Below are 143,512 nucleotides of genomic sequence, written 5' to 3'. Positions count from 1 at the left end.
GCCCCCTGCCTGGGGGATTCAGGAGGCTCCGTTAGGGAGGTCTCTGGGAGTCTAGACCAGATCTACAAAGCTGTGGACCCAGGCCTGGCCCAGAGGGAAGCCCCCTGCCTGGGGGAGACAGGAGGCTCCGTTAGGGAGGTCTCTGGGAGTCTAGACCAGGTTTGGCTGAATGGGGGCGAGGGTGACGAGGGCGCCCCTCTGTCACAGACCAGGGCGTCTGCGTATGACTCAATCCCTCCTGTTCAGATGAATTACGAGATCACAGAAACGCTGGTGTTCACGTCCCCTTCCCCAACACAGTCCTCCGACACAAACTTTGAAGCGACAGCCGTTTGCGGTCAGACCGTCACAGCGTTGGCCTCGATGGGATCCAAAGCCAGCGAGAGGGCCGCGTCCCGCACCTGGTCTTCGGTTCAAACCCCAAGTCATACCCCGACTCCCACTCCTACCGCTCCACCACCGGCCCAGGCTGTGGACTGTCTACCAACATTCACCAGCCAGAGGCCGGATAACTTGCCCACCACCACCACCACAAGCACATGGGCTCTGACTGCCTGGGACTCAACCCACATGATATCAACAGAACAAAGGTTTGTCTTAAAGGAGCACTTGACCCATTTTCAAACTAATCTTCATATTATTGGTCCTCATTAACTCATCAATTCACTGTCAGATTTATTTCGCTTCCTGTTCTCCCCTTGCCAGGCTTTACCTTTAGTAAGGGCATTTTATCAGGTATTTGACCAATCTGGGAACTAAATCGTTACCAAGAAATGTCTTCACCAATGTGTTTCTAAAGGTGTCTAAAAGTTTGAAATTCAACTCCCGTGGGAAATTTGAGTTATTAGCATAATATGTGACCATACCATTAACATCCTTTCATCATTCTTTAAGTAGCATGTGACATATGAAACTAGGGGGTTTTCATGATTCTGAATCCATTCCAAGCATTAGTTTTGCACAAAAAACACTCAACACTCCATCAGGCGCCCCGGCTGACCAGGGGGAGGCAGTTTTAGAGACTAAGATTACTGCATGTTTTTTGTGAGGGTACCTACCCTAGGGCAGGAGTGGACAACTTTGATGATGGAGAGGGCCACTATATATTTCCACACTCACTCAAGAGGGCCACATTATATATACCGTACAGTCAGGCAGAATGATCTTATCTCAGAATTTTAACTTTTTTCGTAATTAATGCCTGACTTTGTCATGCTTTGTCACACAAAACTAGCGAAAATAGCTGATCTACAAGCTCAAAACACATCACAGTGCAACGCGTTTTGCTATTATTTAAAAAAGTATATTTTTTATTTAATTTAAAATTCATTTAGTTTAGCCTACTTATGTTAACTTTATAAACTTAAATACAAATACATTGGACATAAAAAAGACAATATTTTAATACTATAGTATAGACTTTTTAATTATTCAATTAAATCGGGTCATGTTTGCACATTTGGAAATGTCACAGCTGAAATCAATAATCTATCAGTATTCCGATATTATACCCTGCCGGCCGCAATAAGTGAAGGTGTGGCCTCCGGGCCGCCAGTTGCCCATGTTGTATGCCCTAGGGCAGGGGTTCTCAACGTTTTTGGCCGGGGACCCCCGGAAATGCTTTGGCAATGTCTCGGGACCCCCGCCCCGCCCCCTCCCGACCCCCAATTGACTGCTACAATAACCTTAAACCATTTTGGGCGGGAACCCCTTTTGGTGTTTTAAGCATTGTTATAATTTAGCTATTGAAAAATAGCAGATCTACAAGCTCATAGCGCGCCACTGAGTGGCGCGCTACGAGCTTGTAGGTCTGCTATTTTTGAAAAATCGTGAAAATAAAATTTAATTTTTTAATTTTTAATTTTTTTTTATTTTTTGAAAATAATTTGGGGACCCCCTAAAATATTTTGGCGACATTTGGACACGGGAGAACAAACTTTTTATCGCGGTCGATCGTCAACATAAAAGAAAAAATCCATTTGGAGCAAGCATTCTCTGAAAGTATGTGTATCCAAGAATGATCCGTTACCAAACTCAGTTTATGCACCTAGCTCTTATCTTTTGCCATCCATAATTACAGTGAAGAATCACACAGCAGCTGCCAACACTAAATCACTGATTGTGACATTATCTTGCCTCCGGACTGATTCCCTTTAATATGTGTATGTTCCAAAATGTTCCTCCTTCCTTTACTTTTACTTGTATTATTATTATTGTCTCCACCAGGCCGAAAGCATGGTGAGAGAGTACGTTTTGCACTCCGTCCGTGTGTGTGTCCGTGTGTGTGTCCGTCCGTCCATCTATCCGTCTGTGTACAGCTAATCTCCGGCACTGATAACCTGGTCGATGCCAACCACTCCCTGGTTGCCAATGATGAACCTCTGCCCCAAAATTTCCAGAACGGCCTGTTATAGCGCCACCAGGAAAAACACATTTATTGATATTACTCCTTTCTGTCCAAAGATCCCGCAAATCGTTACACACTATCTCTATAGTCATGTGTTCAAGCCAGATCTGTCCAATATTTCATATTCCATCCTAATTGACTAACATTGGCTTTCAAAGTTTGCAGGATTGGCCTCAAATCATGAACGCAGCGTGCAATTTACGTGAAATATTTCACAGACTTTCCTACTAGGCTGAGGAATATATCCCACCCTTTTCACATTGGCCTGTTATAGTGCCACCAACAGGTGGATTTTTACAAAACACATTTTTGGAACAAAATGCCTCAAATCATCGAATTGCCATCCAAGGCGTAAGAAGAAATGGCACCCTTTTCAGTTCACAGTGGCCTATTATAGCACCACCAGGAGGCCACAACCTGACCTGCCCTGGTAGAGAGTAGAGACACTTTATCTAGTTATTATTATTATTCCTTACAGACGTTGTTGAGACCACAGTCTCTTTTTCAGTGGAGCCCGTACCAAGATTGAAGCAATCAAAAACATTCACATGCAGTAAATAGGCCTACAGCAACATAAACACAAAAGCAACAAATGGTATACCAAGTAAAAATAAAACAACATTAAATAAAGCTCTTATAAATGCAAACAATACATTCGTTATACAGTAGAAGCGGTTGCAAATTGCAATTATCAATCCTCCTTATATTAAAACCAATTACTGAATGGTTTACCTATGGTATACCATTCCGTGGAAACCATTAACTTGAATTTTTGCATTTACTGGTTAGCAGTGTGTTGTGACGCGTTGTGATCTTGCAGATCTGCTTTTTTCGTCGTCTGTTTGCCTATTCTGCCCAGCATAAGGACACTAACAGGTGTGATTAATTCCTCCCTCTCTCCTTCAGCTCCACAGAACCAGACCACAGAGTAGCAGAATTCTACCACCAAGGTTCCCGTTCCTCCTCCTCAGTGGGTCGGTTCTCCTCCAGACCGTCTCCAGAGAGCCCCAGCCTTGTGGAGAGACCTTCCCCGGCCGCTGTCCCCCCAGGCCCGCCAGCAGACGTCCTTCAGCCCCCCTCCGCTTTCCGCCCAAGCCTCAGGCGTCGCTCCCCTTCTCCCGTTCGAGCCTTCCCCATTGCCTCCATGCCGGCTCCTACCTGCTCCTCCCCGCCTCCTCCCACCTCCGCTCCGTCCTCCTGCTCCTTCTCATCCCCTCGAGCATTCACCTCCTCCCCTACAGCCATGTCCAGAGGGCCTCCTTGTTTCTCCCCTCCTCCCGCCGCCTCCTGCAGAAGGAGCTCGTCCATGAGGAGCCTCCCTCCGTCCTCTCCCACCCCCTCCTCCTCCTCGGCTTTCGCTCGCTCCTCCTTCCAAACCTCCAGGTCCTCCTCGGTGAGGTCAGCCCCTCCTTCGCCACCACCCACCCTTCCTTTCTCCTCTACTCATCCTCGCGGCCTCCCCGCCTCCTCTCCCTCTCCTTCTCCCACCTCCTCCTCTGCGTTCACCAGGTCTCTAGCCGCCTCCTGTATCAGCCAGTCCATCAGTCAGAGCATGGCTAAAAAGAGCACCACTGCCCAGCAACAAGGCACATCCCAGACGACAGGCGACCAATCGTCCTCCTCCAATTCACCCTCCCACGTACGTCTGCGCTCTCCTTCACCTAAAGTGGCGACCAGCCAGCGTACGTCCGGCGTAGCCGCTCAGAGCACAGGCCATGCCGAGCCGGGAGGCAACGGTGGTGACGGACACCGGCAGCCCAGGTGTCCCCCAACCTCCTCTCCTCTCCGCTCCTCTTGTCCGTCTCCGTTCCCGGTGGAGTCGCCGACTCCCTATCGCTCCCAGCGCTCCCCATCCCCCTCGGTGCCCCTCCCCCAGTACCAGCCTCCCCGCCCTGGGTCCTCCTACTACCCCGGGCCCTCTCCCTCCTTCCTTCACTCTGCCGCCCCTGACTCGTCAAGTTTCGCCAGCATCAACAACAACAACAACAACAGTGCTAACCTTGCTGCTTACGCTGCGGCTGGCAATGCAAACAATGGCATAAATAGCGTTAACGGTAACCTAGGTAACAGCGGTTGGTCAGTCGGCCCGAGGAAGCCGCCGCTAGCTAACGGCAGCGCTGGCGCTAACAGTACGTTCACAACCTCGACGCAGCACTCTCACGACCCATGGTCCGGATGCCACAACCGGGTGGCGCGGCCGTTCTCGGCGTCGGAGCCGAGCTCACGGGTTCAGTCCCCGTCGCCGTCCCCCTGCCCGTCCCCCTCCCCATTTGCCGGCCTCCTGTGCTCCCCGCCGCCTCTCTCTCCGGCACTGCAGCGGAATTACTCCGCCCCCACGGCTGGCAAACCTCCTCACCCCCGGAATGCGCGGGGGCCAGTGGGTGCCGGTACCCATAATCCGTTGGGGCTGACCTTGGAGATGCCCCGGGTCTCCTCGGGTTGTCTTAGCCCCCCCCTCCTTTCCCCGCCCCTCATCGGCACATCGGTTAACGCCTGGACCAATAGCGTGGCGGCGCCTCAGCCTCGCAACCCTCACCTCAACTCCTCTCCCTTCCCTCCCGCCTCCTTTGCCTCGCCCCCTGAGAACCACTCCTCTTTCCACACATCCTCTTCCTCTTCTAATTCCTATGCCCCTGTGTCTCTGCGAGGTTCCAGAGCCTCCTCCCCATCTCCTCCCCCTCCTCCAGGCTCCAGGTCCCCCCTGCGCTCCTCTCGTTCCTCCGAGATCACCTCCCAGGGTTCATGGGGAAGGAGTCTGACCTTCTCCCCCAGCCTGGCTGAGAGGCCCCCGAGCCCGGCCCGGAGCAACCCCAGCGCAGTGCGGCGCTCCTGGTCGGAGGGTGGACAGAGGTCCCTCAGTATCAGGGGAGGAGCATTGGAGGAGTCCGGTCTGCCAGGTCCCAGGTAGGAGGAATCGCCTGATCGCAATTATTTAAGATAAATCACAATGATTCTAGATACATCGCAATTATTCTAGATATATCACATTTCTTTTTTGCATAATCGTCAGAAATAGCAAAAACAGATGATGCGAGCTTGTAGATCAGCTATTTTGTAAGTTATTTGACATATCTCTGCTGTGCAATTTTTGCTTAAAAGGGCCTAAAAGGCCAACACAAATGTACTGTAATTTTCATTATGTTTAATGAAATGTTTTAAATCATTAAATCATTAATCTTCATTATTTGTACGACAATGAATTGTCAACTCAAATGTTATGATTGCGACATCCCTTGCTCCAGAAGCAGCACCTCAGCCTGCCTCCAGGGCCGGCCTCCGAGCCCCAGGTCTGGCCTCCAGTCCCCGCTCTCGCCTAGCAGGCTCAGCCCAGGGAAGGTTGCCCACGGCGAGCAGCATTTCACCAGCGGACCCTGGCCAGATGTCCGAGAGCCCCCGGTCAAATATGAAGGAGCCAACAGCCCTGTTAGAAGCATCACCTCCCCCAATCCCCTCCAAGGTTATTATACCAATTTTAATTTGTTTTTTATTTTATTTTGTATTGTATTGACTTTTTGTTTACAATTTTAGTTGATTTGCTTTTTAATTGGGTTTGTTAGTTTAGCATAGATTTAGTTGTTGAAAAGTTTAGTTTTAGTGTAAGTTTGCCCATTTACAAGCTCACAACGTGGCAACATTATCATTATTATTATTATTTTATTTGTTTTTATTTATTCAAGTATAATAACCCTGCTTCTCTCTCCTGGCCAACAGATTGGGCAGACCCAGAGGTAGAGGAGGGCCTCTGTCGGACCCAGCTCATCTGTGCCTACGTTGCTCGACCTGCACAGAGCCCCGCCCCTCCCCCGGCCTCCCCGCACACACTCCTTGTTTCTCTTCCGCCGCAGCACCGTCAGCTCGAACCGCACATTCATCTCCATTCTCCATTCTCCCCTCCTCAGCACCACCAGCCCGGTCCACAAACCCAGCACCACTCTCAGCACCGTCAGTATGAACCGCACATCCAGCTGCATCCCCCCCTGCCTCAGCAGCCCGAGCCCCAAGCCCAGCTGCGGAGTGCGGCCCCGTCTCCGGCGCCCTCCTCCTCCTCCGAATCGAGAGCGGCGGGGTCCGCCCAGCGGTCGAGCTACGCCACCACGGTCAACCTGCAGATTGCGGGGAGCGGCCGCATCACCTCGTTCAGCACGGCCCAGGTCAGCCTGACTCAGACGCTGCAGGGCGGAGCGGGGGGAGGCGGCGGGGCGGAGGGCCAGGGTCACAGAGGGAGGAGGGTCAGCGTCAATGGACTGCTGCACCTCCCCGCAACTCCCTCTCCTCCCCCTACTCCTCCTCCTCATCCCACCCTCTTTCAGCAGAACTGCAGGAGACTGTGAGAGGGAGCGAGCAGGATGAATAGGAAAGTAGTGATCAATGCAGACAATCAAGTGTATTGGTACAGACGATCAGCTTGTGTACTGATATAGACGATCAGCTTGTGTATAGAAGATCAGTTTGTGTAGTGATACAGATGAGCTGTGGGAGTGAAGACACTCAATCACGTGGGTCCAAAGGAGAGGTGGAGACCATTGATGGACACAAAAGAAAGGTGCTGCATACAGCAACCCAGCGATTTGCAGGGGAATTTTAAGAAAATAATATCCATATTAAACAATTTAAGGCTTTTTAAATCAAGACCCGTTTTGTTCAGCAAGATAACATCCACACATCAACACTTTTTTATTTACTATTTTTGAACCGCACACCTTCAAAATATATGGATATTAACGGGTGTAAATTGCGTATGTCCTAGAACAAAGTGTGAAACGCTCTTGTGAAGCTTATGTTAATCACAGACCTTATTTTCTGCATCAATGGAGAAAAGCATTGGGAGATCTGATAAGGGAACCCATCGTTAACACAGTTCTGGGTTTAGGTTTTACTTCAAATTGTCAAACTCAAGAAACAAGAGTGGGATGAAATGTAGCCTGAAGGAGAGAGAGAAGAGTGCAATATTGGTCAAAGGGAGATACATTGGATTAATTTGTAAAAGATGGCAGAAGTTTGAGACAAAGCTCTACCTGGGACCTGAAAGGAACAATACATCATAACCATTATGTGGATGGAAACAGTCTCTGGACAGTAACTGACCGTACTGTGACCAATGACCATATACGCACTGTCGGTTCCACACCTGACCAATGACCATACACACTGTCGGTTCCACACCTGACCAATGACCATACACACTGTCGGTTCCACACCTGACCAATGACCATACACACTGTCGGTTCCACACCTGACCAATGACCATACACACTGTCGGTTCCACACCTGACCAATGACCATACACACTGTCGGTTCCACACCTGACCAATGACCATACACACTGTCGGTTCCACACCTGACCAATGACCATACACACTGTCGGTTCCACACCGCCACTTGATGACACCACCTGATCAATGCATATCAAACTGGGGGGTCCTTGAAATTCAAAAAGGTTGAGAGCCACTGGTTTACTGTGAGGAAGTCCTCCTGTGCCGTCTCAACCAAACTACACAACTGTATGACTCTCCTCTTGGTCGGGTGGGATGTGTGTGGGCTGGACAACCACACAATGTCATCCCTTAAAGAGGCCTGAACACCTGGCTGGTGCTTCATTCCATATTGTGAATGCAAACAATTACCTTTAGCAGTGACTTTGTCTTTATACCACTTAAACCCTATTGTATATAGCCTACTTCAGCCACCCCTCAAGGGTCTATACTACATAATACCATAATACTAGGTTACTTGTTCGTCTCCTTGAGTGCCCCCCCCCCCCCCCAACCAAAACTCACCAAATCCCTTCACCACTTGCTTGCAGATCAGCTATTTTTGTTGAATGTTTGTCTGTTTTTGCTGAATGATTACCTATTGCATATATCCTTACCTATTGAATGATCACCTATTGCATATCCTTACCTATTTTAACAGGCCCAGAACGGGGGCACTGTAGGGTTCATGTGGTTAAAGATAAAACTCTTTTACAGACATATTTTACAGGCCTAGTTAATATGAAGTCATTGACCCATCGATCATATTTTGGAGAATAATGACATACAGTACTGTTAATGACATATTGTTACGTACTATGTAACAATAAAGTCAAAAATACACATGTACAAACCCTCTCTCTAGCCAAATCAGTGGACACACACACACACACACACACACACACACACACACACACACACACACACACACACACACACACACACACACCACACACACAATCCCTTGTCTGAACTTTTGCTGTGGAATGTACAGTATAATTCTGCAGAATCTCCATGGATTATGGAATATATATCTATTCAAAGAATGATTTGTATCATCATATCTTTATGCCAGTATCTTGGGTTGGGATTATGAACATCCCTCAGCCTGTGTGTCAATGTTGACTGTCATTAAAACAACCAACAGTAACTTCCAAACTGTCTAACCAGTGCTGTATGTAATCAAAGTTGCTTCATGTATAATAATAATAATAATAATAATTATTATTATTATTATTATTATTATTACCCGTATTATTATTATTATTATTATTATTACCCTTATTATTATTATTATTATTATTATAGTTTTAGTAGTTAATAGTAATAGCCTGGGTTGATGATTAGCATGGTGATAACGTTAATTAATTAATAATTAATAATATTTGTATCTTTTCTCAGCTTCTTTGAAACTTATTCTGTTTTATTTGTATTTTATTGTTTTTTATTTATGAAAGTATTCTTATTCTCTTTGGCACTAACCTAATATCCTTTATTATTAATGTCTGTATTTTGCACAGTGTCCTCAGCCTTCGTGTGTGTGTGTGTGTGTGTGTGTGTGTGTGTGTGTGTGTGTGTGTGTGTGTGTGTGTGCGTGCGTGCGTGCGTGCGTGCGTGCGTGCGTGCGTGCGTGCGTGTGCGTGTGCGTGTGCGTGTGTGTGTGTGTGTGTGTTCTACAGGACTTGTCTGTTAAGTTCTCCTCGACTTCGGACCAATCATTCGTATCTGTCTTCTGTATTGGGTTGGTTTCCATAGCAACTAGTTGTTCCCCATCTTCTATATGGTTTTTGTTCCCTATTAAAAATATATCGTCAATTCTGTAATTTCATTGGTCAGTGGTTTCCCACCCTGGGTGTGATGTAAGAGCAAAATGGCGGCGAGAACATTGGTCAGTAAGCTAAATGAAATGATCCAAGCGGTATAATTTTGATCTCTCATGTCACGTGGGAAACCAGGGTTTGGAAGATTTGGGATTACACCTTTAACCACTTGAACCCTAGCCTCTCTGTTCTAGGTTCACCAAAAAATGTGCTGATCCACAAGCTCACAATGCATCGCAATGCAACACATGTGAGCTTGTAGATCTGCAATTTTCGGTGAAGATTTTTTGTGTAGCCCACGCGACAATATTGTAAACTTCATCATATAGAGGGTATATATGCGTATGACATCATCATCATACCCGGAAGTTATGCGGGAACGCCTACCGAGTGGCAAAAAACTACTTTCTGATTGCATTGAACGACATCAAAATCACTTGATTTGCCACTCGATTTGCATTTTATGCATGTGCACACCCTCTATACAATTCAGTGGTGGAAAGTAAGTACATTTACTTACTGTATTGAACTTCTACTTATTATGTTAATGTAATGTATTTCTACATTATTGAAACTTTTAATAAAAAATGTGAGTACTTTTTCCACCACTAATGAGTTCATAAGTACAGGGCCACATTCTAAGACACACAATAACAGTTTGTTTGTTTTTGTCACTAAAACTCAAGGTGACTTAACCGCTTAAGCCCCAATTTTGCCCTCAGCTCACTTGCATATCTCCTATTTCTTTCTTCTTTTTTATCAGTTTTGAAAATGTTCAGATGGTGGCGTTTATTTCTTTATTCATTTATATTTTGCTTCTCAGTCTGGCTATCATCCTGTTTGAGCTGGATTTCCAAACACCAATTATGTCAGGAAGTGACTCGAATAAAAGAACTAATCTGCACAACAGAACGAATCAGTCAGGCTAGAAAAATGTTGAAAAAGTGTGGGGGAAAAGATCTCTCTCTCTCTCTCTATATATATATATATATATATAGAGAGAGAGAGAGAGAGAGAGAAATTCATAATTTCTGCAAGATATATAGGCCTATATATATATATATATATATATATATATATATATAGGCCTATATATATATATATATATATATATATATAGGCCTATATATCTTGCAGAAATTATGCATTTTGGGGTAAAATGTGGAAAAACACATACAATAAAAACATTGCGGATTTCTTTTATTGGGGGGGGGGGGGTATAATCACATGACCAAAATAGGGACACTAGGTTTAAAGTGGTTAAAATCTTATGGGCATAATGTGTGTGTTTGTGTGTATTTTTATAATATTGTTTTTTATTGATCATAGAGTGTGTGTCATAATATTTGGTGCGTGCGTGCGTGCGTGCGTGCGTGCGTGCGTGCGTGCGTGTGGGGAGGGGGAGGGTGAGCTGTCAGTAAGGGAAACTTAATGCCAAACCTGTTTGAACAAACAATGAAATGTAAAGACAATTAAAATGTGTGTGTTTCACAGCTTTAAACACAATGCTTCAGACTCTAATTAGTAATTACTGACCTGTGTGTGGCCTTAACACATGTCAGGCAGAAACCATATCCTTCTATTGTCTCCACCAGGCCAAAGGCATGGAGAGAGAGAGTATGTTTTGCACTGTGTGTGTGTGTGTGTGTGTGTGTGTGTGTGTGCGTGCGTGCGTGCGTGCGTGCGTGCGTGCGTGCGTGCGTGGGCTTGATGGCAGACACTATGAAGGAGGCCTCCTTCATAATAAATGTGTTCTCTTGTACCGTCGTACCGAGCAGATCTACAGTGTACAGGCATATTTTTCTATTTTATTATGAATGAATCACCTTAAAAGCCCTTCAGTGCTCTGCTAAGATGTATGACATCAGACATAGAGACCCAGTTACACACACACACAGTCACACAGTCACACACACACACACACACACACAGTCACACGCACAGTCACACACAGTCACACACACACACACAGTCACACAGTCACACAGTCACACACACACACACACACACACACACACACACACACACACACACACACACACACACACACACACACACACACACACACACACACACACACACACACAGGGAGAGAGAGCGAGGACTCATCCGTTAATCAGAAATAACTGACTCACTCGTAGATGCCATGTCTAAATAAGGATATGGTCCCTGAGACTTGGTTGTGTGTGTGTGTGTGTGTGTGTGTGTGTGTGTGTGTGTGTGTGAAACGGGATTTTCTGCATAGTTACTTTTGCTGTAAGTAGTAGCCTACTGTTGCACTTTTCTCAAGTAAACCCACCCACAACTACATTGTGGGGTTGCGAAAGTACTGTTGCTTATGTAACAAATGCAAAAAAGAGACATACCTGTCTTTTTTCCTCCACTCCATCATCCTCCCACACTCCCACACATCAGCCGAAGACTCCCTAACACAAGATATACTTTGTTCCAGTTTTGGCATTGGAGGAACACTTCCCCACATTTTGAGGTGTGGCGTCCTAGCCTGCAGGCACAGATAAGGTACTGGAGTGAAGAACAGAGACCGCAAGCACAAGGTATTTATATTTTACAATCAGCAGTATTGTCACACCACTGGTTTACAGGCAGTGATGTGTCGTTTTAAGGAAAGTGGAAGTATAGGCTATAGAGATAGAAAGATAGACAGTTCAGATAGTGAAAGGTTCATAGTAGAGTGAATCCAAAAATGTAATTTCAGATTTTTGCATTGCCATTTAAAAAATAACAGATATAGCCCTATAGGGTACAGACATGGTGTGCTATTCATGAGAATATAATGCAAATCACAAACCAGGATATTCCTGATCCATCGGCATTAAAGCACCTCTAGCTGACTGGACATACAGCATTAATGGTGGGCAGGAAAGTAATTGTTAAGGAATGGAAGTCTGAGGATTCTGGAATGGAAGTCTGAGGATTGAGTAGTAGAATAGGCTTGGATATCTACAGATAATGTTCAGTGTTATACAATTTCTAAATTATGATTTAGTCTTAGTCTAGTTTTAGTTGACTAAATATATAAAAAAAACGTAGTCTTAGTCTAAATGTTTGCTTTGATTGTGCAATACAGACAGACACAGATTTATAGTTGTAATATTAGACATGTCTTAATTTTAGTATCAAATGACAATAAATAAGTACATGACCTTGATCCAGTTTTAATTTTGACAGCAAATTCTGATTTAGTCTTATGTATCTATCTGGTTGTAGTTGTGGCTTTACAGGTAGGCTGACAGACAGACAGACAGACAGACAGACGGAGTGTGACAACACCTAACGATAACCTCTAGGCCTACTCATCACCGTGAAGACCGTTACGTTCCACTGACGCCAATGCCAACGTAGTAAGCAGACCGTGGATAATAACACAAATATTATAACAACAATAAACACATTGGAATTTGGAACCCACTGCCAGGACGGATACAAATGCACAGACAGAACAAGATGTGAGACGGCGGTGACATGCCGACCGGACGACAGCACAGCGGAGCCATCTTACTGTGTCTGTCCGTCTGCCTGTGTGTCCTGGACAGGCCCAGAGAGACGCATGGACAGCAGTCAGTGGGGCACTGTCTGGGCACGGAGGAGACGTCCGAACTGGCACGACAATTCAGGGAGCAAATCAAAGTCAAGGTACAGTAGGGCTGCTTTTTAGTGTCATTCTGGATTATTATTATTTATTTTTTAAACAAATAGGCCTACTGTATTGAGCAATATACAGGGTTCCATTTGTTAAAATAATAAATAAGAGAGGGGGACAATGTCTTACTTAAGCCTTGTGTTGCCATAAACAAAACACGTTTTGGTGGATAAACCTTTTTATACACCTCAAGTCAAAACTATAACTAATGAGGCGTTGTTCCATATGACACACAAGGACCAAATCAAATGATCAGTTTATCAAGTGTGTAAATGTATACACAGAGTGGGAACACAGAAGGCAGACAATTAGTGGAGATGGAGTGATACCAATACCATAGTGATACATGGATATTGAATATTACCTCGTTTAAAACATTTGACTCCAATGTAAACAAAATGAAATAAGAAGGTTGACAAAGGCTTTTTTACGATTTTGATTCTGGAAAGTTATGCAAATGTGGGCATATTTTCCTATATAATGCCTAATTTGCATATTTAAATGTACAATTTCAGAGAACTTGTAATACAATAAATCATTGTCTTCATGTAAGTGATCAACTAGGGAAGTTTCATGCTGATATCTATTTCTTAAAATATTTCATCCTATTCATCTATAGCCAGGTGATATGAAAAGGCTACACCTACGGAAGGGTTATCATACATACATTTACTTATATTGACGCTATAAACAATTTAATATAGGTATATGGCTTTGCCCATGGACTAATTTTAATTTTGGGGCTCTGGCTCCAATAAGTCAAAGGATCCTTCGTGTGCGCTGCCCCTGCAGCTTGCAGACACATCTGTGGTTTATGAGCTTGTGGACCGGCTATTTTCCGTATTTTAACACTGTGAACATTGTGAAAACATTAAATAGGTGTGCTGTCCTCCTAACAGTGTCTCCATTAATTGACAGCCAGCCAAACTCCCTTAAACACCACACGGAGTCAGGTTGTAGCGTTCTACTGTAGCTCCAGTTTTAATTTTCTTGATGTGTGTAAAGTATATAGTAAACTGCAATTTAAACAAAACAGAAACACAAATATTCCATCAGCAAACAATAAATAACACAAAAAGTAACATTATGAATTATGTAAATGCAAACTATAAATATATCCACTTACAGACAATGCTTACGAAGGAGAACACATAACTCTGCAACATGTGCTGTAACAAACTCAAAATCTCTGCCTGCTGTCTAGCAGTGTTGCTTCCTATTTGTCTCCCTCCCTCCTTTAGAACCACACATGAACAGACCCAGATTATTGTGTTTTGCCAATTTGCCATACTGTGCTGTTTAATTGTGCTGTGCTACATTTAACAATGTAGGGGGGGGGGATCTGCAGGCTATAATAAGTGTAATTTTGGGGGTCCTTGACATGAAAAAGTTTGGGAACCACACGCCCCAGGGGACTATTCTTGTCCACCTAATTTTCTCCCTCTACATCAAATCTCTTTGCTGATAGCAGATCTAGTGAGCCGAACTGTTGCCTCCCCCAAATTGCAAATGCTTCCGTCATACAGTCTGGAGCAGGAGAGGGCCACTATTTCCACACTCACTCCAGAGGGCAACATTGCATAGTGTCAGGCAGAAACCTCTTATCTCTGTATTTAACTTTATTACGTTGTCATTCTATGTCACACAAAAGTAACACAAATAGCCGATCTACAAGCTCAAAACACGTCGCACTGAGACACATTTTGAGCTTGCTCTTTTTGCTACTTCTGAATTAGATTCCTGAATTCTTGTTCTTTTTTTTTTTAATTGGAATCCTGAAAAGTTGAAATTCAAATGTAATTCAAATGCATCTTCTGTACTATACTTCTAGTAATACTTAGTTAACTTTATGAACTTAAATACAAATACATTGGACAAAAAAAAGACAAGATAGTAATACTAGTCATTATGCTACTAATATAGGCCTAGGCTAAAGTGGGTGTGCAATTGTAACAGTTGAAGCTTATCTAAAATTGTTTATTATATATTATGTAAATATATTTTAACTTAGGGTAAGTGATTTCCTTTGGTTAAAATAAGTGTTTAAAAGCTCTTGACTATTGTGATAGTACTCGTTGCTATGGAGTGTCTGTTCAGTAACAGGAGTCTCCATGTCTCTCCAGCTTTTTATTAAACAGAAAATACATTTTCAGGTCGGGATACCAATTTTATCCAAACAGGATAGAGAACGCAGTCAGGATTCAGATTAAACAAGTGGAATTGTAAGTGATCAGACACCTGTGAGCAGTGAGCTGCAGACACCTACCTGAAAATGTATTTTCTGTTTATTAAAGAGCTGGAGAAACACTCTATATATATATAGCAATGATTACTATCAGAATATAGTGAATTAACCTTTTTAACAAAAAAACTTTTGTTTTAACCAAAATATAGTAGGCTACTTACCCTACCTTAAGATATATTTTTGTGCACGGAAGTGATGAACAGACGATAGCTTCCAGCCTTGGGTTTCGGGAGGTGTAGTTGCCGGGAAGAAACTCCATTTTTCAGGAAATTAAAAATATAATTTTTTCAGGAAATTAAAGGACCACTTCACCACTTTTCAACCTCTCTTCATAATTATAATTGGTCCTCACTAATGATCATGATAAAATAGCACCCTTTTTTCCTACTCAGTCTGTGTCGCATAGGAGGGCTGTGGGCAGTTCAGAAAACCGTCCACCAGTGACATCATCGATGTGGAATCCAAGCTAATAGAAACTGCAGGCTTTCTTTTCCCGAAAAGTTGCAATGCGAAAATTGAAGCCATCGTTCTCACAGTCTTATATATATTTTAATCTGCCCAACGATGATGTTACTGGTGGACGGGTTTCTGAACTGCCCACAGCCATCCTATGAGACACAGACTGAGTAGAAAAACTCCCTCAAAAATAGAGTTAGGACGTTTCCTCAAATTCCTCCCGACAGCAACGATTTGAGATTGTGGAATAGTTGTCTGACTACGAAAGGCTATACACGCTGCGACACGATGAGAACTCGTAGGCCGGCTATCTTCGGCATGTTATAGGCAATGCCAGAGCAAATTAAATTCATACGGGAAGATTGGTCATGTTCCCAGCCTAGTGTATCAATTGCTATATCAATGACTCACTCACCCCTTGAAGCTTTGGGGGATTTTTGTCTCCTAACAGCAGCGTCAGCAAATATTTAATTATTGGCAAAGACACACATTGTCACTCTTACCACCTTTTATTTACTTCTGCCAGATAAAATGTTGAAATGCTTAAGCCCTATTTAATGTTTTCACAATGTTCACAGTGTTAAAATACGGAAAATAGCCGGTCCACAAGCTCATAAACCACAGATGTGTCTGCAAGCTGCAGGGGCAGCGCACATGAAGGCACCTTTGACTTATTAGAGCCAGAGCCCCAAAATCGGGCTATGATTACAAAATGAGTCCATGGTGTTCTGCCTCCCACTGGGAGGCAGAACACCATGGACTCATTTTGGTGCTAAACACAAAATTAACTGCCTGGGAGGCTCCCAAGCAGTTAATTTTGTGTTTAGCACCACCTGTGCTTCTAGTGTGGTATTGCAACAGAAGTAGGACTGGGGGATGGGTCATTTGAGTGTTCAACTCTTGTGAGTTGTTGATTGCAAGAGTAGCACCTGTTTTGTATTGGAGGTAATCAGGGCAAAAGCCAGAGCTCAGGCACTAGTGGAAAGATACTGATAGAGAGCAGAGCTCAGTCACTCTAGAGATCACAATATATAGTACTGCAACTATGCATTGCTTACAATACAGCAAACTACACTACAATATGCACCATGTACACAGCAGTTATTCACAAATAATCACTTAAGTATATCAGCTTCATGAAAGGACATTATCACCATCATCAAATACAACATAAGGGAACTATATCGTCACCCATATTCTGTATATTAACATTATGGTTGCCACATTGACAAGGAGAAATCAAACCAATCATATACTAATCATCAGTCTTGCCATTTACATGAATCAGAACAAAATAACAATAATGTTGGTAACTTACTTTGGGCGCACACAACTTAAACATTTGACAGGTAGTCGACTGGTAAGACAGTAATAAAATAGAAATGTTCAGCTCTGCTGCTGCCATGTTCTCCTGTCCTGTCCTTGTTCTGAACTGAATTAAATCAAGAGCACGGTGCACCTGTGCTAATAATCACACCTGCACTGGATGTACAAGAGAATATTTTTACAGCTATAGAAGTGATTTTCATTTCAAGGACCCCCACTTTGACATTTTGCCATTTAATGGCATTTATATCTGTGAGACCCCAATTTATACTGTACAATCTATGTTAATTTAACTCTGAGAGTGTACAAATGGAACCAAACCAGGGTACAGTCAAACAGAAATCAGTACAGGGTACAGTCAATTTTCAAACACACGTCCAATGGGATCACCGAAAAAAGTCTGTGCGGTCTTGTTTCCGTTCAGGTCATGGGTATTCAATTCATAATCATGACATGCAAAATAATAACAAAAATCAAATCATCATAAAAGGTAAAAATACCAAAAAATATGTACAGGTGGGGGAACAAAGAAGGGGTTGAAAACATTTGGGAAGCCCTGGAAGATGACTATATCTAGGTGGTATATAGGTGGTTCTGGTCACGTAATGACAGCGCACAAAAACTGTCTTGGTCCTGGACTTGATTGATTTTGTTCTAGGACACTGAACACAAATATTTGACTTGGCCCACATTATTCAGAACCTCCCTGTATTCCATTTACAGTACACCATGCAAAACATTTTCAAAAAAATAATATGAGGTATTTGAATGGATTACCAGCACGAAGTATCCTTTCATTCACAATTGCTTTACTCATGACATGGATTACACTAACAATAATTAAAGTCAATAATCAAAGTAGCTATTCTTCTATAAAATAATTTGTAAAGTGATATACTGTAATGTGAAGTAATTACCTGTGTAAGTGAACACATGCATGCGCATCCACGAAACTGGTTGCGACCCTCATCAAGTCACCTTTCGATCGGTGCTGGCTTAAAAGGATCCCTGGCTAATAAGCCTTATATGCCTTAATTAATACATTATAATTGCCCTATAACTAAAATTAGAAATTAAAATATGTTATTAAAATACTCACTCTATAGAGCTCCGAAGTCTGACGTCACTTTCAGTAGAGGTCGTCAATCTCCAGGTTCATGTATTTGTTTATTTGCATTGAGATCCCCAAACGGCGATTTTGGGTCGCTTCATATAAGAACTGTGTTTGAAAAATAAACCGACCACCTCGGCGTTTCTGTCAGGCGAGTGGCTGTGCATCGTTAATGATGTCCATTCATATTTGATACAGCCAGTTTCTAGAGAAAATGGAATTAATGTGACCGCAAAAGCCTTGAAACTACATATGAATGCAATGTCGCTGAGCATATACGTCACACCCAGCTGTCAACATATTGCGTTCCTGAGATTCCTCGTTGACGTAAGCTCAGCTGGTGGTGACTCGACTCGTACTAACCATGATACATTATATATCAATAAAATAAATAAAAAAATAAACGTAATTAACGTTCAGTTTCTGTTGTGCGACGGGCTGCGGGCAGAAGCAGCCTACCCGGAAATGTAGTCTCTGGGTTGTTTGGCTCGTTTCTAACGCTTATTTTGTTACTCTTTGGGTATATTTGTACATTTCCACCTTCAGTCGATGCTTCATATCCATATGAGTGAAAAGGCCCGGGTGATCGGTTTATTTTTCAAACACAGTTCTTATATGATGCGATCTAAAATCCCCCTATGGAGAGTACAATGCTTATAAAAACATACATGAACCATGGCGCTCACTGCCCTCTACTGGTAGTAGAGGGCAGTGACGTCAGGACTTCGGTGCTCTATCGCAAGTTTAATGTAAAATAATAGGCTGAGTAATGCAAAGTCCCAGTTCACAGTTCTTCAGAAATATAAATGTTATTATTTTTCTCACCTCAAAAACATCCGTAAAGGAGTTTTATAGTACCTGGAACTTGGCTCTATTTTTGCCCTCATTTTCAATTCCGGGATCTATTAATTATGCTCAGCTGTTCAGACTTAAAACCAGTGGAGGAAACTATTGTATCTGGTGGGTCCATCATAGACCCACCTGACACAATAGTGGTGGGGGTTCATGCACCATTCCATGGGTTAAGAATTTAAGATTAGGGTTTTTTGTCAGGTGAAGACGGGCCTATTTTCGCTCAGGTTGGCTTTGAGGACCTAGTCATGATAGGCTGCCCCGAGTCTGAACCCATACTCTGAAACGCCGCCTAAGCCAATGGGAGTGCCTCCTAAGCCCTGAACGGCTGAATGTGGAAGTGTTAACCTAGACTCTGCAACGCCGCAGTATAACTCTGTGTGGCTAATGTTATGAGCTAACTGCAGCTACAGAACAAAACACAGTGATTGAACCAACAAAAGCATGTCGGAAACGAACGCAAACAATGGTCACGACGTTGTCACAGAAACATAGGCTACACGTTAAAAAAATAATGACAGATGCACAACGGAGAGCGCTTGTTTCACCTGGCAGTTAATGGTACGCGTGTCATTCTTGTTTCTTCCTTGTTACTCACTCACACTATCACAGGCTACATTCATGAGATCGACAAAGTTGTATACAGCCACATTTGAATGCATCAACTATTTAAAGGTATATTCAGTGATTTTACTTAATTCAAATATCACTTATTTTTCCTTTTTTTCTGGATAATCCTACCTACTATAGAGTGTGCTGACCAAATAAGGAGTTCCTCCCTGTCCCCAGTGAGCCCCTGGGGTCAAAAAACCCTAGTTTCAGTTTTGGTGGTGGGTGGCAAAGCCTTCATCCAATCAGGATGAGAGGGGCCTTCCTCCAATCATGATCGACTGGGAGCGGGCCTTAGTGCACATGCTGTTGGCCTGTTGCACTTCCCCCCACTGTAGAGCGTGCATGTGCACATTTTGTTACCGGGGCGGACTGGGTGGTTTTCCAAATCACCCAAATCACTGAATGCTCCTTTAAGGATTTGTCCCTGGACCAAACAGGACACCCCAAGTCCTCTCTCAAAATATTATTGTGACCGTATGTTGCGTTTACTATGAAAACCTGCATTTCCTGTCAGTCAGTCAGTGCGTTGTGTCACACCGTCACATGGTTACGCATCGTGACATCACGCCTCGTGACACGTCATACCACCATATATGGCCGTCTCCATATATGAAGATCAGGACACTGACCTCATCAAACCCTGGATAGCCATACATGGAGAAGACTGGATCATCACCTAGATTCATGGAGCCGGCCAGTAACTCTACATCTGACCTCAAACCCTTATATCTCCATATATGGAGCTGACCTGTTCAGACATTCCATATGTTGTTCCTTCCCCCACCTGTCCTTCCTCTTTGATGTCTCCCTTTTGACTGATACCTGTCCATTCAAACTCTAGATGGGCCCGCCCCAAAGTTATTAGTAGAGTTCTCAACAGGCCCGAAAGTTAAGGCCAGGCCCTACCTGGCCCTCATCAAACCATGTACCCTCAAGACACTGCCTCCGCTGCCACCCTTAGATCGCCATATATGGAGCTGACCTGTTCTGACATTCCATATGTTGATCTGACCTCCTCAAACCATGTACACTCAAGACACGCTCCATATATTGCCAGACCTCATCAAACATTTAGAGATGTATACAAATATACACTTCTATATAGCCAAAAACAGGAAATCATCATAAAAGGGGCAAAAAAACATATACAGTAAGGGGAAAAAGGGGGTTCAGATTTTACGGGGGCCAGTTTCAAATTGCAACCATCCGTAGGTGCCCTTTGAGAGCGGTTTTGAAGGAGTCAAGGGATGTGCATGTCGTAATGACTGTTGGTAGGGTGTTCCACATTTTGGTGGCATAGGAGCGAAATTAATTTAGAATTTAGTTTGTTTTGACACTGTTTGTTTTACATCATCATTACATCACCTAATCATAGCAACATTTATAGCTGCTCCAAGCTACACCGAATTCCCTCCTCGATGTTGTAAGATGATAAGAGCGCCCCTCCCTTTGTATTATTATTATTACTCTTAAAAAACTAAACTGTGTGTGTGTGTGTGTGCGTGCGTGCGTGCGTGCGTGCGTGCGTGTGTGTGTGTGTGTCTTTCTCATCAGAGTCAGACGTACGAGTTTGACTCCACACTTTACACCCCTACGCTGCTCAACTATCACGTATGTGTTTACAACATATTGTCATTTGTCACTTTATGTTTTCTACACGAGTGGTTTTCAGCCATTTTCATCAAGGATAAGGTCCATTATTTATTCTGCATTTGAGCCACTGACCACCATTTGATGAGATTTAGGTGACATTCACACCAGAAAGCTTTACTGCGATTAAAACGAATCCTGCTGCGAAACTGCGCTTCATTTGGCAGGTGTGAAGCCTCATTCGAATCCTAATGCGCATTAAAGAACCGCATTCTACTTCGACCAAAAACGGGGGTTTCGCTTCGCTTCCAATCGCACTTGATTTCGATTCGGTGCAGGTGGGAATGCAATCCGCAGCAAATAAAGGAAAATGAAGCAAACAATGTGGCGGTGAGGAGCTGAACACAGTTGGAGACGGAGAAGGCATATTCTTTTTATTTTTGTACAGTCCCAGACGGCACGACACATGCACGTTATGAGTATAATTTTATCACCATAGATTTCACTGTGTAGGCTAGTTTATGAATGGAACACATTGACAAAGGTCCCCCCTGCTGCGTTTCCAATTGCTGCGGATGACAGTGTGAAGGCAAACCGCAGCAAATTAAATATGCAAGAATCCCAACTTCTCCGCCCATTCGCATCGAGTCTACCGAAGTATTAGGTGGGAATGTGACCTTAGCCTCTCTGAGCCAAAACTTAGAATGTGTTTTGGTACCAACTTCATTAGGAAAGAACATGCAGGCAGCAGAAGGTTTTTCAATAACACACAACAAACAAAAGTAACTTACCCAATAAAAACAGATGACTGCCACCAGGTTATTATAGCTTACAGACTAGTGTGTGTGTGTGTGTGTGTGTGTGTGTGTGTGTGTGTGTGTGTGTGTGCGTGCGTGCGTGCGTGTGCGCTCGTGTGCGTGTGTGTGTGTGTGTATGTGCGCGTGTGCATGCGTGCGTGCGTGCATGCATTTTAGTTTTTACAATGTAATTTAAATAGAATCCATTTTACTTGCTACATCACACTGGTGTAAAGCAGTGGGTGATTTCTTTCACGGTCGCTCCATCGTTTTATAGTATTCCATGAGAAGAGAGAAGACAGAGGTAGAGTGAGATAGAGCAGGGAAAGGGAAATTGTAACATGATCCATTAACTTAGGCAGGGAAGGTGATGTGTCTTTATCCAATAATACAATATTTTTTAAATCTATAGTTTAAAATGACCACACCTGCTATGTAAAGTGTCTTGAGGCAACTTCTTGTGATTTGGCACTAAAATAACATTTAATTGAATTGCAATAAAATAAATTAAAGGTTGAAATACGGAAAGTTTCTGCCTGACAGCAATCATATTAATGCTATGACTATTATGTTTTCTCCAGCAGAAATGTCCCAGCTCCACAATCAGCTGCTTTGCTGCAGAAGCTAAAGTACTCAGATGGGAATGGACCAGCTACACATCACCACCCGTACCCAGAGCTCCCCACCGAACCACTCACTATCGCTTGGCCAGGAACCTAGCCATTCTAGAGAAGATGGTCAATGAGGTGAGGGAGGGATGATTGGATGCACGCACGTGCACACGCACGCACGCACGCACGCACGCACACGCACGCACGCACGCACGCACGCACGCACGCACGCACGCACTCGCTCTCTCACACACACACACACACACACACACACACACACACACACACACACACACACACACACACACACACACACACACACACACACACACACACACACAGTTGTGGTGGAAAGTAACCAAGTGCTTTAGTTAGTTTCAAGTTTACACAAATTTCTTTTGTTTTTTACTTTATTACTTGAGTATGTGATGTCCAATTTTCAGTATACCTGCAGAACTTATATTGTACATTTTGTCACTAGTTACTTAGATTATTAATACGAAACATACATGAACCAAAAACCATACGTATAATTAACTTTTACTATTACAACTTATAACTTATACTAACTTACTCGAATTGAAAATAGCTGATCTACAAGCTGATAGTAAGATTTGGACTCAAAAACATCTCCAGGACTATAGATATGTCCCTAACCGCCCCCCCAGGTCCTCCACTGCTGGCCTACTCGAACTCCCTAAAAAGGTGGCTACTAAAAAATATGGTGAGGGAGCTTTCTGCTTATGGGCCAACAGCCTGGCATAAACTCCCACTACAGCTCAGACAGGCTATAGACTTCTTTAAAGATGGAGTGCCACAATTTTTGTATTTTTCCAGTTTTTCATGTGTCTATGAGGTGACAGTACTTCATTAGCAATGGTGTAATAACTTTGTGTTTCTTCCTGGAGGCTGAAACCTTGACAGTCAAACGGGCCAATGAAATAAACAGTAATATAGTGACATCACATTATCAGCCCCTCCCCTAACCCCTCCCCTTTATCATACAACTACAGCTGTGGGTGCGGCTTCAGTTCAGGTGGATCACCACCCAACACCACCCACCAGGCAAACCAGGCATACTTAATAACTGGTGGAGGTGTCCACATAAAAGCATGATTTTAACAAATACTGTACACTTTTGGAAAAAGTTCTTCCTCCTTATATTATAATAATACCTGATGATCATGTTTTAGGGTGGAAAATAATCGTGGCACTCCATCTTTAAGGGTGCGTTCGGAAATGCGCACCGGGAATGTGGTCAGTTTGTTGAGTGTGGTGGGCAGTGACGTCACAGTGTGCCTTATTTACGAACGACCACAGCTGTGACGCATTCACACCGCCGACACCGGACAACCCCAGCTTCAGGGTAGGGTCGCTCAGTGCGGGCACTCGGCACTGAGACGGTGTGCCGGTGCTGAGTTGCCGGAGCTGAGTGAGCAGAGGCAGTTGAGGCAGGCAAGCGTCCAGTTCCAGAGTGGTTCAAGGTCATAGGTCCAACAGAGACGGATGATCTGGCAGGGCGTGAAGGGTTGAACCTGACTTTATAGTTGTGCTGATTGGTTGCCTCCGCCTCCTCTCCTGCACCTCTGTCTCACTCCTATAATTAGAGGATAGGTTAGAAAGAAGGGGAGGAAGACCGGGTAGGTGTGGCAGACGTGACAGATTGATTTGTGAAGGGGGTGTTGATCAGTTCAATGTGATCTGGGTGTCTTGATCTGGGTGATGATTAACTGGATGTGGTTTTTTTTAATGGATTCATGTACGTTGTATTTATTTGTGATTTGAAGATTATTGTTTCTTTTCTTTTTTTTAATAGTTTTTATCCCACGATTTTGTAACGCATTTTTCACCCCTGTGTCAATTATCTAATGTGATCCTACACACACTCCGCCAACCTAGTCCCCATATATGGGGGACATGGGGAGAGCAATGGATTTGAACTCATACTGTCCAAGTTGCTCCTTTACACCTGACAGGGGGGAGTTTCCCTGGTTGGACATAGCGCGTGGAAGGAACACGTTATTCCAACCAGTTCCTTTCCCCTCCATCAGGCGCCCCTGGCCAGGGGGAGGCAGTTTAGAGACCAGGATTACTGCATGTTTTTTGTGAGGGTACCTCCCCTAGGGGACACGGGGAGATCATGCAAACTCCACACAGAAAGGCCCTTTTGCCAACCCCGCCTTGGGTATGGGCACTGATGACGCGGAGGAGGAAACACACCGCCAGCACCCACAGCGTCCCGAGCTGGAATCGAACCCAGGACCTTCTAGCTGTGAGGCGACAGCACTACCAACTGTGCCACCGTGCCCCCAGATGATTGTTTCTATTCTGTAAATGGCTTTTTGAGAGATTGACAAGAGGTAGTGTAGTGACTCTCTCTCTCTCTCTCTCTCTCTCTCTCTGTCTCTCAGTCTCTCTCTCAGACTGTAGAAGCAGGGTGTCCACAGTGTGAGTTCTACGTGAAGAGATCAGCAGAGATGTTCCTCGATGCCCTGCTGGACGTTTTGTACAGCATCAACTCCCAGAAATGCCGTCGCTGAACTTAACCGGGCCCCTAAGGGGGACATGGACACACAGATGACTTGGTCCCTCCGTGTGGCCCCTGAACACTCGGGTGGCCCCTGGATCTTTGTCTACCAAGATATTTCATAATGTAAAGATATTTTGTAAAGTGACATTTCATAATGATTTATTTAATAATGCATAGATGTTAGTATGTATGTAGTAACAATGTTCCAAAATATAATATTCCATAATGTAAAGATATTTCATGATACATTGCATGATGTAAATATGTGTCATAATATTGTATTTCATATAAATGTTGATATTGTATAACATAAACACCATAAAGATATGTTTTGACAAAAAATAAGCAGATGGAAAAATAGTATCAGACATTTAAACAAAATATGAAATATCTACACACAGCGTCAGCATACATAAGCAGGTACATCTCAGAGGTACATTTGTATCAAGAAGTGGCAAAGACTTGGACTTGTCCATGGCAAATTTTTGATTTTTGATCATTATAAATTCAGTATAGGCTACCTATACTGAATTTCAATTAAGTCTCCAGCTTTTCTTCAGAATATATGTATGACACATTAGGAGTCCAACTAGTACTAGTGGACTCAAATGGACCCATTGGTCCTCTCAGAGTTACAGACCTGTTATAGTCAATCAGGGCTAGCTATTTATGTATTTCTGGTAATATTATTGTCCGCTTATTTGTCCATGGCAAAAATGGAATTTTGACACAAATGTCCACCACAAGCCAGCAGGGCGATGACCCCTGAAATACTTAAACAATATAAACGCATCTTGAAATTGTACTTAAGTACACTACTTGAGTAAATGTACTTAGTTACTTTTCCCATGCACTGAATACTAGTTAAAGCTGCACTATGTAACTTTCCTCTTCTACCCCGGATTTGAACCCGGTTTCCTGTGCAAGTGCTGACATTTTTACCATTGAACTGATAGGGTAGCAGGTTAACCCTAGCCTGCTGCTTGCTCAGGGGATAAATTTGGTCTTGGTCGAAATTGGTGTCAGATCCTTGACCATGACCTTTGACACGAATGTCTCAATAGAAGAGCACGGAGACGAAATTGTATAAGTTACCGGTATATTGTATTAACATACTTGGACAAAATCACATTTCATGAATTAAAAAGTGACAGTGCCGCTTTAAATTAAATTGTTCCTATTTTTGAGGGGCGCTGTGTGTACAGCTGATTGGCTGAGAGCACAGAATGTGATGTATGATAAGCGCTCCTCACTTCACATGAGTGTGATTTCTTTTTTTTCTGGAGACCCCCTGGAACCCCCTCAAGGATGCCAGGGGGTCCTCAGACCAACCCCCCTTCGAGAAGCAGTAGAATTAACAGCTGTGTTCATGTACAAATCACATGAATGTGATTTGTGCAACAATAATACAAAAATCACACCCGTGTGAACTGAGTGGTGTAAGGTATTATATAGCCTGATCAGCTGTGGTCTGACGTAATGTCTGACGTAATGAAATCACACCCGGGTGAACTGGGTGACCGTAGCAACCATGCTCATTTTTTGGTACGAACAGACAGACAGACAGACACGTAAACTAACAAAGCCAGTCGTAGGAGTGGTTTACACCACTCAAAAATGTGTCAGTGTGTTTACAAACAGACTGGTATCAGTGTCACGAACAGTGTGAATTCTGCTTCTACTTTTGATGGAAAGAGTAGACTTATAACTTAAGGACAACACAAGCAGAACAAACAATAATTTATGTTTTGTTGGGTGTTCTCTATGGACCATTATCAGGCATTTATCCTGTGTAATGATGCCCTCTAGTGGACTGTATTCATCACTGCAATGTATGATGGATGGCTCATGTTTGTTTTTCATTAGTTGAAGCAAGGTTGTAGTCCTTGACAACATGTGTCAGACACGTGTGCATGTGGGTTTGATGTGGATCCATCGTGGAGAAAGTCTTTATGAAATTATTTTGAATAATGAGTTATTTTGTAAATCATTTTTAATTGTGATATATATTTTACATTTTTGAAAATATTTTGAAATACTATATAGAATTCAGGAAACATGGCCTTGTGACCAACCGATGGGTCCCGAGACTCCCAACCCACTGAGAAACACTGTATTAGCATAGAGGGTCTGTCTGTGTTCAGAGCTACAATAGAGAAAGCAGCACCAAAAACCAAATGTCCGGTGTACACTGCCAACAGGCCACATAAGTATCATTTATTAACATTTTATATTTAAAAATCACAATTGTGTGAAGTTACTGGACAATTTGCTTGACACAAACATTGAAGACGAATGTGATTACGCAAATTCTGATTGGCCGGAATGAGATGATGATGTGCGATGATAAGAGCGCCCCTCACTTCACACAGGTGTAATTCTTTCATAAGGTAAATAATTCATAATAAATATGGAGACATACATCATAGATGACTGATATCACAAAGTGATATCACGAGTGTGAGCTCCACAATGGAGCCACATCGTTTCCCCGTGAATCCCATGTTTCACTGCTCCATCCATATAGTCATGTTGGGCAGAAACCTTGTATCACCATATCCCATCTTTTGTCTCCTACATCTCATAAATGAGTGTCCTGTTTTATAATTCGGGGATTATAGTGAATTACAGCATTGAATGATGAAGATATTCTATGAGGTTAGTCACCACAATATGGTCACGATCAAAAGCAGTGGTGGAAAGTAACTAATTATTACACTTACTCCAGTTAAGTGCTGTGATGTTTTGTTTAAACTCTATAGTCCAGTTGTGATCTGCAATGTGTAACAAATGGTTACACACTGCAGATTGTAATGAGTACAGTTTCATTACAATCCTAATATTTCCGGAGCTTTTATTGTCGTTACCAAAAATGCTCTACAATGTGGTGTTACTTTCACTTAATTACTATAAATTCCACCACAGATGGATTTCCCACTCAACTAAAAATAAAGAATCAACTGAAAAAAACATCAAAGAAGCAATCAGAACAGTTTATGTAGTCACATAATCTTGCCTTTATAACCAGCGATCCATGGAGTAGATCACACCGTCACATTGCAAAAGTCTAGATTAAATAAATCCAAGTTTCACTGTAAACAAAATGTGTGCAGCTCTGCTCACAGCTTTGCTACAGTTGCAAGCATCACCTCCAGCTGAATTCTTCCAGGACAACAAGGGGCACAAATCCCCTTCCTAACAAAGGCAACCTCTAGGTGGGCATAGTATAGCTGCATTTTCAGTGCCTTTTGCAGGACAGTCTAAATACATTTTATTACAAAGACAGACAAACAATCCTTTCACACATGCTGTTTGCAACTTCAATAATGTCTGCCAATGCTCAGCATCTTATGCAAACATCATTTACAGTGTTAAAAACTGCATCTCTATAGATCAGTGGTTCCCTTTTTAATTTCAAGGACCCCCAGTTTGATATGCATTTGACCACAGACCCCTGGAAACCCCAAAAAGGTCAACTGGACCTAGGGGTCGCCGGGCACCACATTAAGAACCACTGCTATAGATGAAAAGTTGTCAGAGGCAGACAGTAGGCATTCCTTAATGCAGCGTCTATTGGGCAAGGTCCGATGGATTCCTAAATGTTTGTTTGAAATGGGGCCCCTGAAGCTCTCAAAAGGCCCTCGACAGGCTCTGAAGGGGCCCCTGAGAGATCCACAACAACAGTACTCCTGGCCCATGCTTTACTGGCTGACAGTCACCTCTCCATCAATTATTTATATCCACGTCTGATATAGAAAAGAACTCCCCAACAAGACCAATGCCATTATCAGATAAAAGTTAAGGTGCCTTCAGTTTTGGATGAGCATCTATGTGAACACTATTGGCCGTGTTCAGGGGAGGGAAGCCAGGCGGGCGGGGAGGGTCCGAGGGTGATATTTGACTCCTGCAGGCTGGAGCAGTGCTTGTCAGCAGGGAATGTTGAGGAGAACCCACTGATAGGTGAGTCAGGACACAACAGCAGTGGCAATCAATTGGCTTAAAATTAATACGGGTAAACAAATATTGGCAAGTCTAAATGTAACCACTTAAAGGACAACCAAGGTTCATGTTTTAGGTTGTGAAAGTTAAACATTTTCTCATTTGCTGCTTTCTTTCATTTTAGCGATTCTAGCGATTTTTTTTTCAGGGGGTGGGGGCATTCGAACATGTGGCTAAATATACATATTTATACATAATACATATTTAGCCCCATCATTCGAATCAAACTAAAAAAGCAGCAAATTACATGTTGTCCATGGTGCCGCAGGGCTCTATACTAGATTATCTAGTATTTCCCTCTACACCAAATGGTTTTACTGAAAATAAATAAACAATCTACAAGGCAGCTGCTCAGCAGTCAGCTGTCATGCTGCGACACATTGTGACTTTGTAGATCAGCTATATTCAGTGAACGCTCCCTCCCCCTTGAACAGGGAAGCTAGGTTTATAGCCAAATAAATTAAAATGTCTTCATTTGGGTTTTTTTACATTTCACCTACATTTCCCAAAATATTCCGCAAGGATACAAAAATATAACCGCATGAGGATTTCAGTCAGAGATAGCCTGTCCCCACTTCTTCTGTTGATTGTTATATTGTGGTGGTTAATGATGCCCTCCATTCGGATAAGCATCGGGGCAGGCTCATTATGTTTTTTGTCAGAGGTTGCATCGTCATCATGTCCTCAGCTCTGCGGCTTGTCACCTTCGTCCCTGTTGGGCCCCATGAAGTCCACGCCGTCCACGGGGATGTCCTTGTCCTTGATGGCCTGCCGCACGCAGTGCTGGTATTTCTTGAAGGTGTCGGTGCACGGGTCCCCCCCGCGGTCCCCCTTCAGGAACTTCTCGGCGAACCAGCGGTTGAAGCACTGGTCGTACTCCCGCTTCAGCTCGGTGCAGCCCTCTCCCACGCTGTTCATCACGGAAACAAAAATGTCCCCCGAAACAACAAATGTTGTTTAAACAACGGAGATATCCCCCAAACAAAAGAAAATGTCGTATAGACAAGGAAAATGTTCCAAAAACAGAGAATATGACGTTTAAATACTGTTTAATTACCACGTCCTCCGCGTGACACGGTATTATGACTGTTTATCTTCCTTACCAGTACATACAAATGATAGTGTCGACGTTGTCGAAAATAGCAGATCTATAAACCCACAATACTTCACCACCGCAACGTGTTTTGGGCTTATATATCTGCTATTTTTTCTTCCTAACTCCCTTCCTTCCTTGCTCCTCCTCCAACTCTCCTTGAAACGTGCGTTCTGATTGGTGGACCCGGTGACCGGGCGTCAAGACGTCAGCCCGATCTCCTTGAGACGTGCGCTGTGGTTGGTGGACCCGGCGAGACGTCACTGCACAAACACACGTGACGTTTGCGGGGCCAGCACTGGGCGAGAGTGGCGACACTAGCGTTGACTCCCATTGTAAAAATGGAATGAGGAAGTGCTCATTCTATCTCAATGGGATAGTTCCAGCCATAGGAGCAATGTTTGGAACTATAGCCCATAGACACCTGCTTTGCGGCGAGATCAAAGCGTGTCGCTACTCTCCTACTCTACACTCTGCACTGGGCCAGCAGCGAGAACGGTAACGGCTGGTACTACTTGGAAGCGGGTGTGAAATACCATAGACAATTTAGACATACAGCATAAGGCCAAGTAGTAATACACGGGCCTGAGGCTAGTCAACTAGGCCTACATACATCCTCCTGATCTTTTCCCCCACCTATCTCTTGTTTATTTTCACAATACAAGTAACCATACCCATACATCACTTAAGTCATTGGGAATGAGGAGTGTGTACCTAATTATTATGATGAAAAATGAATTCACTTTGTGACTGTCATTTATGTAAATAATGTATTGATTTTGGAGAAATACAAGAATCTCACAAAAGAAGGGGGTTGCAATTAAAGATAATGTCCAGCAGAGGGTATTGGTACCCCTTGATGGAGTTGGTTGGGTGTAGCTATTAGCAAGGAGAACAGTATGGCTGCTTCAAATGTGAATTTCCAATTAATTACATTTAGCCAGTCTTTTTTGATACAAATACACAGTTAAATAATAATAATAATAATAACAACAACAACAACAACAATTGTAACGACTTATATAGCTCTTTTCTAGGTCCACTCAAAGTTGCTTTACAGGACCAAAATAAAAACAACTTGGATGAATTGAGTTTATCCAAGCTGGGTATACTACAGTATACAGTATTGTCATAAAAATGGATGTTAGAAAAGCAAAGCAAGAAACCCTCAATTAGACCGAATGCAGCAGATTTTTGGACATGAGCGAGAGTCATTAGTTCATGATGGGCTGGAGTGACCATGTGTGGTATTGCACAGCCTCTGGGACCCCAATTTGGGAACCAGTGGTTTTCTATTTGACTCCCTGGTATATGAGCTCAGCCATGCCATCCCTGATGCCTCGGCTATACTCCAGGCAGGCGCGGTGGACCCTCCATTCGTACAGGCCGCTCCTGCGTACGTGTCGCAGGAAGTTGGGAGCCCCAGGGAACAGCACGTTGTCAGCCAGGATCATGGAGCCTTTTCCCAGCAGACCAGAACCCTCCAGCAGCTAAAAACACAAAGAAGGTCTGGAATTATTCACACATTTCTGGTTGTGTCACTCAGCCACTGTATGCTGACCTTGAAAATTAAGCCATTAAGAAAGCATCTGTGTGTGACAGCTATAGATATAATAATATAGCCTACATTGGAGATTTATTTCTACCAGCTCACATTCTGTATAATGAGTACTTTTACTTTAGGCAGGTAGCGTATTGTATTTTGATGCCAATTACTTTGTATTTTTATTCTATTCAAATGCCTTAAAGCACCACTTCACCCATTTTCAACCTATCTTCATATAATTGGTCATTATTATAAGATGGCAACATTTATCTGTCTCATTGGTGGGCTGTGGAGGCAGGTAGGCAGGATCAGAAACCTGCCTATACTAATGAGATAATCTGTAGTCAAGATTTCAAACTTTGTGTTATGTTTTTATAAATGCACGATCCATGGTTTCTGTTTCAGCATGCAAACTTGCCAGGGAGAGAAAGACTAGTTTCTATTAGTTTTGAATCCCCATGATGACACTGGTAGGCATGTTTGGTCCACAGCCCACCAATGAGACACTGGGTAGACGAAAATAAGTAAAATACCTGAGAACTTCTTCCATGACCACCACTGGATGGGAAGGTTGTCTTATCCTTTACCTGTAGACCAGAAGGTTCCGTGTTGTCTTACCTGTAGATCCGGCTTGTAGCATTTCTTCCAGTGGTCCATGAAGACAAAGTCCAACGTCTGCACACCGTAGTCAGAGCGCAGCTGAGGAATGACCTCATCCGAGGGCTTCACAATCAATTCCACCTGGACACAAACAGGTCAATAACTATTTACGATTTGACGCAACCAATGGTAAACAGGGACAACATATTCTCACACCTGTTGCATCAACCGGGACCATGCGTCACCTGTTTGACGCAGGAGACACAGCGACAGCGTCACATCGTCAGCCGTTGACGTGATGGGAGAACTTAAATGGTGATGAGTCGCCAGAAGCAGCCTCACTCGGTGGTACCTCACAGGGCTGTCTTGTTTTAATCTGAGTCCTCAAAATATTGTGACTTGGGTCAGAGTGAGAACTGCGCTTCCCAGGGGATCCCGTCTCGTCAGGTGGGTGACGCATCACGGTGGGATGTTGCCCCAGCTTACTACAGTTCGACTTGAGAGTGACAATGTGTGGACAGTGCAGCGCTTGGGGACCAACTCCAGTAGTAACGCCAGCCAGTAACTTGCTCAAGGGCATTGGCAGATGTATGTACTCTTACTGTAGCATGTATGTATTTTTGTGTGGGAGGGAACCGTAGCAAACCCAATGCAAAAACAGTGGAACATGCATACTTCGGACAGAAAGAAACCTCCATGTGCTGGGAGGGTGGCGGGACAACGCTCCACACGTCCCAAACTCTTCTCCCGTCTGGCTCCAAAACTATGGAATGCACTTCTCATTGCAATCAGAACTGCAGACTCACTCCCAGTCTTCCGCCGTAGTCTGAAAACCCACCTCTTCGGACTCCATCTTAGCCCGTAGCACTTGCCGTAGCACTTGCCCTAGCCCCGACGACCTTACAGGCGTATGCAAAGGCTCAACTTATCTAATGCTATCTAACTTAGATAGCATTTTATGTAGACATAGCACTATATAGTATATGAATAGTTTCATTATATAGATATTCCACTGTTAGGTTCTTAGCTTACGTATGATTCATGATGATGTAAATCACTCTGGATTAATGCCTAAATTGTAAATGGTAAGGATATTCGTGCTGTGAGGCAATAGTGCTAACTAGAAATGCACTCTGTCAAGGTGCCAACTTGCGCCTTGTACACAAGTAGGCCATACATGTACTGCTACTAACTAATGTCTATTACAACTGCTGTTCTAAATCCTTTAGATCCGTTATTGACCTTATACCAACCTTAAAACGTACCTTAGTTACGTCACCATCAACAGCCAATAAGGGACCATGACCATTCATACCCTGACATACATACTGTACATATACATACATGCATAGATACATACCCAGTCGATCACCAAACGTACCTTAGTTACGTCATCAAGAATGGTGGTCCCTTATTGGCCGATGGACAACACCGACATACATAGCCAGTCGATCCCTGATTGGCAGACGGACAACACCGACATACCCAGCCGATTACAGTACTAAGTGTGTGTGTGTGTGTGTGTGTGTGTGTGTGTGTGTGTGTGTGTGTGTGTGTGTGTGTGTGTGGTGTGTGTGTGTGTGTGTGTGTGTGTGTGTGTGTGTGTGTGTGTGTGTGTGTGTGTGTGTGTGTGTGTGTGTGTGTGTGTGTGTGTGTGTGTGTGTGTGTGTGTGTGTGTCCGTCCGTCCGTCCTCTCACCATGTCATCATCAAAGCCCGCCAGGCGTATGATCTTCTCGGCTATGGTGGCGTTGCCCTGGTCCATCTCCAAGCTGTAGATCTTGGAACCGGGTGGCAGTGCCCGGGCCATGCGCACCGTGCTGTACCCGCAGTGGGCACCCAGCTCCAGCACTGTCATTGGACTGCGCTCCAGCAGCAGTCTGTCCAGGATCTTACCTAGAAAAACCCAGATTTTAAGGATTTATTCATGTCCACATGAAACAAAGCACATGGTAAATGTCGTCATAATACAATAAGCATTATATATCACTCAGACTCGGTACTTTAAGGGTATAAGTAACAGTGTCTCTTCTCCAGACCAATTATGGCAGAGACAGCACAGTACTTTGCCTCCTTTTTGGGCATCCCAAGTTGTTGAAACCCTCTAACAGCCAGTCTGTCCCAATGTCCTAGGTCCTAGGACATCGGCACAGACTGGTTGTTAGAGGGTTTCAACAACTATTTGTTTTTATATTTGGTAGCTTAGGTCCTAGGACCTATAGGACCTAAGCTACCAAATATAAAAACAAATAGTCTGCACCTATAGCCCAGCTCTGAGATGGTATGTTGAAGTGGTTGGTATTTAATGACCTTGGTCATAAGCTAGGCTATAGTCAAAGGCTTAACATAGAACCTTCAACCTAGAGAACATAGGTACGCTCCCTATAGGACCTATAGGGAGGAAATTCTGTATTAGAGATGGCCTGCACCTATAGTATAGGTGCAGGCCATCTCTAATACAGATTTTCTTCGGAACTCTTCATCAACCACTACAACATCTGGTGTATTAGGCCTACCGGTAGGTGTCAAAGATGTAAAGATGTCTGGGTTATAACAGAGATGAAGATGGATGGAATCTGAATGACACAGGAATGTTTGTACATTGTCACTGAGGTTGCGTGATATTTTGTCCTGCAATGCGTTCCACTAAACACCCCTTTGTGTGCATAGCAGCCATTCAAGACTGTGTTCCAGTGAGCTGTTGTGGTGTGGTGCAAGCAATGAGGGACCTGAGTGGAGGGGAACCAGATGGAAAGATTGACGCAATTGACAATTTGTTTTGTCACCATTACATCACCTAATCATAGCAACATGAGTTAGACTTTAATATATTAGTGCCCCTCACTTCACACAGGTGTGATTTTTTTTAAAATATCTATGACTCTGGTCCATTTCACTAAGAATAGAGGCGTTCATTGGTTAATCCTCACCTTTTTTGGGCCCGAGGATGCTGATGTACTCCACCTTGCTGTACCAGTCATCGAATGCGTTCAGGATGGACTCGGGGTCTCCGGGCGTGGCCTCGGTCAGGATGTACTGGAAGGCGCGTTCCTCGCGGCTCAGCCCGGTCCTACAGTCCCTCCATATCCGCACCAGAACCGCCTGGTAGAACAGTGCAAAGTAGTAGCGGTAGCGGATGAGCAGAGTCAGCAGCAGAGGCAGGAATGCCAGGGCGATGGCAGGAGACACCATCCTGATGTGTGTGAGAAAAGCTACATAAATCAGTTATTCTATAGTGCAGTTATTCTGTTTGACATGCATTAGATCCAGTGTTCAGACCTGCAAGGGTGACCCTTGCTGTGACCCTTGAAGGGTTACAGCAAGGGTCCATTTGAAAGTCAGAGAGAGAAGAATGAGGCTGGCAGGGCACTGCGTCATGCAGGCACCCAGAACTTGAGGCAAGTAAATTGACCCTATGGGAGCCAACTACAGAAAGCCCCACTAAGGTACAATATGCAAGAGAATGGAATGCAAGCTGATATATAATGACTTGAGTCATTATATACCCGAAAATAGCAGATCTACGAGCTCAAAGTTCCTCGCAGATTGGCTATTTGAAGTCGTTTGGTGTAGACTAGAGGGACAAAGGAGCAGACCAAGTACAGAGCCAAAGGTCAGGTTTACTAAGTGATGTGTGTTTAAGAGGTTAAATGTCTGAAATAAACAAAAAACATGAATGAAATCTATGAAAAGGTTTAATCTGCAACATCATTTTATACAGTATGTAGTATGGAGGTCCCTGTTTCATCTGTCTCTCAGCTAACCTTTAGGCTCCTTGGCCTGAAAGAAATTGAAGAGCCCTGATGATCTAAGACATGGAACCTCCTCAAGGACCTCTGGGGGACCCAAAACCCCACTTTGAGATGTAGTGCCCCCCTGAATCATCCTTTTCTTTCTTTCAAACGCTATCAAACTCACCACATAATAGATTTTTACAACTGTGATGTAAAGGATGAACACCGCATGGTCCTGCACTCTGTCTCACAGTCTACAATATGTAGGCTAATAGCTATTAGCTGTATATGTGGCTATTGTATACAAGTGGCAAGATTCCACAAATATTTAAATTGATCTGATGAATCATGCATGACAATACAAGAAATGTTGTTACAAAAGTAACACATTTCAAAAGTAACCACATCTTGATTCATGTAAACGCAATTTGAAATACAACTCTATAGAGACTACATTTATCTTATTCTATGTGATCATTCAAGAGCTGCCTCTATCTTTCTACTCTGTGCTGTTTCTAGGAGGGCAGGTGGCCCTATGCAAGATTATCTTATGTGTCCCCCCCACGCACTGCCACGCTGTGGGGGGGGGGGGGGGAATGTAAATTTGCGATGAAATTTGAAAATGCTTCAATCTGGTGCACTTTGAGATAAAAAATAAGAGGCTAGATCTATAAAGAACTACACACATCATATTAGATTATTATCATCTTTACTTTTTTAATTTTTTTCTCCAAGATGATGGTCACCTGAAGCAGCAGAAATTCTACTGCAGAAAAAAACCACACCCGTGTGAAGTGAGTCATTATACATCATCATACATCATATCATGAACAACTGAATTGATGTGATTGGTTAGCTGATTTGCTCATCTACATATGACATACATTTTCCCTTTTGTGTTCCCTGTTTGTGTTGCCACAAATTTACATCAAATTTGAGGCACATATGACCTAATTTCTCCTTTCATTGGCAAATCAATGGCCAATATGAGACGTGAGGGGACAAAAGCAGTATAGGAGGGGCATAGCGCCCCTCAAAAAGGAACCTGCATTGTGTATTCTAAAAGCATAGTCCCTAATACAAACTACTGTGTATAACACTTCCTTTAAAAACACACAAACTCACCTGTTACACAGCAGGTTTGGCGAACGCAGAACAGCAGCACATTAAGATCACAACGGCGGTGGCGAGTGAGCTTTAAAACAGTTGTGTCACTCTGACTGTGTTCATTGGAACAGGAGGTAAATGAGCCGACTGTTTAAATAATTCATACATAGCCCCGCAGCCAGTGAAATTATTCAAACATGAGGCATTGGTCCCAAATAAAACTATATCATAATGACCAGTTAAGCTTACAATAGACCTTGTACGATAATGAAAGTGGCCTTTGTTAGCCACAATGGGATGAATACATGATGTACACTTTAATATAGTTAAGATGCTGCCTGGGAGGAATAGAGAGACAGCTAGAGAGACATCAGTGTCAGAGATGTTTTGGGGGGGTATCAGGTTATCAGCAGTAACAGGTGTGCAGGCGTGTGTGGAGTTCGGTTTCACATGCACTCTACTGAGAAAGGTCCAGAAAACTGCAAATACTTTACACTAAATACAGCAGTGGTTCTCAAACTTACAAACTTCTCTTAAAAGTACAAATGAGTGTACAAATGAGTGTCCATTTGGGTGAGAATCCATTTGGTTCCATTTTGTACACTGAGAGTTGCAGCAGCATACTGTACCTGTAAGGGTCCATTTGGAACCATCTGAAGGACCCCTGAGGATCCCAGCACCCCACTTTGAGAAACACTAACATTCAGTATCAGAGTAGTGCTGGATGATATGGATATTTGACCATTTGTCAAATTTTGACCAAAATATTGCTCATTGACAATCTCACAAAACGTGCGTTGTGAGCTTGTAGATCGGCTATTTTGGGCATGTTTGACAATTTATATAAAAAAGTATAAAATAGGGCTGATTTGTATTTTGTAGTTTGTTTTAATTGATTAATTTATGATTTTATTGACAGACCCTTCTGGGCACAGGTCTCCACCAGGAGGATAGGAGTGTGTGTGATGTTTGGCAAAATGTTTAGGAGTAATATATAAACGTGTGTGTGTATGTGTGTGAGTGAGAGAGACGCGGCTTGACCTGTTGTCGCGCCACCATGAGGCTGATTTGAAAACTGTCAAGTGGCATTTCTTCCTCAGCCTAGTGGGAATATGCATGCACAGTTTCACCGCAATCGGACGCTGCGTTGAGTAGTTGTGGCGATTTGTACAAAACAGGTACAAAGCGGGCTACTCCTGAAAGGTTTAGAAGCCAATCGTAGCCAATGAGGGTGGATTATGAGAAATCAAACAAACCCGTCTTGATCACATGACTATGGAGAGCATGTGTACCGATTTGCGTGAAATTTGGATAAAATCTGAAGGAGTAATATTAGAAAATGTGTTTTACATATGTCGGCCTCCTGGTGGCGCTATAAAGATGTGAAAAATTCCAGGCAAAGGTTTTTCCTTGGCCTATAGAGAGTTGGCATACAAAGTTATCCACAGATCCGTGCAGTTAGAGGTAAAAACACTTTTCGGCCAGTTATAGCGCCACCATGAGGCTGAGTTGAAAATGTTCACGTGGCATTTCTTCCTCGGCCTAGTGGGAATGTGTGTGCACAATTTCACGGAAATCACACGATGTGTTCATGATTTGCAGCATTTTGTTCGAAACTGAGCACTCCTGCGAACTTTGGAAGCCAATCTTAGCCAATCAGGATGGAGTCTGAGAAATCTGAAAGACCTGTTTCGTTGAATGGCTCTAGAGAGACTGTGTACCAATTTGTGTGATGTTTGGACAAAATCTGTAGGTGTACTGTCCAAAAACTTGTTTTGCACAAAGCGGCCTCCTGGTGGCGCTATAACAGGCCGTTCTGGAAATGTTGGGGCAGAGGTTAATCGTTGGCATCCAGGGAGTGTGTGTACAAAATTTGGCATCGACCGGGTTAACGTTGCCAGAGATTAGCTGTTCACAGACGGACACACGGACACACGGACACACGGACGGACGGATGGACGGACGGACGGACGGAGTGCAAAACATACTCTCTCCCCATGCCTTCGGCCTGGTGGAGACAATAACAGTCATAAACATTAACATATACTGTATGTATCTGTCAAAACACAGACAACTATATTTACATTTCAAAGACACGTTGCAAATGTATGTTTTCCAGTTCAGGTACAGCAGATTAAATACATCGTAGGCTTCCTGGAAATAAAAACGTCTGGGTTTCCGAGGCTAGGCTGCATTAGCCTGGTTAATAAACCAGACCGAATCAGCCGTTGGCAAAAAAAAGTTGCCTACCAGCGGATTTCGGTCTGGCGAGGCTCAGTAGCACGCCTCTTTCCTACAATCGAGAACCGGTCGGACCAATCGGGACACGGTATGCAATATGGGCGGGCTTTGGTACAGTGACGTTCAATGCTTGAGACTTTTGACTGACAGTAGCTCTGACCAATTGCGTCAAAGAGAAAATGTTTGAACCCGCCCCCCGGGAAATGAAATCCAAGTGGAGCCAGCCCAGACTGATATACCGCGACAGTGTTGTGTGATATTAGTCTGGCTTATTAGCCAGGCTAAGGCTGCATGAGACTGTCCTTAAAGGAGAATTTCACCGCTGGAAGAAGCTGCAGTCATTCACTATTTGTGGTGGAAAGAGTATTATTTGAAATTGGCACCCTATGACAAAAATAAAATAATAAATAAATAAAACTAATACAGCATCACAATCATTTTACCCACTTTATTCAAATATGTTGGGTATTCAAAAATAGCAGATGTACAAGTTCGCTTTGCAAGCTTGTAAATGGTGCATTTATATAGCGCCTTTATCCAAGGCACTTTACATAGATTGTGCATTACATTCACCCATTCACACACACATTCACACACTGATGGCAGCAGACACCATGCAAGGCACCAACCAGCACATCAGGAGCAATTAGGGGTTCAGTGTCTTGCTCAAGGACACTTCGACACTAAAGGTCATTACACACTGGCGAATTAGCGACGCGAATTATTCGTGCGAATAATTCGCCTTTTTTTAAAACCAATTGAAGTCAATGCAAGCTTCCACAGCAGTGGCGAATGTGCGAATGTGCGAAAATGCGACCGTTTTCGCTCTTTATTTGTTCGCTCCGGTGTTCGCTCCGGTGTCGAATTTTTAATTCGCGTCGCTAATTCGCCAGTGTGTAATGACCTTAACTCTGGGGGAGCCCGTGTTTGAACTGGCAACCTTGCGGTTTCCATCTGGTCACTCTACCCCTGAGCCACCGCCGCCGCCCCGTACCCAAACATTTTGCAGTTCTTTAACACAAATCTTCTGTTCTGGCTGGCCCTCCCTGGCACAAGACCTTTTCAGATGGGGCCCTGCGACCAGACGGGGCCCTGTGGCCAGATGGGGCCCTGTGGCCAGATGGGGCCCTGCGGCCAGATGGGGCCCTGCGGCCAGACGGGGCCCTGCGGCCAGATGGGGCCCTGCGGCCAGACGGGGCCCTGCGGCCAGACGGGGCCCTGCGGTCAGACGGGGCCCTGCGGCCAGACGGGGCCCTGCGGCCAGACGGGGCCCTGCGACCAGACGGGGCCCTGCGGCCAGACGGGGCCCTGCGGCCAAATACATATCATCAATTTGGGGGTCCTTGGCACGAAAACATTTGACAACCAACCACGTGATGTAAGCCAGGGGTTCTCAACCCGTGGGTCGCGACCCCTCGGGGGGTCGCCAAATTATTTTGGGGGGTCCCCAAAATATTTTCAAAAAAATATATATATATTTTCACGATTTTTCAAAAATAGCAGAGCTACAAGTTCATAGCGCGCCACTCGGTGGCGCGCTATGAGCTTGTAGATCTGCTATTTTTAAATAGCTAAATTATAACAATGCTTAAAACACCAAAAGGGGTTCCCGCCCAAAATGGTTTAAGGTTATTGTAGCAGTCAATTTATATTGGGGGTCGGGAGGGGGCGGGGCGGGGGTCCCGAGACGTTGCCAAAGCATTTTCGGGGGTCCCCGGCCAAAAACGTTGAGAACCCCTGATGTAAGCAACAGCAGCAGAAGCTATAATCAGATTAATAATGGGTGTGTTCAGTTGTGTGCTTATGGAAACATTGACCAGTGGACACACCCATGGCTCTGGGCACAGTGGCACACCTATATCTAACACACCTATCATTAAAAAGGTCTTGTTTGAAAGTGGTTAAAATCATACAGTCCATCAGGGTGGCGCTCATAGCTGAATGGGTAGAGTTTGTGTGGGAATCATCCCAGGTTCGCGTCCCACCCCACTCTCGGCAATAACATTAAAAGTGTCGATGGGCAAGACACTTAAACCCCTCATCTGAGCAGCCATGACCTGAGTGAAGCCCAAACTGAATTTGTACAAACTAAGGTCTCCCTCTCTTTACTTTATTTGTTTATGTGAGCACATTAATTAACACTGAAACATGGCACACTGTACTTACTGTACTGTATGTACATCATATAGTCCAAGTGCAGGCAAGTTGTTTTGTTTGCAGTACTACCTCCTGGTCCCTGGTAGTCCTTTAGCCTCGGTGGATTGCTACCTGCTGAGTGCTGACCCATTTTGTATCTTTATCTTTATCAGTATTAGTATTTATTTTTCTAGAATTCGTCTCCTTTTTCTGTAGCCTGTCTTCTGTCTCCTTTCCTGCTGTAACCATTGGCAACTGAATTTCCCCAGTGGGATTATCAATAGGTCTAACTGGAGGCTAAATCAACAGCAAACCAATAAGATGAGGTTACAATGATCACGGTATTGTTGTGTTGTGTTTCCCAACCTAGGGTCCGTCGGTCCGAGGACCGCCAGGCGTCCTTGAGGAGTTATCCTCAAGGACATCAAATGGGGGGTCTTTTGCCAGATACATTTCAAACTGGGGGTCCTTGAAATGACAAAGGTTGAGAATCACTAATGTACAAAATAAGTTACACGCAAGGCCTACATTACAATAAACTAGCATTGGCCGTGAGTCATGACATGATGATGCCATCTTACTGACATGTACAGAATAATCACAGAGGAAATGGCAGGTTGTTTGTGTGAGTTAGATGTTCAGTTCATGACGAACACTGGTGGTGTTGTCATGTTGTGGTGTTGAAACGGAGCAGGCTTGTGCTTTCCAGTGGTGTAAAGTAACTAACTCTAGTATACTGTACATAAAGGAGAATTTCGTGCTAGAAGGCTTTTTCACCATTAGTTGCAGTTGTTTAGTTTGTGCAAAAACGCATTATTGGCTATTTCCACTACCCGACCATAAGCCCTCAATGGGGCGTTGGGTTTTAGTGCTAATTCGCTTATTTCCATCGCTCGAAAATCAATCTTCTCCATAATGTCAACGGTATGTTAAGCATCACACTTTACTTCACAGTAACGCTGTTGCCGTGTTTCAGCCGTAAAGTGTGAACTCTCATCTATCGTAGCCTACTTCTATACTCCACTACATCTCCCAGACAACATTTTACTTTTACTCCACTACAATTATTTGAAAACTGTACTGAAACTGAAGCAATGGTGTAATTATGCCCACATCTGAAGTTAGGTGGTCAAATGAACTGAAACTGAAGCAATTCAGTAAAGGTCAACGCTTCCTCATGGGGTAATTTTAGGGCCTAGGACCTCCAGTAAAGGGTAAAATACTCTTCTTGGTTGTGGGAACAACATATCCAACGAGGAGGACCCTGCATGCCCAAAGAATGTCCCCCTTGCAACTGTTTCAACTTTGGGTCAGCCTACATGTAAAAGTGCCCAAAGTTGAAGGGCAGAGCTTCAACTTCAGCTACCCAGTACCCAAGGTAGAAGCCCTTCAACTTTGGGCAGATCTACAAGCTCGTAGTGCGGCACCGAGTGCCACGCTACGAGCTTGTAGATCTGCTATTTTTCAGTGGGGTACATTTAATCACTGGTCCTGGGTCAATCCAAGGGCCTACCACTCCACTCTCTTGATATGTTGTTCCCCAACTCTTGGAGAGTATTTAGGCCTTTTACTGGAGGTCCCAGCCCCTAAAATGACCCCAGGAGGAAGTGTTGACCTTTACTGAATTGCTTCAGTTTGAGTTCATTTGAGCACCTAAATTCAGATTTGGGCACCGTAGCATGTGGTTTTTAAGTGGTGGGCCTCGGGTCATCCTAGGGGCTAGAACAGGGGTGCCCACACATTTATGACGTGAGATCTACTTTCAAAATGACCAGCTCAACAAGATCTACCCACTGAAAAAATAAGTGTACCATTGCTGAAAATAGTTTAAATATATAATGTACCTGGGGGGGCTTTGGAATAGCGAGAAAATATGACAGGCAGTTTGCTGTCATATTTCCTCCCCGTATTTAACTTAAACGCCCAATGCATTCTCAATGGCAATAGCACAAACTTTGGCATGCTACTAGTCCTACATACTTACACCTAGAAACCCCATTCAAACCTATTTAGGTTCATCTTACGGTGGACATGTTTGACTGAAAATAAATCTTTGAAATGTTTCATAGTTTTAGAAATATAGTGCTTTCAAATTTGATACATTTATAATGGGGCTCAATGGCACGTAAAAAAATCACTTTCACCTAGAAACTCCATTCACACATTTTATAATTCAGCTTACTGTGAAGACAAATGCTGGAACTTTTTACTTTGAAATGATTTGTAGTTTCTGAGTTATTTAACTTAAACGCCCAATGCATTCTCAATGCCAATAGCACAAACTTTGGCATGCTACTAGTCCTACAATGTAGGACTTTCCCTGGACCTTCTAGCCGCTAGAAGGTCCAGGGAAAGGCCTACATACTCTCCAAGAGTTGGGAAAGAACATATCAAGAGAGTGGAGTGGTAGGCCCCCTGGATTGACCAGTGGATGCAATGTACCCCACTTTGAGGTGTCATGTCTTAGGCCTAGATTTAGGGTAGGATTGAACCAGTCGCACTGTAGCCATACAAAGGCCTATAAGGGTTCCCAGATTGTAAAATGTTGTTCCTCCATCTTGGGAGAGTATGTAGGCCTTTCACTGGACCTCCTAGCCACTAAGATGACCACAGGCCCACCACTTAAAGACCACATGTTAGGGTGCCCAAATCTGAAGTTAGGTGGTCAAATTACCTGAAACTGAAGCAATTCAGTAAAGGTCAACGCTTCCTCATGGGGTCATTTTAGGGCCTAGGACCTCCAGTAAAGGGTAAAATACTCTTCTCGGTTGTGGGAACAACATATCCAATGATGAGGACCCCAGACCCGAAGATGTCCCCCTGGCAACTGTTTCAACTTTGGGTCAGCCTACATGTAAAAGTGCCCAAAGTTGAAAGAATGTTGTCAAATGAACTGAAACTGAAGCAATGGTGTAATTATGCCCAAATCTGAAGTTAGGTGGTCAAATGAACTGAAACTGAAGCAATTCAGTAAAGGTCAACGCTTCCTCATGGGGTCATTTTAGGGCCTAGGACCTCCAGTAAAGGGTAAAATACTCTTCTTGGTTGTGGGAACAACATATCCAACGATGAGGACCCCATGCCCAAAGATGTCCCCCTTGCAACTGTTTCAACTTTGGGTCAGCCTACATGTAAAAGTGCCCAAAGTTGAAGGGCAGAGCTTCAACTTCAGCTACCCAGTACCCAAGGTTGAATCCCTTCAACTTTGGGCAGATCTACAAGCTCGTAGTGCGGCACCGAGTGCCACGCTATGGAATAGGGAGAAAATATGACAGGCAGTTTGCTGTCAAAATATGTCCTCCCCGTATTTAACTTAAACGCCCAATGCATTCTCAATGGCAATAGCACAAACTTTGGCATGCTACTAGTCCTACATACTTACACCTACAAACCCCATTCAAACCTATTTAGGTACATCTTACGGTGGACATGTTTGCCTGAAAAGAAATCTTTGAAATGTTTCATAGTTTTAGAAATATAGTGCTTTCAAATTTGAGAAATGTATAATGGGGCTCAATGGCAGCTCTATGGCACGTCAAAAAATTACTTTCACCTAGAAACTCTATTCACACATTTTATAATTCAGCTTACTGTGGAGACACATGCTGGAACTTTTTACTTTGAAATGATTTGTAGTTTCTGAGTTATTTAACTTAAACGCCCAATGCATTCTCAATGGCAATAGCACAAACTTTGGCATGCTACTAGTCCTACAATGTAGGACTTTCCCTGGACCTTCTAGCCGCTAGAAGGTCCAGGGAAAGGCCTACATACTCTCCAAGAGTTGGGAAAGAACATATCAAGAGAGTGGAGTGGTAGGCCCTTGGATTGACCAGTGGATAGTAGTTACTTTGTACATTTTGATTATTATTACAAAATGTAGAATAACCACTTCAGCCCAATTTAAACTTCAGCTATTTGAAAATAGCCAATCTACAAGCACACAGCACATTGCAACACGCTGATGTGATCTTTTAGAGCTGCAATTTTCAAAAGATTGTTTAATCAATAAATTGTAGCCTATATAAGGTATGAAACGGTATATTCTGCATAATGAGTAGCCTACTTTTACTTCCTAGCCTACTTTTGTACTTTTACTCAAGTTTTATCACCAGACTTTTACTTGTAACAGTGTTTCTACATTGCATTATTGATACTTTTACTTAAGTAAAGAAATGTGAGTACTTTTCCACCACTGGTGCTTTCTGGCACAACATCAAAGAGCGTTGTTTCAAGCTGTGGTTGAGTGTGATGATGATAGCTAGGTTATTACCTCCACTGTCTGCAGCACTGTCTGAACACGCATAGATAGATAGAGACAATTATTTGCCAATTATTCGCATGGTGGTCTTTTTTACCCTGCTGTATATCTACAGTACTTGTTCTTTGCCCTGTAATCTGTATCTTAATTGCTGCGTTGCCTTTGGCAACTAAATGGCCCTCACAGGATCAATAATGGTCTTATTGCGACTGCAGGTCGCATTTTTTATGAAAAACATTTCAGTCACTTATTATCCCCATAGATGGTCTTGTGAGTCGTGAAATCACGTGACATCAACTCTACATCTGACCTCAGGCTCAAACCTCAAACCCTTAGATCACAATATATGGATATATGTCAGAACCTGTTCTGAGATTCCATATGTTGATCCTTCCCCATCCATCCTTCATCTTCTCTCTCTCTCATACGTCGTCCTCAGACGAGCCCTCCATCGGCGTCTCCAGTCACCTCGGTTCTCCATACATCTGGCCAGCTCATTTGTGCTTTCTGCGCCAGCAACCTTCTTTAGTAGGTAGGTGTGGGACGTCCTCTCGATCGATACCCGTGTGTTGGTTCCCACAGTACAAGCTTTTTGGCCGGGAGTTCTTGGTGTCGGTGGCAGTGGCCACTGGCCAGCTAGTCTCATCCTCCTTACTGCTATCTTCTCTGATGTCTCCCTTTTGACTGATACCTGTCCATTCAAACTCTAGATGGGCCTGCCTCAAAGTTATTATTGCACAGACATGCTCCAGTCCTTATATGGCCAGTACAGAATTAATTCCATGTTGATCTGACCCCCCCATGCCAAAGCGTCAGCGCTCGCCCAGCAGTCTACTGTCAACAAGGCGGATGCGGGCTTCTCGCTTCTTAGGCGTCTTACTGGTCTTATACGTGTAGCTCTATATTATGATAGCAATCATTGCTCCATATCTGCTGGCCTAACACCATCAGCAACAAAGAACTGCGGCCACGTACTGACCAAAAACCAGCAGAGGAAGAGATCCTCAAACAGTGTTTGAGATGGATAGGCCACAGCACACTCTCCGTAAACCAACCTGAAACTTAGAGATAGGGTAAAAAGGAGCCAGCTTAGGTGGTTTACTTTGGGCATGGTTAGGATGCCCATCAAGCGTTTCCCTAGGGAGGTCCTCAATGCACATCCCACTGGGAGAAGAGCTGCAGATGGAGTTTTTTCATTGACTCACTGGCCTTGGAACGCCTCGGGATCCCCCAGGAGAAAGTTACTAATGTTGCTCTGGAGAGGGAAGTCTGGAGGTCTCTGGTGGAGCTGTTGCACCGTGACCCGACTACGGATAATAGGTTGAAGATGGATGGATGGATATAAAGTCATGACATACAATACAATAACTATACAACAATACACAACATCAGATTACCAACAGAAAACATTAAAGACTGAACAGAAAGCATCAGCTCTTGCAGATTTCTTTCTTTCTTTCTTTCTTTCTTTCTTTCTTTCTTTCTTTCTTTCTTTCTTTCTTTCTTTCTTTTTGTTTTGTTAGTTAGGTAGGCTACATTGTAGCCTACTGCTTGGCCTCAATCTCAAATACAATGAAAAAAGGTTTGGAATGACTACATTTGGATTTACAACTGCTCTAGTCTACCCAGTACCCCCACCCATTAAGTATGTGGGGCGTCATGAAACCTGTTTGACAGGGTGGGATATGGCTGAGAGGAGGAGCCTGCACCCCCACCCCCACCCCCCTCTTTGTTCATAATCGCACACACACCTCTCACACTCACAGTCACAGCCAGGTCGAGTATAGACACGAGTGACTGAGCTGGGAGAGAACTTCAGTTCAGTTATTGTTTTCTAACAACAACAACGATCCATCATTCATCATGGCCTCCGCTTGTATCCTATGTATCCTTGGACTCCTATTTGCGCGTTCTTCTGGCAGTTCCGACGCACAGACTTACGCACAGTTGAGCGGCTCCTCTGCCGTGCGCTCCGTGTGCAAACCGATCCCCAGCACCTTCTCCCTGTGCCACGGCGTCGGATACCGACAGATGCGGGTTCCCAACCTGCTGGACCACACCTCGCTACGGGAGGCGCAACAGCAGTCTGCCTCCTGGCTGCCACTGATCTCCAAGCTGTGCCACAGGTATGCTACCGTCCGTTAAGGATGTAATCTACTATCTAGCATGTTAAACACATACCAGGCTCTTGTTTACTTGGTGTTCAATGTACAGATTCTTATTTCTTTCGATGGTAGCCGGGATATACTGTAGCTTTTTGGTTTACGATCCAGTTTATTGAGACAATAGTAATACACCGTTCAGTTCTCTTCTCTCTGCGTGATTATTTACCTAGCGTGTTGTAAATTGCGCTGGAAGAGAATCTGCTAAATTGTAATGAAGAGTTTTCCTTCTTTCTTTATTGTTTTCTTAAGTAGCCGCAGTGTAGAAAATAGGCCTACACTGTCTAGTGAGCCTAAAATCCTGTTGCTATTCACATTTGACAAGTTTTGTCAAAAGTGGTACAAATCCTAAAAATATTATCTACAAGCTTAATTTGTGAATGTATGTTTTGGCCAGTAATTAGCAGATAATAGCCTAAGATTTAGACTCGTAGATGTTTTTATCGATTCTGACAGTGACGATGTCAGAATCGATATAAATACATCCTAAATCTTTGACTAAGCAGATCAGTTTTCTGCAGTCGACTCGGGAACTGACTCTGGGACTACTAGTGGAGTGGAAATGTAGCCTACCTCATCTCTTGTCTAATTAATGCCTTTAATTTTTTTGCAAGACAGTATATCCCAGCTACACAACAGGGTTTCTGCAGAAGTTGGCTAGCAAAACAATATGAAACCACACAACAATGTTTAAAATGTTTACTTTAGCTTTGTTCTCACTCAACATTTAGTAGTAGGCCACATTAGTAAGCACATTAGTAAGCATTAGCAACACAACAGCACAGGCTTGTCCCCAGATTGCCGGTACTTAGGTTATACAATAGATAAACTAATCAGGTGCGAAACAGACTAGCAGGGGGTTTCATGGCATTCCTGGCACTTAATGAACAATAGACGTTATGACCTCCCTGTAATGTAGGCTATATAAACATCACACTTTTTTTGTTGTTTGGTCTTAAAATGATATTAATAAAAAGGCTTAACATTTTACAGAAACCCTGAGTACAATACTTGAGTATATGTACTTTTATATTTGTTGTATTTTTATGTTGTATACCCCAGTGGTTCTCAGACTTTGCAGCCAGCAAAATAAAAACAGATAAATATTGTGAAAATAGTGGATCTACATGCTTATGTAGATGAGCAACACACACACACACACACACACACACACACACACACACACACACACACACACACACACACACACACACACACACACACACACACACACACACACACACTCAATCAATATACCAATATATACCAACCATCAAAATAAAATCAATTTACTTTTGCACCACCAGGGATACCAAGAAGTTCCTGTGCTCCCTCTTCGCCCCCGTGTGTCTGCCGGAACTGAGTGGAGCCGTGATGCCGTGCAGGGCTCTGTGCGAGGCGGTCCGGGATGGATGTGTGCCCGTCATGAACGCCTTCGGGTTCCCCTGGCCCGACATGTTCAACTGCTCCAGGTTCCCCCAGGGCACCGACCTCTGCATCCCACAGTCTGGGGAGCTGGAGACCACTATGACACAGGAGGCCACGCACGAGGAGGCGTCCAAAGGTTTGTGCTGTTGTTTCTTTAACCACTTAAACCCCATATGGTTCCCCGGTGTCCTTCAGGGCTCTACACCAGTGTATTTTCTGTTGGCTGTTATTGTGAGGATGGCTTTCGCAGAAAATAGCCGATCGACTAATCTGAGCCATCCCCAGGCCACAATATAGATGCTGGGGTTTAACACTAGCATGACTGGTGTGCCTTGAATGGTTTCCTCCGTCATAGGTGTATGAATGTGTGTGTGAATGTAAATGCACAATCATTGTAAAGCGCCTTGGATAAAGGTGCTATATAAAAGCACCATTTACCATTTATTTAGAATATAGAGCTTACACTTTTTTTCAACCCTACAGGAACTGTGATCTGTGATGCTTGCAGTCTGGCCGCTGAGGGAGAGACTGACATCCAGGACAACTTCTGCCAAAGTCCATATGGTGAGAGCAGTCAGCACCCTCCATCAATAATATGTTTGTTTTACATGAATTCGGTGGCATGCTTTTGTCAAAATACATTTGTTAATAAAAAAATGTTTAACCACCATAGTATATACACTGGCTATTTGAAGATAGCCGATCTACACGCTCACAACGCGTCGTGCATTGCAAACTCCTGCTATTTTCCATTTTTGAAACATTTTAACAACAACAATCTTGTATGGGGGATCCCTGGCACAAAATAGGTGTCCATGGCTAAATAACATATATTTTAGGGGTCCTTGACATGAAAACCACTGACCCTGGTAATGCATACCAAACCTGGGGGTCCTTGAAATTAAAAGTTTTGAGAACCACTGCTCTAACCGCCCCTCCCCCTTCTCCTCTTGCAGCGTTCAAGTTACGACTGGGCAGTGTGTCCGTGGTGGGCGGAGACCGCCAGCTGGTGCCCCTGGGCCGCAGCCGCATCCTGAGGTGGGCCGGAGGCGGAGCAGAAAGAGCCGAGGGGGTCGGAGGGGCCATGGCCCACAATGCCCTCTGGCTGCCCGAGGGGGGGGCCTGCATCTGCCCAGGCCTGGACGACACCATGGAGGCCGGAAGAGCGGCGGAGGAGAGGCATTCGGGAAGGAAAGAGGAAGGGGAGAAGGCCGCACCCGTCGCAGGGGGATGGTTCCTGGGCTTGGCTAAGGCTGACGAGGGACGCCTTGTGTTGAGCAGGCTGGTGAAATGGACTAGAGAGGACAGAGAGCTGAAGAAGTTCATCAGGGCTCTGTTAAGACAGCCATGCTCAGTGCTATAGGTGGATACACATCATCAGCCATTGACATTTTGTCATATTCACTGACAGCGGCTGTTACTGGTGGTTCATATAGTGTCCAATAGCTTGAGATCCTATGTAACTAAGTATCTTGGGATTCTTACTGTAACCTTCTGAAGTATGAATCGACAGATTACATTTTTACTTTTCTAGATGATGTAAGATAATGATTTATCTTATCTTACCTCACAACATTTGACATCAACATTTGGCATTTGCAGCTCAACTGCACACTTCTAGGCTGCCTTCATTATCTATTGTGCCAAGTAAATTGTAACTAGAGAGAGGAGTCTGTGAAAACAATCCCTAGGTTCCGTTTCCGTACTGCGTCGATGCTGTGGAAAAGTTGCATGAGAGCCAACACCTTGATCCGCAGACATCCATTATGTGCTGGCTACTTCTTCATTCCCATTGCAGACATCCATTATGTGCTGGCTACTTCTTCATTCCCATTGCAGACATCCATTATGTGCTGGCTACTTCTTCATTCCCATTGCATTATTGAGCCGTGCACCTAAAAGACTATTCATCTAATCTGGAGTGCTGTGGGATTTTTCTGCTTTTTCAGATATTTTCTCCTAGTACTAATAAACTAGGAAGAAGTTTTAATGCAACCTCCGATTTCTGTCAATAACTGGTGCTGCTGAGGTCCATTATTATCACATTCAAGAGAACAGTCTGCAACCATGCGTTTTTCAACAGACTTACTGAATAAATACAATAGCTATTAGCAGCCTTTGTATTATGGTGCAGACAATGCATTTCAAAGCACCCAGAGCGATATTAAATATGTAGGTTACCCAAAAATAAAAACATTTCTATCAATTACACTCCCAATGAAGATTATTTTTGTCGCATTCCTGAGCCAATAATTTGACGATCGGCGTGGTCTCCGGTCTCTTACTGACCGATGGTGACCCGGTCATCAAATTATTGACTTAGGAATGTGACAAAAAACCCACTTCTTGGACATTTGGTGCATGCAATCATGCCATTAAGCTCAGGACACTATTTCTTTGTACATAGTATTGAATATTGATCATTTGAAAACAATGTTCGCAGTATTTTGAGTGTATACTTATACTGTATATCATGCCTTATTTATATACTTAAATCTAGTTACTGTAGATATGTCTCACGAAGAGTTTGTGTTGAACTACAGTAAATTACAATAAAAATGTGTACAGAAAATAAAGCAGACTTGAATATTATATTGAGACATGTTATTGTTAACCCATTAAAACCGGGAAAGTCTGTGGCATTTTAGCAAGCTCATAGAACGGCACAAAGTGATGCGCTGAGTTTGTATATTTGCTGTCGCGCAGAAACCAGCTTTGTCAAAAATATTAACTTCAGGAAATGGTGGGGGGCATGTTTTTAAAACAACACATATGCTGCACATGTGAATATGAAATATATCGTATATAGCTTATGTCCACATGCAGGCGGCCAATTTCGAATGTCATATAAACATATATGTTGCATATAAAAATATGTTCATATATTTAACTTTGTCTAGGCCTCGTGGGGTGCATCAGCTAGGTTGTGAGGTAACGGGGTGCATCAGCTAGGTTGGGAGGTAACGGGGTGCATCAGCTAGGTTGGGAGGTAACGGGGTGCATCAGCTAGTTTGGGAGGTAACGGGGTGCACAGCTAGGTTGGGAGGTAACGGGGTGCATCAGCTAGGTTGGGAGGTAACGGGGTGCATCAGCTAGGTTGGGAGGTAACGGGGTGCATCAGCTAGGTTGGGAGGTAACGGGGTGCATCAGCTAGGTTGGGAGGTAACGGGGTGCATCAGCTAGGTTGGGAGGTAACGGGGTGCATCAGCTAGGTTGGGAGGTAACGGGGTGCACAGCCCAAAATATTTGGGAACCAGTTTTCTAACCCATTAAGATCTGCTGAGGCCGATTCTACAAATGCCTACTTAATCGTTAGTTCTGAGCTTGTATATCTGCTATTTTTGAATAGCCAACGCAAAATCTAAAATGACATGGATGCTTTCTCGGTTTTAAGGGATTAACAGAAATATCACCAACAGCACCTTTAAAGAGTTGGAGAGACAAGGAGACGCCTCTTACTGAACAAACACTATTGCAATGATTATCACATTATAGAGCTTTATGTTTAACGCTTGGAGTTTAATATATGGAAAATATGTTGTATTTCTGTAGGCTAATGATTGAATATTGGTCAAGTTATCAGTCTGAAGGTAAACTCTAGTCTAAGTCTACGGTGTGTATTATTTTTAGAATGATGAGCCAAATATCATTGCTTTGGTTTCTTTACAATTACTTTATTAGAATATTAGTCAACCAGCGCCTCCCACACACACACACACACACACACACACACACACACAATTATTTAACACACAGTTTTTATGTTTAAAGTCTTTAATTAATGCATTATTAAAAGAACAAAACAAGATCTTAAAACCTTTTTGGTGCTAGCCTAAGAAATGACAAACATAATCCAGGTAGTATTATACATTTTAACGTAAAACTAAAACAAAAAACAGAAAGCTAACAAACGCTAAGACCACACTGCAAACAAAGAAAAAGCCCAAACTGAACGTGTGGTTGAAAAGTCATCAGAGCCTTGCAGATCTTCCCTTTACAGACGCAGGACAGGTTCTCCCTGTCTCCCTGTCCACACATACTCTTATGCTCTCGCCCCATAGAGCACAAATACCATAAACAAAAGAAAAACAAATAAATAAATCATTTAAGGTAATCTGTGCCTGGACAGTGGGAGACGATCACGCTGCAATGGCAGTTATTTTCTGATCCACTCTGAATTAACTTGTTACACTCTCAAGCTTTTTAAAAAGCTAACAAAGCTGGGATTCTGAAAGTGTTTTTCTTTTAATACAAATCTTTTCAATCCCAAGACCTCAAGCCAATCCTGAACAAAGTCCTTCCTACTAAGGAGACCGTATAGGGTACGTACAATCCATTTCAGGCTCATGTTCTTTATTTGTATTCGAACGAACCACAATATTCTGTACAAAGAAGGCATCAAAAAAACGCTATTCAATATGTTGTCCGGCCCCTGCAACCTCCCACCTGCAACCCCTTGTTGACCTGCTGTCACCACTGAAATTAAATATGTGAAGTTATGGGATATGGATACAAGGGGCTGCCAGATTAATTAGTTTGAGCTAGAAAAAGTGAAGATGCATCGTTTCGATCTACGTATGTAAACTCAGGCAAGGTGTCCAAAATCGTGTTTAAACCCGCCCCCTCCAATTGGCACAGATTGGCCTATCTTTACATCCCTCACTCAGCAAAGACCAGCTGCGTAGACGTAGAGCACTAGATGTCACCTCAAACGGGACAACTATTGGCTGTCTAGAATACAACATGAACAAGGTGTCTCAGTGCTAATCACATCTACAATAAATCTTCCACTTGGATGAGCCAAATTAGTCAAAATTGAATGACGCCATACTTAAAATACTGCGTCAAATAGTAAAAATATCCAACCTACAAGCACACAATGCATCATGGCACACTATGAGCTTGTAGATCTGCTATTTTCACTAATGTCTGCATATTATGACCCAGAATAAGGGATGCTAGGGCTTGTGGTGATGTTCTATTGCCTACTATATTTCTGTATGCAGCAGCATGGCCAGATTCATCCTTCAAGTCTTGATTGCCATTTATTGTCAAAGACAGGAACAGGATTAGAGCAACTCCCAAAATGACTTAAAAAGTGACCAAATTTGACTGCCTTAATTTCTCCCTTGCTGCGTTAGGGCAAATAATGGGTGGATAGTGTCATCAAAAAAATAATCCAAAACAAGGATATTAGACATCCACAAGTGAGAACTAATCAATAATTGTGTACCCCCACTCCAGTCTAATGTAAATTAGAAAAATGGTGCTTCTACGGTATGGTTAGCCATGGTCTTGTGTGAGGCCATTTTGTCATCACAATTCCTGATTAACGTCCCAACATTTAACTGTTAGGAATGAATATTTATTTACCAACCAGAATGTATATCCTGGCTAACAGAGACTAGAAGTCCAGAACCAATTATTTTGTAATGTAATTTCTGTATTGTAAATTATTCTTAATTGTAAATTGTGTATTCATTTATGTAAAGCTGTGTTGCTTGCCCGTTTATGCAGCTAAACAAAAGGCTCGGTTCGCTTCTTTGTGAAGCAAGAGCCAACCGCAGCATGCTTTAGGGTGATTTATTATCATATTCAGTCATGTTAAACATCATAGAAATCATACATTATAAAAAACCAAGGCTGCCTGACAACCCTTAATCTATGAGCATCTGTAGTGTAAAGCTACAATCCCTAATTTCCATGTCCGTTGCGTCTCTCTCCAAACAGAGAGATAATTGCAACGATGTCCAAACTAACTTCTTCAAATAACTTTACTGACATTGTCAACCTGGGGTCCTACCCAATATCTGGGTCTGAATGTCTCAATAGAAAAGTAGGGAGACCACCTCCAACCAATGAAGATATGCTAGTTATATTGTATTAACATACTCTACCATACAGATTGGTTAAAACGTTTTATTCATTTAAAATAAGTTCTGGATTGTAGCTTTAGATACTTGACAGGCATGTCCGTTAATGAAGATGGATAAATAGTGATTTCATTTCCTGGGAGAGGTATGAGACGAGTGGTGGCAAGGATATGCAGGCCTGAGACGCTGAATCAGGGGATGGCAAACTGAACAACCAGCTCTTCTTTCGCGTCCACCTTGATCTGAGATATTGCACTGTATGCATACGCTGCTATCTTGGACACCTGTAAGAAAAGAAAAAAAGGGTTGTAATCACTGTGAGGTTTGCCAAAAACCACCCAAAATGTGCAATGACGTTCTACAGAAAGTCATGAACGATCTCGACTCCCTAACGAAACTCAAAATAGCTTATGTACAAACTTGCAGCGCAGCACTTGTGCGGTTAAATTATTGTGATGCGATATTAACTATTTTCGCTGGGGACCCCCTTAACAGTTCTACTGCATAACCCGCGTTCCCCGCTATTTAATCCAATATTCTACGCTGCCGAGATTGTTTTATTACCTTTAGAGCATACGCCGAAGTATTTGCAGCTTTCAACCATGAAAATTCGGCGAAAAATAGTCTGATGGTTTGTTGTTGATCAGAAGAACCTGCGGCCATGACAATGCGAAACGAAACCACCCTGCACCGCATGTTGTAGTCTAAACAAAACAGCCCGTTCACATGCATTGGGCTCAATTTCCTAGAAGCCCTAGCAGCCCAGAGGATGACTTGATTTCCGGTTTCATCATCATAACGTGACGGCCTCGTCACCAGGTCTGGGACAAATCCACTATTTCTTTAGCGGGTTTAGAGTATTACGCGTGGATTACCCTGGATTAAACATTAAACAATTAGCCGCCGTCAAATTGTTCTCATGGACACCTCAACACTGAGGTCTGGAATCGAAACTCGGACCTTCGGTTTCCCAGGCCGGCTCTCCAAACATTCAACCATGGCCGCTTCTTGGTTACTCATTCCCTTGTTTTGTCTCTTACTTTAGATTTGTTTTTTCCGGACCACAAATGTTAAGAATTTGATTTAGACATAATGTTGTTTAGACAGATGCAAGATTCACTTAAAAGCATCTGCTAAAATGCATCTCAAAAGAGTTATAAAAGTATAACTGACAGTGTCTGCATTTATAAAACGTGTTAACATTCACCTGCTGAACATCTGAATATGGCACCAGATCGCTGGCCAGCACTTGGTGTGGCTGGCTGGTGAGAGAGGGCAGGGCATGGGCCTTCTTCTGCGGCATAGTGTTGCTCAGCACTGCCAGCTTTGTACTGAAAGACAAACATACAAAACAAAAGCTTTACCCAAACAGAACCTGCATGTTATTTTTATTAACCTAGTTTGTTTAAAGTGCACATTGTAAATTCTTTGCATGTATTATCACGATTATTCAAATATAGCAGATCTACAAGCTTGTATATCTATTTTTGAATAGCCAAATGACAGATGTTTTCCCGGTGTTAATGGGTTAAAATAATGACCACATGCCTGTATTGCCTTGCTTTGTCCATATATTCATGCTGCTCCATCCCCTGAGAGTCTGCGGCTGAGACATCGATGATGTTCCTACAGACAGAGAAAGCAATCAATCACAGTCTATTCACTCTTTTGGTACATGGCAGACAGACCATGGCCCTGAATTCACAGTATAGAGAGCATGTCTTACAGTGCTGTCTTGGTGAGGATGGATGTTAGGAGAGCCTGTTCGTCTGTGCGTGCCGAGGGCACGTTGGCAGGACTCCAGTCGGTCCCGTTGGGGGGTTTACTGTCGGGGTTGGGATCGATCAAACGCTTATGCTCATCGTCTTGATCCTGCACAAACCACAAAACATTATTTATATTACAGTCAAAGAAATGGAGGTTTTTAGATGTATGGGTGTACTATGTGTATATGGATGGATCTCTGAAGTATGGTGGTCTCTGCTATATACAGTAGGTTCACGTTGTGCCTGTGTACAGGCCAGGGACATATCTGTCCTTGGGAGTTGTTTCCAAAGCATGAAGTCTCTCCTTGCCATAGGATATCTCTTGTCCCCGTTAATATGTTTTGACTTTCATTAGAGTAGAGCCGTCTCTTTACAGTAGCTTTATAACGGTTATACAGCCTGAATCCTTTTGTAATTTGTATATCCCAAATGTCTGTATAATAATGAAACATTCTGGGAAAATATGTAATATTGAAATAATCAAACATATTGGGACAAGGTGTTCAATGTGTCATTGCTGAAACTGGTTGATTGGGCCACGAGTAGGGGTGGGTCCCGAACCTCGGGACCAAGCATGTACCGAACCGAAAGTGCTTGGGTACCAGCCCAGGTACCCGTTACAATAATTCAATTTCGGTCCGCTCTATCGGTTCCCACAGACACTCTGTCACGCGCTATTTATTTATTTTCATCCCTTTTAATAGACGTGCAGGGAACAGAGCTGATCTACAAGCTGCATCAGCGACACATTGTGGGCTGTGTCCCCCAATGCAGATTGGCGGAGGTGGAGCTCTCGCTGCATGGAACTAGACTCCTCTAGTCTACAGACGGGCAACGTTACATACAAACTTTAGCTGTTGGCATAATTATTATTATCTTGCGCCTTGCCTGAGTAGTTGCCTCACTGCACTGCACAGCATTGAATCAACGAGAGGAGAGAGAAAGCGTTACGTGTGTGTCTGTCTGTCTGTCACCGGCGTCAGTTTAGACAGCTTGCCCAGTCTAACTTCGAAGAGAGGGGGTGAAAAAACAAGAAAAACAACAAATGATAGCCTACTTTGGCAGCCCTTGTGCATGCAAATTTCTGTTGGTAGCAAACGACAGCATGCAAGCCACCTTTGTTTTCAATGTCCCTCCATTCACACGTCAGCAAACCCGTTCTCACCTACACCCCCCCCCCCCCCCCCCATTAGCGATGCTAATTTGCCCAGTCAATCAGTGGAACGTGGTTTCACTTTGTTGCGTTTTCACCTCCTGAAAACGCTGTTCTCGTCTAACGATAGCAAGCCGTTTCCCATGAACACCGTTCTCGTCTAAAGACCACCTTAGTGTCTTCTGATACTTCTGGTATCATTGCAATTCAGTGAGTTGAAAGAAAATTATAATATGGTCTCTGTTGGGTGGAAACCTCATGTCCAAAACGGTTGCTTTTCCGGATTCAAATTCAAAAGTAACAGATCTACAAGCGCAAAACGCGTCACTTGTGGATCTACTTGATGCTTTTGTGATGCTGTAGCATGATCAAGTAGCCGGGCATTAATAGTTTGCTCAGTGCATAAACTGAATCTTAACCTTCATCAGGTCCAAAAAAAGTTTCCCATTTTTTATTACACTACTAAAATCAAACCAACTACATCTAGTTTCATCCTGTCTTGATTATTGCCCAACAATTTGGTGCTCTATGCTCTACGCTGCTCTGGGAGGAGTATTGTTGAGTGGATGCATGCTGCTAGCTATACTGTCTTGGGTGAAAGTGGATCAAAGGTTGGCTGCCTTGTAGCCTTGTGACATTTCGGTTCAACATCCATCATACTGGTAAACCTGCACATTTGTTGTGATACATACAACCCACCAATACTAGATATGGCTATGCCACCAGACAGGCTATGGGTGGTCACTTTCCTCCGTCTTTACCAAGAACTAATGAGCTTGAGAAAACTGTAATGTATAGAGCAGGGACCCATTGGAATGGGCTCCCTCCACATATAATATAGTTATAGACAATACATAAAGCTCCAAAAAGAAAATGAAGGAAGCAGTGATTCATAAAGAGTTGTTTAGTTGGCTTGCTTAATGTTTGAACTGTGTGTATAGTGTAATTGGATAGTGTGTAATTTTTTGGCCAATAAACCAAAGAGTAATTATGCTAGTAATAATTCATAGAATGCACTTTTTTGTTTTGTCTATTGGTATAATTCCATTGTATTATGTTTTAATTTGAGGAAGAGTAGCCTTCACTGCAGTGAGGATTAATGGGGATCTGTATAAACATTAAACACCAAAAAACATATACTGTTCTAGTAGTAGTAGTAGTAATAGACATGTAGTCATGATGTAGATCTGAAATGAAATGTACAGCATCATAATAGTTATGATTACATTTCATGTTCACATGTCTCTGGTGGTGCACAAGTTATATTTCCAGAGTTCTAGTGATGGCATTTGTGCACCACCATCATGTCATGTGACACACATACATCTGTGTGCAGTTGACAGACACAGGGCTGCAAATATAGACTATGAATGATAATGAGTCTGACCATTCATCATGACCTGAAAGTAAAACCAATAGACATGTGATTTTGAAGTAGACAGGTATGCCTTGCCTTCTGAATCTTGCACATTTGGTACTGTTGCTAAAGCTATATTAATATCATCCAGTATTTATTATTATATTCTTAATGTATACTTAGGCCAGTCTCTTCAGAACATGCTTGTACTTGTATGTGAGTGAGAAATAACAAACCTCCAGATTCGTGAAATGGGTCACATTTCTACTGATCAAATATACTATAATGTTAAATAACGTTGGTTCCAAACACTGAAGGTTAGGTCAAATCCAATAGTAGTTGGTTATAGCCTTGGATTTAGATCATCATACCATGATGTATTGTATACATTTTAACAGTTGTGCATGAAAACAGATGTCATACACCTATGATAGTCTTTCTTGACCCAAGGCTAAATTAATTACAGTAGGCCAAGGCAAGTTTGCTGCTAGCCGTAGCAGCCTTGGTTCCATTTGTACACTCCCAGAGTCAAAGGAACAGATTGACACTTGCAATCAAAGTGGTTGCATGGGCCCTTCCTTGTAGCATCTACTAGCAATCTGATGCTTCTATCTTCTATGTAAAAAATAACTAGCTTCTCAAAAATCTTAACAAAAATCAATCACATATCAGTTTCAGGGGCCGAAAGAACCCCTAAAACGCAACGATATCGATCGATAACATCTCCGATCAAATCAAATTACACCCGAGGACTGGAGGAGGAAGGAGAAGTAGAAGGAATAAGAAGAAGTTGGAGAAACATGGGTAGCATTAGCATAGTTAGCATCACCATCATTACCTGCTCTGTGGTCTCGTTCTCGCTGCTGTAGCAGCAACCCATGGCGTCTGTCCTCCTCCTCCTCGTCCCACTACAACTACACCACCTACACTACAACCTACAGTCACTCCAGCTTCACGACAAACACACACAGAGAGAGTTTGTATGTTTGTTTAAAAGTGTGTGTTTTCTTGTAGTATTCTTCTCTTCCAGCTGAGTGTCACACAGAATGGAGCCACAGTCACATGACAGCAGCTGCTCTCTGGACGCATAAAGCAACAACACTGCGACGTCACGTCCGCTCTTTGTGAAGCCACCGTCCCCCTTTTTGAAACTAGCTCCTAGCCACTCACCCTACAGCCTACAGCTACACACCCTTGCTCTGGTTTGAGTATAGATATATAAATAATACAGATGGCACTGGGTGGAAGGGGAATCCCGGTGCCGTCTCTAATATTTGTATTTGTATATCTATGCTCAAACAGAGTGGAAGTGTGTAGAGCGAGTGGCGAGGACCTAGTTTAAAAAAGGGCCCTTATCCATGCCCAGATCAGAGCCATATAATATGTCTATTTCTAAGGCTCTGGCCCAGATGCCCTTATCACTGACAGTGGAACAACCATCTCTGGCCTGGCTCATAACAGAAAATTAAACAGGTACCCTCACCCTGGCCTGACCTGACCTGAACTGTCTGAACATGTATTTTCTGTGTACTAAAGAGCTGGAGAGACAGGGACAATTCAATTAAATCTTTATTTCAGACTCAGGGTCCATATATCACATACACAATGACATAATAGGCTACACAATAAATAATAAAACAAAACAAAACGACAAATGACAATAACATATAGCAATGATTGATCAGAATTTTGCTATTTAAACATTTATTTTTAATTTTTACGTTATCTTATTTTAACAAAACTATCACTATCACTGTAGGCTAATTCTGTAAGTAAACCTTGCCGAGCCATGAGGCCCATAGGGCAGGAGCTTATCTCCTGTTTCTGTAGCACGAGGTGGCTTGATGTACAAGTACACCCCCTGGACAGTGGACATGATCATGTACAAGTACACTCCCTGGACATGACGCTAGTAACTATATTTCTGCCCTGCAATGGGAGGGATTTTGGCTTATAGTTTTAGACTGCGTCGGAGGGGCGCCATCTCAAGCGAACTTGAGCCGACTCAGCCCTGTCCCAAGTTGCGACCCGATAGGCACAGAATAGTAAATCCTCGTCCCCCCTACAACAGAGCGTAGCGCTCCCTACCCCACTGACAGCACGTCTCCCATTCACAAGCCGCAGTGCTCCTTCCAGCCCCTCCCGTCGCGGGGCACAAAACGGGGTCGCGTCCCAGGGCGGACACTCTAACGGTTAGAGTGTGGTTAGAGTCTAACCACAAGGCCATTGAGCTGGTAAATGGCTATTACCCAGGCCTATTAGTCATCTAAATCTGAAAAGTAACTAGTAACTAAAGTTGTCAAATAAATGTAGTTGAGTAAAAAAGAAAATACTCAAGGAGGGTAAAAGTACCTTGAAATTGTACACATGCACAACACTTTAGTAAATATACTTAGTTACTATCGACCACTGCATAAAATAAAGTATTTTAGTTGTAGTGTTAGTTCAAGTAGATGTCCTGTGAACTGGTGACTGTTGGATGGTTAATTTGCTGGGATCATGTCGATGCCAGATCTTTGCCATGGCCTTTTCCTGGCCTGTTACAGCACTGAAATCCACCTTCTTCAAATACGACAAAACAGAGATGATATGAGACCTACACATGCAAACACACAAACACACAAATACACACACGCACGCACGCACGCACGCACGCACGCACGCACGCACGCACGCACGCACGCACGCACGCACGCACGCACGCACGCACGCACGCACGCACGCACGCACGCACGCACGCACACACACACACACACACACACACACACACACACACACACACACACACACACACACACACACACACACACACACACACACACACACACACACACACACACACACACACACACACACACACACACACACACACAATGGTGTGTTATCCATGGTTGCATACTGTGTTCTTCCACACAAGCACTTTATCTACAGTTAGCTACATTAACCCTAGTGTTCCTATTCTGGGGCCAGAAAAATATGTAAGAAATGTAAGCTGTGAGCTTGTAGAACAAGACAGGAATAAAAAAGGATTATGGTTTATTTTCACTATACAGCTGGGTACAAGCGAGAAAGCTTGTAGTTCGACAATTTTCAATAAGTCGATGTACATAGGTTTAAACTAAAGTCGTTAAACTGGACCACACTTTGAGAACCACTGATCTAAAGAGAGTGTAAAGAGCGTGTAAGAGGTTAGAGATGTGCACCCTGGCTGTATTCTCGCCCCAATTATTTTATACAAATTAAAATAAAAATGTCAAGTCACAGATCACTTCACTGTAATGCAGTTGTGCACAACCAGAGCAATAGATCTGTGTGTTCAATTTGGAGTATGAATGCTGTTGCGGTGCAGACTGTAGCTAGGTATGTAATAGGAAACCGATCTCTGCTCCATTGAAGCACCTGCTAAAATGCTGTGCTGCTGCATGCTTGCTCAGTGCCTGTTACATGACACACACACACGCACGCACGCACGCACGCGTGCGTATGCGAGCAATAATTGCAAACTCTTTGCAGTGACACTCTTATCTCCCTATACATTGCCATATGACAAATAGCAGATGTACAAGCTCACAAGGTGTCGCATTGCAACATACAAGGTGTAACAAAACGCTCACAACACACGTTGTGAGTTGTAGATCAGCTATTTGCACTACATTTGCATGACTCTTGTACGACGACAGCATTCAATCACAAAAAAACAACACAAAAAAACATTAAAAAGTTGAAATATGGAGATACAGCACAAGGTTTCTGCTGTGTATCTATCTACCTGTATCCTGGTTGGTTCTCTATGAGGTTCCCATGCAGAGTGATGGTGTGGAGATGCACCAGTTCTCCCAACTTGTCCACCTCAGACAGACTACAGATGTTGTTTCCATGAAGATACAATACACGCAGCTCCCGTAGCTCACACAATACCTGGGATACATGCACACGCACGCACACACGCACACACACACACACACACACACACACACACACACACACACACACACACACACACACACACACACACACACACACACATTTAAAAACATTTTGTTCCAAGGACCTCCAGAACAAAATATTTGAGTAAAATAATAATAATAAATATATATATATATATTCAAAATGTGTCTGTTAAAAGACAGTTCACTGTGTCTATATGTGTAACAGGTAACAGACTTACGGTGTCTATGTGTGACATGCTGTTAAAGGACAAGTCCAGCCAGGCGAGCTTCCGCGGTTCTGCCAGGAAGCAGCTGATGTTGTGAAGGAAGTTGCTCAGGTCAGCTATGTCGTTGTTGTTGAGACGCAGAGAGCCACACAGGTATTTGCTCTCCTTATTCTTCCTCAACGGACGCAGTCCAGCTCTGGGCTCCTGTGCATCTGGAACAGGGAAAGAAATGAACCATGGGCATGTGGTGTGTCTGTACTTAGTACTTACTGAAACACTCACAGAATCCCAGCATTGTTGTGGGCCGGGGAAAGCTTTCACAAAAGAATAGCAGATGGGTAGCCTCGGCCCCAGCCTTACTCATCTGCAAAGAGAAAAGCCTGGGCACGACCTATACTATACTAAGGCACGGCATCGGTACTCAATATCGACCGATACACAGGTTATGGGAATCGGTATCGGGAAGGAAAAACTGCTATGCTACGTGTACATCGATACCAACGGGCAACAGGCACACCCCCCTTGTAGAGATGGAAACCAGGCTGTACCTGCCACCCCTTGTAGAGATGGAAACCAGGCTGTACCTGCCACCGACGTGATGCTTTGAAATGAGAAATCCACAGGAGCACTGTACATGTTCTACAGACTCCTCCAGACAGATGTGTGAGGACTGAGGAGACTCCAGACAGATGTTTTAACCTGAGGACTGAGGAAACAGGAAATGGCATGAATTGGTTTTCTAGCTCAATGGATCTCAGAGTGGCATCCAGGGACCCTAATGGCCTATTCATACTCCAGTTTTAGGTGATAAGGTGCGTTTTAGGTCACCGCGGCATGCCGTCATGTTGTAGTTTTCGGAGGCCTTAAGACTAACAAAATGAAAACCGGTTAAATTTCACTATCATGTCACTGGCTGCTAAAGCTACAATGAGATGCAATAGTTTATTCAGATGGTGGAAAACTTGAGTACAATTTTGAAGTATTTTTTTTTACTTTACTGGGGTACTTTAAATTTTCAATAATTTGACTTCTACTCTACCACATATTAATGATGACCTTGGACCACGCTGGCTCCCCAAACGCCATTTCGTGCCATGGCCATCTAAGCCGCACACTCCACGCTTGCGTGTAGTGATGACCTTTAGATGACCATTTTGCACTCTGCATCCTTGGCCGTTTATGCCATAAAGGACCATACCCCAAGTTTATTCAATAAACACCCCTAAACCTATTTTTGTCTAATGGTTGGTCTTTCCAAGTGAAATTTAACTTAGCCTACATGTTTTTGAAATATCCAATTGTGTGTGTGTGTGTGTGTGTGTGTGTGTGAGAGAGAGATCACGATCACGTGGGCTGGTAGTGTGCAAACTACAAAGTTTGGCGCTGATCACTCCAGCCCTATGGTCCAGCCAGGCGCCAGGAGTTTATAGACACAGACAGACACTCCGTTCTAGACTATTTGCTATATTTGTCAAAAAAGAAATGTCGTGCGCTATGCACACTTACACAGAGAGCGGCCCAGAGTCGAACTACTTCAGCAGCAGCAACAACTGGTATCCAAGGAAACTAAACTGATGATGTATTGTAGGAATTGTAGTTTTAGTGATTTTGTAGTTTGTACTCACTTTCGGTTTAGTTTAGGACTACAAAACAGTGTTTGTGTAGGTAGGACGTTTTGTATTATTATTATTATCTGTGTTGTTATTATTAGCATTGGTAGTAGTAGTAATATTGTTTGTACCGGTATTTATTTATTAAACTAATATAATATAAACCCATGTAAACAACGGCAACCAAATCCCGCACATGCGCACACGCCTGGTTAACGACTTCCTTGGGCGTTCCGCCTTGTCGCTCAGATCTACAAGCTCACAACGCGTCGCGTCCGATACGCCCGATACGCCCCGTGAGCTTCTAGATCTGTTACATTCTACGCACTACACCGCCGTACGACGAGACGTCAGCCCCAATGAGTCTTTCAACCAATCACGTTTCACGGCGATCGGACGTTCTTAATGCTGATTGGTCGGTTCTCCATTTTCAGTGCAGGTTTGAATTTGCTCGCACTTCTCATTTTTGCCTTGATGCTGAATGCACCAGTTTTGAATCAAAGCTAAGCTTATAGCTTGTTGGTGTGGACGAACGCGAACGCCTACTCCGTAATGAACCACACTTTTATAAAGTAGTGAAGTAACTACAGTTTATACTTCATCGGTTTGCGTCTTCTCTTCCGTAAACGCTATGTTTCCGAGCCGAGAACGTCTATTTGCACAGTCAGGTATGTTGTGAATGTCGATTATTGTTATTTCTAGAGGTGTAACGTCGTTAGCTAAACATGCTAAAGCTGTTTGTTTGTCCAGTGTTTTAGTTATTGTTTTAGTGGAGAACAATCGAAGCAACGTGTTGGCGTTTCTAAAAGTGCTTAAGTGCTCATCTTTTATTAAGATTAGGTTAACCAAAGCAATAGTGTTTGGTTAGCCCAAAATTTAGACTCTCGTAGTTTTTTTCGATTCTGACGAATCTCGTCTTGGGCTAGCTCCTTTCGGAACCCTACGTTAAAGTTTCTGACATTTTGATGACTTTATGTAGGTCCAAAGGAGCTCAACCCGGGGGGTCCGGAGACGGGCTAGTCTTGGGCTAGTGTTTGGTCTTTCTTGATCCAAGGAAAGGTTAATGTTTACCTTGTGTAGCCAGTTGCACCGCCGCACCCAAAAGCGCAATACTTATGCATAGGAAGGAGAAGACGCTGGAGAAGGTGCTAGACAAAAATAAATGACAAGATAAATGACATTTATTAAATAAATGACAAAATAAATTACAAACTATAGTCTCTCGAGACAGACCGAAAAAAAGAGGGCGCAGTTTTGTTTTTCCTTTGTTTTGCCTAAGTAATGAGTACGGGCACTGTCTTTTTGTGTAGTACGACTAAACATTTTCGAGACCCTGTTTAGTGTTTACCTTTTTTGTATTTGGAACCTATCGGTTGGAATGTGTATTGTACTGTTGCATTTAGCTCCGTTTGGAACCTCTCTACGTTGCATTTTATGCTTTTTACTGAACAATACGGAATTCAGTGGTGCTACCCGCCCGAGCAAAATTCTAACATCCGTGGCCCTGGGGTGAGCAGTGAGCACTTTCTATTTTAAATCTGAACGTTTATGTAGACGTTGACGAACTTGTAAAAGTAGCAAGGTGCGCAATTCGGGGTGAAGTTATTATGCCATGACGCTCGTGAAGGACAAGCGTCATTTGATTGCACACGCGCGTGCCCGCCTGATTCTAATCTGCTCTCTGAACATAGGCCTACAATCTACAAACCTGATTCTAGTCTGCAGTTTTCACATAGCCTACTGAACTGAATTCCATATTTAAATATGCTTGTACATGTAGTCCTGCACGATTCTTGCTCAAATGTGAATCTCTTGGTCGGTGTAAAAAAAAAAGTTCGTGTATACACCCAAACTCGATTTTTCAATCACGATTCTCATTTTGTCCATGAAAATATTTGTCTTTAGACTGTAGTTGCTGAACATTACTACATTCAAAATGTAGCACCTGGAGCCTTAAACGGATATCAAAGTGCTTGTCTTACAGTCTCTAGCAAAAACATAAGAATAACTCGAATGAATTGGACAGCCATCTAGTGCGGAACGATTCTTGCTCAAACAAATGTAGAAATGAGGATTACATAGGTGTCTATCATATGGACTTATAGGTTACTGAAATACACCAATACTACAGACTATGCCAGTTGGAATTGCACCAACAGCCATTTAAGGCTTTAACTTTAAAAGGTTCGTTGTACAGAGCTTTAGAACTAGGGAGGCTCAGGAAGGAAACCAACCATTGAGCACCTCAAAGCTTGCTATGACGAATGTACATGCAATACTTCTTTCCTTAAATCCTACTGGTTTTGTTTATTTTGCTATTGTTTTGAGTTGTTTGTTGCTAGAATGTTTAGAGACGGTAACCAACGAACATGACTTGTGTCTTCATATTATGATAATGTAACAAGTCAAAATCTTGAATCATTCTTTAAACTATCCATTTATGTTTGCAGAGATGGAATCTCTGAAGACTGAGGATTTGGAGCCTCAGCCCAGCCAAACAGAGAGGCGTAAGTCACATAACAGGCTTTATCTCACAGCCCAACTTCTCATCGGCTTCACAAGTTTTGGAGGCCTACAGTTAGGGCGAGGAGATATGACTTCAAATATATAATATAAATAAATATGATTATTTCAAACGTATGCCTTTATTTATTTATATTATTACGTACGTTGATGTCTTGATGATGGGTGGGGATCTAAACAGTCAGTTGGACTCAGAATGGAGGGTTAAAGTGGTTAACAAGTGTTTCTCCGTCCCCAGTGTTGCCTGGCTCCTCCACCAGCTCCCTCTCCGCCATGTCTCCCTTAGATGATTCGCCATGTCAACCCCACAACTCTCCACGTGTTCGCTTTATGCCTCTAAACTGCATTGCAACTCCACCCGACAGGTGTGTGATTTTTTTTTTCTTTCTTCTAAATAATCGTTAAATAGCTCTATATCCTGATGGTAATCATTGCTATAGATGTATAGACAAATCAGCGGCACCCGATAGGCCATCAATACTGAGGTGTCAAGATGCACTTAATTTGACACCTCAGCTATGGCCGTGCCCCCACCCCTCTGGGGGTGGGGGGTAATCAAAGCCACAATAATCAAATTAGCATTTCTATGGCCGAGGGTCGCTCCACTGAATGTACTCGCTGGCGATGGGCAACAAGAATAATGCAACATTGGACGGCAAGCCCAGTATCTATTGCTCTCGGGGGAGGGTCGGGGTACTTTAGTTCAAATCTAACGGCACACCTGGGCATTTCACACTGGACTAGAGTTTGTTCAGCAACCCAGGGTCTCCCCACCTCCATATCTTTAGTAAATGCAAAATAAAAACTTCAGGCTGATAAAGTTTATCAAACAAGTGGAGGGTATTTGTATGTGATGAAACCAAAGCAGTGACAGACACATTTGGAACTGTAACACTAAAATGTAATCTTAGTTCTAAATGGTTTCTCTCTCCCGATTGAATGAACTTGACAACTCACCTGAAAATGTATGTATTTTCTATTTATTAAAGAGCTGGAGAGAATGGAAGGCCCCTGTTGCTGAACACATACTAGCAAAGTATTAATATCACTATATATAAATGGAGCTGCGTCATACCTATTTAACCCCCAAAAAAGAGAAACTACAACAGACATATCAGGCTTCTCAACAAGTAACATTTTGTTGCTGTGGAAAGTGGAAACCTTATCTCCATATTTTAACTATTGGTGTTTTTGTGGTAAATGAATGTCCTACTACTGATCATACTAACTACAGCCTAGTGATTTCACGTTTTTTTAATCATGAAAAGCAGTTTTGGACATGAGGTTTCGATTCGACAATTTGTTTAGGCCAGGAGTCCCCAGTAGGTACAATATTTCAGTTTTGTCATCTTCATTCAGAAACTCTCCTGTCACGACGCCGAAAGTCCAGCTCAAGATCATGCAGAAACGTGCGGTCAAACACCAGGATTCTATGGACGCCTTGGTGAGAGAGCTGGCTACCACACAAGATCAGCTTGCAGAAAAAGGTACATTTTATTATCCAGGCCAATGATAAGACTTGTACTTTACTTTGTAAACTTGACCATGGCTACCTACCTTTGCTCTTTTTTTCCCTCCTGTACACCAAACTTCTTTGCCTAAAATAGCCAAAGAGCTTTGAATACATAAGGACATCAATGGAAACAAGTCCTCAAGACTTTTTTGGGGGGGGTTATCCTTTTGGACCAAGTGTATGACTGTACTCGCACTTGCTTTCAAGTTCACGACGCAAGCTTGTAGATCTGCTATTTTAGTCTAATGTTCCCACAGAATGGGATCCAAGGGTTCAAGTGGTTAATGTAAATAAAGTTCCTATCACATATGTCTGTGCAGAAATGGGTCACAGACACAGTTCCACCAACATCAGATTGAGACGGTGATGTTTGTTAGCGCTAGAGGGGGTGGCTCAAGCATCAATTCTCAATGTGGGGTCCTGGGAATGATATTATAATTGCAATTATTGACTGCGAGAGGGGGCGGGTACCGTCCTAAAGTCGGCTCTTCGGTGCTACTGAAAATTTCTGACGAGCCGAAATCATTTCGGCACTACAGCGGTAAAATAGGAGTATGAATCGGCCCTAATTAATGTATTCAAACACTTGAGGCGTATACCTGCCTGGTAGTAGAGCTAGTATTTGCAGCACCTTTTAACCTAGGTTGTTTTGTCTCCTTTTGCAGAGCTTGAAATCAAGCAGCTGCAGCATCAGCTGGACAAGCTCAAAAGGGAGCTTGGCGAACAGGAGAGTGCAGCCAGGGAGCAACTGCAGGCACTGGAGAACAGGATTGACCAGTAAGGAGAATTAACATCCACAAATTGGAAAACGAATGTTTAAAGATGTAGTGCCGATCTAGACAAAATTTCTCGTTGTGTCTCGAGCTAAAAAGCTTGCGCACGCCGGTGGGTGGCCATGCGGCCGAAACCGAAATGTAGTACCTAACATAACCTTGCTCATGTCTCATTGATGCATGCATTTATTTTTTATGCCACAATATATGAAACTAGATAAAGTGCCCCTCGGAGCACAGGTCTCCCACCAGGGCAGGTCAGGTTGTGGCCGCCTGGTGGTGCTAAAAGGGTGCCATTTCTTCTCATGCCTTGGATGGCAATGGGCTCTATGCAGCCAACACTTCCGCGTTCAGTTTGGGCCGCCGGAAAGTTTCCGGTCGGAAGCAACTCATTCACTGTGAACGTACGGTCGTGATTTTGTAGGAATAAAGTTCAGTACTTTATACAACACTATTTCATTTGATGTGATTGCATAGTTTTTCATAGTTTGTATTATTTGTGTTGCGACGTTGACATGATGACATGAGTTAGAAACGTCTTAAATCTCCTGTTAAAAACGAGAGTTCTTCATGGATTTCTTTTGCCATGTCCGCTTGTTATAAGGGAATATCATTTTTTTTTTCAAAAGTCGTCCTCCTGGTGGCGCTGTAACAGGCCGTTCTGAAAAAGTTGGGGCAGAGGTTCATCGGTGTGTGTGTGTGTGTGTGTGTGTGTGTGTGTGTGTGTGTGTGTGTGTGTGTGTGTGTGTGTGTGTGTGTGTGTGTGTGTGTGTGTGTGTGTGTGTGTGTGTGTGTGTGTGTGTGTGTGTGTGTGTGTGTGTGTGTGTGTGTGTGTGTGTGTGTGTGTGTGTGTGTGTGTGTGTGTGTGTGTGTGTGTGTGTGTGTGTGTGTGTGTGTGTGTGTGTGTGTGTGTGTGTGTGTGTGTGTGTGTGTGTGTGTGTGTGTGTGTGTGTGTGTGTGTGTGTGTGTGTGTGTGTGTGTGTGTGTGTGTGTGTGTGTGTGTGTGTGTGTGTGTGTGTGTGTGTGTGTGTGTGTGTGTGTGTGTGTGTGTGTAAAATTTGGCATCGACCGGGTTAACGGTGCCGGAGATTAGCTATACATACATACATGCACGCACGCACACACGGAGGGACACACGGTCTGAGTGCAAAACATACTCTCTCCCCTTGCCTTCGGCCTGGTGGAGACCATAATAATCTACAAGCACATGTTTTTTTTTTGTTTTTTTTATTTGCTATGATGGCCCCAGTGGAAACAAGCCAAAAGGCTTTCTTGGATTCATACTGTTTGGCAGACCTTGTATTGTACTGGGCTTGTCCATACAAACTGTTAAAGTATTCAATCAGTTACACTAACAGCGTCTCCCAATGTGATGCGCTGAGCTTGTAGATCTGCTATGCTACACTATTTTAGAGAAAATATTTCTCATCGAAATTGTGGCAATAGTTTGAAATCGTGAAGTCATATCACACTGCCCTGGTTGTACCTTACACCGGTAGTTCTCATATCGCCCCGCCCCTATGGTACCCTTCACCGGTAGTTCTCATATCGCCCCGCCCTGGTTGTACCCTACACCGGTAGTTCTCATATCGCCCCGCCCCTATGGTACCCTTCACCGGTAGTTCTCATATCGCCCCGCCCTGGTTGTACCCTACACCGGTAGTTCTCATATCGCCCCGCCCTTGTACCCTACACCGGTAGTTCTCATATTGTCCCGCCCTGGCCACGGACCCCATCTGAAAATGCCAGTGAGGTTCCCCCACAGGGAGGACTTGGAGCCTTCGTTCTACTACAAACACTCCCCGCTGAGAGGTGCAGCCCGTAAGAGTACATGCAATGACCCACCCGGCTTCCCTCCACTGAACAAGGGCCAATGAATTGTGTTTGCAACATAGACCCTGACAATGCCAGTGGATTCGAACCCACTATTCTTTTTTTTCTTTTTTGCAATTGAGTACCAAGACATAATCTAGTTGTGTTTAAAGTTGTTTGACTACAACCTGCAGAAACACTGTATATTGCTCTCATAGGTTGCAGGTCCGCAGAGTGGAGTTGATACGTGAAGTCCATGAGCTGAAGTCAAATGCCACTGCCATGGAGCGCAAGATCGACCAGCTCACCAGCGAGAATGGTGACCTCTCTATCCAGGTAAATAAGTAGTTGAAGATGAAGCCTAAAAGTCAAACGGAATTTACATTTTGTATTCCATGATGTGTTACAATGTCCAAGCCAAAAAACGCAATTACCGGTAAATAGTTAATCGCATTTGTATGACAAATTGTTGAATCGGCCACAGGTCTAATGGGCTAACCCATTAATGATTTATTACGCGGCGATCATGCCTGTAAGCGCCATTTGAGTCTCCTAATTGTGGCCAATGATGTCCACTGAGGGCTGTGGTCAATGTGAAGGTTGGAAGGTTATTTAATCAGTTCTAAATCAAGCAGCAGGTGTTTCAGACTGTTTAGGAGGCTGTTTGGATCATTTACGTTTATTGCATTTATTTATATGTATGCTGTAGTGACTAGGCCTGCAGAGACTTCAGGTCACTTCCTGGAGCACACGTCTTAACTACAACCCGACTGTCGGCAACCAGTAGTGCCACAAATTTAGGATTTGGTCGCTACAATGCCTATTTCAACGTTTTGAGCCATAATGCAAAAAAAGACGTGTGTGCATGTGCTTGCACATGGGAATTTTGACCGTTTTAAGTGGACACTAGCGGTCGTTAGCTAAAAATGCTGAAACATGCTAATTATTTATTTCTGGATAAACCACAATAAATCACATCTCGTTGTCCTGTTAAACCAGGAAGTTAAACCAGGAAAGCATCTGGGTCATTGGTCTGGCCAAATTCATATAATTTCGGGGTGCTTGAAATGAACGCTTAAAAGCACCATTGATATATAGAAACTGTCATATCTAACACGTTGATCGTCAGCTTACATTATGTAATCGTGACAGCCCTAGTGCTATTCACCAAATTCCCTTTGCTCTCACTCTACCAGTCTGCACTTCTCACGGAATACAAAAATGTATGATTTCACCTGTAAAAATGCAAAAAGAGATTATTTCACCTGTAAAAAGAAAAAACTGATGTTACAAATTGATGCTGTTTTTTCAGATGAGAGACATGAGCTCAAAGCTCACCATATCAAAAGCAGCGCTTCACACGCTGACAGAGACTCAGACCGCTGCCCAGGAGGAGTGGACCGCACAGGCCACTCAGCTTCAGAGTGAGCTCTACCAAGCTCAAATCGCTAAGGTGTGTGTGTGAGTGATTCTCCAAGGCTGGCTGCAGTTGTCTGCCTGGTACATAGACCATGAACATGTCCCAAAATGCTACCAGCAACAACTGCTAATGGCTGCGACCGCAATGAGAGCGAGTCTTCACGCAGTAGAAACTCTAGAAACATACCCTACCCCTAAAACCAATGAGACTGTAATTTACTATGCCTATCATGATGATTTAAAATTTTTTTAGTTTAAAGTCCGGCCAAAACCTCTTTCAGTTCTGTTGAGAGTATATTATAAATTTGCGACCGGTAAACTGTGTTCCAGCGCAAATTCCTTGGCCTGGTAGCCGTGTTGATTACGTTGACTAATACTATGATGAAAAATGTTTGACCTTATGTTGTCGTCTTCCCTAATTCAGAAAACTAATGTTTAAGAAGTAGTGAAAATACTAATGTTTAAGAAGTAGTGGAAATACGATCTGCAAGCAAGCTTGCAGATCTGCCATTTTTAGTAGATTGGGTTCCCAGGCAAACATTTTGGGTCTTGAGACTATATTGTTTTTCCCCCCTTGTGAGGTAACATGCTATTGCTTCCCGTTTGTGTGTTCTTTGGTCAACCAGGCCAACCTTGAGGAGCAGGTCCAGATCCTCGGCAGCAAGGTGAAGTGTTTGGAGGATGATCTACAGCGTGCCATCAAGGAGGAGAGAGGAGAGAACATGGGACCCGTCATGGAGGTGAGTTAACTCATTAAGACATGAGGCCTGTTCTACAAAAAGGCTTCTAAAGCCTAACATTTTTCTGAAAAACATAGAATTTTCATAGTATGGTCATACTTATTCAGGCCAAGGACCCCAAAAACGATTGCATGCCAAAATGTTGTTCAAGGGACCCCCAGAAGCAAAGATTCAAGTTAAAAAATATTTATTCAAAGAATAGGACATTTTGCCTTGCAGTTTTGAACCTGAATTGGAAAGAACCACAAAATCTGCCTATCAATCAGCTCAAAACCACTTGGTCCCCTTTAGTGTAAGGCCAGCAGAGCATCCAGGTGCTGCCAGGGGCTTTTACACTCTTAGTTGTCATACTTTTGAAAGTTGTAGGTTTTAAATATTGAGTACATTTTATATATAACTATTATTTTCTCTCTAAGCAGAGGGAGTTGGAGGACCAACTCAAAGCGGTGAAGAACGACTTGGAGTGCACAATCGACTCACTGAAGAAGGCTGAGGAGCAGGTGAAGAATCTCCACACAGACTTGGCCACTGTTACCTCCCTCTCGGCTGCAAAAGACCAACAACTTGAAAGCCTCAGAGAAGAAGTTGCCCTACAAACTGTTATGGTTGGAGAGTTAAGAGAGGAAATGGGCACCAAAGAAGAAAATCTGGCCAAACTAAAGGAGGAGAGTTCTCGTCAGGGTGAAGTTCTTCAACAGGAGATCCAGGGGTTGAAGATTAAGTTAGAAAATGTGAAATGCTCCCTCAAAACGGCTGAAAAGGACATCCAGGCAAAACTAGACATTTTGGCTGAAACGCAACGGGAGAGTACTCTAGAGAGGGATATGTTCCATGCTCATCAGAAAGAACTTCAGCAACAACTTTCGGCATCTGAAGAGCATGTTAGGTGCATGAAAGAAGAGATGCTATCAAAGGAACAGCAGCTGGTTGTCTTGAAGGATGAGACCTCTTCACATTCTGAAGTGCTACAGCAGGAGTTACAAGCCCTTAAAAAACAAGTGGAAAGCACAGAGGAGTCTCTCACAAACGCTGTGAAGGAAGCCCAGGCCAAGGAAGACCTTTTGACTATAAATGAACAAGGGAATGCTCGACAGAGAGTCATGCTTGAGGAACAGATGGCAGCCTCACAAGAAGAGGTGAGGAGACTGTGTGCAGAAGTAAAATCTAAAGAGGGTCAGCTTGCCTTGCAGAAAGATGAGAGCTCGCGACAATCTGAACTGTTACAACAGGAGATCCAAGGCCTGAAAGAGCACACTAAACAAATGGATGATTGTCTTAACAAGGCCAAATTGGACGCTGAGGCTCAGCTTGCTGTGGTCACCAGACAGGAGCAAGAGAGTACTCATCAGAAAGATCTTCTGCAGCAGCAATTATCAGCATCTGAAGAGCAGGTTAGGGTCCTAAAAGAACAGACTCAGGGAAAAGAACAGCAGCTGGTCGTCCTGAAGGATGAGACCTTGGCACATTCTGAAGTGCTACAGCAGGAGTTACAAGCCCTTAAAAAACAAGTGGAAAGCACAGAGGAGTCTCTCACGAACGCTGTGAAGGAAGCCCAGGCCAAGGACGACCTTTTGGCTATAAATGAAGAAGAGAATGCTCAACAGAGAGTCATGCTTGATGAGCAGATGGCAGCCTCACAAGAAGAGGTGAGGAGACTGTGTGCAGAAGTAAAATCTAAAGAGGGTCATCTTGCCTTGCAGAAAGATGAGAGCTCGAGACAATCTGAACTGTTACAACAGGAGATCCAAGGCCTGAAAGAGCACACTAAACAAATGGATGATTGTCTTAAAAAGGCCAAAGAGGAGGCTCGGGCTCATCTTGCCGTGCTCACCAGACAAGAGCAAGAGAGTACTCATCAGAAAGATCTTCTGCAGCAGCAACTATCAGCATCTGAAGAGCAGGTTAGGGTCCTAAAAGAACAGACTCAGGAAAAAGAACAGCAGCTGGTCGTCCTGAAGGATGAGACCTTGGCACACTCTGAAGTGCTACAGCAGGAGTTGCAAGCCCTTAAAAAACAAGTTGAAAGCACAGAGGAGTCTCTCTCAAACGCTGTGAAGGAGGCCCAGGCCAAGGAAGACCTTTTGAATATAAATGAACAGGAGAATACTCGACAGAGGGTCATGCTTCAGGAGCAGATGGCAGCCTCACAAGATGAGGTGGGGAGACGGTGTGCAGAAGTAAAATCTAAAGAGGGTCAGCTTGCCTTGCAGAAAGAGGAGAGCTCGAGACAATCTGAACGGTTACAACAGGAGATCCAAGGCCTGAAAGAGCACACTAAACAAATGGATGATTGTCTTAAAAAGGCCAAAGAGGACACTCAGGCTCAGCTTGCTGTGGTCACCAGACAGGAGCAAGAGAGTACTCATCAGAAAGACATTCTGCAGCAGCAACTATCCGCATCTGAAGAACAGGTTAGGGTCCTAAAAGAACAGACTCAGGAAAAAGAACAGCAGCTGGTCATCCTGAAGGATGAGACCGTGGCACATTCTGAAGTGCTACAGCAGGAGTTACAAGCCCTTAAACAACAAGTGGAAAGCACAGAGGGGTCTCTCACAAACGCTGTGAAGGAAGCCCAGGCCAAGGAAGACCTTTTGACTATAAATGAACAAGAGAATGCTCAAAAGAGGGTCATGCTTGAGGACCAGATGGCAGCCTCACAAGAAGAGGTGGGGAGACGGTGTGCAGAAGTAAAATCTAAAGAGGGTCAGCTTGCCTTGCAGAAAGAGGAGAGCTCGAGACAATCTGAACGGTTACAACAGGAGATCCAAGGCCTGAAAGAGCACACTAAACAAATGGATGATTGTCTTAAAAAGGCCAAAGAGGAGGCTCGGGCTCATCTTGCCGTGCTCACCAGACAAGAGCAAGAGAGTACTCATCAGAAAGATCTTCTGCAGCAGCAACTATCAGCATCTGTAGAGCAGGTTAAGGTCCTAAAAGAACAGACTCAGGAAAAAGAACAACAGCTTTTCGTCCTGAAGGATGAGACCTTGGCACACTCTGAAGTGCTACAGCAGGAGTTGCAAGCCCTTAAAAAACAAGTTGAAAGCACAGAAGAGTCTCTCTCAAACGCTGTGAAGGAGGCCCAGGCCAAGGAAGACCTTTTGAATATAAATGAACAGGAGAATACTCGACAGAGGGTCATGCTTCAGGAGCAGATGGCAGCCTCACAAGAAGAGGTGAAGACACTGCGTGAAGAAATCAAATCCAAAGAGGGTCAGCTTGCCTTGCAGAAAGAGAGCTCGAGACAATCTGAACTGTTACAACAGGAGATCCAAGGCCTGAAAGAGCACACTAAACAAATGGATGATTGTCTTAAAAAGGCCAAAGAGGACACTCGGGCGCAGCTTGCTGTGGTCACCAGACAGGGGCAAGAGAGTACTCATCAGAAAGATCTTCTGCAGCAGCAACTATCCGCATCTGTAGAGCAGGTTAGGGTCCTAAAAGAACAGACTCAGGAAAAAGAACAGCAGCTGGTCGTCCTGAAGGATGAGACCGTGGCACATTCTGAAGTGCTACAGCAGGAGTTACAAGCCCTTAAACAACAAGTGGAAAGCACAGAGGGGTCTCTCACGAACGCTGTGAAGGAAGCCCAGGCCAAGGAAGACCTTTTGACTATAAATGAACAAGAGAATGCTCGAAAGAGGGTCATGCTTGAGGACCAGATGGCAGCCTCACAAGATGAGGTGGGGAGACGGTGTGCAGAAGTAAAATCTAAAGAGGGTCAGCTTGCCTTGCAGAAAGAGGAGAGCTCGAGACAATCTGAACTGTTACAACAGGAGATCCAAGGCCTGAAAGAGCACACTAAACAAATGGATGATTGTCTTAACAAGGCCAAAGAGGAGGCTTGTGCTCGGCTTGCTGTGGTCACCAGACAAGAGCAAGAGAGTACTCATCAGAAAGATCTTCTGCAGCAGCAATTATCAGCATCTGAAGAGCAGGTTAAGGTCCTAAAAGAACAGACTCAGGAAAAAGAACAACAGCTTTTCGTCCTGAAGGATGAGACCTTGGCACACTCTGAAGTGCTACAGCAGGAGTTGCAAGCCCTTAAAAAACAAGTTGAAAGCACAGAGGAGTCTCTCTCAAACGCTGTGAAGGAGGCCCAGGCCAAGGAAGACCTTTTGAATATAAATGAACAGGAGAATACTCAACAGAGGGTCATGCTTCAGGAGCAGATGGCAGCCTCACAAGAAGAGGTGAAGACACTGCGTGAAGAAATCAAATCCAAAGAGGGTCAGCTTGCCTTGCAGAAAGAGAGCTCGAGACAATCTGAACTGTTACAACAGGAGATCCAAGGCCTGAAAGAGCACACTAAACAAATGGAGGATTGTCTTAAAAAGGCCAAAGAGGACACTCGGGCTCAGCTTGCTGTGGTCACAAGACAGGGGCAAGAGAGTACTCATCAGAAAGATCTTCTGCAGCAGCAACTATCAGCATCTGTAGAGCAGGTTAGGGTCCTAAAAGAACAGACTCAGGAAAAAGAACAGCAGCTGGTCGTCCTGAAGGATGAGACCGTGGCACATTCTGAAGTGCTACAGCAGGAGTTACAAGTCCTTAAACAACAAGTGGAAAGCACAAAGGAGTCTCTCACAAACGCTGTGAAGGAAGCCCAGGCCAAGGAAGACCTTTTGACTATAAATGAACAAGAGAATGCTCAAAAGAGGGTCATGCTTGAGGACCAGATGGCAGCCTCACAAGAAGAGGTGGGGAGATGGTGTGCAGAAGTAAAATCTAAAGAGGGTCAGCTTGCCTTGCAGAAAAAGGAGAGCTCGAGACAATCTGAACTGTTACAACAGGAGATCCAAGGCCTGAAAGAGCACACTAAACAAATGGATGATTGTCTTAACAAGGCCAAAGAGGAGGCTTGTGCTCGGCTTGCTGTGGTCACCAGACAAGAGCAAGAGAGTACTCATCAGAAAGATCTTCTGCAGCAGCAACTATCAGCATCTGAAGAGCAGGTTAAGGTCCTAAAAGAACAGACTCAGGAAAAAGAACAACAGCTTTTCGTCCTGAAGGATGTGACCTTGGCACACTCTGAAGTGCTACAGCAGGAGTTACAAGCCCTTAAAAAACAAGTGGAAAGCACAGAGGAGTCTCTCACAAACGCTGTGAAGGAGGCCCAGGCCAAGGAAGACCTTTTGAATATAAATGAACAGGAGAATACTCGACAGAGGGTCATGCTTCAGGAGCAGATGGCAGCCTCACAAGAAGAGGTGAAGACACTGCATGAAGAAATCAAATCCAAAGAGGGTCAGCTTGCCTTGCAGAAAGAGAGCTCGAGACAATCTGAACTGTTACAACAGGAGATCCAAGGCCTGAAAGAGCACACTAAACAAATGGATGATTGTCTTAAAAAGGCCAAAGAGGACACTCAGGCTCAGCTTGCTGTGGTCACCAGACATGGGCAAGAGAGTACTCATCAGAAAGATCTTCTGCAGCAGCAACTATCGGCATCTGAAGGGCAGGTTAGGGTCCTAAAAGAACAGACTCAGGAAAAAGAACAGCAGCTGGTCGTCCTGAAGGATGAGACCGTGGCACATTCTGAAGTGCTACAGCAGGAGTTACAAGCTCTTAAAAAACAAGTGGAAAGCACAGAGGAGTCTCTCACAAACGCTGTGAAGGAAGCCCAGGCCAAGGAATACCTTTTGACTATAAATGAACAAGAGAATGCTCGCAAGAGGGTCATGCTTGAGGACCAGATGGCAGCCTCACAAGAAGAGGTGGGGAGATGGTGTGCAGAAGTAAAATCTAAAGAGGGTCAGCTTGCCTTGCAGAAAGACGAGAGCTCGAGACAATCTGAACTGTTACAACAGGAGATCCAAGGCCTGAAAGAGCACACTAAACAAATGGATGATTGTCTTAAAAAGGCCAAAGAGGACGCTCAGGCTCATCTTGCCGTGCTCACCAGACAAGAGCAAGAGAGTACTCATCAGAAAGATCTTCTGCAGCAGCAACTATCAGCATCTGAAGAGCAGGTTAAGGTCCTAAAAGAACAGACTCAGGAAGCCCAGGCCAAGGAAGACCTTTTAACTATAAATGAACAAGCGAATGCTCGGAAGAGGGTCATGCTTGAGGAGCAGATGGCAGCCTCACAAGAAGAGGTGAAGACACTGCGTGAAGAAATCAAATCTCAAGAGGGTCAGCTTACCCTGCTGAAGGATGAGAGCTCTTCACATTCTCAACTGTTTGAACAGGAGACCGAAGGCTTAAAAAAACAAATGGAGCACATGCAAGAGAACTCCAAGCATCATGACAAAATCCAGAGGGCTCTAGAAATGCAGCTTGCAGCTAAATCGGAGGCTGCCGAGCACTACAAGGCACAGGTTGGTCTAACTACAGAATATTTTTCAGATGCCGATATTGGATCACTTTTCATTGTTTAGTGGCCGGCATTAATGTAGTCAAAACACGATCACCTTTCATTGTTTAGTGGTAAGCATTCATGTCAAACTGTCACCTTTCATTGTTTAGTGGTCAGCATTAATGTCCAACCTTTTTTTAACCTGCTGCACTCCTAGTTTTACATTAAACTCTTGGACTTCATGCTTCAGTGAAGTGCCTTCAGTCAGCCAGGCTCAGTCTTTAGCCCTATAATATTTGGTCTTAAAAAAAGCTATCTTCACCAACTCCCATCATCACCAGATGGACAAGGCGGTGAGTCACTACAATGGGAAGAAGGAGCTTCTCCAGCAAAGCCAGGAGCAGGTCTCTGAATTGCATCACTCCCTGGTGGAGAAGGAGGACGAAGTCAAGCTGCTGCAGACAGACCTGGAGCAGGCTCGCGGCAACGAGCAGTGCCTCCAGGCAAGCATTACCAGTCTGGAATCGCAGGTTGGTGTTTTTTCTCTCTCGGATAAAGCAGTTAGTTTGGGCTATTTAGTGAAATGTGTGACCAATCTGCAAAATGCATGCTTGCCACAAATGTGTTCAAAAAGATGTCTACTATCGTGTCTCAATTTGGTTGGGAGACTTATGACACTGCTGCTGTAAGTTGGGGAACAACCTAGAACCTATATGCAGGCACAATTTTCAAAATGTAATTCCAATTTAAGTAGCATGGTCAAACTTTACCCCACCTTGGGCTAAAAACGTCCATCGCAAATGTGGTGGTCATCACATTTGGAGAAGTGTCTATGGCCGTTTATAGCCTTAATCTTTTTAGTATGTAAGTCTGTTTGTTTAACCCTGTAACACCTGGATATATTTCTACTTGCAAAAAAGAGATTTCAACCTTACTACTACTTGTAATACTAGGACTTTGTAGAGGAAATTATGTTTTAAAAAAAAGAAGCAAATGTTATGCACATTTATAATAATTATTAAAATAATTAAATTTACATTTGGGGGATATCTTTCACAATAATAACTAAAACATGTTCTAGACATTCTAATGATCACAAAAATACATATATTAGTTATTTTACTTTTTAGTCCAGAGATTTTAAATTTGTGTGAATTTCAGCCTCTGTGGGGGGTATTTATATGCAAATATCATGACCAATGGCATTGCAATGAACATCAATGATGACGTTTAGGTGAAAAAAGAACACTTTTTTTTTTTAATGTTTTATTATTGCAACGTTGGGTGTTACAGGTTAAACACGGAATGTGCTCAGCTGATTGACTGAGCATTTAATGTGATGTATGATGAGAAGAGCGCCCCTCACTTCACACAAGTGATTTTTATTTTACATTGTCAGTTGCTGCTCTTGAGCATAATTATAAACCATATCAAGTCAACTCTTGGCCATGATTAAGTTCCTAACATTTCCATGGAGTATGGAAAAAAGGATTATACCCTTTCTCTATTCTTTCCTACATCCATCTCAGCTTGCCTTCGCCAGCCGTAACCTCAGGGAGCACAGCAGGCTCCATGGTGGTGAAGGGAGAGTGACACAGTCTGCCTACTTTGCGGTTCCACTTCCAACTGTTCAGTCCAGGCAGACTAGCAGTTCTGACAGTGACCTTGATGACTCTCTCAATTCAACAAGGTAATGCAAAATCCAGTTGAAATGACATGGACATATTATGTTTAGTTTTTAAGGCTGTGTTCATTGCCCCCCTTTATGTATATGATGTATACTTCGCCTTCACTCATCCCCCAATAACCTTTTGTCATGGATTAAAAGTACTTAGTCTTATTTCAGTCATTTGGATTCCATAGAAGCCAGCATGTCTTCTATGAAAGCATCTCACACAGGGAAAATAGCTGATCTACAAGTCAATGTGTCTGCGACATACTGAGTTTGTAGCTGGGCTATTTTCGATTATTTTTAAGATTGGAACATTTTAAAGCAAAGGTTAAAGGTGTTTTACATAATTTGTGTTTATAGAAAACGACACCAGTATGGTATGGTATCACACATTAGGGTGTGGACAACTGACCATACAAACCTTTTCAGTTGTGAGCTTTTATTTTTGCTTTAATCCATGCATTCTGTGCTGCTTTCCCGTGCAGGATGCCATCGGGACCAGAGGAGTCCAGCACCCCTCTGGTTCGCAGCAGTGAACGTTTGGCGGCGAAACTCCAGGGAGCAGCGTCACTGCAAACTCTCTACTTCACCCCCATGAATACCAGAAAATCCAATAGGTGGGTTTTATACATAACCATGGCTGTGATTAACCTGACTCCGCCAGATGGGGCAGTATGGAGTCAGGTTGGGCTGTGATGCCCTCTCTCCTGACTCGTCTACTAATGGCATGAGCACTTGCATACGATAACGGTAAAAGTGGAGATGAGAATAAATGGAAACTGGAACACTAACATTTAAAGGAGAATTCCGGATTAACCAGTTTCTTTAATCTGATGTTATATCCAATAACGAGTGGTACAGGTGAAAAATGACAACATCCTGTGCGCTGGGTCTTAATAATATCCGATTAAGGTAAGATTAAGAAAATGGTTAAATATGAATTCTCCTTTAAGCTAATAGATGGGTACTTTCTCCTAATAGGATGAAATTGGCAACCCACCTGAGAATGTATTTTCTATTAAAGGGACAGACATTTACTGAACAGTCCACCGTTACTGAACAATAACCAATTACTTATGCGAATTTGAAAAACACCTAGGCCACCTAAATGTGCAATTCTTTCATTCTAATGAGATCCTGGTTTATACGTTGTTAAGTTTAAGCCTTTTGTCTCTTTAATGGTGGAACTGCAGAACCAGCAAGATGGAGAGCACCCTGACTTCGCTAGCTGACCTGGACTCGGCCAGGAGGAACCCATCCTCGTCGGTGAAACGGCGCCGGACCACCATCAACATCACCATGAGCAAGGTTGACTTAATACTCTACACCATTTCTCTAGCCTTTCGCATGTGGACACCCAAGTTTTCTGTCCGACAATCCTTATGTACTTTCCCCTCTTGTATCGCCATATTTCATCTTTATGACCTTTGTTTTTAACTGTTTTGGACATAAGGTTTCCACCCAACAGCATCAATGCACACCAAGATTGTCTTGCTTTTTTTTCTTTTTTTTTAAGACGGCACATTTTCATAAATGGTGCAAAAATAAATGTTATCCAAATGGATTGATTTTTATAGTGCCTTGCCCTTAAACTTTATCTCACAATTGTTCACTGAGTGATTGTTCATTGAGTGATTGTTAACTTGTGCACTTGTAGAAGCGCCCTGGGTTTGCCGGTGAGGATGAGACTTTCCACAGCCTGGCCCCGGCCCACTCCCATCCCAACCTCACCTCATCTGATGATCATGGTGCCTCACGGCCTGTGGCAACAGAGCTGTTTGCCACACCTGCCAGACCCTCCAGCGGTGATGAAGACCACCTGCTCGGCCTGCCCGGGTACCGCCGGAGAAGCACTGCCGTCCCACCCCGGAGTGAGTAACCACCAAGTTCTCAAATAAGAACATTAACCAGATTTAGCATTTTGTCACAATCGGTCAAAAACATTACGGTAATGTGTACTTCGAAACTGTCCACAACTGGTTTGGGTATCTGAAATGTATTGCAAATTAGTACAAAGACAAACTTTGCATTTCAAAGACTAATCCCATCTACAAGCGTCACATTGCGACACACTGAGCTTGTAGATTGGCTGTTCTAATTGGAGGATTAATTGCATTTGAATTGATCAAACGATAGAATCTTCCATAAAACCCTAGGATGTTTCATAAATGCAAAGGTTAAAAGCCTCAATCTGAAATGTCTTCAACTGGTTGGATGTAGGAAGAGCGAGAACGAATAGTTTTAAGAACGTCATAATACGTATACATATTGTGCTATATTGTTTAGGAACTGCTAGTGGGGAGATAATTTCATGCTGTTTCACACATGGCAGATTCCTTTTTCCATGTCATGAGGTTTGATTTAGCATCATTCTATGAGCTCTGATGTCAATTAATTTCTCATGTACTATTCCTCCAGATTCTCTGTACGACGGGGTGGAGAACGAGCCTGATGGTGTGTCGGACTGGATGAGGATCGCCGAGCTGCAGGCGAGGAACAAGAAGCAGCTGCCTCACATGAAGTGCAGCTACCCTCTGGAGCCCCGGGTGAGTGAAGAACTGGGTCTCTAACCTTTTCATGTCAAAGACACCCAAGTCGGTATTTGCCCGTGGAGCCACGTCCATAAATATTTGGTTAAATGTGTCAAATTTTACACGCAAACAAAATATTTTTGTCTGTTTGATCAATAGAACTAACATGAAAGTTTAAAGAAAAAAATACTATTGCCATTTTTATATTAAAATCTTTAAAGGTTTGCCAAATTATTTTGGAGCCCACTTGCTATACTCGACCGCTCCCTGTCCCACTAGTTTTTATCCCTTTTAGTTAAAGGAGCATTCAGTGATTTTGAACCCCCCCCCAAGCACAAGATGTGCACATGCACGCACTACAGTGGGGGGGACACGCAACAGGCCAACAGCATGCACACCAAGGCCCACCCCCGCTCGATCATGATTGGCAGAAGGCCCTCTCTATCCTGATTGGATGAAGGCTGTGCCACCTAGCCAAAACCGAAGGTTTTTTTTACCCCAGGATACAGAGGAACTCCTTATATGGTCGGCACACTATAGTAGGGAGGATTATCACAACAAAAAAAGAAGTGATATTAAGTGAAATCACTGAATATACCTTTAAACCTTTTTCTTCCCCTCCAGCCTAGCCTCTGTCCAGATTTCTCAGTCTCGGACGAGGAGCTTCGGACAGGAGACCCTCTGGAGACAATAAGGCGGGCGACCCTGATGCCAGACCAGCTACAGGACTCCCTGGCCTCGCACCGCCTCTCCTACATGGGACCTCCTGGCACCAGTGCTGCTGCCGGGCGTCTTTCTCTGATGCCCGGGCATCTTCCAAGGAACACCGCGGCTGCTTCATCACGCCAGGAGAGCCAAAGAGGCTCCAAGAGGCCTTCAGCCAACGAGTCCCAGCTTTCTCCTGAGGTAACATTACTTTCACATTCATTATTATTAATGTCCCGTGAATTACAGAAAGGTGAAACTTTCATATTATTCTAGAATAGATTCCTTGCACAAAGTGCAATATGGTAGGGTTAAAGACTTAAAGGTTAGGATTTAGAAGGCCTTTTTAGAATCTTCCTGGACCACTTCACCCATTTTCAACCAGTCATCCTATAATTCGTATTCTCAAAAGGCAGGGCTTTGGACCACTCAGAAACCTGACAGTTTTGGTCATTTTCAAATAATATATAAAACGTATTCTACTAGATTGTAGAACAGTGGCTTCTAGTTCAGCACGCTGACTTTCCAGTAACAGAATGTCTGTCATTTCTATTGGCTCGACATCCCTGTTGTGATGTCATAATCCAGGCAGGTCTCTGAACAACTGTCCATAGCCCACCAAAGAGGACCAATCATGATGATTGGGTTGAAATGGGCTGAAGTGCTCCTAAGACCGGGAAATCATGCGTCATTTTTGAGGGGCGCTAGCTGCTCTTATACACAGGTTTAATATTTGGTTTTAGTTCAATGTTTGTTTTAAAAACACCATTGACAATGAAGGGAAAATTTACAACATATTGTCCCTCATTACGTCATATTGTCTTTGTTGTTCACCTAATCAACATGAGTTAGACTTTAATATATTAGCGCCCCTCACTTCACACAGGTGTGATTTCTTTATCTTTGCGTTGGCTATTAAATAAATGGCAGACTTACAAGCTTGCATATCTATTTTTGTGTGTGCAAAGTGTGAAAACTGATTTAGTTTGTAGACTCCGTCTTAATGGGTTAAAGGCAAAATAAATATGGGTTAAATGCAAAAGATGTATATATGTGTGATTGAAAACACAATATATTTGAATGTATATTTTCTTGTCTTTACTGCGTGTCATTTCATTCTTACTATTGTCACTCAAACAGGCAAAACGGATGGCCACCAGCTGCTTCCCACGACCGCTCACCCCTAAATCTAGGCAGATCCGCGGTGGAGAGTCATCCTCCCGCTCTGAACTGCGTGTGCCACTCAGCCCTGTAAGTCTCTCACAAATCCATGCATATCTTTGCTGTCAGGTGGAAATCTTGTATGTACAAAACAATACATTTGCATATAATGGGGAAGAACCAATGCAGTTGTTTAGTCACAAGCTGTAATACTTCATTGGCTAAATATTTATAAAACCCACAGACTGACTTAACCACTGTCTTGTCCCTATTTGCATTGTCATTGTACTCAAATGGGGACTAAAACCTTTTATTAAATTTATTTGGGGATTTTTTTTCCTTCAACGGTCAAAAATTCTGTACCTCATCTCCATATTTAATTTATTTTGTATTTAATTTTTTGTAAAAGAACACCCTACTTCATCATACTACAGTATCTCAGTGTCTACAAGCTCAAAACATGCCGCGATTGAGTTTGAGTTTCTAGTTTGGCTATTTTTTATCCTAAAAGGTTTTCGATGTAAGGTTTACACCCGTCGGGGACTATTTTTACATTTGATATTCATACATTTTCACATGATATTTCTGTAAATCTCTATGGGAAAAATGAATGGCAGATATTTCAGTGGGTCCAGAAAACCACTCCCACTGCTCTGCTCTCTACTTTTGATCCCTGCATACGCACCCGTCTCTGAGTGAGATGACCAGGTGTGCATAATAAGACATTGTTTCAGTTAAATGACTGGAGAACTGTGCCTTCACCCCACAAATGGTCCCTCCCCAATGTTTGGGGAAACACTGACTTGTATGCTTTCTCTTTAGTAAAGTTCACTGTATTTCTTTTAAAGGTTCACCGCAGGGAGACTATGTGTTTCACCGTAGAAAACACACCAAAGAAGAACAACTACCTGCAGAAAGGTCTCAACAAGCTGCGCAGCTCCACACGCAAATCCCCTGGCAAAGGTTTGCGGAAGTCGCCTGCCGCAGGCACGACTCGCACCAAATCGCCACGGAGTGTGGCGGCGGCGTCCCGTGCTCAGACCACAAAGGCTGTCAGGGTCACCTCCTCATCCCCTGGGCCTGTGGCACCCGGAGGACGGCAGAGGAGGTCACCCCGAGCTACCGCCAGCAGCACAGCAGGCCTAACAGCCAGCGCACGCAAGGTGAGCGCACATCTAATCTACATGACTCGCCCCTTTCCTTCAGTTCATTTTTAGGCCCTGCACTGCATGGCCTAAAAATAGGGCCTGCAGTGTTTTCGTCTACTAAAAGAAAATTAAATAAACAAATGGAAACTAAGCTATGACTAAATATATTGACAATTTTTGTAAACTAATAAACTAGACTAAAATGTTAGGGAAGACTAGTGGAGAAGAGGTCCAGTAGAACTAAAGTCACTTCATGTCCGGTTGCACTCTGCACTCAGCATGCAACCAAGTGGAAAATCTGTCATTACAATGCCATCATGGCCTGCCAAAATGTTTTCGACTAAAACTAGATTAACACTAAAACATTTCAGACTATGACTAAAACCCAGTTTTATATGAATAAGGCCAAATTGGACCCCCTTTGTTATACTTTTCTATCTCTGGGGCCCCAATCTACAAATCTAAAACCCTGACTGAGTCGAGTGTACAAATGGAATGAAATATGTCCATTTGCTTCCATTCGTATACAGAGTTACAGACCCACCAATATTTCGCTTGCTTTTCCTAATCCCTGGTATTGAACACCTTGTAGGGTCCTGACACTGACCTGTCTGCTGCAATGGACAAGAGAGACTGACAGCAGGTCTAGCGCAAATCTCTTATTTTTGGTCTATGGGTCTTGGTGTGGTGGAAGTTTCTTTTTTCTCTTCACTTAAAATGTTTGAATATACAGTACAGTATTTCTACATTGTGCTATTGGTAGTTTACTTGAGTAAAAGTACAAGGGTATTGGCATCTAAATATACTAGTTTATCAACCTAAAATAAAATCAATGACACCCAGTGAAGCCTTGAATTTATGGAAATCCTTTTTTTCTTTTTTTTGCATTCCTGACCCAGTAATCTCAAATTGATGGCTCAGGCTCAGTAATCTAGATATAGAGTAAAAAACATGCTATATGTTTCCTCTGAGATGTTGAGAAAGTATTAAATGTACAATACTCGAGTACCTCAAATTGCTTGAGTGAATATTCATAGTTACTTTCCACCACCACTACAAGACAAACGCCTAGATTCCTCTTTGTTCACTTGTAGAAGTAATTTTATTTCCCACAGTCGGTTTGCTTGCGTTTCCTTGTTGTAAAGCACGTAATTTTGCATTAGCACGGTCTTGGGTTTAGATATAGAAATGAACACAATGGTCGGTGTTTACATTTTCTTTTTCACCTTTGATGTGGTTCAAACAAAGCTATGTATGTTATTTATTTTCTTATTAATGCATGCATGTCAAATTGTTTGTGTACACTCATTAACCACTTGAACCCTGTCAACCATATTCTGGGGGGAACATTGGCCAAAAATGGATAAACTACAAGCACACACACACACACACACACACACACACACACACACACACACACGTTAATGTTTTAGCTTAACTTGTGTCTGTATGCTCATTAATGTGTATTCATTTTGATTTCCTTCACAGATGATGAGCTTCAGGAGGAACCGGTGATGATGTCTAACCCTTATGTGTATACTGTATTCATATATTGATATAAAAAAATTGAAATTGTTTTCTGATTTCTCACCCCTGACTACACATGTACGTTATACCGTACACCTGTGTAATTTTAGTTGTTTTAGTTGTGTATGGGGACACATTTTAAAAATGTTTGTAATAAAGATTTTAAGTTTTAAAACCTTGTCTGTTTTGCATGATGCAGGAGATGCACGTAATAATTGAACAAACCAACCCTTAACACATTTAGACTAGAGACCAATTATAAAGGGAGGGATGCACCAATATGGACATTCTTGGCCGATATCAATTTAACCCATTTAGACCTGAGGTCGATTCTACAAATGTCTTCTAAATCCTGACAGTTTTCTGAAAAACCCATCTTTCTGTATCAGTGGTGCTCAAACTTGTTCACTGTCAAGGATCCCCAGAATAATCTGTATTTGGCTGCCGACCCCCATCACAATGCTGCTGCTACTGATATTGAGGGGAAAACGGCAAATATCGGCCGATACTGATATGTGGCCGATATATTGGTACATACGTAGAAAATTGGTGAAGTATGCCTTTAACCCTGTATTGTACAGTGGTGTACAAAAGTGAAAATGGAATCTCTTGTAAGTCAGCTATTTAACATTTACAAAGAATCTGATTAAATACAATCAACTTTCTTATCGTTTATTTGCATCCCAACAGGACACTTAGCTGACTTAATTGTCATGTGATTGGCATTGTAAAACATACCAGTATGACAAATTACTTAAGATATATATCTCTAAGTATTCATAATACTGACATGTTTAACGTCTTAATGGTGCATCTATAAGCCTGCAATGCGTTGCATGGAGGGTTAATGCAATTTGAACTTGTAGATCTGCTATTCTCGCAGCAACCTTTTTCAACATGAAAATCTGACTAATGCAAAATATCTCAAATTGTGATCAGGTGATTATGTAATTGGGACATGCATCTGCTACTCTTCTGTTCTCCACAACATACAGTAGATGAACAGGTGGTCTGGGACCCTAAAGGGTCCTCAGTTATTACTATACAGGGGCCAGCGGCCAAATCTTTGTTAACATTAACCACTTGAACCCTAGCATCCATATTCTGTGCAACGGAAAATATATATTTTTTTTAATCTAAAATGAGATTTTGGCATTTCTGGGGAAAACTGTCCTGGGTGATGTAAGATTTGTGTGTCGGTTGCTGATCCTAGTTCACTGTTTGGCCCAAAGTGCAAAAAAAGTGTTTAAAAATAATAACTACTATATAGAAAATACTTTCTATCTTATGAGAAACCGCTTTTTGATGTATATGCAAAATAAATAAACAACATTGTATTTAACCATTTAAGCCCTAATCAAAAACAAAGGAAAAAGGCAGATCTACAAGCTCACGTTTCGCATTGTGACGTTTTGTGAGCTTGTAGGATCTTCTATTGTTTAGCCATTGTTTTAATCTTTGAACATTTGCCTATACAAACTGCCTAAATTACCGATGACGGGTTGAAAGTGATTCAAATTGCGAAACATTGGCTGAATAATTGTTGACACTGATGTAGTGGAAAAAGTAAAATAATAGCTGATATATCTGGCAGCCAAATAGTCTCAGTGGAGAGAGAGAACTGTTATTTGTCTCCATTGCAAACTGCTGAAATCTCTTGTAGTGGTTCACTTCTTTAAAAGCACATCGGTTGAAAACCCTTCTGAGAACTTGATCGTCTCTTTAAGTTACTATGACGCATTGACGTCTGAAGCATTACTCACACTGGTCACAGCTTTTTTGAATGAATCCTCTCATGAGCGTTGAGGTCCTGCGTCAGTGCTGAACCATTTCTCACACCGGTCACAGTCGTAAGGATTTTCTCCTGTATGAATCTCTGGTGCTGTTTAAGATTATTTCTATTGCTGAACTTTTCCGCGGCCCACACTGCTAGCAGTAAATGGGCTTATGACCTGTAGTCTACTGTATATGAATTCTCTGGTGTTTGAGACTATTCTATTGCTGAACTTTCCCCCACACTGGTCTTTCATTGGTACGCTTACAGTAGGGCCTATACATTTATTATATATTTTGTCAAGGTCATGGAAATAGGGTTGCCACCCGTCCCTTAAAATACAGAATCATCCCTTATTGAACCAATAAGGAACAGAGTTTGTTCCTTATTTTCCTAAATAGCCTCTACACTTTAATTTAACAATAATGAACAAAACAAAACACAGGAAATATTAAAGTCAGCACAATTGTTCTAGCAGGAGGCACACAGTACCTAAAGTAGCCTAAACCAGTGGTTCCCAAAGTGGGGTCCGGGGACCCCCAGGGGTCTTTGAGGGAGTTCCAGGGGGTCCCCAGCTAAATGATAGTTTGGAACCAAATGGACCCTTAAGATTTGACTCCATGATGGAACCTAGGTAGGTAATTTCATCTTTTCGTGTTCTTCATGTTCAGTTCATTTTCAGTTCTTCATGACCCAAACATCCAGTAAGGGCGAAATCCATTTGACATTTGACAAACATCTCCTGAGATCGATTCGGTATGGGACCTTATATTATTTATCATCTTATTTATCCGTATTTTTACAAGATGTCATGTCAGTAGTATTTATAATACCTGCCCAATAGCCCACATCTTGGCTGCTGATGTGGGGATAGGTTAGCCTGCTATTTCAGTAGACTATTATAGTTGATTGTTTAATAATGTTGAGTTTTAAAGTCTAATATAAATATAAATCAATATAATTAAATATTGTGCCCATTTAAAGAACCACTCATATTCACAATCAGAACTCTTTATGTTGTTATGCTCATTTGGAAAACAAAATTCTACTTCAAAAGTTGTGGATAGCATTAACAATAAGTTGAAACTTCAACATATTGCTTCAACTTATTGCTTCAACCTATTGCTTCAACTTATTGCTTCAACTTATTGCTTCAACCTATTGCTTCAACCTATTGCTTCAACCTATTGCCGGCCTTGCCGCACACGCCTGCGCCGCAAGGCCGTGGCAGGCGTAAAGAGTGTCCCTTATTTCAAGATCTCAAAGGTGGCAACCCTACATGGAAAACAAATTAGAATTTTTAATTAAAAACAAGTTTGAGAGAGAGAGAGAGAGCACACACACACGCTTTGGCTGATGGGTTATGAACATTTCATCCATGTTCAAATACACTTTAAATACACGTTTATGCCATTTATTTTCAATAGAACTGACAGCCAACATCACATCAGCCGTGTGTGTGTGTGTGCGCGCGCGCGCGTGCGTGCGTGCGTGTGCGTGTGCGTGCGTGTGCGTGTGTGTGTGTGTGTGTGTGTGTGTGTGTGGCTGGCTGGAGGAATAGAGGGTATGCGCGTGACATCATCATCAAACCAGGAAGTTATGCAGGAAGACCTACTGAGTGGCAAAAACTACTTTCTGGCCTTGACAGCCCATACATCCACACAGAAAACACACTTTGCATGTTGCTTTGCCACTCGATGTGCCATTCACTTTAATCATGCGCATACCCTCTATAGTTGCATTAGTATAGTTTAGTTAAGTTGTTTGCCACAACGACTGGCTATCTAAAATGCAAGTCAAAGCTAGCCAAGCGCTTCGACAGTGTTCGCCAAGCTCGTTTGAACAACCTAAATACACAACGAATCAAACTACGAAACAGTGTAACTGCCATGACCAAATCAGCTAAAAGTAACTTCATTAATGATAAAGCTGAGGAAAACAAAAACAATCCTCATGAGCTCTGGAAGCTACTAAACAATCAACTAAGCTATGGTCAGAAACTAAAAACCAGATTTTCGAACATAAACATCAAATCTGACAACACTCTCATCACTGACAACCTTGATGTGGCCAACTACTTGAATATCTTCTTTACAAACATATCAACAACTCTGGTTAACAAACTGCCCTCCCACTCTGGGCTCTTTGGTGTAGAGCACATTACAACCTTCTACAAAAACCTAGGTGTTTGTAAAGACGATTTTAAACTAGTTATGGTAACAACTGATGAGGTAATTAAGAAACTGAGTGCCCTCCAACCCCACAAGGCCACAGGACATGACAACATTCCCTCCAAATTTCTCAGAGACTCAGCCATCTCTATAGCTCCAATCATCACCCACATAGTAAACCTCTCCATCAAACAGGGACAGGTCCCCCAAGATTTCAAACTGGCCAAAGTAACCCCCTTGCACAAGAAAGGGAGTAAATTAGACCCCGGCAACTACCGCCCTATTTCTATTCTTAGTTCCATCTCGAAAGTGATGGAAAAAATAGTCTATGAACAGGTTGAAAAGTATCTTGCCACTAATAAATTATTGTACGAGTTCCAATCTGGCTTCAGAACATCCCACTCCACTGACACATGCCTCCTCTATTTGAGCGACCACATCAAACAAGAGGTGGACGCTGGCAAATACTGCGGCATGGTCATGCTGGACCTCCAAAAGGCTTTTGACACCGTGAACCACTCCATACTGGTTAACAAGCTAAAAGCAATTGGTTTCGATAGCACATCAGTGAGCTGGATGCAATCCTACCTGGAGGGGAGAGAACAGATGGTGGAAGTGAACGGAACACTGTCCCCCCCCCTCCCAGTGAGCTGTGGCGTTCCACAAGGAAGCATACTAGGGCCTCTACTGTTCCTAATATATGTAAACGACATGACTTCAGCCTGTGACTGCAACTTGTTCCTGTTCGCAGATGACTCAGCACTGCTGGTCTCGGACAGGGACAAACTGCAGGTTGAAAATGCCCTCAGCTCTGAACTCGGTAGAATCTGCACCTGGCTCGCTGATAACAAACTATCTTTACACCTGGGAAAAACTGAATCCATTCTCTTTGGCTCTGTTAGTAATCTCAGCAAGGCAAATGGCTTCTTGGTTAGAGTGGGTGACAATGTTATCACACGTAAAGATGAAATTACCTACCTAGGTTCCATCCTGGAGGCTAATCTTTCCGGTGATAAAATGGCCACCAACGTAATCAAAAAAGTCAACCATAGAACAAGATTCCTCTACAGGATCTCCTCACTGGTCAACAAAAACACCTTGAAGACCTTAACAGGAGCCCTTGTACAGGGTTTCTTTGACTATGCATGCACCTCCTGGTACCACAGCACCTCAAAGGCCCTTAAAACCAGGCTCCAGACTTCCCAAAACAAACTGGTCAGGCTCCTACTTGATCTAGCCCCCCGAACCCACCTCACCCCTGCCCACTTCGACAGGCTGGAATGGCTTAGGGTCGACGACAGAGTACAGCATCTTGCAATGGGTCTGGTCCACAAGATTCGATACACCACCAAGATACCCATGTACCTGTCTAGATACTTCCTTAATGTTAACGAAGTCCACACCCACAACACCAGAGGGAGTGCAACGAACCATGTACAACCCAGATTCGGCACAAACAAGGGACTAAATTCTTTTCGCTCCTATGCCACCAAAATGTGGAACGCCCTACCAACTGTCATTAAGACATGCGAATCCCTTGACTCCTTCAAAACCGCTCTCAAAGGGCACCTACGGATGGCTGCAATTCGAAACTGGCCCCCGTAAAATCTGAATCCCCCCCCCCCGCCCCCCCCCTTTTTTCCCCTCACTGTATATATTTCTTTTCCCTTTTTACCTCCTTTTTGATGAATTCTTTTTTGATGAATTCCTGTTCTGTCTATAGAAGTGTCTATTTGTACGTCTCTAAATGTTTTGATGATTTGAACATGGTGGACCCTGTTGGAAACAAGTGTAATGCTTAATTGGGTCGTCCACTCACAGTTAACAGCCTTTGTATTGAGTTTGTGCTTGAAATGTACTGTAATTCTGCAAACTGTTAATAAATTCTTCAATCAATCAATCAATATCCATAGTGGGGTTATAGCGACACGTAGCGTTCAAAGGGAGTCATTGCAGCAGCCGAGCCGTCCGAAACGGAAACAACATTGTGATTGTGACACACTCAGGAGGAACTAGGAAGGAAGCAGCACAGTGCAGGGAGGACGCGGTGAGTAAAACCAACCGTTGGGGCATTTGTTTCTGTTTTAACCGCCTTTGAGTACAATATTTATGTAAAAGGTTTGCATTTGGTCAATGTTTCATGACAACGCGTGGCATATTGGTCGTAAACTTATGCAAAACAACTTGTAGGCTTAGCTATTGTAGGCTATGCATGAGTGAGTGAGTGCATACACTGCATAGGGCATTAGGGCCAACGCTTGGCTATATTTTGTAACCCCAGTGGTGTGTACTTACTGTGTAGTTATCATTTATCAACTGCGTGTGTGTGTAATATCTCATATAGGCGTGTCACATTTTGGTACGTGCAATAATAGTATTATTAATACCAGACTTGTGTTTTTTCATGTCGGTGTCAGTGAATCCTGTAACACGGAAGTGATACTCCATTCATTCAACTAAACCGGTCACCACGATGGACCAAAGGTAATGCAATACTCAAAAAGTGCTCACAATTTTTGAGGGGTGCTAGCCCCTCCTACCCTTTGACCAGCTTTGAGTGTTTAATCACAAACATTGAAGACAAAAGTGTGTAAACAAAGACAAAGGTTAGGACCCAAATTGTGATTGGACAGAATGAGATGAGTGCCCCTCACTCACTGTTTTTTTACATAAATAAAAGTATCAATACTGCAACATAGAAACACTGTGTACACATGGAACCAAATGGACCCGTACAATTGGTTCCATTTGTACACTCTGAGTTACAGACATCTGAGAACCCTGAGAGTTCCTGTCCCGGGCCCCACTTGGGGTGACCAGATCCAAACTGTTCATTTGAAGGCCAGAAGTAGTATCGCTTGTGTGGGATGGGACGGGACGGGACGGGTTTAGCGTCTTGCTATTAAATGCCTTGATGACCATAATATTGCCTATTATTTTGTTATTAAACCCCTCTGCCTTCTCACATTTTGTTTTAAAATTGGTCATGGGTGGTGTACTTGGTAGCCTAGGCCCCTAGGGAACATTTCTCATGTTATTGTAACAGGCCTAAAAACACAACTTGCAGTAAAAGAGACAATACGAGCTTTACGACAGAAAACCAGCTTTGCGGGACTAACTTGTAGGCCATTTCAGCCTGCCAGTCACAATGTGGGACAAAAAGTCTTGGAAATGAGAGACTGTCCCAGTGTCCCACGCAAAGCGGAACATCTTTTCACCCTAGCCCCACTTTGAGAACAACTGACCTACATTCTGTTTTTATGGGGCGCTAGCCCCTCTTATGGTTTAATGTTTGTTTTTAGTTCAATTTTTGTTTTAAAAAGCCGTTGACAATGAAGGGAAAATCTTCATTTGTCCCTAACACAAACATTACATGCCATTAACAATAAATTGAATGTAATGTTTGTGATGGCACAATTTGTTTTACATCACCATTACATCACCTAAACAACATGAGATAGACTTTAATATATTAGTGCCCCTCACTTCACACGGGTGAGATTTTTAAATTACACTCTGGTATCAGATAGGTACTCTGTATTGATCAATTCGATCGATACGCTAGTTATGGGTATCGGTATCAGGGACACTACGGTACATCTCTACTAGCCCGTCATGGTGACAGTAAGTTGTGTGTGTGTCGCTCACAGGGCTGAGAGACCACCGTCCAGCTATGGATCCATGAAGAGTGACGAGGAGTCGGTGATAGAATTCACTGAGAACGACGAGTTGGCTCTTCCTGCGATAACCAGCCAGGCCATCACAGGGTCAGTTACACTATGATTATCATTATGATGATTTAAATACAGGTTCCTCTACATCACAGGGTCAGTTACACTATGATTATCATTATGATGATTTAAATACAGGTTCCTCTACATCACAGGGTCACTTACACTATGATTATCATTATGTTGATTTAAATACAGGTTCCTCTACATCACAGGGTCAGTTACACGATGATTTAAATACAGGTTCCTCTACATCACAGGGTCAGTTACACTATGATTATCATCATGATGATTTAAATACAGGTTCCTCTACATCACAGGGTCAGTTACACTATGATCATCATTATGATGATTTAAATACAGGTTCCTCTACATCACAGGGTCACTTACACTATGATTATCATTATGATGATTTAAATACAGGTTCCTCTACATCACAGGGTGAGTTACACTATGATTATCATTATGATGATTTAAATACAGGTTCCTCTACATCACAGGGTCACTTACACTATGATTATCATCATGATGATTTAAATACAGGTTCCTCTACATCACAGGGTCAGTTACACTATGATTATCATTATGATGATTTAAATACAGGTTCCTCTACATCACAGGGTCAGTTACACTGATTATTTATATCATTTGACAGCAAAATAAGCAGATCTATGCGATGCGTTGTGACTGTGAGCCTGTACGTATGTCGTATATCTGCTATTTCTTACCATTGTACTATGAAGGATACAGGGTTTAAAATACCAAAGCTATAGATTTCCTTATAATGGCCCTGTCCCACAGATAATGTGGTTATTAGTCAGTGTTTGTCCATATAGAATTAATACTGTTCAAATGGCATAATCATCACGTTTTAATATTATATAAAATAAAACTTTGTTTTTGGTTTGTTGTGTCCTCCAGGGTGAAGTTGAACTGCGTTGACTATCCGGAGACTATCTTTACTCAAACTACGCAGCAGACAAAACCTCCAGGAGCCAATGTCTTCGATACCAGGTAAAGAATGTAGTCAAGGGGCACTTGTGTACGTAGAGTGCCTGCCCAGTGCCCACCACTACAGAGGTTGTGGGTTCGAATCCACCGTGTTGCCTACGGCTTTGTCGAGCGTCTAGAAGGCGTTAGGGGGAGGGAAGCTGTGTGTGTGTGTGTGTGTGTGTGTGTGTGTGTGTGTGTGTGTGTGTGTGCGCGCGCTCTAATGTCCTGTCTCGCTGTAGCGCACGTAGGCTACACTACACGCTATCGCAAACATTTTGCCATGTGTAGCCTCGCTATTCCTGTGTGTGGCGTCAATGCAGAGAGAGAGAGGCGTCCGCGTCCTGTGTCGGTCTCGCGCTTGTATCACGGCATCCTGCACGTGCAAAATGAATTGGAATAAAAAACAAGGGATGTAGCCTGTATCGGGTCTGGATCGCATCTTGGTGAACTCTTGCAGTGTGTGATGCCTAATCGGTGATCAATCGCTTAGTGTGAAAGCCACAAAGATATGACAGTCGTTTAAAAAAAAAGACTCCTGTAGTGTGAAATACATAACGATCTGATGACTCGCCGACAACTTTAAAACTCCTACAGTGTGTAGGGGCCATACATGTTTTGAGCACCACTGATATAGCAACATAGGATTTTCAGAAAACTGTTTTAGAAGACATTTGTAGAATTGACCTCGGGTCTTAATTGGTTAAAGACTTTTCAAAAATAGCAGATATATATATATATACAAGCTTGCAGCGCTGTGATATATAATAGCCCAAAACAACTCTAAAATGACACAGATGCCTTCCTGCTTTTGATGGGTTAAATCATACCTATACCTCCCCTCCAGGTACTTTGATGACTTGGAGGAAGTGGAGGAACAGGACGAACCCGAGGAGATGGATGACTATCCTGTACCGGACTCTCCGGAACCGCCACCTCCGGTGGAACCGGATGGACCCGAGATGGAAGAGGAGCTCAGCCAGCCCGGGAGGCTGCACCCGGAGATGTGCATGCCCTACATATTCAAGGTGAGTGAATGCCCCCCAACAACACACCACACCACCGCTCCGATGTCTGCATTGTGTTGGAGAGTGTGGACGAAAATCTGTTGTAGTATAGGGCCAGTGGATCTCAAACCTTCACCGAAAATAGACAAATCTACAAGCTCACAACATGGTGAGCTTGTAGATCGGCTCTTTTGGTCATGTTGTGAATTCAATAGGCTCGGTATCCGGAACCAGAGAAACCAGATACAACATTGTGGAACCGGAAACAGTTTCATCACATTTGGAACAGTTTGCTGAACCGGTTTATCACGCTGTCAGAGCTGGTATGTGGACTTCACGTCTACTATACTGTAGTACCCTGGTATGTGGACTTCACGTCTACTATACTGTAGTACCCTGGTATGTGGACTTCACGTCTACTATACTGTAGTGCCCTGGTATGTGGACTTCACGTCTACTATACTGTAGTGCCCTGGTATGTGGACTTCACGTCTACTATACTGTAGTACCCTGGTATGTGGACTTCACGTCTACTATACTGTAGTGCCCTGGTATGTGGACTTCACATCTACTATACTGTAGTACCCTGGTATGTGGACTTCACGTCTACTATACTGTAGTACCCTGGTATGTGGACTTCACGTCTACTATACTGTAGTACCCTGGTATGTGGACTTCATGTCTACTATACTGTAGTGCCCTGGTATGTGGACTTCACGTCTACTATACTGTAGTACCCTGGTATGTGGACTTCACGTCTACTATACTGTAGTGCCCTGGTATGTGGACTTCACGTCTACTATACTGTAGTACCCTGGTATGTGGACTTCACGTCTACTATACTGTAGTACCCTGGTATGTGGACTTCACGTCTACTATACTGTAGTACCCTGGTATGTGGACTTCACGTCTACTATACTGTAGTACCCTGGTATGTGGACTTCACGTCTACTATACTGTAGTGCCCTGGTATGTAGACTTCACATCTACTATACTGTAGTGCCCTGGTATGTGGACTTCACATCTACTATACTGTAGTACCCTGGTATGTGGACTTCACATCTACTATACTGTAGTACCCTGGTATGTGGACTTCACGTCTACTATACTGTAGTACCCTGGTATGTGGACTTCACGTCTACTATACTGTAGTGCCCTGGTATGTGGACTTCACGTCTACTATACTGTAGTACCCTGGTATGTGGACTTCACGTCTACTATACTGTAGTGCCCTGGTATGTGGACTTCACGTCTACTATACTGTAGTGCCCTGGTATGTGGACTTCACGTCTACTATACTGTAGTGCCCTGGTATGTGGACTTCACGTCTACTATACTGTAGTGCCCTGGTATGTGGACTTCACGTCTACTATACTGTAGTACCCTGGTATGTGGACTTCACGTCTACTATACTGTAGTGCCCTGGTATGTGGACTTCACGTCTACTATACTGTAGTGCCCTGGTATGTGGACTTCATGTCTACTATACTGTAGTACCCTGGTATGTGGACTTCACGTCTACTATACTGTAGTACCCTGGTATGTGGACTTCATGTCTACTATACTGTAGTGCCCTGGTATGTGGACTTCACGTCTACTATACTGTAGTACCCTGGTATGTGGACTTCACGTCTACTATACTGTAATGCCCTGGTATGTGGACTTCACGTCTACTATACTGTAGTGCCCTGGTATGTGGACTTCACATCTACTATACTGTAGTGCCCTGGTATGTGGACTTCACATCTACTATACTGTAGTACCCTGGTATGTGGACTTCACATCTACTATACTGTAGTGCCCTGGTATGTGGACTTCACGTCTACTATACTGTAGTGCCCTGGTATGTGGACTTCACGTCTACTATACTGTAGTACCCTGGTATGTGGACTTCACGTCTACTATACTGTAGTACCCTGGTATGTGGACTTCACGTCTACTATACTGTAGTGCCCTGGTATGTGGACTTCACGTCTACTATACTGTAGTGCCCTGGTATGTGGACTTCACGTCTACTATACTGTAGTGCCCTGGTATGTGGACTTCACGTCTACTATACTGTAGTACCCTGGTATGTGGACTTCACGTCTACTATACTGTAGTGCCCTGGTATGTGGACTTCACGTCTACTATACTGTAGTGCCCTGGTATGTGGACTTCACGTCTACTATACTGTAGTGCCCTGGTATGTGGACTTCACGTCTACTATACTGTAGTGCCCTGGTATGTGGACTTCACGTCTACTATACTGTAGTGCCCTGGTATGTGGACTTCACGTCTACTATACTGTAGTGCCCTGGTATGTGGACTTCACGTCTACTATACTGTAGTACCCTGGTATGTGGACTTCACGTCTACTTTACTGTAGTGCCCTGGTATGTGGACTTCACATCTACTATACTGTAGTACCCTGGTATGTGGACTTCACGTCTACTATACTGTAGTACCCTGGTATGTGGACTTCACGTCTACTATACTGTAGTACCCTGGTATGTGGACTTCATGTCTACTATACTGTAGTACCCTGGTATGTGGACTTCACATCTACTTTACTGTAGTACCCTGGTATGTGGACTTCACGTCTACTTTACTGTAGTGCCCTGGTATGTGGACTTCACATCTACTATACTGTAGTACCCTGGTATGTGGACTTCACATCTACTATACTGTAGTGCCCTGGTATGTGAATGCCCTGGTATGTGGACTTCACATCTACTATACTGTAGTACCCTGGTATGTGGACTTCACATCTACTATACTGTAGTACCCTGGTATGTGGACTTCACGTCTACTTTACTGTAGTGCCCTGGTATGTGGACTTCACGTCTACTATACTGTAGTGCCCTGGTATGTGGACTTCACGTCTACTATACTGTAGTACCCTGGTATGTGGACTTCACATCTACTATACTGTAGTACCCTGGTATGTGGACTTCACATCTACTATACTGTAGTGCCCTGGTATGTGAATGCCCTGGTATGTGGACTTCACATCTACTATACTGTAGTACCCTGGTATGTGGACTTCATGTCTACTATACTGTAGTACCCTGGTATGTGGACTTCATGTCTACTATACTGTAGTGCCCTGGTATGTGGACTTCACATCTACTATACTGTAGTGCCCTGGTATGTGGACTTCACATCTACTATACTGTAGTACCCTGGTATGTGGACTTCACATCTACTATACTGTAGTGCCCTGGTATGTGAATGCCCTGGTATGTGGACTTCACATCTACTATACTGTAGTACCCTGGTATGTGGACTTCATGTCTACTATACTGTAGTGCCCTGGTATGTGGACTTCACGTCTACTATACTGTAGTACCCTGGTATGTGGACTTCACGTCTACTATACTGTAATGCCCTGGTATGTGGACTTCACGTCTACTATACTGTAGTACCCTGGTATGTGGACTTCACGTCTACTATACTGTAATGCCCTGGTATGTGGACTTCATGTCTACTATACTGTAGTACCCTGGTATGTGGACTTCACATCTACTATACTGTAGTGCCCTGGTATGTGGACTTCACATCTACTATACTGTAGTGCCCTGGTATGTGGACTTCACGTCTACTATACTGTAGTGCCCTGGTATGTGGACTTCACGTCTACTATACTGTAGTACCCTGGTATGTGGACTTCACGTCTACTATACTGTAGTACCCTGGTATGTGGACTTCACATCTACTATACTGTAGTGCCCTGGTATGTGGACTTCACATCTACTATACTGTAGTACCCTGGTATGTGGACTTCACGTCTACTATACTGTAGTGCCCTGGTATGTGGACTTCACGTCTACTATACTGTAGTGCCCTGGTATGTGGACTTCACGTCTACTATACTATAGTACCCTGGTATGTGGACTTCACGTCTACTATACTGTAGTGCCCTGGTATGTGGACTTCACGTCTACTATACTGTAGTACCCTGGTATGTGGACTTCACGTCTACTATACTATAGTACCCTGGTATGTGGACTTCACGTCTACTATACTGTAGTGCCCTGGTATGTGGACTTCACGTCTACTATACTGTAGTGCCCTGGTATGTGAACTTCACGTCTACTATACTGTAGTGCCCTGGTATGTGGACTTCACATCTACTATACTGTAGTGCCCTGGTATGTGGACTTCACGTCTACTATACTGTAGTACCCTGGTATGTGGACTTCACGTCTACTATACTGTAGTGCCCTGGTATGTGAACTTCACGTCTACTATACTGTAGTGCCCTGGTATGTGGACTTCACATCTACTATACTGTAGTGCCCTGGTATGTGGACTTCACGTCTACTATACTGTAGTACCCTGGTATGTGGACTTCACGTCTACTATACTGTAGTGCCCTGGTATGTGGACTTCACGTCTACTATACTGTAGTACCCTGGTATGTGGACTTCATGTCTACTATACTGTAGTACCCTGGTATGTGGACTTCATGTCTACTATACTGTAGTGCCCAAGTCCAATACTTTGGGACTACGTGGTTGCCGACAGCCAGGGAGGATGTTCAGACGTGTGTAGAAGAACTGAAGTCCAAAATGTTCCCATTCAGTTGGTATTAAATCATATTTATTCAAAGTGCTATACTTAAATTAAATACAATAAAATAAACAAACGGCCAATTAACGCATACAGAGACAAGCCTAACAAACACAGTTTAAAACAGTGTGGCTCTGCCTGTCGGCAACACCTGTGCCTAATCAGGGACAGGGCTAAATACCCCCTGTAACCATGGCAACCATGGTCCTGACCATGCCCCATTGTGACATCATCAATTAACATAGCCAAAGTCATAATGGCTCTTATATACAATTACAATATTGGTGAGTTAGAAGACTAGAAAAGTGCTACATGTATTCCATGTAGCACTTCAGCGCGGTGCGATGAAAAAAACGGAAATGAAAATTCCGCTGGCTTATGCTGTCTACGCAGTTTTTAGAATCGTAATATCTCTGATTCTTCTTTTTGGCTCAAAACAAGCTTAATTTGCACCTCATTTCTATAAACAATATGATCCCTGGTTACAAAATCTATGTTTTGGGTGAATTAAATAACAATCGTGGCACCCGTTACATAGCAATAATTCACTTCCTGGGTCTCGATTTTCAAGTGAAATGGCTTTCAAACTAAGAGTCCCGGTACTAAATGGCTGGGCGGCGATCCTGGAGTACCCTTCTGAGACACCAGGTGGGGGTGTTGGCGGTAATTGAGTTAAGTTTCCACCATTACTGCAGTCTCTCCTCTCTCGCCCCCTGCAGACCATGCAGATAGTGTTGGCGGAGCTGTCTCATCAGCAGCTTAAGTCGTTCGTGAGTAGCACCATCAGCAACAGCCGTGAGGTGGCTGACGTGCTGGACGTGGTGGACGGCTTGATCGAAAGCAAAGGTCAGAAAACACACCCTTAGTTGGATTCTCAGTCGCCACAGCCACTGATTTCAGTATTTTACTTAGAACTTGCATCCATAACAAGCAAACAAGTTAAAGTTACACCTAGCTACATGTTTAAGCATTTATTTCATATTTACATGTCGATTTCAGCTCTGACACTTATTTCAGACATGCTCTAGTATGTGAAGAGTCTGCCTGTGCTATTGACTCATTTTGAAGAGAAAAAAAAAAATCCTCTGGTGAAAAGCTGTAATTTGCACGATGGCAAATTTACATCTGGTCACATTGTATTGAATCCTGTCAATGATGTCATTGGACCAAAAATAGCCAATGTACAAGCTCACAACGCATTGTAGATTTGATCTTTTCAGTTATTAGTTTTTTAAGATGAAATTGCCTATGGGCAAATTGCATCATAACATTGCTGCTGGCACATTTATACTAAAAGTTATTTTGGGTGTCCTGTCCCTTTTTAATGATGATCTGTCGTTGTAATTTCAGGGCACGAGGAGGCCGTGGGCAAAGCCATTGAAATTTTGAACCACATGAAGCTGGAGAAGCAGGCCAAGGACTTGTTAAGAAAATGCTTCAAATGTAAACAAACACAGAACAGCCACATAGCTTTGTATCCCCTTTTCTCCCCAATTAGCCCATCGCTAAGTCTCTCCCCAAACCATCCTTGTCCAATAGGCACGTTAGCTGCGAGGAGACTGGGCAAGCTGTCCTTCTCCCCCATAGAGATGCATGCTAAATCTCCATATAAATAATCGATAATTTCAGCAGCAAGAGCATCAAAATGTCTTCTAAATCTTATTGCCATCATCTGGGTGGGTCAGTCGTGTAACTTTCTCGACGTTAAGCCGTGTATATGTTCACCAACACAGCCATGCAAAATAACACTGACAGCTATGAGGTGGCGAAAGCATGACCTGCATAGCAACAGTTGCTAAACTATTTGGATTGGCATTCATTGGACAATCGCTTTTTGGGGTGGGATTTAGCGAAGGGCTAATTTAGCCATTATGCCATTTAATTCCTCACATTGCTGTGTGTTGTCACTGCTGTTGTATCCTACTGACTCACCTGCCAGTGAGGAGCCCCCACCGGGAGGAAGTAGAGTCTCCGTCATACTCCTCCCGCCCAACGCTCTCTGCTGACAGGTGCTCACAATGTGTCTCGTTGCGGATTTTTCCGAATGTATAACTATGAATTAAGCAATATATTACACACAAGAGGGTGTGCTTTACTGTTATTAATGGCACGCCTGCTGTTGCTGCAGGAACGAAACGATAGGCGCATACGTGAAAGAACACCCTCGTGTAATATTACGATTATACAGTTACCCTTTAAAACCCGTCAAACCCAATTTCATTATAACTAAGATATTCGATAAACATATTTGTTTATGTCAGATGTAGCCACTACGACCGAATATTACCCTGGAACATCGCTAGCCTAGCCACCCAGGGAGCTCTGCTCTGGGAGAGCAGCGAGACTCACCACAGCTGATTTTTATGTTGTGATTAGGTGTTCCATCATGCTCGTTTAAGCACGGCTAGATGGCTATTTCAATTTATGAGATTGCTTCCTCTAAACGGCTGTCATATAATACTGTATGAACTATGATCCAGGTTCAAAGAGAATGTTTAAGCCATTTAGCAGTGGATGATTTTTAATATATTTTTTGATTGTTAAAATTGGTCTCCTATTAATTTACTAACTGGATTAGGAATGTATTGGATTAGAAATGTGACACAAAGTGCAAAGACCGTGAGTATTGTGAGTTTGTAGATCTGCTATTTTCAAATTAGTTTTTATACATCTATTATACAATTGAAAAGGTGTGCCCAAAACGCTGTTCCCAACCCAGGAACAAAAGCCACCAGCTACTACGTCACTCCAACAGTGTCTGACACACTGCAACACACACTGCAATAACCCACTAAACACACTAACACGTCACAGACTTACCCTCCGCGTCGATCCACGGCTATCTCCGCATGTCGCGCAGCACGCCCACACTGAACACCATCCGCGTAAAAATTGTCATCGCACTGCCACTAAAGCCGGCTCCCGTCCAGACTCACAAACAACATCAATATCAATAATAAACACAAACACGCCACAAGCACCGACACCCCCGCCTAATTTGTTGCCACGTCTATGAAAACAAGCACAGAAACAATGCCATTCAACACGCTACTTACACACACTACCACTCGCTTACAATACGCGGACCTGGCAACACTACATCCCCTCTCCCATTTGCTCAAAGCCAACCACGTGACCCACGAGAGCTTTTATGTTTCTGCAACACCGGAAGTTACACGCTACACACACACACATTAGAAGAACAACACGAACACAACACTACACACACACACACACACACGGGCCACTGTTGCCAGGTCTATCAAAACAGGCCCAGAAACAAGCAAACAGACCCAGAAACAAAGCCTTTCACCACGCTACTTACACACACTACAACTCGATTACAATTCACGACCCTGGCAACATTGTTCCCCGTCTTCCACAACACACACAGTCCCACACAGACACACACACACTGATTCGGACTTGGATGGACAGCGGCGCGATTACATAAATACACCGTTTAATTCATGCAAACACGACAATTGCACCACCAGTTTCATTAATGTAAACACGACAATTGCGCGACCCGTTTAATTCATGGAAACATGACAACTGCGACGCACCGAGGCGCATGGATTCTGTGTGTGTGTGCGTGCGGGGTGACTCTGAATTGGAGTGTTTATGTCAGTCAGCGATGCGATCCGTTGTTATTCAGCCAGGAAAACAATCTAAACATTATATACTAACGTCAGCATCGGGCAGATTAACACACACAAGCGTTATTAGTTGAGTTTTCTTATTGAAGTGCCTCTGAATTGTAACGGTGTGTTTATGTCAGTCAGCGATGCGATCCGTACCAGCACCATATGCACGGACTGGAGAGAGGCGAAGTGTTTCTCTCCCTTCGGCTCATGTAGCCCTCATTGTAACTACAAATATTGTTCCCGAACAAACAATGTGGGGTCACTGCAATCCGCAATCCAAAATAATGTAGCCCTACTATAATGCAGTCAAGGTCCCCCAAAAAATATACTACAGTATGTTCTGCTCCATTCTCTACAGCTTTTGGTTTCCAAAAACAGTAATTTATTGTAAGCAAACAAAAACAGTAAACAGCAGTTTCATGTCTGCTTATTTTCATTTACATTAATTTCCTTTGATGTGAAAATACAACAAATAATAATAATACCCATCCGTTACTACATGTCAAGGGCACAATACTGGAGTGGAGTCTGTCAAATCCCGCTATTTCCTTCTTCCCATTGCGCTGCCCACGGAACTAGGATTCGCCGCCCGAAGGGCGGCGAAATTCTAGTCTTATACATTTGAAAACTTGCATAATGAGTATGGTACTTTCTATAATTTGGTACTTTAATTACATTTTGATACCATTCCTTTTGTACTTGTACTTCAGACGTGTGTCTTTTACACATCATTTTTCATCAGTGTTGATTTTGACAGAACATTTTGATTTAGTTTTAGTTATATTTTAGTCATCTGAAATGCTTTAGTTTTTGTCGACTAAGTATACAATTTTAGTTGACTAAATGTACGGTTGATTTTGTTGACAAAAGTATTTTGGCGGGCCATGATGAAAATTACTTAGTTCTACTGGATCTCTTCTTCACCAGTCCCTGCCTAACGATAACATTAGTCTAGTTTATATTTGTTGATGAAATTGTCAATATATATAGTCTTAGTATTAGTCATCATAGCTTTCTATTTAGTTTTTGTCAGTGAAAAAAAGATAGTCGACAAACTTTATCTTTCGTCATAGTTTTATTTGACACAATTAACACTGCCGTCCATCTTGTATCTTCCAATCCCCGGGCAGCCCGCTTCCGCAGCAAGCTGCGGAGGGAAATGCAGCGCATGTTCAAGGTCATCCGCGAGGGTGTCCCCCAGGCCGGCAAGCAGGAGTACCTGAGCGAGATCTACGTGGAGGCCGAGCTCTCCACCCAGGTTACTAGAGCTTTGCATTTTGAACTGCTTAAAACCACACCAAAGGGTCGCGATGCAACTCCTTGCAACCAAACGGTTGCGAGGAGTTGCATGGCGACCCATTGGTGTGGTTTGGGCTAGGGATGCCCCTAGTTTGGGCCATTGAATTGAACCGGATGAATCACTTGGTTCGACTTGGGTCGACGCGGGTCGAAGCGGACATATCACACCGCTGGGACGCTAAAACCGTCTCGTCCCGTCTCGACCCTTTGCTGTGGTTTGGGCTTAAAACTCATATTGCCACTTGATTTGCCACTCACGTTATGCATGCATGCACACCTCTATACAGGGGACAGTGGTGATGAGCGAGGTATTATAAGCTGGTAGATTGGCTATTTCCACAATGTTTGCCTCTTTCTAGCGTAATATTTGACAATTTGGCATTAAAAAGGTCTTAAAAAGTAATGACATTTTAACTTCAGAAATGTGTAGACCGACACCCTGTATACACTTACATACAGTATATACTTTATGTTGGTCGGTTTACTGTTGAGTGAGAAAACAATGTTTCACATTAACCCATTCAGGCCTGACGTCGAAATTTTAAAAAAAAAGTTTTCTAAATCATGACAATCTTCGGAAAGATTTGAGGCACATTTTAACGATTTTTCAAAAATAGCAGACCTACAAGTTCATAGCGCGCCACTCGGTGGCACGCTATGAGCTTGTAGATCTGCTATTTTTCAATAGCTAAATTATAACAATGTTTAAAACACCAAAAGGGGTTCCCGCCCAAAATGGGTTAATGGTTAATGTGGTTAAACGCTAACGTGACATGGATGCGTTCCAGGTCTCAATGGATTAATCTGATCATCTGGGGGTCCCGACCGCCAGTTTGGGAACCACTGCTATAATCCATGCTATTAACTAACAACCCTGATCTTCACGGCAGGGCCACGGCGGCATTGACCCCTGGCACGAGTACCGACCCTACCCGGGCACTCCCCCTCTCCCGCTGCCCCCTATTTACAGCCTCATCATGGTCAACAACCTGTTTCGCCAGAAGAACAGAGCAGGCCAGCCGGTGCGAGTGGCGACCACCACCGGCCTCCCAGGGTCCGGCAAGACCGTGCTCTCCAGGCAGTTCATGCTGGATTGGGCGAACGAGAAGGCCAACATGGTATGTCATGTTTTGCATTATTTTGTATTGTACTGTTAATTAAGTATTCAATCAGTCTGTCCTGGCTGCAACTGAGCCTTTTCAGTGTCATTGACAAAACATGTTTCCTTCCTCTTCCGCCCCTCAAAAGGACTTCCAGTTTGTCATCCCGATGTCCTTCAGACTGCTGCGGCGGTTACGCGACAAAGAGAACACGTCCTTCTCTGATATTCTGTTGCGGGACCTGAGAATCTCGAATCTCAAAACCTTCGACGTCCTGATGGAGCCCGACTGTAAATTCCTCATCATAATGGACGGTTTTGATGAGTGGGTGCAGCCCATTGACTGGAATGTACGTGTCTTTGAATGCACGCGCACACACACACACACACACACACACACACACACACACACACACACACACACACACACACACACACACACACACACACACACATTATTATTTGCATGCTCCCAAACACGTTCCGAGCTTCTAGATTCGGCAGTTCTCACAATTTTTGAGAATTTGACCCATTTAGACCTTGAAAGCATTATGTTATTATATTTTTTCTCCAAACACAGACATTACTCAAAATCATGAATGACACACAGTTACACTTCTGACAAAATCGCCAGGGTGGTGGTGTATATTTTTGGAACATATTTCTATGGGATTTTCAAGAGAAAAAAAGAACGTAGTGTGAGTGAAGTCAGGTCTTGCGTACTCTTATGTTTCGCTGCGGTCGTTAGGAAAGTTCGTTCGGGTTCAATGATTTCAGTAATAACAAGGGCCTCTCTATTTATCCCTGTGTCCAGGACAGTCGACAGGTCACCAGCATCAACGACATGGCTCATCTTGACGCCGTCATGGTGAACCTGGTCAGAGGCACCCTGCTGCCCCACGCCCGTATCTGGATCCTGGGGAGGAGAGCCGCTCTCTCACAGCTACCGCCCAAACTCGTAGAACTGGAGACGGAGATCCAGGGATGGAGGTATGTCTGTGTGTCTGTCAACATGCACATGTGGCACGTGTCCACCGGTCTAGTCAGTCCATGACTAGACCGGTGGTTCTCAAAATGTTGTACACTGTCAGGAGTTAAATTAGCACTTGCAATTTTACAGTATAGATTGGGTTAGAAATGATGAACTGTGAGGTACCGTGGCCTAATGCAAAGCAAGCCGGGAGGTGGGGGTGTCCTGGAAATCTATATGGATTTGGGGTGCTCCGAACATATAAGAGCACAATCCTCCAATAATGAGACAGACGACAATTCAGATTTTAAAGTATGAGAGATTTAAAAGTATTCGAATATAGTGATTCCAAACTGCAAAAGAAAGAAGGACATTTCACTGCTGGAAGAAACTGCAGTCACTCAATGTTATTGTAGTAGATAACAGTAGCACAATTTGAAATTTGCACCCTGTGGCCAGAAAAATAATGAAGTCTGTGGCTGCGTTCGAATTGCTAGGGTTGTTCCCTACTCCCTACTCCCCATACAGGGGCCCAGACTCGGTGGACTCAAATAGTGATTAATTCGGACAATACTCCCTGTATGGGGAGCACCGACTCTGACGTCAATATCGGTAGAGGGCGCTATAGGTCCGCGGGTTCATGTACTTTTTATTTGCATTGTAATCCCCATAGGGTTTTTTCAGATCGCCTCATAAAGACCTTTATGACTGACTGACTACAAAAAAACAGTCAAAACGCTGCTGCTGAAATGATGATAAAAAGGTTATTCTTTTAAAATAACATAGGCCTATGATTATTATCAATAAATGAATATAATATCCATTATCCAGCAATATGAAAACAGTGCACCACCTTGACAATATGAAAATATCAGCAGCATGATTATGAACCCCCGCTAATCCTGAGGGGGGGGGGGGGGGGGGATACGACAAAAATAGCCGATCTATAAGCAACGCGACGTCCGTGTTGTGAGCTTGTAGATCGGGTACTTTTGGTAAAGAATTACCAAAAGTAGCCGATCTACAAGCTCTGCTCACAATACGGACGTTAACAGAAACAGCAGTCCAATAAATGACTGCCTACATAATTAAGTTTTAATGTATTTAGCGCAATTCAATGAAATAATGTTAGATAACATATATTTTTTAATGGCAGGAATTAATTAATATTAATAAAACATATGTTCGGAGACACAATTAATGTGTCTCACATGCATGTACAAAATATATATTGGACTTTAGCACATAGCTTTACAACCTCACCAACCTTAATCCAAAAACTATTAAAATATAAGGCCTTCTACAGCAAGCAACTCATTCCTCTTCTAACGTCATGCGCTGGGCCTGGGTGATACAATGAATCAGATTAGTAATACTATTGCAAATGAATTGTTTTATTATAAATAAATAAAACAAAACAATTGCAAATAAATGCACAGATCATTTGAAGAAAAGAGAGGGGAAACGAAAGTTTAAAAAGTACATTTGTGTGTGAGTTGGAGCTTGTGCAATAAGCGCATGCATGCAGAAGCAGCGCACGTGCGTGCAAACGCGTGCATGTGCGCTCAAGAGCGAGCTTGCGCAATGCATTATGGGGGAACCCCAAAGTAGTGCACTATATGGGGCATAGGGAATGAATTCGAACGCAGCCTGTGTGTTTGACTAGGGTTTGACTGGATTGCTGAATTCCTACAATGCCCATAATGCTTTAGTGCACTTCCCCTCCTTGTGGAGAGGGGGGGGGGGCTGCCTGGAGGTGTGACTTTGTAGTCCAGGAAGGAAGTGAGACCACATTTTCATGACAGGGCAACTTGTTGCCGAAACGTTGGAAAAATATATTTTTATGGCATCGTGACTACGAGCTGTGCGGCCTCTTTCCTTTCTTAGTCAAGGTTTTTGGTCATGAACATGGCGTCATGACTGAAATATTAAAAAGAAAAAACATATTACACACCCCAGGAAAGTGTTTCTTATAAACATCATTAAAATAAGCTCTGGTTGCAAAAGGGGTGTAGTGGCCCTTTAATGGGTATCAATGTAGTACATCAAACAAGCAGCTGTTGCATTGTGTCCATGTTCTGCTGTTCATCCCGTTTATTCATTTCACTCAGTTTGTATCGGGCGGCTGTGGCTCGGGTAGAGTGGCCGGATCGGAACCGTGCGGTTACCAGTTTGATCCCGGGCTACCCCAGACTTAGGTCACATTCCCACCTAATACTTCGGTAGACTCGATGCGAATGGGCAGATAAATTGGGATTCTTGCATATTTAATTTGCTGCGGTTTGCCTTCACACTGTCATCTGCAGCAATTGGAAACGCAGCAGGGGGGACCTTTATCAATGTGTTCCATTCATAAACTAGCCTACACAGTGAAATCTATGGTGATAAAATTATACTCCTAATGTGCATGTGTCGTGCCGTCTCTGGGACTGGACCCCCCCCCCCATCTCTCCCTCTCTCCACGCACTGTTCTTTTGGGCATGGAGGCACAGCACTGAGCGCACTGATATAACAGACAGCAGCGCAAAATGTTTACAAGTTTATCGAGATGAAAGTCCCTACTCCCCAGTCCCCACACAGTGACAGCACTCCATGTTTACAGCACGCACAGACAGACAGACAGAATATTCTGTAGGCTATAATACACTACAGTGTTTCTGTTTTTATGTGTTTCCTTAAGCAATTGATTAATGTAGTCGTCCTCATTTCGATCAGGGCTTCAGTCTCCTCATTCGACCACGTCTATCCACGGTAACGGGACATCTTTGCGCTGCGTAAAATATGCCTTCTCCGTCTCCAACTGTGTTCAGCTCCTCACCCGCCACATTGTTTGCTTAATTTCTTTTATTTACTGCGGATTGCATTCCCACCTGCACCGAATCGTAATCAAGTGTGATTGGAAGCGAAGCGAAACCCCCGTTTTTGCTCGGAGTAGAATGCGGTTCTTTGATACGCATTAGGATTCGAATGAGCCTTCACACCTGTCAAACTAAGTGCACTTTCTGACAATGCGCAGCAGGATTCGTTTTAATCGCAGCAAAGCTTTCTGGTGTGAATGTCACCTTAGTGTCTTTGAGCAAGACTCTGAACCCCTAATTGCTCCTGATGAGCAGGTTGGTGCCTTGCATGGTTTCCTCCACCATCGGTGTGTGAATGGGTGAATGTAATGCACAATCTATGTAAAGTGCTTTGGATAAAAGTGCTATAATTAACTATAACACCATTCATTTGTAGTGGTTCCCAACTGGGCCGTGAGAATATTGCAAGTGGGACCCCAAATAATTGGCAAAACACACATTTTTATGATTGATGATTTTTCTCAGTGTTGAATTCAGTTGACTATGTGATGTTCCTCCGTTCTCCCACAGCACTGAATGCACTGACCAGTTCCTGAGGCAGAAGTTTAGGAGAAACGTGGAATTGCGGGACCAGGTCCTCCCCCACTACAAGCGCTGTCCTTCCCTCGTCCAGTTCTGTCGGCTTCCCATCGTCTCCTGGATCGTCTATACTCTGATGGACACGCGCTTCCAGTATCTGCACTATGGCAAGTTCGCCCCCAAGCTGTCGGAGTTCGCAGGCAACTACATGATCTTTGAGATCAACAACTACCTGCAGTCCCACCTCAGACAACAGTCCAACCAAATAGTAAGTATTTTTATTTATATATATATATATATATATATATATATATATATATATATATATATATATATATATCTCTATCTATCAAAAAGAAAAATAAACCTTCCCAGGAAGGGACTGCACACTGTCTCCAGGGAATAGAGATGGACAATTTACTGCATCATCATCTTATTTATTAGCATTAATAAATAAGATGATGATGCAGTAAGTTGTCCGTTTCCCTTTTTGAAGTCTATGCCTGCTAACTAGACTTGCACCTCCAGTATATACAAAATAAATAACGGTAGTGGGTCGCACACACCAAGACTTCAGTTTTCACATTTATTTCATTTTTGAACAGGGACAAACGTTTCGGCTATCCAGCCTTCATCAGTGTGATATATACAACATCATTTATTTCAGGGGTTCTCAATGCTTTTGATATGTGGCCACTGGCACTAATCCCCATTAGATACAATCCAATCTCTGGGAGAATACACTCGATGAAATCTTAACTCTTGAGAGTGTACAAATGGGACCAAATTGGTTCCATTTGTACACTCTGAAGAGTTTGTAAGGGTCCATATGGTCCCATTCTTACACTGAGTTACACACCTGTAAAGGTCCATTTGGTTCCAAAAAATTAAACAAGCTTGTACATCTGCTATTTTTTTTTAACATTTCTTTTTTAAATCTTGAGAGTTTAGAAAGGTGAGTTTGTGTAAATCGCTTTCCTTTTGGTCTCAGGAATGGAGAGATGAGGACCAAGCGTTCCTGAAGAAGTTGGGCAAGTTTGCTCTGAAGCTGCAGGAGAAGAACGTCTGGCTGTTTTCTGAGGAGGACATCAAGGAGGCCGGGCTGGACGTGAAGATGGTGACCACCTACTGTGGCCTGTGCACAGAGGTCAGCAAGGAGATGCGCCAGGGCCGCAAGAAGTACTGCTTTGTACACCTCATCGTTCAGGTACTAGAGCAGTGGCTTTCAACACTTTTCATACCAAGGACCCACCATTTGAGGAGATTTAGACTCTCAGAACCAAAACTAAAGAATATGTCCACATTTCCATGCTGTATTGAGGTTGGTCATTTTACACTATCAAAAGTTGAAGATCTATAATTTGATTACCAATTAGCCCTTCGCTAAGTCCCTCACCAACCCATTCTTGTCCAATAGGCACGTTAGCAGCGAGGAGACTGGGCAAGCTGTCCTTCTCCCCCATAGAGATGCATGTTAAATGATCTCTCCATATAAATAATCGATAATTTCAGTAGCAAGAGCATCAAAATGTCTTCTAAATCTAGTCAACTAGGCCTGCAGTAGGCTATGCACTGGACAAAGTTGCATGACATTATTTAAATAAACTAGAAATGCAAGGAAACGACAAGGGGAGAAATCAACTTTTAACGACCACCTGAGGAGTTTTCATGTTGCACGCCTGCACGGTAACACTACGGTCATTAGTATGATTAAAGGAGCATTCAGTCATTTGGAAAAAACCCTGGTCCACGCCGGTAACAAGATGTGCACATGCACATGCAACAGCACGCACACCAAGGCCCGTCCCCGCTCGATCATGATTGGCGGAAGGTCCATCTCTATTCTGATTTTATGAAAGCTGGGCCACCTAGCCAAAATCAAAACCTAACAGAAGTGATATTTGAATTAAGTGAAATCACTGAATATACCTTTAAGCCATGTATATGTTCAACCATACATCCATGCAAAATAACGCTTAAAGCTTGTCATCCTTAGCAACAGTTGCTAAACTATTTGGATTGGCATTGGACAATGGCTTTTTGGGGTGGGATTTAGCAAAGGGCTATTTCCCGTGGCGTTATGATCACACCTTAACCCATTAACTCATCTACTTTGAATGGTGTGTATTTGGTTTAACCAAAAAATATCACTTTGCACTACATTTTATTAGGGCCTTCAAATACAGTACTTTTCTAACAGACAGAAGACATATTGAACTGTTAGTGTGTGTACCGTGACTTTAAAAGCGTAATTTGTACGCCATTGTATGACGGTGTCACACACCCAAAATACAAGCTCGCACCGCGTCTGCTTGCACTGCATTGTGAGCTTGTACCGGTAGATGTGCTTTTTTCAATAGACAGATCGCGCAGCACATTGGATATGTCGCGCTAGGCGACACTAGTCATTCATTTGCAGGGAGATTGTAGAGTTTACCAAATGGACTATTATCAATTGGATTATTAATATTGTCAACGGAGACTTGCTACCATGCTGGGCTGCAAGCGTCACATACGTTGTGTAAACAAGGACGGTAACATATATTACACACATAAAAACCTCAGGAAAGTGTTTCTTGTGTCAATATAAGCTCTGGTTGCAAAAGGGGAGAAGTGGTCCTTTAACTGGTTGGCTGTATGTGGAACAGTATGAACATTTTAGTTTAAAATTACAATACCTAAACAACATAACTAAGAAACGTTAGTGTGGGGGACTCTCTTCACGTTGTGTCACAAATCATAGATTGGGACAACAAATGATCAGTCGTGAGATTAGTTTTTGCTTTTAATCCCTGTGTATGACATGTTTTATTGTATGTAACGTATAGGTCTGCATGGTTCACAACGTGAGGTCCCGAGACCCTCCGAGTTCCTTGAGGAGGGACCCTTATAGAGGCCCATTTGGTTGGTTTGAGAACCACACTGACATGGGTACCTTTTTTGTCCCCACATATATTTGTTGTCTTTTAAAGGAGTATATGGCGGTCCTGTGGGTGTTCCTGACCTTCTGGTTGGAAGGGAAGAACCTGCTGAACCACACTCATCACTTGAGTCTGTGGCCCAAGCGGCCCCAGCCCCCCAAGATTTTCGGCTCCAAGAACGAGGACGAGGTAAAGCCGATTCTGCCGCTGCTCGAGAGCGCCGTCGCCAAGTACCTCAGCAGCCCGCCGGGCCGCTATGACATGATGATGCGGCACTTCTGCGGCATCACCCACCCCAAACACATCAGCATGCTGACGGGACGCTTCTGCCGCAACCGCACCCCCATCATGAAGGGCCAGGAGGACGTGGCCAAAATGCTGGAGCAGAAGATCCTGAGCCACCCGGACAGGGCGGCCGTACTAAGGGTGTGCATTAGCGAATTGACCGAGGTGGAATACTGAGGGAGGAGACGCACAACACTATGCCAAAGTCTATGCAAAGGCGCAAATCGACGTGAGTTTGCACCGTCCGAAGACGCACAAAAACGTGGCCTCTTCCTCGTCTTCGCTCAAGTTGAAATATTCGCATCACAACAGCCAATCAGTGCCTTTTTTTTTAGATGGAGTAAATGTTTATCGATTCTTTTTTTTACACGCCAAAAACGAAACCACTTAACCGGAGACGTGTGTACTGTAGGCATGCGCTCCACAGCTGGACTGGAGCGCCTGCTGGTCGAGTCCAACCGGAGCTATCACCAAACGACTCACCAAACACTTCTGGGCTTTGTGTCGAGTCTGGGACTTCAACCCATAAAGACCTGAGGCCTTCTAAACAAGTAGTTATTTCAAGATTAAAAAATAAATAAATGGCAGATGTACAGTTGGGTGCCACCGATATTGTCCCTTATCATTTGACCCATTTAGGCCTGACCTCAAAATTTAAAAAAAATCTTCTAAATCCTCCAGTTTTCTGAAATAAATATTTTCACGATTTAAAAAAAATAGCAGACCTACAAGCTCGTAGCGCGCCACTCGGTGGCGCGCTATGAGCTTGTAGATCTGCTATTTTTCAATAGCTAAATTATAACATGTTTAAAACACCAAAAGGGGTGCCCGCCCAAAATGGGTTAACTGTCCTTTTGCGCAGATCACACAAACCTCAGCAAAAAGAAAAGGACAATATCGATGGCCTCCAACTGTACAAGCTCGCAGCGTGGCACAAAGTGACGCGCTGTGAGCTTGTATATCTTCTTTTTGGAATAGCCAACGCTAAAATCTAAAATGACACATATGCCTTCCTGTTTTGAATGGGTTAAACGGCGTGTACAAAGCAGCGATGGTTGGTGGTGATGTAGGACATGGTTGATGGCAAAACGAAAAGGGCTTCTATTTGTAACCGAGTGGACAAATATAACCAAGTGGACCCTCGCACAGGTCCATTTGGTTCCATTTCTACATCCCAGAGTTACATTTAAAACTGGTCATTTCCTGTTGACCAGTTTTTTCACGTTTTCTCTTTGTTTAAAATCACGCAAATGGATGAAAAATGACTTTGCCTCAGTTGTGAACACACCTATTCCCAAACCCCACCAATGCAACAGTTGTGAACACACCTATTCCCAAACCCCACCAATGCAACTCCTTGCAACAAAACAGCTGCAAAGAGTTCTCGTATCTGACTTTTGTTTTGTGAATCTGTTAATGTTAATGTAATGAGTATTATGAATCATGTTCTGTTGTAAGTAGGATAGGCATTTAAAAGCTTTTAGCTTCTGCCTACTCCTTTTGATCATCTTCATGTTTTGTTTTGTTTTTGTAACAGCTTCCATTCATTGTCTTTAAATATTGTATCTGAAACTGAAGGATGATCAAATAAACTAAACTAAACTAAACAGTTTTAAGGCCGTGTCACAGCAATGCAACTCCTTGCAACAAAACAGTTTTAAGGCCGTGTCACAGCAATGCAACTCCTTGCAACAAAACAGTTTTAAGGCCGTGTCACAGCAATGCAACTCCTTGCAACAAAACAGTTTTAAGGCCGTGTCACAGCAATGCAACTCCTTGCAACAAAACAGTTTTAAGGCCGTGTCACAGCAATGCAACTCCTTGCAACAAAACAGTTTTAAGGACGTGTCACAGCAATGCAACTCCTTGCAACAAAACAGTTTTAAGGCTGTGTCACAGCAATGCAACTCCTTGCAACAAAACAGTTTTAAGGCCGTGTCACAGCAATGCAACTCCTTGCAACAAAACAGTTTTAAGGACGTGTCACAGCAATGCAACTCCTTGCAACAAAACAGTTTTAAGGCCGTGTCACAGCAATGCAACTCCTTGCAACTGGAATACTGATAATGGTTTCATGCAACTACACACTACAGTACTCGCAACCGTTTGGTTGCAAGGAGTTGCATGACGAATCATTGGTGCGGTTTGGGCCGTGATATTTTTTTGTTATCCTTTGTTTTATACAATGCATAACAAATAGCCAATCTACTAAGCTTAAAATGTGTTGCCATCGCGACGCATTGTGAGCTTGGCGCAAGCTTGACGAGTATTGTGTGTGTGTGAATGGCTGGCATTGCACAAAAAATGTACACGCACACGAATATGTGCCTGTACTGACATCATAATGCATGGTACTTACTGTATTGCCTTCTTTTACTGTTATTTTATCACAAATTAATCGATAATGATCGCCAGTTTCTTCAGTTATGACAAGCGATAGTGTGTGCTGGCGTTTAGGTCTGTAACATCATCTTAAATTGAACCTTTCAGTCAGACGCCTTCCTTTGTTTCTGATCTAATGTGAAATATGATAGCTTTATATAACTTATCAAACATTCCACAACTGTCTTGCAGCTGGGGGGGGGGGGGGGGGGACAGTTTGCCCTTTCGATGCTGATTCCAATTCTACTGATATGTACACTAAACAACATTGCACCTGGCAGGGGCAAGATGAAGCCATTTCATTAATTTATAATGGAACCCATCACTACTACCTTTAGTGATTTATTTATATTAAAAACAAGAAGTTGATATTGTATTGAACGTGTAGTATGTGATCACTGATCAGGCCATTACAGTGTGTGAATGTAAAGGATGACACAGATGTTGGCATGAACTGAGACAAAGGGACAGTAAAACATTGACTGTAATAATGTCTTGCTGTTTATACCGCCGTCCTCAACTTCCTCCTCTCCTTTGGGTGCTACAATAATGGCAAAATGTACAAATTGTAACTCCACTTAAAGTGGTTTTATGCTGTGTATAAGAAATACAATTTGGAGTTTTCTGACGTTCTTCAACATCCACGTGACGTTTATTGTGACAAGTTTACATGTGTAAAAAAGAAAAGTGAATGTAGTGAAAGTTGTCTGTAGTCCAACTGTTGGGAGATAAATGATGCAATGCCACATACAATATATCGTTGCTGTCGGGCAGTAACCTCTTAGCTCCATAACTTTGAATTTTAAAATCCTGAACTAAATGTTCCATTCGTACATTCTCGAGTGAAATTATCACTGAAGATTTTACAGCGTAGATTGGTTTTCCCTGAGAAAGCAAAGTGGAGTCTGTGGCCTAATTCATATCATAGACAGTGCTGGGTCCTTGAACCGACAGAATCACTGGCTTCCACTATATTAGCTTGCATTTCGTTGCTGTCTTGTATGTATGAAAAAAAAAAGTGTTTAAAAACAAAAGCTGTTCTATTAATGCTTCATATCAAATGTGTTGTGTGCTTATGAAAATAGCATAAAAAGTTGAAATATGTTTGATATACAAGGTGTGTGTGTGTGTTCCATGTTTGTACAGTAAAACATAATATAGCATAATGGTAGGACTCCATGAACCACTGTGTTCTTGATCAGGGAATTGAATAATTTAATTGAAATGTGATCTACGCTAAAGATCTAAGTTAAAGTTGCAATCCAGAACTTATTTTAATTAATCAGTTATTGTAACCAGTGGTAGACTGGTTAGTGGTTACACTCAAATTATTATTTTTGTACATGTCTGTCTTCATTATGACTAGATACTGTCCACAGTGTCTTCATTATGACTAGATACTGTCCACAGTGTCTTCATTATGACTAGATACTGTCCACGGTGTCTTCATTATGACTAGATACTGTCTACAGTGTCTTCATTATGACTAGATACTGTCCACAGTGTCTTCATTATGACTAGATACTGTCCACGGTGTCTTCATTATGACTAGATACTGTCCACAGTGTCTTCATTATGACTAGATACTGTCCACGGTGTCTTCATTATGACTAGATACTGTCCAGTGTCTTCATTATGACTAGATACTGTCCACAGTGTCTTCATTATGACTAGATACTGTCCACAGTGTCTTCATTATGACTAGATACTGTAACAGTGTCTTCATTATGACTAGATACTGTCCACGGTGTCTTCATTATGACTAGATACTGTCCACGGTGTCTTCATTATGACTAGATACTGTCCACGGTGTCTTCATTATGACTAGATACTGTCCACGGTGTCTTCATTATGACTAGATACTGTCCACAGTGTCTTCATTATGACTAGATACTGTCCACAGTGTCTTCATTATGACTAGATACTGTACAGTGTCTTCATTATGACTAGATACTGTCCACAGTGTCTTCATTATGACTAGATACTGTCCACAGTGTCTTCATTATGACTAGATACTGTCCACAGTCTTCATTATGACTAGATACTGTCTACAGTGTCTTCATTATGACTAGATACTGTCCACAGTGTCTTCATTATGACTAGATACTGTCCACAGTGTCTTCATTATGACTAGATACTGTCCACGGTGTCTTCATTATGACTAGATACTGTCCACGGTGTCTTCATTATGACTAGATACTGTCCACGGTGTCTTCATTATGACTAGATACTGTCCACGGTGTCTTCATTATGACTAGATACTGTCCACGGTGTCTTCATTATGACTAGATACTGTCCACAGTGTCTTCATTATGACTAGATACTGTCCACAGTGTCTTCATTATGACTAGATACTGTCCACAGTGTCTTCATTATGACTAGATACTGTACAGTGTCTTCATTATGACTAGATACTGTCCACAGTGTCTTCATTATGACTAGATACTGTCCACAGTGTCTTCATTATGACTAGATACTGTCCAGTGTCTTCATTATGACTAGATACTGTCCACAGTCTTCATTATGACTAGATACTGTCTACAGTGTCTTCATTATGACTAGATACTGTCCACAGTGTCTTCATTATGACTAGATACTGTCCACAGTGTCTTCATTATGACTAGATACTGTCCACAGTGTCTTCATTATGACTAGATACTGTCCACAGTGTCTTCATTATGACTAGATACCGTCCACAGTGTTGTACATGTCTGTCTTCATTATGACTAGATACTGTCCACAGTGTCTTCATTATGACTAGATACTGTCCACAGTGTCTTCATTATGACTAGATACTGTCCACAGTGTCTTCATTATGACTAGATACTGTCCACAGTGTCTTCATTATGACTAGATACTGTCCACAGTGTCTTCATTATAACTAGATACTGTCCACAGTGTCTTCATTATGACTAGATACTGTCCACAGTGTCTTCATTATGACTAGATACTGTCCACAGTGTCTTCATTATGACTAGATACTGTCCAGTGTCTTCATTATGACTAGATACTGTCCACAGTGTCTTCATTATGACTAGATACTGTCCACAGTGTCTTCATTATGACTAGATACTGTCCACAGTGTCTTCATTATGACTAGATACTGTCCACAGTGTTTGTACTTCTGGGAGTCTTGCAAAACGTGATGTCATCCAAAGTCCCCTTTGGGCCGCCGTAGCCCACTATTCCTTTCCAACCTTATACTGGTGTGTATGTATTTATTATACTGGTGTGTATGTATTATTATACTGGTGTGTATGTATTATTATACTGGTGTGTATGTATTATTATACTGGTTTGTATGTATTATGTACATGCTTAAATATTATTATATTATAATATATTATATATATTAGTAATATTATTTAGTGAGTACCCGTCAGGACACAAGTAAGGAATGTCCAGTTGAATATATTATTCAGTTAACATACACACTGCACACCTGTCCAATATATACTAGTTCATAAAGGAGAACAGAATTATTACAGACGCTGTGCTCAGAGTAGTTCATTTGTCATATTAGTGCAGTTTAATTCTGTTCCACAGGAAGGCAGTCTAAGCCATCCTGTGGCTTAGACTGTGCATAGTACACACTATCAGCAGACTTGGGCCCAATTCATCACCCCTAAAGCCCTGGCCTGCACCCTCACTGATTTAAAGGGCCACTTCACCCCTTTTGCAACCAGAGCTTATTTGAATGATGAGAAACACTTCATGTCATGACAATGTGGTCTCACTTCCTTCCTGGACTACAAGGTCACACCTCCATGCAGCGCCACAAGCGTGATTCTATTCTGCGTCTGAGCATAGACATGGTCAGAGCCGTAGAGTAGACTGTTACGCAAACTCCGTTCACTTCATAGGGCCAGTCCAATGGCAGCTCTTGAGTCTTCTACATAGACTTCTATTGGGTTCTGAGCAGAACTCCCACCACGGGACTTAGGCAGTTGCGACCACTATATTAATGGCAAGTATTTCATACAGATTAAGTTAAAACAAATCTGAACTATCCCTTTAAGTGACGCCAACTGTAAGTGTTTGAGGGTGAGAGGTCTCCAAATTGTAATGAAATGAACGGGACAGCACTTTGAAGACGAGTCCTTCATTCATGACACTTTACATCACTTATTTACAGTCAGTGCTTTAAACGTATACAGAGCAGAGGTAACACTGAAAAGGTGCATGTAGGCAGAAGCCAAGGCTTTATTATGCCTACCCGGCTACTGTTTGCACAGTAACTTTATTAGTTACAAAACAAAACCAGAGCTTAGTTGGACAAAAATAAAAGCAATAATTACATCAGCAGATTTTAGCATGAGACAAACCAAGAATACAGAAATATGCAATCATACACCCACTTTCATGTGCATCTCCACTTGGCCTATTACATTTTCTTTTTTATTGTTGATCATTGATAAAGGCATATCTATTTTAGTGTTTAAGCAGATTTTTTTTTAATTAATTTTATAAATACATACTTCACCACTTTCCTGTGTGATTATAAATGCATAACTCATTTGCATACTTAAGTTAAATGGGACAGCCCTAAAGCCCTCGTAGACTTCACATGAACGCGCGCCTATGTCAGTGAGGGCTCAGTGAGTCAGTAAGGGAGCGGATTGGAATTGGCCCTTGGCAACAGGCTGGGGCAGAGGTGGACAGTGAGTGGTTCCAGGTTGTCTATGGTGCTGCTCTGTGGGTCTAGGTGGGAGGTGTTGGTCAAGGTGGAGTAGCGCCGTTGTTCTCAACCTTTTCAGGAAAGGTTTCTCCAGCTTACTCAAGTATAACTCAAGTACAACTTGGGAAAAAAAGAAAGAAAAAAGTGAGCAACTTTCACTATAGAGTAATATTGTACTGTATCTATACTTTGTCTCAAGTACAGGCCAGGGGTTGAGTATTTTGTCCACCACTGCATGCAAGTAAACTAATAGAACCCTGTTCTATTGTAACATCTTTCAGAGAAGAACAATAGTACATTAGTTTTTCTCTGCATCCAACATTCTGGTTACACTGCTCTCAGTGTCCTGTTTATCACATCACATTTAGAACTTTAGCACTTTCATTTATAGCTATATAAAACATACACTGGTCCATCTTACAGTCTGTAAAGCACATTGTGTCTATACATTAGATATTGATTGATGTGTTTGTTTTTTGTTCCCGGCAGCGTGTGCATGCGTGTGCGTGTGCGTGCGTGTGTCAGGCGGGAGGTTGTAGCGTCACGGCGGCTGCGTGGACGGTGAACGCCGCGATACTGATCTGCCTCTTCACTTCCTGCCAGGCCTGCTCCTGATTGGCTGAGTTCTGGATGTCAAACAGCGCGTCGTAGATCCCGGGGAAGGATTCCCCCGCGTACTTATTATGACTGCTCGGAGCGAAGATCACATGTCTGCAACAGAGAGGAGATGCTGGAGGTACTTCTGTGCACACACCGAGTGCCGCACTATAAGCTTGTAGATCTGCCATTTCTTTTTGAAAAGAAAGATTTCTGCAAATCTTTGAAAATATATATCTTTAACGCAAACATTTGTAACTCAAATCTTAGGCCCAGTATGTTTAACGTACCTGTAGACAGGTCTTCCAGGTAGGCCCAGTATGTTTAACGTACCTGTAGAACTAGAAAGGTCTTCCAGGTAGGCCCAGTATGTTTAACGTACCTGTAGAACTAGAAAGGTCTTCCAGGTAGGCCCAGTATGTTTAACGTACCTGTAGAAAGGTCTTCCAGGTAGGCCCAGTATGTTTAACGTACCTGTAGACAGGTCTTCCAGGTAGGCCCAGTATGTTTAACGTACCTGTAGAAAGGTCTTCCAGGTAGGCCCAGTATGTTTAACGTACCTGTAGAAAGGTCTTCCAGGTAGGCCCAGGGGATCAATGAAAGCTCTCTCCAGGTACATGAGCTGATCATTTACCACACGCAACTGCAGGGGACTGACACACACACACACACACACACACACACACACACACACACACACACACACACACACACACACACACACACACACACACACACACACACACACACACGTAATTACCAGTTGCCGAGGTCAAATTAAAAGGATTCATGCAAACATTGACACATGGACAGTCACTCACTCTGTTGTGTCAACGCTCTTCAGACGTTCATGGAATTCCTGGGCTGCAGACGTAAAGTTCTCCACCGCAGAAAACAGTGAATCTGGACAAAGTGAACCAGTAAAACTCCAGTCACTTCCTGACTGCCTACGTAATAGAAATACAAGTCAAATAGGACCCCGGACGGACTGAGTAGCAAAGTAGCGAATCAGTCTGGATCCAAGGCTAGTAAAGCACACCCTCTCGTGTAATATTGCTTAAAGGGGAAAACCACCCATTTTCAACATTTTACTATGTCATTAATATACCTTAGAGCTGTTGTGTGGAAATAATAAAAAGTCCCCCCATTCTGTGTTTCCTAGAACTGTAATTATGAAAAAAATCATTAACATGGTGAAACACATCTTGATGATGTCATCAAGATGTGTTTCACCATGTTAATGATTTTTTTCAGACCTCTAGTTCTAGGAAACACAGAATGGGGGGACTTTTTTATTATTTCCACACAACAGCTCTATGAGTGGAATGCCCCTTTAACTCAAACCTACAACAAATCAATCAATCAATCAATCAATCAATCAATCAATCAATCAATCAATCAATCAATCAATCATGCTTACCAAACGTCACATGATATGTGTTCATCTCGGCAGGATGCTTCTCAGCCAGCCGGGCGATGCTCTGGGCGTACTTTGTCAGCGAGACAGCGTATTGGCTGGCGTCCAGGGGGAGGAGCCGGGAGTTGGCCAATGAGAAGACGAGCGCTCCCCTCACCTGAGCCACGGCTCGAAGCCTCCTGAAGGTGGGGTCATAAAAGTTTTGTACGAGCTCGAAGGTCTCGTACACGCTGTGGTACACCGGGTAGCTGCTGTAGCGCTCTGTTTTCTGACAACACAACACACACAGGATACAGTGAGAGTTAGACATTTACATTTGCACTTATGTATCACTTTTTAGCCCCATTTCTCCCCAATTTAGTCATTATGCCAGTTAATTCCTCCCCACACACATTTGTGTGTTGTCGTCACAACTGTTATATTCTACTGACTCGCCTGCCAGTGAGTGAGGAGCCTCCACCGAGAGGACCTAGAGCGGTTCATATCAAAGAGTTGGATTGGGTTAAGTCACTGCGACACACTAGCATCATGTCCAGGGGGTGTACTTGTACATCAAGCTGCCTCGTGCTATATAAACAGGAGATCTAACTATGGCTAGTTTTACAGAGGTTAGGTTTAGGAATAAGGTTAGGTTTAGGCATCGTTTTATTGATGCAGTTTACACTGTATTGTACAGTGAGTGTGATCTAAACATTAAGCGGAGGGTCTTTCACCTTGTTCTTGGTGTACCTGGCCCTGCCAGCAGCGATGCCCAGACGGATGAAGTAGGCCTCAAAGTCACTGCCTGAACCCAGCTTACTGATCCTACACAATGCAGAGGAGCGAGAGAGAGAGAGGGAAGACTGATTCCAGTCATTTGGATTCCATAGTAATAGTATCCAACATGTTTTTCTCTTGCTAATACTCGTGTATTAGCCAATTAGCGTGGGACTGACCTGGGGGCATCACGATCACCGGTCCAGTTGTCCCGTTTATGCCAACTGTCATACAGAGAAACGCCTTCCTCCCCCTCCTCTGGACTGGATATCTGAGAGAGAGAGAGCGAGAGAGAGAAAGCAGAAGTATTATTTTACTGAAGACAAAAGAGTAGGCTACAGGAAGGTTAGGGTAAAATAAGGGAAGAATTAACTTCCCTCTAATTAAATGTTTTAACCACTTGAACCACAGCTTCCGTATTCTGGAAGAGAACATTCGCCAAAAATAGTAGATCTATGAATAAATGTTAATTTATCCATCTGTAACTCCCATAGTGTCCATTTGGTTACGTTTTAAGTGTTAAACGAACACTCATTATTTGACAGCGTATTATTATTATTTTTGATTGATTGATTGATTTAATTAATTGATTGATTGATTTAATACTTTATTAGCAAAGATTATTAACCGTACAGGCAGTACAGTCAAAGGTTATGCCAAAAGGAACACAAAACCCCCCAGGGGCTGTGTACTCAATTCATTAGTAAGACATAATACATGTACAGTGCAATACATTCACCTGCTTGGTGATGTCATAGACCAGGGTGTGTAGAGATGGAGTGCAGTCTACCCTCAGCGTGTACATGCCTGTAACACGCACGCACGCACACACACACACACACACACACGCACATGCACACCAACACCATGAATCATTCAGAATTTGTTCCGTTCGCTTATCTACACTTCAAACACTTCACACTTGCACTCACCCTCTATGGCAGAGTCTGCGTTGATGTAGGCCACAGCACGCTCCTGTAGAATCTTGGCATTGTCCTGTTGAGGAGAGAGAGAGTTAGAGAGAGCGAGACACATAACAGTGTTTATAGCTTTCTGTGTTAGCATGTATTTCATTTCCCCTGTAGTAACACTGATTCTCAGCGTCGGTTCCGGAGACTACCAAATGTATACCTTTACAAGTCTATAACTCAGTGTAGCTTAACCTGTACACTCAGAGTTACAGACCCTCGTAATACCCGAAACCGATGTTGTGTGTGTGTGTGTGTGTGTGTGTGTGTGTGTGTGTGTGTGCGTTTGCGTGTGCGTGTGCGTGCGTGTGTGCGTGCGTGCGCCCTCTTAAGTAAAGGTGAAATATATGGAGAAACAATTATAAAAGGGGTTCAATGACACCCCCTGGCGGACACTTTGTAAACCACTGAAATATACCACAATGAAAATAAAGAATTCCATGTGGATATTTCTACAATTTACAATTCAGGCATTTAGCAGACGCTCTTAATCCAGAGCGATTTACAAACCCATAATGAAAGTGCATTCCATAGTTTTGGAGCCAGAAGGGAGAAGAGTTTGGGACGTGTGGAGTGTTGTCCCGGTGTTTTTAGTGAATGTTCTTCCAGCTTCCCTATGTTGGCTGATCTGAGGGCGCGGGAGGGTTTGTAGGGTCCGATCAGACTTTGAAGATATGGGGGTGCCATACCTTTGGTTGCTTTGAAGGCCAGCATCAGAGTTTTAAAGATTTTGTTTTTTTTGGCTTTTTGCCTTTATTGATAGATTTTTACAGTAACATATTTTTTGTTACGCCATCACTAAACACGGGTATATTTCACCCAATGTAAAATATTCCATAATTTCTCATCAAAATATATTGAAGTACAGCAATACATGGCAACTTGAACTACTCTTCTTTAATATTTCATCATGACTTTTCACAAAAAAACAAAAAAAAAGATTTCATGGGGGGATCTATCATGGGAGGGCAAAATCGGTGAAAAACGTGCATATTATTTTTTAAATGTTCCTAAGAAAAGATAAATTAAGTTGGGAACTTCTCCTTTGGTCCACCTATTCCTAAGACATGTGAGAATGGTCCAGTGAATACAAAAAAAAAAAAAAAGTCCATTGTGGGTGTATGGGATTTCTTCTCTATCACACTATCACTTAACACCAAGGGGCCAGTGAGGCACTCCAACGTTGAAGCACTGGGCCCTAGTGGTAAGAGGAGGGACTACAGGCGGACCCGTGGATTCATGACCGGTAAACCCGTGCAGCTGGGCTTTAACATTGAGCGCTCGGTTGCACTTCCGCATTGGACCACCAAAATTTGGTGGTCCAATGCGGAAGTAGACGTTTTGAGACGGTCCTTCCGGGTGCTTCAAAACGCCACTGAGCAACTTCCACTGACATGAATAGCTGAGGGGGCGGAGCTTCGCGCCAGATCAGTCTCTATCCTTTTATATACTCTGTCTATGCTTAACACGGGTGAAATTCACCGGCCACCTACCTGTAGAAAGAAACAGGGATGTGGGCAGGGAAACAAACCTACCTTCTATGATGTCACTGAGCATCATGAAGGTACTGAAAGACCCGCCCACCTCAGACATCAGCAACATTATGATGTCACTGAGCATCATGAAGGTACTGAAAGACCCACCCACCTCAGACATCAGCAACAATATGATGTCACTGAGCATCATGAAGGTACTGAAAGACCCGCCCACCTCAGACATCAGCAACAATATGAAAATTGCAAAAATATAATCGTCCGGGTGAAAATGTTTAGTGTTCTATATCACACATAGGTAGGACAGTAAAAGCAGATTAATCACATCAAGCATCACTACATAATTTGCACATACCAACATTTGCAAATGTAGCAGATCTACAGGCTCGAAACACATCACTTGTGGATCTGATAAGTAGGGCATTAATTTACAAAAAAATAGGTTTCTGCCCTACAGCAACGATCACATTTGGATCCTTTTAGATTAGGTTTTTTTGTACAGATGGTGTTTATAGTCTGCCTTAGCACCAAGACAGGCCACGTGTGTTAAATTGATCACAAACGGTATGTAAATTGGAACAGCATGTAAATGAGTACCTCAGCCCATTCTGTCGACCCGAGCAGGCCAAACTCCTCTGCATCCCAGCTGGCAAATACCATCGTCCTCCTGGGCCTCCAACCTACACAAACACACACGTCAAATAGGAGAGAATAATACCTGGAATGTCGTTAATAGCGACAGGCAGGCAAAAAAGTTTGGCGCATCTTAAAGTGAGTTGCTTTATTTTTAAGGACTTGTAGTCCGACACGCACGCGCACACACACACACACACACACACACACACACACACACACACACACACACACACACCTGTACTCAGCAGTTTCCCGGCGCTCCTCACAGTCTCATGGACCACAGCAGCTCCAGACATGGGGTCGATGCCTCCAAACACCCAGGCATCCCGGTGACCTCCCAGGATCACATAGCGGTCTGCATGCACACACCACACCATCCACCAGGGAGGGACACGTCTTCATTCATATAGAAACCTCTTATGTCCTTATATGTTATAAACTTTTGTGTGTGTGTGTATTTTTGCGTTTCTTAAATTAACACCCTACTAGCACCCTACTTATCACACAAAAGCATCAAAAGTAGCAGATCCTCAAGCTCGAAACGCGTTTTTGTATTTGAATCCTGAAAAGTAAGGGGGGGGGGGGGGGGGGGGGGGGGCACGAAGAGATCTGCTACTTTTGCCATATTATATATTTGAATTCTGAAAAGTAACAGTTTTGGACATACAGCATGACCTTTTCCCCTCCGACAGAGAGAATATGTTATTTTGCAATCATCATAATGCCGGATCACGTCCAGTACTATGACCAGTGACCAGTGGTTGGCTTCTTTGTGTGCGTGCGTGTGTCATAAATATAATAATAATGATAATCTTTTCTCCATTTGTTTAAGATAAAGGAAAAACATCATTTGTTAATGTTGTACTCAATGTTTTATTGTTATTTTCACCTGGTTCCAGAGCACCTCTGATCCGACCAATGACGTTATAGATCCTGGTCACCTGGTTGTTGGTGTGGATGTTCATACGCACCTTCCTGTGATGGACACAAACACCTGCAACTTCATTCAGAATTGACCTGGTCTAGCTCATGCCTATACTCTAGAATTCCCTACACTTTCCGTGCTACCCAAGGGGCCAGTGAGGCGCTCCAACGTTGAAGCACTGGGCCCTAGTGGTAAGAGGAAGGACTGCAGGCGGACCCGTTCTTTAACACGTAGGACCATCACTCCCTACGTCACCCATACGTCACCCCGGACTTCAAATTTGAGGTCCGGAGGAGGTACTTCCGGCAGTCTTCCGGGTGCTTCAAAACGCCACTGAGCAACTTCATCGAAATGAATAGCTTGGGGGCGGGGCTAGTGCTCCAGTTCGGTCTCTATCCTTTATATACTCTATGGTGCTACCCCTATATTCCACAACGTGGCGCCAGTGAGTGCCAAAGAAATCCACGCTATGAGCTTATAAGACGGGTCACTTGATGGAAGTGATAGCCGTCCATACAGTAGTTGAGGCAGATTCTCATTCCAGGCGATGCATCGCAGATAATGGTTTCACTTTCTTAGCGTGATCAAAGATGGCAGTTTGTCTCATTTTGAGGAGAAAAAGGACTATTAAGCATGCGCGTAGCCGCGTCGGATCCGTGTGGAGGCTGTCTAACTGTGAGTAAAAGCAATATATATATATATATATATTCTTTTTAATTACCGGATTAAATGACATTAAAGAAAGACAGATTTTTACGTTCTGGCACAGACGGGGAGTGGAGAATAAAACGGGATTCCACGTTCCTGGCATTAATATGGCTCCCCCACATAATGTTTTTTAGCTCGAGACCCAAAATAGAATATTTGATGCCAACCTGTGACCTTCTATTTTCACTACCTCTTATCCCATGGGATATAAGGATGGAAACCCCCTTTGTAACTATCCCTTTCAGGATTGGAACCCCTTTTGCGGTAGGCCTAGTTGTTGCTGTGTAGCCTACAGTACATAGAAAACATTAAAGAAAATGTCACTTTTGAATAGATATAGGCCTATGAGTAAATATATAGGTCAGGATGAAGGCGTTTATAGAATCTGCCTCAGTACAAGGTTAGGACAAGGAGTGATCGCAAAAAAAGAAAAAGAAAGAAACGGATGCCCAGTATACAACATTGTTTTCCCTGGGATGTTCCTAAATCATTTAGCTGGTGACTCAGACCCCCCCATGGACCTCCACGTTGAGACACCGTCTCCACACCTTAGCGCAAAACGGTCTTAAGCTGCGCACTTCTTAAGCTGGTGGATGGAAAAGAAGCTCCACCTCCGCGGACTTTTTGCGCGGAGGAGAGCGTTTCCGGGAATCTGGCCGTCGCGCAAAAAGTCCGCGGAGGTGGAGCTTCTTTTCCATCCACCAGCTGTCTAAAAACTCGGAATTTAAGCTGCGCGCAGCCGAGAACGTGCGCAGCTCTTTCGATAGTGTGGCAGCACCTAGAAGCAGTGTTGCAGAGTGACTTACTGGGCCTTGAAGTCCTCGGAGAAGCCTGGACCAATCCTGTAAGAGATGTTCAGGGCGCCTTTCCATCCGTTGGGTGGGTTCGCTCCCCCCATGTTCCTATTGGACGGAAAGTGATGGAGACAGATGAGAGGCTCTCAAGACAGGGGCGAAAACATGCTCTCATTGAGAGCATGTTTTCGCCCCTGTCTTTCCGTTCGTCTGTTCGTCCGCCCATCATTCTGTGAACAGCTAATCTTCGGTACCGATCGGCATGAAACTTTGCACGCACAATCCCAGTATTATATATATATATATATATACTATATATATATATATATATATATATATCTAATAACAACCTAAAACATGAACTTTGGTTGAAAAAAACTAAAGTTGTCCTTTAAATAAAAGTATAAATGGCAGATTTATACCATATGTCCTGTATTTATACTGTATGTCCTCCTCCACAGCTAAATACAATATACTATTGTGTTTACTTCAGCAGCTGAGCGGCGTCATGGTAGCCAATGGGATGCACCGGAATCTTGGGAAGGCCCACCCCCTCCTCGAGGCTGGATCTGAATGTGTACTCTACAAGAGAGGAGAGTTAAACGTGCGCACACACACACACACACACACACACACACACACACACACACACACACACACACCTTTGGCAGGGTAGCCAGGTGTGAGAGGGTCTCCGGCTCCGTTTAGGTTTAGGACGTTGCCTCGCTGGGCCCCGCCCCCTGGCAGGTTCCAACCATCTGGGTACGGCTGCACACACACACACACACACACACACACACACACACACACACACACACACACACACACACAAAGAGAGAGGTAACGATAACAGTCTTACAATCACAACAATCATGTGCGTTTCAGTGTGTGTGTGTGTGTGTGTGTGTGTGTGTGTGTGTGTGTGTGTGTGTGTGTGTGTGTGTGTGTGTGTGTGTGTGTGTGTGTTTTGTACCTGCACACCAGTAGCGCAATAATCTGCAGGGTCTGAGAACATGATGATTCCTTTAGCTCCAGCTAGCATAGCATTCTTTACCTGAGAGAGAGAGAGAGAGAGAGACAGACAGACAGACAGACAGACAGACAGGTTGTGCTCAAAATGTGTACAGTATAGCTAAACCTCAGCACACGGCATACTGTTGTCATGTAAAGGTCCTTGCAGACTGGACTTAAATGTAGTATTTCATCAGCATCCTTGGCTGGGCTGAAGCTGCCTGGGATTCATAAAGATATTCTACCAGAACCAAACCCAAACCCGGCCTAAACCATTGGTTCTCAACGTGAAGCCCGGGGACCACCAGGGGTCCAAATGGACCCTGAGGGGTCTGTAACTCTGAGAGTTACACAAACCCATTAAAAGCAGTAAAGCATCTGTGTTTTAGATTTTTGCGTTGGCTAATCAAAAATAGCAGAAGTATGAGCTCGCCACATGGCACGAAGTGAGAAACAGCAATGACTCTATACAGTATGGTGCGTGTGTCTGTGCGTGTGTGTGTGCGTGCGCGCGCACATGCGTGCCTGTAGTGTAGTATCTCGTACCTTGTTACCTCTGAATATCCTCCCATATCTGACGATCACAATCTTCCCAGTGACATTGATGCGCATGGTCCTCTCCAGCAGGAAGAAGTCCTCTGTACGCCCATAGTTGACATAAACCAAATCGCCCTGGTGGAGACGGGAAGGGACAAGGGACATTATTTCATACAGAATCCCTATATGAGGTGGTAGGCATACGCTTGTACGCACGCATGCGTGCACTTTTTACACGCACAAGCGTATACCTCCAAATAGACAAGACCTCACGCCCCCCTGTGATCTCCCCCCTACCCAACGGCGGCACAGACAGACCCCCTGACTCAACTCCTTTAGATAGGAGGTTTCTGCACTGCCATCATTATCATGTGCAGTGTTCAAATGAAAATTCTTTAACCCATTGACGCCTGGTGCAACCTATACGCTGTTCTACCCTTGATGCCGACGCGCTCTCTGTGTCTCATCAGCTATTGCTATACATGTAGTAACATAACTATTTAAAAAAAAGATTTTGAAGGATTTCAGAAACCTTAGGTCAGGCCCTAGAAGGCATTCCCCGATTCGGCCTCAGGCATCAATGGGTTAACCCATTTTGACCTGAGATCAGATTCTAAAAATGTCTGTTTGAAAATGACAGTTTTCTGAAAAAGCTATGTTTCTATGTCAGTCGTTCTTCGATTTTTCAAAAATAGCAGACCTACAAGCTCGTAGCGCGCCACTCGGTGGCGCGCTATGAGCTTGTAGATCTGCTATTTTTCAATAGCTAAACAAGACAAAATTAAAAACAAAATGAACAAGATTTTGAAGGATTTCAGAAACCTTAGGTCAGGCCCTAGAAGGCATTCCCAGATTCGGCCTCAGGCATCAATGGGTTAAACACAGTGCTGGATCCAGAAATAATCAAGTGAAGAAAAATGGCCGAGACATGGCCAAAGCATTTCCGGGGGTCCCCAGCTAAAAACGTTGAGAACCCCTGGTATAGACCATATGCGTCCATCTTGTCAGTAAGTTAATGGCAGGGTGGCAACTAGCCGCAATTTGCAATTGACAGCCCATGCATTCAATCAGATCTGATTGAATTAAACGACAGCAAACTCACAAACATTGCAGCTGTACAAAAAGCTGGAATTATCTTCTTTCTATTGCAAAGTGTTTGTTTGACTTTCTGTCAGGAAATTCCTTGCAGGTGATTATTAGTGTTGGATTCATCTAGTTTTCGTCAGTGAAAAATGGTAGTCGATGAACATTTTTCGTTAGTCGACAAAGTTAACACTAGTGTGTGTAGTACCTCTGGCTGTCCCTGGGCGGAGAAGGCGCTGTATGGAGGGACGATGTCGTCAGACACATGTTCGTATCCCTCGGGGACTGGCTCTGCCAACGACGTGTTGAACACCTGACATGAGAGGAGAGAGAGGACGTGATGTAGCAGCCTCTTGTTAAATTCCTCTGGAAGTCTGCCTTGTATCTAGTACTACCCAGTGGATCTGGGAGATGATGTAGTTGTAGTTGGATGGTATCTACCTCATTACCCAGTGGATCTAGGAGATGATGTAGTTGTAGTTGGATGGTATCTACCTCATTACCCAGTGGATCTAGGAGATGATGTAGTTGTAGTTGGATGGTATCTACCTCATTACCCAGTGGGTCTACCTCTACCAGGGAGATGATGTAGTTGGGATGGTATCTACCTCATTACCCAGTGGGTCTACCTCTACCAGGGAGATGATGTAGTTGGGATGGTATCTACCTCATTGCCCAGTGGGTCTACCAGGGAGATGATGTAGTTGGGATGGTATCTACCTCATTACCCAGTGGGTCTACCAGGGAGATGATGTAGTTGGGATGGTATCTACCTCATTGCCCAGTGGGTCGCGGCCACACAGCCAACTCAAGGTATGGCCACTGAGCCGACTTGGGGACCCAACACAAGGACAACACAAGAGATGGTCACGGCCACACAGCCAACTCAAGGTACGGCCACGGAGCCGACTTGGGGACCCAACGCAGATGAACAAATGAACGGAGCTGAACGTGAATCCCCCCCACCGCCCACCCCTTTTTTCCCCCTCACTGTATATGTTTCTTTTCCCTTTTTACCTCCTTTATGATGAATTCCTGTTCTGTCCTTTGTCTATATAGAAGTGTCTATTTGTACGTCTCTAAATGTTTTTGATGAATTGAACATTGTGGACCCTATTGGAAACAAGTGTAATGCTTAATTGGGTCGTCCACTCACAGTTAACAGCCTTTGTATTGAGTTTGTGCTTGAAATGTACTGTAATTCTGCAAACTGTTAATACATTTTTCAATCAATCAATCAATCAAACCAGGGAGATGATGTAGTTGGGATGGTATCTACCTCATTGCCCAGTGGGTCTACCAGGGAGATGATGTAGTTGGGATGGTATCTACCTCATTGCCCAGTGGGTCTATTTATTTTATTTTATTTTATTTATTTGACAGGGACAAATAAGCTCATTAATCAACATCTCAGTTTTCACATCAATGTAAATGGGCCAGAGTTAGCCAAAGCTAAATTTAATCTGTAGTCCCTGAGCAGGCTCTTAAAAAAAGAATGACAAAAGAAAGACAGAGTGTATAGTGTGCCAGCACACAACACCATGCTTTGATGCCATGTGTGCATATGTGCAAGCACCCAACACTATATATATATCCATACAAAAACACAATACCATGATGTAGTTGGGATGGTATCTACCTCATTGCCCAGTGGGTCTACCATGATGTAGTTGGGATGGTATCTACCTCATTACCAAGTGGGTCTACCATGATGTAGTTGGGATGGTATCTACCTCATTACCCAGTGGGTCTACCATGATGTAGTTGGGATGGTATCTACCTCATTGCCCAGTGGGTCTACCATGATGTAGTTGGGATGGTATCTACCTCATTACCCAGTGGGTCAACCATGATGTAGTTGGGATGGTATCTACCTCATTGCCCAGTGGGTCTACCAGGGAGATGTAATTGGGACGGGACTTGTTGGGATAGGACAGCAGCACGTCGTAGGGAACCATCTCCACTGAGTCCAGTCCAAACTGGAGCCACTCCTCCTTGATCTGCTCGGCGTAGAGACGGTTCTGCTTGGTGCCGGCCAGGTGAGGCAGACGGGTGAACGTCCTGGGGAGAAGGAGGGGAGGGGAGGGGGGAGGCAGGAGTCAGTTTCAGCCCTCACCCAGCTGCTGACTGCTCAGAGGGTTAAGTGTGTTGCTCGGGGGACACTTCAACACGAGCGGAAAGAAGAAAGAAGAAACAGGGTGGTTAGTGGAAAAGTAAAGGTTTGCACTTTGTGTTGGAAACACTGGCGTGTCAGTGAAACCTGCAGTGTCCAATGTATCCATTAGTAGCTCAGAGAAGCAGGCCTTTATTCCACTTATAAGTGGTCCTTAAAATGAGTCATAAATATGACTCATCTAAGCCTCAACATTATACTAAGGGGCTCTTTGACACATCATCCCAGAGTCCTTTGTATAAACATGAATTACGTACAGTGGTTATGCTTAAGTGGTGGATTTAAAACAGCCCGTTATTCCATTGTCACGTATAGCACAGATGCCAACTTACACCTACGCCTTTAAGAGATGTTCCCAAAACCAACTCTCAAAAGTGACAACTCTTGTCTTTATTGTGGGGGGTGGTGGTGCTGTCCCAAACCCAACTTGAGCGTGCAGCAAACAAAAGACGAGTACTATATCCTATCGGCCACACTCCTTGTTATAACTGCAATGTTATACACAGAGTAGACAACACAATGGCAGTGTTCTAAGACAACATGACATGTTGTGAGCTTGTAGGTCTGCTTTTTTCTGTAAAGATATTTAATGTTCTGTATAGCGAAACCAGGCAGTGGGAGAAAGTATAGACACCTGGGGGACTCTGGTCAACTTAGTATAGCTTTTAAACATTTTCACTTAAACCTTTTAACCTTTTTTCCATTTACACCAAATCTCTTGACTTAGGCAAAATAGCCAGTCTACAAGCTCACAACTTTAGCTCATAGATCAGCGAATGTTCTATTGTTCTTCACAGAATAGCGATGCTGGTATAGTTAAAAAGGTTAAGATGAATTTATAAGCAGTGACATCATACAAACCGGGTGCAAGAGGCAAAGACGTACCTGAGATGTCTTTTGATCATGTGTGGTTGCATCTCATCCAGGAACTCTCTCAGGTAGTGGGTGGAGGCGCCATCGTCGTTGTCAGTGTGTGACCGTGTTGGTCTGGAAAACCAGCCTATACATCACACAGTCAGTACAGGAAGTCAGTGGTAATGACTGTTATGTTATGAGTTGTCCATGTACATCTAAGTCTGTGTACTTGAACTTGAGATACAGTGTACTTGATATGTATTGCGTACTGCCTGTACTGTAGCATACTTTATAGATAGGCTACGAGAGACATCTCAGCGCCAGCAAGGTCAGCCTTGCTGCATTAGTCACGATACTTTGTCTCATATCTTATTGTCACGTCATTATGATCCAGCACTATATATGTTCCTATTTGTGTAATAAATGTTGTGAACCTTTAGCGTGATACTGTCGTGTTATTGTTCTCCCGGGCCCGCCGCCGCAGTCGCCGTACCAAAGGAATAATTCAACCGGATTATCACACACCACCCAGCCTGTCAGAACCAGACGAGGGTCCAGTTTAGAAAATACAACAATGACCAATGACAACCAGCTTACATCACAGTCAGTACAGGAAGTCAGTGGTGATGACCAATGACAACCAGCCTACATCACACAGTCAGTACAGGAAGTCAGTGGTGATGACCAATGAAAACCAGCCTACATCACAGTCAGTACAGGAAGTATAGTTTTTTATACTTTCCTCAATAACCCAGACGTAGAGTGTACAGTACAAATATGCATGAAGTCTAAGTCATGATACAGAAATTGAGCTGACATGCATACCACAGCTGAACACGCACGCACGCACGCACGCACGCACGCACGCACGCACGCACGCACGCACGCACGCACGCACGCACGCACGCACGCACGCACGCACACACACACACACACACACACACACACACACAGTACACCCTAACAAACATACAGTGCGTACACAGGCACTGAGACATGTGACACCATCACTGGGACTAATGGATTTGTCTGGTTTTATTTCTGTCAGGTGGAAAAATTTAACCTCACAATGTCCAAAACTGTTACATTTGGAAATAAGAGGTTCCTGCCCGACATGTCAAGCCATTGGAGCCAACATTAAAAGCATTAGGCCCCTATCTGAAAGGATTTCGTACCAGGTGTTGTATTTTCTAAACTGGACCCTCGTCTGGTTCTGACAGACTGGTAAGTGTGTGCAGGCTGGGTGGTGTGTGATAATCCGGTTGAATTATTCCTTTGGTACGGCGACTGTGGCGGCGGGCCCAGGAGAACAATAACGCGACACGAGACAGTATCACGCTAAAGGTTCACAAAGTTTATTACACAAATAGGAACATATAGTGCTGGATCATAATGACGTGACAATAAGATATGAGACAAAGTACCGTGACTAATGCATAACAGTAACTGTTATGTTATGAGTTGTCCATGTACATCTAAGTCTGTGTACTTGAACTTGAGATACAGTGTACTTGATATGTATTGTGTACTGCCTGTACTGTAGCATACTTTATAGATAGGCTACGAGAGACATCTCAGCGGCAGCAAGGTCAGCCTTGCTGCATCTTATTGTCACGTCATTATGATCCAGCACTATATATGTTCCTATTTGTGTAATAAACTTTGTGAACCTTTAGCGTGATACTGTCTCGTGTCGCTTTATTGTTTTCCCGGGCCCGCCGCCGCAGTCGCCGTACCAAAGGAATAATTCAACCGGATTATCACACACCACCCATCCTGTCTACACTACCAGTCTGTCAGAACCAGACGAGGGTCCAGTTTAGAAAATACAACACCAGGGGCCCCCGTAAGAGAGCAGTTGTGTTAGAAATGTAAAAGAAATATTCAAAATGTGTCCAAAATGTTTCACAACGTTTAAAATTGATTTCCAAAAGGGCAGATCTACAAGCACGTCACATTGTGACGCGTTTTCAAAAAGCCAAACAGTTACAGTATTTCGATGCAATTTTAACTCATTTTGCTGCAGGGACCTCCTGGATCCCTGTCAAGAACCCCTGGGGGAAGTTCAGACCCTAATTTGAGAACTACACGAATAACTGATTGGTAGAATGCATGAGCTTGGTGAGATGATTCCATGCCCTAAGTCATATGTCCTCTCAGCTGTCTCTCAGACCTATGTCCCTCAGCCCTATGTCCTCTCAGCGCTATGTCCCTCAGCGCTATGTCCCCTCAGCCATATGTCCCCTCAGGCCCCCACTCCCCAACCTAAACCTAACCCCAACCCCAGCCCCAAACTGAGGGAACACATGGCTGGCCCCGCATTGTGCTAGGTTTACAACACCTTAAACCCTATTGAACGGGGTCCTCCAGGGGTCAATGCTAGGCTCCCCTCCCAAATTTCCCGTCTCTACACACCAATCTCTTCGCAGAAAAAAGCAGATCTACAACCTCGCACCACAATACGTTGTGAGACGAATGTCCTTTTATGATGACAAATGTCAAATGTTGTGTTTCTTGTTTAGGATGGATGGTGAATGAAGCATGCTGATCACCTGTACTTGCACAGAAACATTACACAGTTTAAAACATTTGCTACTTGAAGCATTTGAATGTCATCTGCATGGTGAGTTTGTACAACCGTTCAAAAATGAACTGTGAAATTGAATACTGTGTTGTTGATGTTTTCTACTTCATGAAATAATACGGTATAAGGTTGCCTGCCATTCAGAGAACTTTGTACCACAGAAACCCAGCCCCCAAGTTGACTCTATAGTGTCATGACAGCTTACCTACGATGAACCCCACCAGGAAGAGCGCGGCCGTCACCACAGTCCACCAGATCCACCGGATTAACCTGCTCTCCTTTCGCATTTTTGAAGCCTTCCACTACATAGCCCTGTGCCTTCACACTGGAGCTGTCACGGGCTGAGTCTGCAGTGTTGCACACTTGCAGGGATAGGGAGGAATTTGTGTAAGTAGTCCAGTGAGTGTGTGGCCAGAGAGAGAGAGAGAGAGACAGAGAGGGGGAGGGGAAAAGATAAGGGTGGAGTAGAAATAGGAACAGAAAAGGGAGTGAGAGAATAGTTTGGAGAGGGAGACAAAAGCAGGAGCGGGTCATTAGTGGCTTGTTGTTTACTAACAGTCCAGAGCATGTGGGTCGCACCTTGACCACTGAAGTGCTGACTCTGTGTTTTGCAGGAACAATAATAACAGACTTGTTTTAATCACATGAATGTAGTGATGTATCACTCTGCCATGGCTGCTATTCTTAATAGCCCCATTTTATTGATATTTGTCTAAACCATGCATGATATCTGCCAATATCTGCTGCTATTTTTGAGGGGCCAAGTCTTTGGACTTTTTATGTTTTCTTTAAGCATGCCCCTGTGACGTCATGTGGAAGCCAAGTCTATGGACTTAAGTCGATGGACTTTTTATATTTGCTTTTGTGCGTGCTCCCCCCCATGACGTCATGTTTGTGCGTGCCTCCAAAGGCACCCCTCATTTCACACAAGTGTGATTTTTGAGGGGCGCTATAGGGCCGCCAGAACAATGACATACATGGCACCGGTCAATTAGGGTTTAAACTTTAAACAATGTTAAGTGGCATGTTGTGGAGCAAGACACTTGAATCCAACAAGCTCTCATCATAACCATCTGAGCAGCCATCAGCTGAGTCAAGCTGAAAATGAATTTCCCCCTGCTGGGACTAACAAAGGCCTCCCCTACGGCTGGCAGAGGACGTGTCCAGCATGTATATTAGCTCTCTGCGGAGACGCAGGGAACAACAGGTTTGTCTCTGTCAGGTGGAAACCTCATACAGTCCAAAACTGTTACTTTCCAGGATTCATACTCTAAAGTAGTAAAAGTAGCAGATCTACAAGCTCTACCAATATGGAGATAAGAGGTTTCTCCCCGACAGCAATGTTATTATCTTTGAACGTTCAATTATGTAAAGCACTAATAAGCTCTCAGTTCCCCATTCTCATCGCGTTTCACGATACAACTTTGTGATTAAGTTAGGATCTAATTAATATGTAGACATTGAAGGTGAATTTGACAAGCCTGTAGATTTGAGAATTGCACAAAGAGCTATTGATGTTTTATGGAATTCATTATGACCACACACACAATTTGCTTTTGGTGTTAAACTGTGGTTAAATATCGTATAGAAGTCATCATCTCTGTATGGGTTTGAGATGTCCCGTAGGTATAAATGCCCTGTAGTCAGTATAACCATTTCAAGTCACTGGACAACGTTCATTTTGGTGCTAAATGCTGTTGGGAAACTTCGATATTTTTCAATAAATGTTCAAAAATAGCAGATAATGGCCTTCAAGCTGTGAGCTTGTCGATCTGCTATTTTTGAATAGCCAACATACCAGTAAGACGCCTGAGAAGCGGCGAGGTCACGTGCACGCATCCGCCTCGTTGATGGCAGACTGCTGGGCGAGCGCTGGCGCTTTGGCATGGGGAGTCAGATCAACATGGAATGAATTCTGTACTGGCCATATAAGGAGCATGTCTTGAGTGCAGGGCTTGATGAGGCCAGATAAACATATGGAATGTCAGAACAGGTCAGCTCCATACAGTATATGGAGATCTAAGGGTGGTAGCGGGGACATTATCTTGAGTGTACAGGGTTTGATGAGGGCCGGCCCAGGTAGGGCTGGGCCTTAATTTGTGGACCTGTTGAGAACTCTAGTTTCCACCGGCTGCCGGGTGCGGCTGCACTAATAACTTTGGGGCGGGATATCCATCCCTGATGATGTCACGATGACCTGGGCGGGCACCATATATGGGGGCTGATGTCATGTGATGTCACGATGACCTGAACACCATATATCCATATATGGTGGCTGATGTCATGTGATGTCACGATGACCTGGGGGCTTGCCTGGTGTGACACACTGACAGGAAATGCAAGATTCCATAGTAAATGCGACCTGCGGTCGCAATAAATGGATATAACGTGGTTAAAATGATTGCGATGCTAACTACAGTCTACTTTTGGAGGGGACCCCCTGGAACCCCCCACATCCCTGGGTGGGGTCCCTGGACCCCACTTTGAGAGCCAATGGTGTAGAGCAGGGGTTCCCCTTGTGGTGCGCGGACGCCCTCTCGGGGGTGCATGACATGAAAAGGATAATGGCGGTTTCTGTGATTATTTGCCATAATCATATTAAAAATGTATCATTGTTGGCCAAATGCAACGAGACTTGGTGTTGGGGTGTGCATCAGTTAGGTCAGGAGGTAACAGGGGGTGCACGGCCAAAAACGTTTGGGGACTGCTGGGATCTTCAGATAATTACTTCAACAACAGTAGTCCATGAGCCAGACCCCCCTAATTTGCGCGTTAAT

The 143,512-nt window shown here is 43.4% G+C and overlaps 10 protein-coding genes and 1 long non-coding RNA gene across 18 annotated transcripts in view; 5 read left to right on the top strand and 6 right to left on the bottom strand.

Moving 5' to 3' along the window:
- Positions 1-7,341, top strand: part of LOC306932137 (uncharacterized protein) — a gene marked incomplete at its 5' end in the record, with an annotated part of 59,066 nt that extends 51,725 nt beyond the window's left edge. The window contains 4 exons of the mRNA XM_079513839.1: positions 1-590; positions 3,314-5,311; positions 5,650-5,864; positions 6,119-7,341. The exon at positions 1-590 is cut by the window's left edge and continues 336 nt beyond it. Of these exons, the coding sequence (XP_079369965.1) occupies positions 1-590; positions 3,314-5,311; positions 5,650-5,864; positions 6,119-6,738 (3,423 nt within the window). The remainder of the gene's footprint in view (positions 591-3,313; positions 5,312-5,649; positions 5,865-6,118) is intronic.
- A 4,637-nt stretch (positions 7,342-11,978) lies between these two features.
- On the top strand, positions 11,979-25,374 carry il15l (interleukin 15, like). Of its 5 annotated transcripts, XM_079514726.1 has the most exons (5): positions 11,979-12,034; positions 12,916-13,133; positions 21,297-21,353; positions 22,711-22,875; positions 25,152-25,374. In XM_079514726.1, exons 2-5 carry the CDS (start codon positions 12,963-12,965, stop codon positions 25,278-25,280), a joined length of 522 nt encoding a protein of 173 aa, XP_079370852.1. In that variant the 5' UTR covers positions 11,979-12,034; positions 12,916-12,962; the 3' UTR covers positions 25,281-25,374. The 5 variants fall into 5 exon arrangements, with proteins under 5 accessions (XP_079370852.1, XP_079370853.1, XP_079370851.1 ...); XM_079514727.1 differs by lacking the exon at positions 11,979-12,034 and having other exon boundaries at positions 12,892-13,133; positions 22,714-22,875; XM_079514725.1 differs by lacking the exon at positions 11,979-12,034 and having other exon boundaries at positions 12,892-13,133.
- Positions 25,375-28,242: 2,868 nt separating this feature from the next.
- Positions 28,243-30,439, bottom strand: triap1 (TP53 regulated inhibitor of apoptosis 1). The gene has a single exon (XM_079514724.1). It carries the CDS (start codon positions 30,185-30,187, stop codon positions 29,954-29,956), a length of 234 nt encoding a protein of 77 aa, XP_079370850.1. The 5' UTR covers positions 30,188-30,439; the 3' UTR covers positions 28,243-29,953.
- A 1,215-nt stretch (positions 30,440-31,654) lies between these two features.
- On the bottom strand, positions 31,655-35,699 carry tomt (transmembrane O-methyltransferase; the record flags this gene model as incomplete). Its single annotated transcript, XM_079514065.1, has 4 exons — positions 31,655-31,852; positions 32,527-32,649; positions 34,207-34,403; positions 35,438-35,699. 4 exons carry the CDS (start codon positions 35,697-35,699, stop codon positions 31,655-31,657), a joined length of 780 nt encoding a protein of 259 aa, XP_079370191.1.
- Positions 35,700-47,817: 12,118 nt separating this feature from the next.
- On the top strand, positions 47,818-51,955 carry sfrp2l (secreted frizzled-related protein 2 like). Its single transcript, XM_079514491.1, has 4 exons — positions 47,818-48,112; positions 49,456-49,712; positions 50,060-50,140; positions 50,533-51,955. Exons 1-4 carry the CDS (start codon positions 47,850-47,852, stop codon positions 50,937-50,939), a joined length of 1,008 nt encoding a protein of 335 aa, XP_079370617.1. The 5' UTR covers positions 47,818-47,849; the 3' UTR covers positions 50,940-51,955.
- A 3,189-nt stretch (positions 51,956-55,144) lies between these two features.
- Positions 55,145-60,852, bottom strand: lamtor1 (late endosomal/lysosomal adaptor, MAPK and MTOR activator 1). Its single transcript, XM_079514763.1, has 5 exons — positions 60,564-60,852; positions 57,176-57,321; positions 56,998-57,075; positions 56,657-56,780; positions 55,145-55,733 (listed from the first exon to the last, which is right to left on the bottom strand). The coding sequence occupies exons 1-5, from the start codon at positions 60,603-60,605 to the stop codon at positions 55,641-55,643; spliced, it is 483 nt and encodes a 160-aa protein (XP_079370889.1). The 5' UTR covers positions 60,606-60,852; the 3' UTR covers positions 55,145-55,640.
- An 837-nt stretch (positions 60,853-61,689) lies between these two features.
- Positions 61,690-64,587, bottom strand: lrrc51 (leucine rich repeat containing 51). Its single transcript, XM_079513953.1, has 4 exons — positions 64,466-64,587; positions 63,894-64,093; positions 63,495-63,643; positions 61,690-62,321 (listed from the first exon to the last, which is right to left on the bottom strand). Exons 1-4 carry the CDS (start codon positions 64,515-64,517, stop codon positions 62,171-62,173), a joined length of 552 nt encoding a protein of 183 aa, XP_079370079.1. The 5' UTR covers positions 64,518-64,587; the 3' UTR covers positions 61,690-62,170.
- Positions 64,588-65,969: 1,382 nt separating this feature from the next.
- On the top strand, positions 65,970-89,488 carry numa1 (nuclear mitotic apparatus protein 1). 4 transcript variants are annotated; one of them, XM_079514638.1, is made up of 20 exons: positions 65,970-66,159; positions 67,942-67,998; positions 68,253-68,379; positions 69,374-69,501; positions 70,193-70,304; positions 72,331-72,448; positions 73,425-73,565; positions 74,158-74,271; positions 74,691-80,591; positions 80,911-81,099; positions 82,099-82,259; positions 82,727-82,858; positions 83,435-83,549; positions 83,899-84,112; positions 84,660-84,787; positions 85,397-85,678; positions 86,618-86,728; positions 87,487-87,801; positions 88,379-88,429; positions 89,275-89,488. In XM_079514638.1, the coding sequence occupies exons 1-19, from the start codon at positions 66,123-66,125 to the stop codon at positions 88,421-88,423; spliced, it is 8,427 nt and encodes a 2,808-aa protein (XP_079370764.1). In that variant the 5' UTR covers positions 65,970-66,122; the 3' UTR covers positions 88,424-88,429; positions 89,275-89,488. The 4 variants fall into 4 exon arrangements, with proteins under 4 accessions (XP_079370764.1, XP_079370763.1, XP_079370765.1 ...); XM_079514637.1 differs by having other exon boundaries at positions 74,688-80,591; XM_079514640.1 differs by having other exon boundaries at positions 65,972-66,040; positions 74,688-80,591.
- A 5,750-nt stretch (positions 89,489-95,238) lies between these two features.
- On the top strand, positions 95,239-117,827 carry nlrc3l (NLR family, CARD domain containing 3-like). Its single transcript, XM_079515043.1, has 14 exons — positions 95,239-95,305; positions 95,676-95,742; positions 96,909-97,025; positions 97,911-98,003; positions 98,827-99,007; positions 104,260-104,386; positions 104,891-104,983; positions 108,318-108,445; positions 109,377-109,604; positions 109,735-109,935; positions 110,400-110,575; positions 113,924-114,200; positions 114,924-115,139; positions 116,905-117,827. The coding sequence occupies exons 2-14, from the start codon at positions 95,732-95,734 to the stop codon at positions 117,313-117,315; spliced, it is 2,259 nt and encodes a 752-aa protein (XP_079371169.1). The 5' UTR covers positions 95,239-95,305; positions 95,676-95,731; the 3' UTR covers positions 117,316-117,827.
- LOC306933052 lies at positions 117,479-120,584 on the bottom strand. The gene is made up of 2 exons (XR_013791185.1): positions 118,467-120,584; positions 117,479-118,426 (listed from the first exon to the last, which is right to left on the bottom strand). It is a non-coding gene; the product is annotated as an uncharacterized lncRNA (long non-coding RNA).
- Positions 120,585-123,699: 3,115 nt separating this feature from the next.
- On the bottom strand, positions 123,700-141,112 carry naalad2 (N-acetylated alpha-linked acidic dipeptidase 2). Its single transcript, XM_079513652.1, has 20 exons — positions 140,941-141,112; positions 138,182-138,296; positions 136,998-137,184; positions 135,332-135,436; positions 134,050-134,175; positions 133,466-133,546; positions 133,155-133,260; positions 132,981-133,074; positions 132,505-132,600; positions 130,955-131,040; positions 130,301-130,420; positions 130,027-130,109; positions 127,901-127,964; positions 127,708-127,775; positions 127,148-127,239; positions 126,926-127,016; positions 126,216-126,480; positions 125,617-125,698; positions 125,356-125,448; positions 123,700-124,909 (listed from the first exon to the last, which is right to left on the bottom strand). The coding sequence occupies exons 1-20, from the start codon at positions 141,020-141,022 to the stop codon at positions 124,720-124,722; spliced, it is 2,226 nt and encodes a 741-aa protein (XP_079369778.1). The 5' UTR covers positions 141,023-141,112; the 3' UTR covers positions 123,700-124,719.
- Positions 141,113-143,512: the final 2,400 nt, after the last annotated feature.

Source organism: Electrona antarctica (assembly GCF_951216825.1).
Source record: "Electrona antarctica genome assembly, chromosome: 11".
Lineage (NCBI taxonomy): Eukaryota > Metazoa > Chordata > Actinopteri > Myctophiformes > Myctophidae > Electrona > Electrona antarctica.
This window is presented reverse-complemented; position numbering and strand designations above follow the sequence as displayed.

Excerpts from the sequence above, each read along its gene's own strand:
- il15l (XM_079514726.1), top strand. The coding sequence starts at position 12,963 with ATGCCGACCGGACGACAGCACAGCGGAGCCATCTTACTGTGTCTGTCC. Across the intron at positions 13,134-21,296 it reads GGGAGCAAATCAAAGTCAAG|AGTCAGACGTACGAGTTTGA; the intron begins GTACAGTAGGGC and ends CTTTCTCATCAG. Across the intron at positions 22,876-25,151 it reads TAGAGAAGATGGTCAATGAG|TCTCTCTCTCAGACTGTAGA; the intron begins GTGAGGGAGGGA and ends TCTGTCTCTCAG.
- triap1 (XM_079514724.1), bottom strand. The coding sequence starts at position 30,187 with ATGAACAGCGTGGGAGAGGGCTGCACCGAGCTGAAGCGGGAGTACGAC.
- sfrp2l (XM_079514491.1), top strand. The coding sequence starts at position 47,850 with ATGGCCTCCGCTTGTATCCTATGTATCCTTGGACTCCTATTTGCGCGT. Across the intron at positions 49,713-50,059 it reads GCACGAGGAGGCGTCCAAAG|GAACTGTGATCTGTGATGCT; the intron begins GTTTGTGCTGTT and ends TCAACCCTACAG. Across the intron at positions 50,141-50,532 it reads CTTCTGCCAAAGTCCATATG|CGTTCAAGTTACGACTGGGC; the intron begins GTGAGAGCAGTC and ends CTCCTCTTGCAG.
- lamtor1 (XM_079514763.1), bottom strand. The coding sequence starts at position 60,605 with ATGGGTTGCTGCTACAGCAGCGAGAACGAGACCACAGAGCAG. Across the intron at positions 57,076-57,175 it reads ATCCTCACCAAGACAGCACT|GAACATCATCGATGTCTCAG; the intron begins GTAAGACATGCT and ends CTCTGTCTGTAG. Across the intron at positions 55,734-56,656 it reads CATATTCAGATGTTCAGCAG|GTGTCCAAGATAGCAGCGTA; the intron begins GTGAATGTTAAC and ends CTTTTCTTACAG.
- lrrc51 (XM_079513953.1), bottom strand. The coding sequence starts at position 64,517 with ATGTACAGTGCTCCTGTGGATTTCTCATTTCAAAGCATCACGTCGGTG. Across the intron at positions 64,094-64,465 it reads AAGCATCACGTCGGTGGCAG|ATGCACAGGAGCCCAGAGCT; the intron begins GTACAGCCTGGT and ends TCCCTGTTCCAG. Across the intron at positions 63,644-63,893 it reads GCATGTCACACATAGACACC|GTATTGTGTGAGCTACGGGA; the intron begins GTAAGTCTGTTA and ends CATGTATCCCAG.
- numa1 (XM_079514637.1), top strand. The coding sequence starts at position 66,123 with ATGTTTCCGAGCCGAGAACGTCTATTTGCACAGTCAG. Across the intron at positions 69,502-70,192 it reads AGATCAGCTTGCAGAAAAAG|AGCTTGAAATCAAGCAGCTG; the intron begins GTACATTTTATT and ends CTCCTTTTGCAG. Across the intron at positions 84,788-85,396 it reads GCTACCCTCTGGAGCCCCGG|CCTAGCCTCTGTCCAGATTT; the intron begins GTGAGTGAAGAA and ends CTTCCCCTCCAG.
- nlrc3l (XM_079515043.1), top strand. Across the intron at positions 109,605-109,734 it reads CGAACGAGAAGGCCAACATG|GACTTCCAGTTTGTCATCCC; the intron begins GTATGTCATGTT and ends GCCCCTCAAAAG. Across the intron at positions 109,936-110,399 it reads TGCAGCCCATTGACTGGAAT|GACAGTCGACAGGTCACCAG; the intron begins GTACGTGTCTTT and ends CCCTGTGTCCAG.
- naalad2 (XM_079513652.1), bottom strand. The coding sequence starts at position 141,022 with ATGCGAAAGGAGAGCAGGTTAATCCGGTGGATCTGGTGGACTGTGGTG. Across the intron at positions 133,261-133,465 it reads ATTGCGCTACTGGTGTGCAG|CCGTACCCAGATGGTTGGAA; the intron begins GTACAAAACACA and ends GTGTGTGTGCAG. Across the intron at positions 127,017-127,147 it reads GGTGATCGTGATGCCCCCAG|GATCAGTAAGCTGGGTTCAG; the intron begins GTCAGTCCCACG and ends TGCATTGTGTAG.